The 143,671-nt window shown below is 45.2% G+C and overlaps 2 protein-coding genes across 8 annotated transcripts; one reads left to right on the top strand and one right to left on the bottom strand.

Annotated features, from left to right (window-relative positions):
- Positions 1–53,958: 53,958 nt before the first annotated feature.
- Positions 53,959–99,799, top strand: AMPD3 (adenosine monophosphate deaminase 3). Of its 5 annotated transcripts, none has more exons than XM_046014812.1 (15): positions 53,959–54,015; positions 63,733–63,958; positions 73,813–74,017; positions 77,543–77,705; positions 79,877–80,096; positions 81,977–82,106; positions 86,242–86,436; positions 87,734–87,865; positions 88,401–88,564; positions 89,307–89,433; positions 92,015–92,178; positions 93,277–93,397; positions 94,720–94,893; positions 96,671–96,781; positions 97,868–99,799. In XM_046014812.1, the coding sequence occupies exons 2-15, from the start codon at positions 63,738–63,740 to the stop codon at positions 98,042–98,044; spliced, it is 2,304 nt and encodes a 767-aa protein (XP_045870768.1). In that variant the 5' UTR covers positions 53,959–54,015; positions 63,733–63,737; the 3' UTR covers positions 98,045–99,799. The 5 variants fall into 5 exon arrangements, with proteins under 5 accessions (XP_045870768.1, XP_045870769.1, XP_045870766.1 ...); XM_046014813.1 differs by lacking the exon at positions 53,959–54,015 and adding an exon at positions 54,145–54,279; XM_046014810.1 differs by lacking the exon at positions 53,959–54,015 and adding an exon at positions 54,273–54,393.
- A 1,712-nt stretch (positions 99,800–101,511) lies between these two features.
- Positions 101,512–143,308, bottom strand: RNF141 (ring finger protein 141). 3 transcript variants are annotated; one of them, XM_046014814.1, is made up of 6 exons: positions 143,147–143,308; positions 131,007–131,199; positions 128,342–128,450; positions 120,934–121,115; positions 109,003–109,110; positions 101,512–104,645 (listed from the first exon to the last, which is right to left on the bottom strand). In XM_046014814.1, the coding sequence occupies exons 2-6, from the start codon at positions 131,147–131,149 to the stop codon at positions 104,495–104,497; spliced, it is 693 nt and encodes a 230-aa protein (XP_045870770.1). In that variant the 5' UTR covers positions 131,150–131,199; positions 143,147–143,308; the 3' UTR covers positions 101,512–104,494. The 3 variants fall into 3 exon arrangements, with proteins under 3 accessions (XP_045870770.1, XP_045870771.1, XP_045870772.1); XM_046014815.1 differs by having other exon boundaries at positions 143,159–143,308; XM_046014816.1 differs by lacking the exon at positions 143,147–143,308 and adding an exon at positions 142,915–143,129.
- Between the last annotated feature and the right edge of the window lie 363 nt (positions 143,309–143,671).

The raw sequence follows: 143,671 nt of genomic DNA, 5'->3' as shown, positions 1-143,671 counted from the left end.
TCAACCTGACAAAAGTTGACCGAGCACCTACTGGGGCCAAAGGACTGGGCTGGGTGGTGCGGTGGGGGTGAGATGCCCACGTGAACTTGAGCCTGACTCTAGGCTGCTGGAGCACAGAGCAGTGGGGGAGAGGCCGGAGCAGACAGAGCTGACGGAGGAGCAGGGTCTGATGACAGCCCCCGTCAGCGCTCACCACTTGGAAGCTGTCAGGAGGCTTGGGCTCAAAGAGGGACCTGTTTTTAAAAGCCAGCTTCGAAAGAGATACAGCCAGGCTTCAGAGAGACCTGGAAGCCCCACCCCTGAACTTCCCCAGGCTCTCCCGGCCTCTCCTGTCTGCAGGCTTGCCGATTGGCTTCATCGTCCTGTCTCGCTGCAGACTGGGTTTCTCTGCTCTCCAGACTGTGTGGCAAGGAAACACGATTTCTCCATCACTCCTGAATTCCTATGAGCCTCCTCCTCTCTTGCTCTCTCTTCCTTCCCCAATTTCCAATTCCCTGGTTGTGAGAGGCTCACTCTTGGTAAAAATCTGCTGTGGCTAGGGAGCAGAGTCACATCTGTAAATGATGCCAAAGGGAGCCCAGCCTGAGACCCCGCGCCCACAGCTCTTGGTCATGGCAAAGTCTTTACAGTAAGAAAGGAATCACAAAGAGCTTCTCCTCTGACCCCAGCTCTACCATCGTGAGGGAGACAGGGCAGGGAAATGGAAGCTCGCCTGTTAGTGTCAGCAACAGGGCTGGACCCAGAGCTCCTAACTCCCAGCCCAGTGCTCTTTCCACTACACACTGTTCCTTCGGTCCTGATGTCAAGCCAGCAATTGTGAAATAGACTTTGCCTATGCAGTTTCCCCTCGGGAACAACTGCAGAATGAGCAGTGTTGATTAGAGAGAATGTTGTTGGCGGACCTTGGAGTGAGCTTGGAGCCAAACACCAGTGGTATGGCTAGTTGTGACCCAGAAGGTGTGTGTCATGGGTTCCTGATAGGGTGACCTCACACAGGGGTGTGAGGATCCTGGGGGAAGGATGGCCCCTTGCTCTTATCTTCTTTACCTGGAGGCTGCTTCTGAAGACAGAATGTAGGAAAGGCCGGGGCAAGACTCTTTCTCCTGAGTCCTGGCTCAAACTAGGGAATCAGAGAGTCGTAAAATGGCCTTTGGTGGACAAGCTTTTTCCTGAGGCTACAAAGGAAAGTCTTCAAGCCAGGCCTGAGAGCTAGCTCCTGAAGGACCCCAAGGGGAAGGAAATTTGATGTCTCCTGGTTGTTCTTCAAACCTCCTGGCAACATCTTTCTTTTATTTCACCTCTTGCTGTGGGAAGTAAGCTAAGGTTCTCTAGGAAGCTGTCAGTTTTCGTGGACACCTTGCTGCTCCTGCTTCGATCTCTCCAGAACTTCATGATTGCAGCCAATGATGTTACCATTTCCAGGCCCGAGCTCATCCCAGGGCCCAAGCCAACACTGATGGGAGCCTTGGTTCTCATTCATGGGGCTTGATATCATTTTCTTATCAGTGGCCTGCGTATGGGGAGCACCAGGCTGTGCCCCTGGTTGGGTCGTTCCAGCCTTATGGTGTTGGTATCTCCATAGACTGGGCTGCTCCCTTGGTCCCTTCTTCCTAGTTCACTTGGTTGTACTTTCCTGAGCCCAAACTGCCTGGGGTGTATACTCGCTTACAAACCTAGAACCTGGGCGCCTGGGTGGCTCAGTGGGTTAAAGCCTCTGCCTTCGGTTCAGGTCATGATCCCAGGGTCCTGGGATCGAGCCCCACATCTGGCTCTCTGGTCTGCAGGGAGCCTGCTTCCTCCTCTCTCTCTGCCTGCCTCTCTGCCTAGTTGTGATTTCTCTCTGTCAAATAAATAAAATATTAAAAAAAGAAAAAAACAAAACAAAACAAACCTAGAACCTGCTGTCCATTCCTCTGACCTTGATGAATGGACTTCTGTGCGCCACAAGGCAGCTCTGCCTGGTTCCATGTTCCTTTCATCTCTGGCATCTCTGCCTACTGGACAGGCTGTCTTTAATGCTGGGGCGAACTAGAAATGTTCACCCATTTCGTAGCTGGGCTGGAACCCCCCGCCTCAGCATTAATGAGGAGGCTCTCTCCCTTTTCTCCTGTTCCTCCCCGTGGCCCTGCATAGTTCAGTGTGTCTATTCTAGTGACACTTGGCACGGGCTGTGCTTCCTGTCCCGCTTGCTTCTGCACTGGTCGTCTCTCCTTTCCATTCATTTCTCTTCTGCTGGTTGCAAGGGTTGCTGGGAGTCAGTGGGCAGCAGACCTTCCCCAGGAGACAGATCTCTGAGTGAACCAAGGATCAAGACTGTCATATAAATATGTCCCAGGGTATTATGGCTCATCCTACATCAGCTCATTGACTAACAGAATCAACCTGAATATGAGTAGCTCTGCTCAAGGAGAAGGAGAAAAGCAGACTATATTCTTCATTCCTTTGATTTTAATTCTCCTTCCCATGATGTGGGCAGGTATCACCTGAGCACACTCACCGTTGACCTTTCTAGCCTCTTTCTCAATGCAGTTCCTAAAATGACATTGTTTACATCTTTGAGCTTGGGTCTAATTAAGTTTCCTGCAGGTGCAAGGTCTGTTCTGGGTAATCACTTCCCCTTTCTTAGACATGGTTTCTATAGCTTTTGTCCAAGGCTGAAAATCCCTCATTCACCTACCCACCCACCCGCCCACCAACCCATCCATCCAGTCTTTCAATAAGTGCTTCTGCCAGATTCTGTGCGAGGCAGTGAGAACACAGCAACAAACAAGCCATGGTTTCTTCCTTCAGGGAGCTTGCTGCTCTGCCCCTGTCTCCCCAGAGCCTCTCAGCTGGAGTCACTGATGTGTCTAACTCTAGGCCTGGGCTCATTCTTCTGGGGATGAGAGACAAAAGTCAGGGAGATGGATTACAAACATGTACACATAATGTAGAATTAACTGCTAATTGGGGAAACATTGTGTAGGAAATAAATTCTATCCATTCTTTCCATATGGGGGACCTGGGAGACATTCAACCGGACTCCCCCTGTCTGCTAATTGGGGAAACATTGTGTAGGAAATAAATGGGACAGCCAAAGAAAATAACAGGGAACTAGAGGGAGGACCTATTTAGAAAGGATGTGGAGAGTAAGCCTCCTGAGGAAGTGACCTTTAAGCTGAGATCTGAAGGATATTGTAGAGGGATAAAAATGTACAGACAGCAGGATATAAAAAAATGCCAGGGCCATGAGGTGGGAAAGAAAATGTGTTCCCGAAATGGAAAGGCAGTGTGGCCTAAGTGGGCCCAACAGATGAGAAAGTGGCATGAAATGAAACTAGGGGGCCAGGCAGGAGACATATCTTTTTGGCTATGGTGAGGAAGCTGGAGAGAGACACAGCTTAAATGTGGATTGATATGATCTGGTTTACATTTTTAAAATGTAAATTACGAAATATGAATATAAAATATAAATTAAAATATAAATTACTCTAACTGCTATGTGGAAAATAAATTGGAGAGGGGTCACATGGCAGCAAGAGACTAAGTAGGAACGACCGTAGTCTTTTAGTCGAGAGGTGATGGTGGCTTGATCTGATGTCCTGCATTGAAGACGCATTTTGGATACAGAATAAGAAGATTGGAAGCAGTAGGTGAGGGAGACTCCACATATGGCTCCCATGTTTCTGACTTCAGAAACTGGGTGGATAGTGGTGCCATTAACTGGGAGATATGGAGATAGCAAGGAGAGAAGCTTCAGAGACTGGGGGAGGAAATCCAGAGTTCAGACCTGGGCATGTTGAGAGTTATTTATTTATTATTTGATGGGAGGAGGGACAGAAGGAGTAGGAGAGAGAGAGAATCTCAAGCTGACTCCCTGCTGAGCGCAGAGCCCAATGAGGACCTTGATGTGACCTGAGTCACTCATGACTTATGACCCTGAGTCAAAATCAAGAGTCAGATGCTTAACTGACTGAACCACCCAGGTGCCCCAGATTTGGGCATGTTAAGTTAAGATCTCCGTTAGACATCCAAGTGGGTCAAGTAGGCAGCTGGATAAATGAGACCATCACTCACTCAAGAGTTAAAAAAATCGTAATTGTCAGAATACGGAGAATAGACAATACAGGAGGGAACCTTCTGATCTGCTTTTCTTGGAGCTTTGCACCAGAGCAAATATCTTTCACGCTGTCTTGAAGAAAGAGGTCAGGGGTGGGGGTCCCAGAAGACCCTTCTAATAGAAGTAAGAGCTCCTGGGTCCCTGCAGGGCCAGGACTATGCAGAATGATGATTCAATTGGGGCAGAAGAATTTTCTCTTCTCCACTGGGACAAGCCTTTCCTAGGATTGTTCTAAATTCCATTGATTATTTTTTTGCTTTGCCCTGGAAACAACACTTTTTATGTAAGCCCTCTCAGAAAGTGACAAATCATGGAAAAATTCTCTTGAATTTGGATTCAGCCAAGGCAGAGATGGCATATCTCGCTCTGTGGTGTGGAGGACATCCCGAGGATGGGCCACAGGCAAGAGAGCTGGGAAGTGGATGCAGGTGGCCGGGCTGAGTCATCGCAATTCTTCACCCCTGAGAAACCCGTGCATAGCTTCACGCAATGTGGAGGGATGGCGGGGTGGGGGGGCACTCAGAACATGTCTGATATTCAAGGCAGGAAGGAAATAATTGGAAAGGAAGGAGAAAATGTCTTTTTGGTGGGACAGAAGGACATGGTGTGCTTCTCTACCCTCCAGGAGGAATGTTTCCTGGCTGGGGCTCTGGTCTCTCCCTATGGCTGAGCCCTCTGGGATAGAAGACTATGCCTGGACCTCGGGGAACCTCTAGTAGAGGTTCCTGCTGCCATCATTTTTTTAAAAAAAGATTTTATTTATTTATTTGACAGAGAGAGAGAGAGAGCAGGAGAGGGAGCCCAATGTGGGACTCCATCCCAGGACTCTGGGATCATGACCTGAACCGAAGGCAGATGCTTAACCAACGGAGCCACCCAGGCGCCCCCTGCTGCCATCATTCTTAACTTTAGAGGTCACATTTGGGAAAGCAGAGGTTCCTGAGTGACCTCCGTCAGGGGCAAAGTCTTTAACTCCTCCTTCTTGCTCTTGCTCCTAATTTCTTTGATTTATTTCTCCCTTTCTCTCTGTTTCTTATTCCTTCTCATTGTTTCCTGACTCTTCACCTCATAATGGAATGAAGTAGTGTGTAGGGGGTGATAGAATGGCCATAGCTATGGAATATTGACAGTGGGAACCGAAAGGGAGGAAGGAGGAGAGAAGCTTCTGTGTGCCCTGACCGAGAAGGAACTTCTTCAAGCCTAGAGGCTGCATGATACTCAGTCATCAAAGAGGCGACACAGGGTGGAGAGGAACACTCTGGTGAACAGGGAGAAGGGGAGCAGCTGTCTCTCTGGCCACATTTGCTACAAGACAGTTTTTTGTTTTTAAAGATCTTATTTATTTGAGAGAGAGAGAGCATGAGCAAGAGAGAGAACATGACTGTTTTTTTGCTGATCAGGGAGAACGATGCGGGGCTCGATCCCAGGACCCCAGGATCATGACCTGAGCGGAAGGCAGATGCTTGACTGACTGAGCCACCCAGGTGCCCCTGGAAGAGAGTTTTTAAGGTGGGATGTTGACACAACAAAATTATAATGAAGAAAGTTAGTGGAAGCAATGTTGAAAGCAATAGCATAACCTTGTAGAGATGATAGTCAAAGTGTGGCCCCCTGGTGGTCCTTCTCCCTTACTACCCTTCTCCAGTTGCCAGGTGGTTCTCCCTAAGGTGGAACCAGGTCCCATTTTTGAGGATAAGACAATGTAGAGGCAAAGCAACAGGGCATCGAGAATTCAGTCACAGAGGTGCCCAGGAAATGCTGGCACAGAGCTCTGGACAGTAAAACCAGCTCTCCCCTTTCCTTAACTCTCCACCTCTTCTGAATTTTTTTTTAAATTTTTTTTTTTTTAAGGATTTTATTTATTTATTTGACAGAGAGAAATCACAAGTAGGCAGAGAGGCAGGCAGAGAGAGAGAGGAGGAAGCAGGCTCCCTGCCGAGCAGAGAGCCCGATGCGGGACTCGATCCCAGGACCCTGAGATCATGACCTGAGCTGAAGGCAGAGGCTTAACCCACTGAGCCACCCAGGCGTCCCACCTCTTCTGAATTTTATGGAGTTAAAACTATCAACTCTGGACAAACATTCCACTGGCTTCTTCATCTTTCTCAGAGTAAAGTTTAAAGTTCTTTTTTTTTTTTAAGATTTTATTTATTTATTTGACAGACAGAGATCACAAGTAGGCAGAGAGGCAGGCAGAGAGAGAGGGAGGGAAGCAGGCTCTCCACTGAGCAGAGAGCCCGATGCTGGGCTCGATCCCAGGACCCTGAGATCATGACCTGAGCCGAAGGCAGAGGCTTTAACCCACTGAGTCACCCAGGCGCCCCAAAGTTCAAAGTTCTTTTTTTTTTTTTTTTTTTTCAAAGTTCAAAGTTCTTATCACAGACTTATGATCCTATCTGACTTGCTATCCCACTACTTCTACTATACTCTCTCTTGTTCCCTTTACTGAGCCAGACTGGCCTTCTTGCTACCCAAGGATGTCAGCACGCCATGCCTCAAGGTCTTTGCGTTTGCTGTTCCCTCTGCTTGGAAAGCTCTTCTTTCAAAGACCTGCCTGGCTCACTCCCTTACTTCCTTCGGGCCTCTGTTCAAATGCTACCTTCACGAAAAGACTTTCTACAGGCATTCTACATAAATCGGACACCTCCCTCCTGGGCTTCTCCACTATTTATCCTCTTACCATGCTTAATTTTTCTCGCTAGTTCTTGATCATCCTGTAAAATATTATACCTATCTGTTTCTTGAATGTAATTTTATTTATTTATTTATTTATTTTTTTGGTTCACTGCTGCATTCCCAAAGCCTAAAATAGTGTCTGGAATGTGTAGAAATTCAATAAATATTTGTGGAGTGAGTGCATGAGTGACTAAATCTGATGAGACCAGAGGTTTGGTGACTCTTCAGCATTGATATGTAATCTGCAGAGGGAATGTTTGTTACACTTATCAACATTTTCTTTAAATTAGATCCATTTTCTCATAATCTTGTCTCATCAGTACAAGGGACCTCCTCAGTGTTGGGTCACGAGCCAGTCTATTCCTGGAAGGATTGCAAGGAGCAGGACAGGCCAGGAGGGTGATTCTCAAGTTGGATCCTTGGTGCCAGAGAAGAAGGCCACAGCACTGCCAGGATCTCCACAATGATCTCACACTTACTTGAATTTCCCTAGGAAGGAAGCCTGGGTCATATCCCTCCCTGGATGAAGTGGGGAGAAGAGTTGTATTAGTCAGGGTTTTCTAGAGAACATAGAGTCAAGAGGATACACACACACACACACACACACACACACACACACACACACCCTGTATGAGTCTATCTATCCATCTGGATCAGAAAGCTGTGTGAAGCATGCACAAGACCTGGCTAAGACTGGACAGGGGGAATCAGTTATGGGGGAAAGAATGGGGGATGAGAGAGGTACAGATTTGAAGGAAGTGAAATTGACAGAGTGCCTGTAGATTGACCACCCCGTCTGTGGAGTAAATGGAGAGGATATTCACAATACTGAGATTGGCAAAGGATGATTTGGGGGCTTGAGGGGAGAAGTGAAGGGCGGCTTGTTGGCTAGAAAAGTGGGGAGACCTTGGGGCTGAATGAGGGTCTTCAGGAAGGCTCCCTGGTAAATGGAGATCATGACTCCACAGCGGGGCTGAACTTCTGTAAGTGACCTTCCTGCAGTCCTCACTGGCAAAGGGTCTGGGATCAGGGAAGAGGGGACTGAAAGTCAGGGAAGCCAGAGGGTGCATGACTGACCTGCTCTGGGAGAACTGGGAGAGGTCCAGAGCCAGGAGTTCACCGGGACGCTCAGGGGCAGGCTGTAGAAATAAAAAGTAGGGCTGGAGGCTGTGTTCTGGAAAGAGGACTCCAGAGCCGGTGGACATGGCAGGTCTCCTCATGGTGACTGTGTCCCCTGTCCCTATCTGTACTCTTTCCCAAGTTGAAACACCCCTAGCACTGACATATCCTGGCAGGAGTGATGCCATGCTCCCCTTCTTCCCTGAACTTTCAAGGTGCATCCAGTTACCTGGACTTGCCTCCTCCTGGCACTTTTCAGGCTGGATTGAAGGTGGCCTTGTCTTGTCTACCCCCCCCCCATTCCTCATGGCCCCCAGCCTCAAGATCTGTGACTTTTTGGGGGGACAGGCGTGAATCTTGCTCATCTGTGGGGCTTCCGAACCTGCACAGCTTGTCTCCCACAGCCCTCTGTGGGTGTTAAATAACTGTGTTCTGAGGGGGTTCCCCTGATTATGGGTTTATGAAGGGGCCTGTTGAGGCCTGGGGCTCCCAGACTGGACCGACTGGGGGGGAGGGGAGGGGCTGTGCTGGGGGGCTGTGTGTCTCTTCACTGCCTCCTGCTTTCCCTTTTCTTTCTTTCCTGCCTTCCTGGTCTGGCTTTTCCACTCTCTGTTCTAGGGAAAGGTGATAGAAAGATCTAGACCGGATAGTGGCCTCAGACGTGCCCAGGCAGTCCCTGACACCCAGCACCCCGGCACATTCAAGCCTGGACAGGCCTGCAGTGAGGGGACCCGAGCTCCCCGAGGAGGTGGCTGTGGCAAGCGGCCCAAGGGCCCACAGGGGATGCCTCCACCCCAGGAGGTCCAGGACTGTGTTTAGAGTCCTCAGCATCACAGTTGGGAACGGACCCCAGAGGACAAAGAAGCTGCCTATGGTCAGTTCACAGGATGAGAGGAGCCCCCGTGGGCTTGCGCTGCCACTCCTCGGCTGTGTGATCCAGCCACCCACAATCTTAGTTGGTCACATTCATAAAATGGGGATAATAGTAAGATGATTAAATGTGAAAATGTTCTGAAAGTGTTTTTTCGTATCTCCCTGATAGATCCTGAGCTGTCCCTAGGACTTAAATTTCCTGATTTCCAGCCTGTTACCTTTTGCATCCATCCAACGTGTTTGGTGGAGCTAAGGTGACATGTTCTACTTGGGACGGGCTACCGCTCAGGTGGTAAGTTCTCAATGAACCACTGTAAATGCCGTGGACTTGACTCCTGCCAGGCCTTTGTATGAGGTGGTGGGGAAGTGGTAGAGAGGGGATTGTAGCAGCAAAAAGGGAGCAAAATTACTTCCCCCAAACCTTATTGAGTCCATTATTCACTCAACAAAAAAAAATATTTATTGAGCATCTATTATGTCAGCTATTATGAGCATATATTATGTCAGGCTCTGTTCCAGGCACTGGGGAATACGGTGGTGAGATAGATGCCAAGTTCTCGCTCTTATGGAAATTCTGGATCTCTTTTCACCTCTGAAGTCTAGATTTATCCTGCCTTAGATTAGTTTCAGGCTCCTCTAAACCAGGGGCCAGTAGGCTCTTCCCTACCACTTGAAATCCCAGTCCCTGGTCTCTTTAATGGCAGCCTGTGGGGAGCTCTGTGCCTGGTGGAAAACACCAAGCTCAGCAGGAGAAATGACTGCCCCCATCTCTCCCGAAGCTTCTTCAGAAATTGTACCCCTATAAGGGTGGTGTGGTCTGAGCTTTGTCAGACATGGGCTGTTCTCAGAGTCTGGACTCACTCAGAACAAAATGTAGCCGAGCTGTAGGCTGGTTCTCTGCCCGTCTATTTCACACCCAGAGAATTCACTCACTCAAATTCCCTAGCCTCAGCATTAACGTGCCAGCTTGTGCCTTCCTGAAGTTTCCCAGTTGCTGGTTCCTGCTGACTGTGTCCAAGTTTCTAATCCCTAGGCTCCTGCTCTCGTTCCAAGGTCAGGAGCACAGGTCTAGGGCCCCTGAGAAATGAAATTGTTGGCTGATAATCTTCAGGCTTCCCAAACGGCCCTGCTGGGATGGAGGCAGCCTGGACCCCAGGATGGACAGAAGGAGGCCTGGAGTTTGGTTCTCTTCCTCCTACTTGTTTGCTGTGTGATGTAGGGCAAGTCACTTTCCGTCTCTGGGCTGGGTTACTTGTTTGCTCATCTATCCATTATCCGTTCAACAAAAGCTTTTGACTCTTGTCTATCTGCTGGGATGGTTGGATAAAGTCTCAGCTCCTTCATGGCCTTTGAGACCCTCCACAGTATGAGCCATCTGGAAGGAAGCTGGGTGCTTCCCGTACTGCTCTTATTCGGCCCTGAATTCCCAGTCCTTCACCTACCACACCTGGAGCTGGAGCTGGTCTCCTGGGCCAGGGGGCATCTCAGGGCATGGAGAAGCTCTGTCTTTCTCAGAATTTCCTGGGAATTCTGCCTGCCTGCTGCTAAAAGACCCAAATGTTTTAAAAGAAGCTCTCCCAGTCCCCAGTCTAAACTTGGAGGTGGTGAAGCACGTACAGAGAAGTAGATTATGAAAAGCGAGGAGGGTCAACTGACCTGGACAGGCTTCGTGGGGTAGGCCCCTGGCTGGATAGTCCAGCAAAGAGAAGGAAAGATAAGAGGACAGAGAATTCTATAGAAATGGGGACTTGACCCCAGGAAGTGGTTATGGACATGTTGTCTTTTTTTTTTAAAGATTTATTTACTTGACAGATAGAGATTACAAGTAGGCAGAGAGGCAGGCAGAGAGAGAGAGAGAGAGAGAGAGGAGGAAGCAGGCTCCCCGCTAAGCAGAGAGCCCGACGCAGGGCTCGATCCCAGGACCCTGGGTTCATGACCTGAGCTGAAGGCAGAGGCTTTAACCCGCTGAGCCACCCAGGCGCCCCTATGGACATGTTGTCTTGACCCAGAATTTGGGACTTGAGTTTGCTGCTGCCTTAGGATCCATATTTTAGGGGGGAAAACAACCTAGACATCCCGAGCTCGTGTTTGGTTCCATCACCTGATGACAGGGTGCAGCTCAGGAGAGCTCAACAGCTGTCTAGCGGGGTGAGATTCCAGGACTGGAGCAGGAGATTTGGGGAAGAGACTTGTTCTTTTCCCACTGGCCTTTGGTCTGGGAAGAGGTCGTTCTCCCTTAGATGTGAAATCTGAGATCAGCAAGGAGGGTGGAGCAGAGGCAGAGGAGACTGGATAATGCCATCATTTGAGCACCCAACCCCCCACCCGCCATGAGACGCTTTGCCTAAAGTTAGCCTTTCCTGGACTTTTCAGCTTCATGGGCCTTCTTACTGCTTGAATTAGTTAGAAATGTGTGTGTGTGTGTGTGTGTGTGTGTGTGTGTGTGTGAGTGAGTGTGTGTGTGTATTTAATTATTAGCAACAAAAGAGTCGCATCCAATAGAACCTGTGATAAAATCTGTCTTCAGAAAGAACAATGTGATTAGGGAAGATTCCTTGAGAGATCTTGAGAACTCGGTTCCATGTTGGCAGTCATCTGCTGAGGACTGCTGTCTTGGGTAGGCCTAGCGGGTCCTCGCTAATCCAGAGGCTGGCTGCTGGTATGTGTGAGGGGTCCTCAGGAGAGCTGCTTTGTAGCTTCAAGTGAGGTATGCCCAGAGCCAGGCTACCTGGACACCATTGTACCTGCCTCGTTGTGCCATATGTATTTGTGACCAGGAAGAGATGGGGCTGATTACTGTCCACCTGCGCAGCCCAAGGCAAGTCTGCTCACAAAGTCTAGGGCAAAGGGAATTATTAGACATCAAGACTGGGACTTAATCTCCTGGCAAGGGCACCTGGGTAGGGAATGTGTGCTTCTGAAGGTCCCACTAAGAAGCAGAGGCTGGGCAAGAAAGCCTGTGGCCTTCTGATGCCCTTCCTCACAGCAGTCATGAAATTAACACTCCCTCTTTTTTTTTTTTTAAAGATTTTTATTTATTTATTTGACAGACAGAGATCACAAGTAGGCAGAGAGGCAGGCAGAGAGAGAGGAGGAAGCAGGCTCCCTGCTGAGCAGAGAACCCGATGCGGGACTTGATCCCAGGACCCTGGGATCATGACCTGAGCTGAAGGCAGAGGCTTTAACCCACTGAGCCACCCAGGCACCCAATACTCCCTCTTCTGACAACCCTTCCCAAGATGGACTTCTGGGTCTCAGCCTGGAAAAGTGGGAGGTAGACAAGGAACCAGGGCCTCTGGCCTTCAGAGGTCTCCAAATGGATTGGAAGCTAGAGATGGCTCCAAAGATGGAGATGGGCTGGAACCAAATACCAGTACGTTTTATGTGGAATTTGTAGTTTCCTGGATATGTGTTCACAGTATAACTGAAATAACACCAGCAGTCAATGGTAGTTCTCATTTTTTTTTTTTAAAGATTTTATTTATTTATTTCACAGACAGAGATCACACGTAGGCAGAGAAACAGGCAGAGAGAGAGGGGGAAGCAGGTTCCTTGCTGAGCAGAGATCCTGATGCAGGGCTCGATCCAAGGACCCTGGGATCATGACCTGTGCCAAAGGCAGAGGCTTAACCCACTGAGCCACCCAGGCACCCCTCATTTTGTTTTTTTAAACTTACTTTATTTTGGGTGCTTGGGTGGCTCAGTGAGTTGGGCCACTGCCTTTGGCTCAGGTCCTGATCCCAGGATTCTGGGATTAAGCCCTGTATCAGGCTCTCTGCTTCGGCAGGGAGCCTTCTCCCCCTACCGCCCCCCACCTGCCTCTCTGCCTACTTGTGCTCTCTGTTTGTCAAATAAATAAATAAAATATTTAAAAAAACTTAAAAAAATAAACTTACTTTATTTTTTTATTTTATGTTATTTTATTTTTAAGATTTTTTTTTTTAAATTTCAGAGAGAGAGAGAGACAAAGGTAGTGATAGAACTAGCAAGAGAGAGCAAGAGTGGGGAGGAGAAGGAGAAGCAGCCTCCCCGCAGAGCAGGGAGCCCGAAATGGGGCTCAATCCTCGGAGTCTGGTATCATGACTCAAGCCAAAGGCAGATGCTCAACAGTCTGAGCCACCCAGGTGCCCTGGTAGTTCTCATTTCAGATGAGCTCTGCTGTCCTGAACAAAGTTTTTGATGCTTGCAAAAATCATCCTCAACTTTTATATGTTCCAACTTTTGTAGAACTTTTACGTAACTTACCTTGAAATCTTAAAACTGGTACTTTATATCAGTTGATGGATGATGATTCTGTGCTTTTTCTTGGTGGCCACTTGCTACCTGCTGCTGCTAGGGCATAAAAGGTCAGGTCTCCACCTAGGTGATGGGGTGGGCAGGCATGCAGGAGTGTCATGGTGGAACTGGCCCCTTTTTCCTCAGTGTGCTGAGGGACCCACGAATCTTCTGGCTACCTGAGGCCAGGAGCTTGCTTGTATCTATGAGACTGCTGGACTGAGTGGGTGCTATCTGTGGGGGTAGGGATCTGGGGAGTGGGAAGGGGTTCCGAGGCTGGTGGTTCTAAGTGATGGTAAGAGGGGCTCTTGCCAGCGATGGTAGAGATATTCCTTAGGCTATAGTAGCGGAGGAGATGAAGACAGAGGGAGTGGAAGAATCATGGAATACGAGACCTCTCCTGGCCCCATGCAGCACCAGGGGAATGCCATGAAGGCTTTCACCTGCCAGGACCCAAGGCAGGCATACTGCCTGCATGATAGGGATGATATCTTTGCAAATATAAAGCCATATATTGAATAACCCTTTAACGTCACTGTTTTACTGTGGCGACTCAGCCATAAAGATCATCACTAGAGGGCAGTAGAGATTTCTTTAGCAAAACAAAGGCTTCCAACCCAGGCCACCAGAGTCTGGGGGGCTGTGCAGCCTAATTGTTTTTTCCAGTCACAGCTCTCATGGAAGATGAGACTATGTGTACGGAACCTGGGGTAAACTGAAGGGGACTCAGGGACACATATATGGGGCTTAGCGAATGCATAACATTCCTTCATGTTATGTAATTACAGTAAGGTACAAAGTAAAGGAAATATTAACATTGAATTTGTATAAAATCCTAAATAAAATCATTTCAAATATTTTGTTGGCAAACATGAACTTCCTTGCATTAACATAGCATTTTTTTAAAAAAAAGTTTTTATTTATTTATTTGCCGAGAGAGAGAGTGTGTGCACAAGCAGAGGGAGTGGCAGACAGAAGGAGAAGAAGGTTCCCCGCTGAACGGGGAGCCCGATGCAGGACTCGATCCTAGGACCCTGGGATCATGACCGGAGCCAAAGGCAACCACTTAACCGACTGAGCCACCTAGACGAATTTCAGACTGAAACGGCAGCATAAAATTTCTGATCAAGATTTTTAATGATTTCTTCAAATTCTTTGCAATCATTACAGACAGAAAATTTCATTAGTACAAGTTGGTGATAAAAAATTAAAAAAAAAACTTTATAACCACTCAAAAATGTACAATAGTTGAAGATAATATATTTAAAGAATATAAGTTTCTTTTTTTTGTCCATTGACACATGTGGTGTTGAAGTCTCTTGTGATAAGGCACTGGCTTTAGCATTCATCACCCCCTCCCTTTTTTTAAAGGATTTTACTTATTTATTTGAGATAGGGAGAGAGAGAATAAGATGGGGAGGAGGAGCAGAGGGAGAGGGAGAAGCAGACTCCCCCGCCGAGCATGGAGCCGGATGTGGGGCTCAACCTCAGGACCCTGAGGATCATGACTTGAGCCAAAATCAAGAGTTGGATGCTTGATTGACTGAGTCACCCAAGCACCACACAACCAGCTTAATTTTGACTCAAAAAATTTCCATATTTTTGCAGAAAAGATAGAAACTGCCCACATACACAGAGTGACCATTGTCCTACTTGTCCCGAAGGTTCTGACTTATGCCTTATGACATGACATGACTATTCATAGCACCTTTCACTCAAAAAAAAAAAAAAAAGTCCATCAGTTTGGTGTTGACACATAACATGGATGAATCTTAAAAACATTATCCGGAGTGAAAGAAGCCAGATGCAAAAAGTACATGCTGTATGATTGATTCATTTGTTTGAAATTCTAGAACAGACACAACTAATTTGTAGTGATGGAAAGCAGATGAGTAGTTGTCTGGGGCGGTTGAGGGGGCTGGAGGGATGACCACAAAGGGGTACATAGGAACTTTTGGGGGTCATGGCAAGGCTTTCTCTCTTGGTTGTAGCCGTGGTATACTGGTAGATAACTCACTCATCGTTCAATTTATTTAAAATGGGTACATTCTATTCTATGTAAATAATACCTCATTCAAGTTGATTTGGACAGAAAAGACTGCACCAATTTGGACAATAAATTGTATGGTTCTGTACATATGTGTGATGAGAGAGCTTTAGGACTGCTGTCTGATGCTGCCCTCCCCCCGCCCCCCCAGGAGCTCCTTCCGGAGCTCTCCTTGCCTTGCTTTACGTCTCTGGGTCTGTGCTCTGCCCTACCTGGAGAGAGAACACAGAACACACACGCCTCCTGGTCCACAATGGGATGGAGGGAACTCAATGCAGCCGGCTGCTGAAGGACATGTCCCAGCGGTGGGGGCCTCCCTCACTGCTTGGGGGAAGATCGTTGCCCTGGCTGCCAGAGAGGCCACCTTCTAAGGAGCTGTAGGTGAGGTTCCCCTCAGGAGTCAGCAGCTCATGTGCTCCAGTTGCTCCCTTGGGGAGTGGGGAGGGGAGGGCCTCACCACACCGCCTTGCTGCAAACCCATGGCCATTGCAGGCACGCCCGTGAGAAAGCTCTGACTTTGGGAGGGTTCTTGTGCCTGTCCCTCCGGCTTACTCATGAGGCTGGAGTCAGAAAGGGGCAAGATCTTACGTAAAGGAAATGAATAAACACCCGCTCCTTGGTCCCAGCCAACTGCAGGAGGAATAAGGAGAGGGAGAGGGGAAATGAGGTGGGGAGGAAGAGGGCGAGGGAAAGAAGAGAGAGTAGTCAGGTCTAGGGGTCGCTGATTTCTTTTCTGGACTTTGGTCTACAGCAGGTGTCAGCACACCTTTCTGCAAAGGGCCAGAGAGGGAATATTTTAGGCTTTTGGGTTGTCCCTCTCTGTTACAGCTACTTAACTCTGCACCTTAGTGTGAAAGCAGATGTGGACGATAAGGTGAACAAACGGTCTTGTATTCCAATACAACTTCATTTATGGATGCTGGAATTTGAATTCATGTAATTTTCATGTGTCACAAAATATAATTCTTCTTTTGGCTTTTTTCCCTAACTACCAAAAAATGTAAAAACCATTCTTAGCTCCCAGGCTCCCAGTTACAAAACTGGTGGTGGGCTGGGTTTGGCTGGCTGGGCATAGCTTGCCAGCTTTCTAGGGATCCTAGGGGTGGGGCAGGACTTTTGGAAAAGGATGACCTTTGGATTTCTGAGTTTCAATGTAATTAAAGAAGTCATATGCTTCAGCTTTACTGAGATAGTCTTCGTTTCTATTTGTGTGTGTGTGTTTTTAAGATTTTATTTATTTATTTGATAGAGAGAGAGATCACAAGTAGCCAGAGAGTCAGGCAGGGAGAAGAGGGAAGCAGGGTCCCCGCCAAGTACAGAGCCCTATTCGGGGCTTGATCCCAGGACCCTGAGATCATGACCCGAGCCAAAGGCAGCGGCTTAATCCACTGAGCCACCGAGGCGCCCCTCTATTTGTTTTTTGCTCAGAACCCGGAAGTTCTCCCAGTCCCTGAAGGGGCTAATATATTTTAACTTCCTGCGTTCAACCTCCATCCATAATATACAAACCTGTTATTTGATTTTCAGTCATTTGAATTTGACTTTGAAAAAAGGTTTCGGAAATCCTTCTGCATGACATCAGATAAAATAATGAATGAAGGCCATACACTGATATAAAAATGCAGTAAGGACCAAAGGTTATGAGTAATCAAATTCTGTGTTTTGAGGTCTATAAAAAGGTATGTGTGAAGTGAGGAGTACCTGTGCAAAGTCTAGGGCGGGAGCCTCTTCAGAGCCCACTTGACCTTGGTAGAGTGCTCACTCGACCTTGGGTGGAGAGTCCATTGCAGCCACTCCGGTGGTCCCCAGGGGAGGGAGGCCGGGTAAGCAGCATTCCCCCCACCCCCACCGGGAAGGGCTGAGGAGGCCTCTTTCAGGCACGTGTGATGCTCAGCCCCTGCAAACCTGTAGCTCACGCTGTGTTCACAGTTATCCATGGCCAGCTCAGCGTTTGCTTCCCGTCTCCTCCCCCCAGACCCGTGTCTCACCCTCCTCCGTACCCGGGCCTCCTCTCCTGATTCCCTCTTCTTCCTCCTTGTCACCTTGCACAGTCTTGTTGGTTTTACTCCTGGGGGTTTGTGCTGAAATCAGGAATCAGGATGGGGTTGTGGAGAGGTTTTGGCCTGCCCACCCTGGACACTGGGGGGACTCTCCTGGGCCCACTGTTTGTGAATTGAACGGGGAATATGGGCGTTGAGCTTGGGGAATAGTGAAGCTGGAGAGTCTCCCTGGTTCCCTTCACTAGCTTCCCTCTCAGAAGGCAGCCTTCAGGGTCCTACTCCTGGGGTGGGGTGGCTACACTGATTTCTTCTCTGCTCCCTTCCCTTGCCTCTTCTGCCCTTCCCACTCATTAGATGTCTTCTTTGTGTGGTCAACAGATTGTAACTATGGGTTCTTAGGCCTACTTCCCTTCAGGGGCTTGGCTGGGCTGTGTGTGTCCCTCCAGGATCTAGAACAGGGCCAGGCCCAGAGTGGGTCTTGATGATGTCTGTTGGCTGGAATCAAAGCAGCAGCTCACTAGTGGGACGAGCTGTCTGGCCCGAGACTGGGAGCTCTAGCCAGCCCCTGCTGCCATGTCCTCAAGGGCCCTTGGCCACTGAGGGTGCCTGCGGGTCACTGTATTCCAGAACACTCTGTGGTGTTTACCAACAGGACATTCAGGGGCGGAGAGGCTGGGGATCAAGGAGGGAGTTCTGGGACAACACAAGGAGGAGAGGGATGGAGACAGGGACAGGAACAAAGTTAGAGTTACAGAAAGGACTTTGGCAGGAATGTTGACATGGGATAGGGACAGAGAGAGCAGGAAGGAGAGAGAAGGGGGAGTGTGATCTGGGCCCCAGCCCGGGTTTCCTGCTGGGGACCTGCCCTGCGGGGGAGAGAAGCTAGCTGCCTCTCCTGGGAGAACATGCTTCTCAGTGGGGGTGTGGGAGCTCCTTCAGTTTCCCAGGGGCCTAGTCATGGAGGCCCAGAAACCCAGGCTTTTCCCTCCTCTGGCGCCTGAGCAGAGAGAGTGCTCAAACCCCAGTTTTCTTTTGCTGAGGGCTCCAGAGGGTAACTGTGGTAGGAAAGGGCAATTTTGGGTGGCAGGAAGGGGACGTCTCTAAGATCCTTGTGGATTGAGTGAGGTCCCTGTGAGGCCTTGGAAAGTTGGTGGTGGATCCGCACAGCGTGGCCCTCCGTGGCCGCACTGCCGCAGTTGTTCTGCTGCTTTCCTCTTTAACGTGTGTGTTCCTTCCTCCACAGGGGATGTGAAAAAGAGATCTTCCAGCATCAGATCTGTGTCAGGCACAGACAGAAAGCTCAAAGCCTAGAAAGTGGACGGGGATGGGTGAGAAAGCCGCTGACGTGTCAGGTGACATACAGTTTAAGAGGGAACTGGACAAAATGAAGGGGAGGCGCGGGAGGGGCTGTCCGATTCTGCCTGGAGGTGGGGCTCTTGAGGACTCTTTCCTGGAGCAACTGGTGCTTTTGTCCATGCAGTGTGGGGAGGCAGGAAGATGGTCATTTCAAGTAGAGGGAACAGCATTTGCAAAGGCATGGAGGTGACAGAGAGCTCTGGTCCCTCCCTTTGGGCAGGAAGCTTTGACACCAGTGCTTGGGAAGGTTACCCAGCCTGGACTCCCTCCCAACACACACACACACACACACACACACACACACACCCCTTCTGTTTAGAACTCCCAAGGAGCCCACCGTGTGAGGTATGGTCAGCATTGCTGGGCTGTGAGGGGGCCTGAAAATGTTAAATACTATGGCTTTCCACTAGAGCCTCCAGGTAAGGAGACCACTGGCTGTCATGCCCTAGACATGCATTCTGCTATTCCACTGCAGGGGGCCTCTGCCCTCCCCCATCTCCCACGACTCCTCCACCCCAAGTGCAGCACCCAGAACAAGCCTTGGAGTATGAGAAAGAAGCTCGAAACAAGGTTCTCAGGTGCGCCATCGTGGTAATGGCTGTCACCAGTCTTCGCTCGTCGTTGTCTCTTGGGTACAGATCAGTCTGAGGGAATGTGGGCCTGGCTCCCACTTAACTGGTCTGGTCTCACAGCTTCAATATGGCTGCGTATTCACCAGCATCGCCCCTCTGAACCTTGACCACAGCTTCGGTGTTGATTTCTGTTCTAGGAGTGGATGGTTTGGGGGATGTTGGCTCCCATACCGGCAAAATGGAGATGGCACTTGAAGTTTGCACTGTTTTAAAGAACTTTAAGAGCCGACAATTCTCCTAAGCATTCTTGTCCTGGGCTTCTCGAATCGGATATGTAATCTATGCCAAGGACAGGCAATGTGGGAATCAATATGGATCATCTTCCTGAAGCATCAGTTTGATGTGAATTATCCGTGGGGGATACTGCTGTTACCCATGTTTATGTTAAAACAAATATACATATAGGAATAAAGCCCCAAAATAGCGTAAGTGTTTAAATGAATGGGGAGCCCTGACAGAGATCTCCAGTGTCAGAGGTGTAGTCAGACTATCCTCCCAGGCCCTTGGAATCTGGTCCTAGTACTGTTTCTCTCCCCACATTTTACACGTGAAGAAATAGGTCCCGAGAGGTGGTCAGTGACCTGCCCAAGTGATACCACAGAACAAGAGGAGGGGGTGGGACTAGAACGCGCCGCTGGACTCTGCATGCGGTGTGTTGTCTTCTACACGATGGGGCCCCTAAAGTTTCATGTTTTCGTGGTTTGATTTCAGTCAGGCCATGGGAGTAACCAAATCCCACCTGTCACAGTCATCTTTGAGCACTGTGGGGGGGGCAAGTGGGGCCGTACCAAGAGTCAGGGACTGAAAGTCGGGAGCCTATAAATTTTACCCCCAAGCATTTTCTTCAATTATTAAGCTCTGGGGCTTTAGGCAAGTTGTTTAACTCCCCTGTGCTTTACCTTCGCTGTCTGCAAAATGGCTGGCTACACAAATATTTTCCAACAAGCTGGCCTTTCTAGGAGTGGGGTCACTGCCTGTCTTCCCAGAACCTCCAGAGTTGCGCTGGGCAGCTCCTGGCCGCGAGTCCCTGAGGAAGGGGCGGCAGGAGCTGGGCACCTCTGTGTGCCAGAGCCCAAGGAAGACGACAAATGGGGCTCGGACAGGATCTGGAAAAGCAGCCTTATATAGGAGGCCCCTCGTCGTGTTGGAGGAGCATCTGGCTCTGAGGGGGAGGTCAGGGCTACTCAGGCTGTTGCCGGAAGGGTGTTTGTGGGGAGGACGCACTGGGCAGTGTCACAGCCCCGGATGGAAGAACCTCCTGCTCCCGGCCTCAGGCTGAAACCCAAAACTCTCCTCATTCCCCAGGGGGCCGCAGCATCCTTCTTCTCGGCTGCTTTCTTCTCCTCTCATCTTGACCACCTTCCTTTGCTTGCACGCAGCCAGCCTGGCGTGGGTGTAGTCCACCTCTGCTCAGCTGGCTGCGGAAAGAGAGGGAGAGAGAGCCAGAGCGAGAGCGCCAGCTGTGAGTTTGGCTGGCTGCTGAGCCAGGGAGGGTGAGAGGAATTTCACCACTTTCTACATGAATTTTACTTACCTCCCTGGCTTTCAGGACAATACCTCACCTTTACCTTCCCTGTGCCCTTCTGTCTCTTATTCTCAAGTCTCTCTGGATTAATTTCTGTAGACACTAAGCCATTTCTTTCCCATCAGGTTCTTCCGGGCAACGTAGGATTGGGGGGGCAGGGCTCTGGAGGAGTCAATTCTTCCCTACAAAGACTTTCTTCTTATCCTCCTGTTCTCACCTTTGCTCAAAGTCATGAGCCTTTCTGGGCTTCGGTGATGGGAATCAGCCTGCCTCCTGCTGGCACTCCCTCCCACCCCACCCTTTTGCAGACTCTTCGGTTCCGGCTTTTTTTGCGTTGTTAAATTAGTTACCATTACCGAGCTTCTTACCTCTTCCAGGGATTTATGAACTTCTCTGGACCTCTGCCACCTTTGTGTCACACGCATTGTTGTTGTGGGGCTCGTTCTTCTGTATTTCATCATGTTGACTTTAGTGAGTATTGGGAGGGGATGGAGAGACACCTGTGTTTATTTTTAATTTTTTTTATTAATCTATTTAAAAAATATTTTATTTTATTTTTTTAAGATTTTATTATTATTTTTTAAGTAATCTCTACATCCAATGTGGGACTCAAACTTGCAAACCCAGGATCAAGGGTCTCATGCTGTACTGACTGAGCCAGCCAGGCGCCCCAGATACACCTGTGTTTAAACTTGATGCTCAACTGGAAGTCCAGTCACCATTCAACTCATCCTTTCATCTCCATCAGTTCTTTGAGACTCTTCTTGCCAAAGATACATTATTTTCATGTCACCAAATCTAACGATCACTTTGCTGTCCTCACAGTACTGTCTCTCAGCCCAATTTCTCATCTTTGACCACAGCTTTCACCAATAACTTGCTTCTTTCACCTTTATGGTAACCCGTTCTTCTGATTGGTCCATTTTGTCTGTGGGCTACCTTCATTCTCTTTTGCTCACTCTGGGAATTCCTGTGAGCTCCTTTCTTGGACCCCTTCTCTTCTCTCTCCATACACCTCCATTGATCTGAACTAGTCCTGGGCCCTAATTACCTCCTAAAGGTCTCTGACCTCCATATATTCAGCCCTGATATTTTTCCTGGATTCCACCTTCCTGTGTACCCCCATTTGGATACCTAGCAGGCATCTTGAACTTAACACCGATAAATCAGAACTCTTGATTTTCTCCTGAACGTCTTCCTTCCTAGTTTTCATCATCGAAGTAAATGACATGTTCATACATCCAGTTGTTTAAGACCAAACCCCAGGTCATTCTTCCCTCTGCTCTTTCCTTCTGTGCTCCCATTTACTATATCAGCAAAACCCCGTCAGAGGCTCCATAGTGTACTGTCTAGTCCACTTCTTTCCAACTTCTCTGCTGATTATCCTAGTCAAGGCTACCCTCATGTCTTGCTTAGGTGATGCCAATTACCTTCTGATGGATTTCTCTGCTTCCGTCATTGCTCCCCACATCCCATGATCCACCTTCCACATGGTAACCAAAATGATCCCATTAAAAATGTCTATTGGGGGGTGCCTGGTTGGCTCAGTGTGTTAAAGCCTCTGCCTTCGGCTTAGGTCGTGATCCCAGGGTCCTGGGATCTCGCCCCACATCGGGCTCTCTGCTTGGCAGGGAGCCTGCTTCCCTTCCTCTCTTTCTCTCTGTGTACCTCTCTGCCTACTTGTGATCTCTGTCTATAAAATAAGTAAATAAAATCTTAAAAAAAAATGTCTATCAGGCATTTACCGATCTACCAGTTCATCTAAAACAGGAGACCAGAAACTGCAGCCCTTTGGTTTAATATGGCCTGCTACCTGTTTTTATGTTAACCATAAGCCAGGAATGGTGTTTACATCTTGAAAAAAAAAAAAGGAGAAGAATATTTCTTGTCTCTTGAAAATCATATTAAATTCACATTTCTGTGTTTATAAATAAAGGAGTGCTGAAACACAGCCGTAAGCGGTTGCTTGTGTGTTGTCGGTGGCAGCTTTGCACGGCAATGGCCGATTTAAGAGCTTGTGACAGAGAACATCTGGCCTCACAGCCTAAACTATTTACTACCTGGATCTTTACAGAAAAACCTTTTTGACCCCTGACCTAATCACAAATATTGTTCAGTACTTAGATTATTTAAAATGTGGTGATGGGAATATATGGTCAGCTTGTATTTTCCTCCTGAGAGTTAAGAAATTCTCTGAAGTGTGTGTCTCATTGGGAGAAACTCTAGAGTTGGGCTAAATTTACCACAATTCTAAGTTAAAAAAAAAAAAAAGCAAACAAGCAGATCCTTGTATCTCGTTTGAAATCTAAGAGACAAGATGTACAACTTTTCAAAGGTAGCTTGGGGTGCCTGGGTGGCTCAGTTGTTAAGCAGTTGCCTTTGGCTCAGGTCATGACCCCAGGGTCCTGGGATCGAGCCTGGCATCCGACTCCCTGCCTTGCTCAGTGGGAAGCCTGCTTCTTCCTCTCCCACTTCCCTTGCTTGTGTGTTCTCTCTCTCGCTGTGTCTCTCTGTCAAATAAATTTAAAAATCTTAAAAAAAAAGTAACTTAAAAGTTCAAACCCAGTCTTACTAAAAGAGTAGGGTGAATAACCCTAACCCTTCTTTTCTTTTCTTTCCTTCTTTTTTAAAAGATTTTATTTATTTATTTGACAGAGAGAGAGAGAGAGATCACAAATAGGCAGAGCAGCAGGCAGAGAGAGAGGGGGAAGCAGACTCCCTGCTGAGCAGAGAGCCCGATGTGGGGCTCGATCCCAGGACCCTGAGATCATGACCTGAGCCGAAGGCAGAGGCTTAACCCAGTGAGCCACTTAGGCACCCCAACCCTAACCTTTCTTGTGAGCATCTTTTTAAAAAATATTATTTATTTATTTATCTATAGTAAGTACAAGCGGGGCGAGGAGGGGGCAGAGGGAGAGTGTGGGAGGAAATCCTCAGGTAGACTTTCTGCAAAGCCTGGAGCATGATGAGGGGCTCTACCCCAAGACCCCAAGATCATGACCTGAGCCAAAATGAAGAGTTGGATGCTTAACCGACTGAGCCGCCCAGGTGCCCCACCTTGTGAGCATCTTCTTAATTTAGAAATATGTGTACATTAGCAAATAAAATATGAGAGTTTGTATTAGAAAAACGTCTATCGGGTTACGCCATTCCCTTGTTTAGGATTCTGCAGTGATTTCCTGTTGCCTTTAAAATAAAACTGAAGCTTCTTACCAAGACTGTGGTCTTGGTAAGACCCCACCCTCCCTTGCTATATAGGCTTTAGCCACATTGGCCTTTCTGTTGCTATCCCGTTTCCACCCCAGGACCTACCCGCCTGTTCTTCCTCCTGCCCACAATGGTCATTGTAGCCACAACTCTTCCTTACTCATGCACAAGCTCATATTTAACTCTTCAGAGAGGTTTTCCTAGTCTATTTTAGCTAGAGTAGACAGCCCTTCTCCAAGTCATTCTCTAGGATATCACTTTGTGTGTTTGTGTTTTAAAAATTCACCCGGGGGGGCACCTGGGTGGCTCAGTGGGTTAAAGCCTCTGCCTTCAGCTCAGGTCGTGATCCCAGGGTCCTGGGATCTAGCCCCGCATCGGGCTCTCTGCTTAGCTGGGAGCCTGCTTCCTCCTCTCTCTGCCTGCCTCTCTGCCTACTTGTGATCTCTGTCTGTCAAATAAATAAATCTTAAAAAAAAAAAATCACCCAGGGGCATCTGGGTGGCTCAGTGGGTTAAGACTCTGCCTTCAGCTCAGGTCATACTCTCAGGGTCCTGGGATCGAGCCCCACATCGGGCTCTCTGCTCAGCGGGGAGCCTGCTTCTCCCCCACCCCTGCCTGCCTCTCTGCCTACTTGTGATCTCTCTGTCAAATAAACAAATAAAATCTTTTAAAAAAAGTTCATAGCAAGCATTGTTATCTACAGTTATCTTCTTTCTTTCTCTACTTGCAAAGCCATCTAACTCTACACTAAAAAATTATCTCTCTAAGGAAGGGCCTTTGTCTGTTTTGTTCATTTTTTGTATCTCCACTTACAACACCTTTCGAATATAGTAAGTGCTCAATAAATGTCTGTGCAATCAATGAATGAATAACGAGCTAAACTAAAGGGACTAGGAGCAGGGACAGTTCCCAGAGACAGGCACCTTGAGGCGTGTCTCTTGAACTCGTACTTCCCTTCCTCATCCTAGGCCCACATATTACATGATACCAGGCAGTTACGAAGGGTCAGTGAGCAGAGCTGGAAGGGTAAAGGTGAAGATGAGGAGTGAGGCGCGCTCCGTTCCTCTGCCCTGCTAAGCAGCAGTTTTTCATTGTGACATTCTGTAATTTTCCGTGAAACTTTCTTGCACAGATTTTCTGAGGGTAATTTTCCGTGAGGTCAGTCAGCTCTATCAAGGGTAACAGTGCGGAGGGAGACTGAGAATGGCCAGGAGGCGCTGAGACTGTCCGAGGCACCTAGTGTTGTTGGCGCCTGTGTTGTTGATGCCTAGTACGGACTCCCAGCTCTCCTCAGTGTAGAAGAGTCCAGGAGGGTGACATGCAGGATGTCCCTTTGTGGCTCTTTTTCAACAGAATGGTTAAAAGAAGCCCATTCTGCCTTCAGCTTAAAACTGAGATCTGTGGGGGCACCTGGGTGGCTCAGTCGGTTAAGCATCTGCCTTTGGCTCAGGTAATGATCTCGGGGTCCTGGAATTGAGTCCCACATTGGGCTCCTTGCTTGGCAAGGAGTGTCCTTCTTCCTCTCCCTCGACTGCTCCCCTTGCTTGTGCTCTCTCTCTGATAAATAAATAAAATCTTAAACAAACAAACAAACCCCCCAAATCCCAAAACTGAGATCTGTGGTCTGCAGCTCAGGGCCAGATGTTAAGACACAAACTCTTCCCAGGAGTTTGGGCTGTAGTCTGGGAAGTGACTATTCATCACGATTTCCTTTCCTTTGTGTTTCTAGTGGTCCTTGGAGTTTTGGTTTGGGGAAAAACAAAAATAAAAATAGCAACAAACATATTTATTTAAAAAAAAGAGAGAGATGGAGAGATAAAACTTTAACCGTTTGAAGAAGGCAAAGAGAGAAGCCAGGCACCAGAGCGTGCTGCCTTTAGGAGTAATTGAGGCTCGTGATTGAGGCTTGTGATTGAGGCTCCAGACAGCTGAGAGTGCTCCTATGGAGTCTTTACAGAAGCACGGAGGGGGTGGGCCAAGCTCTTGAAGCCTGGGCATCTGCCCCCCCACTCTCAGCCTGGGGCGGGCTCTCCCTAAAGGTGAAATGAGGGAGCTGCGGGGGCCATGGAGAGCACAGCCCATGTGGAGCCCCTGCCCCGCCATGGGCTTCCTCAGAGGACGCCTTCCCTCCCACCATGGCTGCTGTCCTGGGGCCACGACGGTCCCTCCCTCAGCAGCACAGGAAGAGGCAGCGAGAGAAAAAGGCTCAGTCATCCTCCAGAGACGGGGCATCTCCCAGCAACGCGTTCTTATTGACTTAGCAGCGCAGCTGCCTGGCAGGTTCTCAGGGCATGTTCTCAGTTATCTGAGTACTTGTTGTTTCTTGGGCCCCTTCATGTCTGACCCAGTTCTTAGTCCTGACCTTGCTTCTTAATTAATCCATGTGCTTATGTAATGTGGGGCACACCCACACAGTAATGAGGCCTGTTCAGGCCTTGCTCTAGAATGTTCTGGCCTGTTTTACAGTTTCTGAGGCGGTGAGGGGGCGAGGGGTTACCTTCTCCTCCATCTGGGCACTAGGATCGAAGTGGCGACTGCCTGTTGGAGCCTACTTGTCCAAGGTGTCTTTCTATAATAACCAGTGTCTCTTGTTACTACATCCTGGCAAGGCCCTGCCCTCAGAGCTCTTCAGGGTGATGAGAACACAAAGGCCAGTTGAGCTGACACGAGGGGAGGAAACCCACACAGTCGGACTGAAGCAAATGCACACACACAAGAAACCACAAAGGAGATGGAAGCGTTGTTTGCTTCTTGATGCTAATCCTTCTTTGCTAGGGGACTGTGATAACCAGAGCCAGATGGGGCAGAGGACAACTTCTGTGTCCTGAATCTGCTGTCCTCCTCTTCATTTGTTGTCTTACCTCCGCCTGGTTTTCTTAGTCCTCTTCTGCGTCTGAAGCTGTCTGCATACCACATTCCCACACTGAAACCGCTTACTTCCTTAAAGTGGGGACCAATATCACAAGTGGAGAATTCCCAGGCTCTCCAACAACAGTTGCTCAGAATTCACAGTAAAGGAGTCAATCTTCAGTGACTGTTTCTGAGTTTTTTGTGTTTCATCCAGTATGCTGGCTCTGCGTGAACTCCTTAGGATACCAGCAACTGCTTTTGGGCCGTGGAGATCACGTTAAACAGGTCCCTAAAACATGTCTTCTAGTCCATGACTTTGCACACGATCCTCTTCTGACAGTCCGCCTACTGTGTTCTGACTTGCTCCTGATCCTTCTCATTCCTGACCTGGCATTTTTCACCTTTGACCTCATTTTACCTCTTTGCCCCTGCCATTTGGTCCAGGATTTTGGGCCTCACCCTGCCAGTGGCCACCTGGGTATAAACTTTCTTTCCAGCCTTGCTCCCAAAGCTCTTCACAGCCCATATCCCTCTTGGCAGCTTCTGCCCCGCTTGTCCAGTGGAAGAGGAGGACCTAGACCCATCAGAGTGTCGTCAGCTTCCTGCTGTGCCCAAGGTTGCTTCTCCTTGGCAGTGCCTCATACTGGGCCGGGGCATGAGCACAGGGTCCAGTGACAGAGGTGTATGCTGACTTGCAAAGGGCTCCTTACTGCCAAAATCATTGATTTTTCATCCTCTGCTCTCCTACCATTAAGCATCTCCTCTTTGTAGCTACTTGGGGTTTTGGTGTTTAACCATTTCATGACTGTGTGCCTGAGCCACACGTTTATGTACGTGAGCCACACCTTACCTCCCTGAGAACACCCTTGTAATTCGTTGTCTTTTCATTTGTTCAGTGACTTATGGTCAACAGGGTACCGAGTATGTTCACATAGAGTATCTCATTTCCATACTTTTTATTTTCTTTTGCAAACATGACTCAGGTTCATCTCACCCATTTGGCTCATTAGGGTCAAAAGTTTTTTTTTTTTCTTTACTTTTGAAAGATTTTGGTTTACTTACTTGAGAGATAGACACAGTGAGAGAGTCTCAGAGGGAGAGGGAGAAGCCAGGTCCCTGCTGAGCCAAGAGCCAGAGATTGGACTTGGTCCCAGGTGCCCTGTTTTAGTTTCTATTAAAACGACAAAAAGGGACACCTGGATGGCTCAGTCAGCGAAGCATGCCACTCTTGATCTTGGGGTTGTAAGTTTGAGTCCCACATTGGGTGTGGAGATTACTTGAAGATAATATCTTAAAAAAAAAGAACAAAAAAAAAAGAATATAAAAATAATATCTAACAAAGAAGCCAATCTGGATCACGTTTACCTTACACCAATCCTTTCATAAAATGTGATTTTAAATATCATCTTATAGAAGTTGTTCATGAAGGCAGAAGTGTTTGGAACTCATGAAAGGCATAATGTGGGCCTGATGGGACTGGTGTTCTACACTTGGCACCAACATTGACTTGTTATGTAAATTTGAAAAAGTTTCTTAACATACTAGCTTTTTCCTACCAGAAAAATGAAAAGAAAAATTTCTGCCGCTAATCACTTTCCAGGGCTTTTATTAAGACAAAGGATATAAACTTTGTCTTTTTAAAAGTTTTTTAAACTTTTTAAAAGAAAGGCTTATATAATGGTAGGAATAACTCAGCTGCAAGTAACAGATATCCATCTCAAATCAGCATAGGCAAAGAGAGAGCATATGGGTTTTCATAAATGAAAACTCCAGGTTTCAGCTTTAGGCATAGGTGGATCAAGAAACCCTCAAATTCACCAGGAATCCATTTCTCTATTTTCCTCTATCTTTTGGGCTGGCTTCCTTCTATGTTGGGTTTCTTTTCTAGCACATTTTCCCCACATGCTGAAAGAATCTCAGAGACTTCAGGCTTTAATTACCCTTAAATTTGTGACCTTTAAAGAAGAGAGATTATTCCAGTAACTCAACTAATTCTACAGAAAAACTCTAATTGGTCTTTTTTTTTAAATTTTATTTATTTATTTGACAGACAGAGATCACAAGTAGGCAGAGAGGCAGGCAGAGAGAGGGGGGATGCAGGCTCCCCACAGAGCAGAGATCCTGATGCGGGGCTCAATCCTAAGACCTTGAGATCATGACCTGAGCCAAAAGCAGAGACTCAACCCACTGAGCCACCCAGGCACCCCTCTAATTGGTCTTTGCTTAGGTGTCTCGAGTTTTCTTGTGATCAGGGAATGGAGGGCTCTTTGACCCACTTAATCAGTTGCCTCTCCATGACTTGATTGACAGTCTCATAAGACTCCTTTGGGAGAGGGAGAGAGCAGTTTCCAAATGAGGAAACTCACACCAAATATCTTGTCCATTCCTGGACTGTATCAGTCTATGACATTGTTGTTACTGTTGTTGTCATTGTTATTGTTTTTAATTTTTAGTAATTTATTTTAATTAATTAATTAATTAATTTTAAAGTAGCCTCTATGCCCAGCATGGAGCCCAATGTAGAGTTTGAATTCATGCCCCCGAGATCAAGACCCAAACTCAGATTAAGAGTTGGATGCTTAACCAACTTAGCCACCCAGCACCCCAGTCTGTGGCATTGTTAATATTATCTCTCTTGTAGGACATTAGAACTGGCTGAGATGTACCCAGGTTAACTTTCCAGACCTGAGTCCTATGGGAGCCCATCAGAGTTTCATAGAGACCACATGGGTTCATTTAATTTTCATAAATTCTGTGGGGCTATTATTCATTCCACTTTTTTTCCACTTTTAAAAAATGAGTGAGCTTCATTTTCTAGAGAGGTTTTAAGTTCACAGAAAAATGAATGGAAAGTGCAGAGAATTCCCACATACCCCATGCTGCCACCCATCTCTCCCACTATCAACACCCCCCATCAAGTGGTTCATTTGTTACAACTGATAAACCTACACTGACACATCATCATCACCCAAAGCCAATAGTTTAGGGTTCACTCTTGGTGAACCCCACTCTATGGGTTTTGACAAATGTATAAAGCAGATATCCACCATTATAATATCATGCAGAGTAATTTCACTACCCTGAAATTCCTCTATGTTCTCCCTCTGCCCAAGCCCTGGGAACCACTAATCTTTTCATTGTCTCCATAGTTTTGCCTCTCCCAGAATGTAGTTGGAATCATATAGTATATATAGCTTTTTCAGATTGGCTTCTCCAGTTAATAATATACATTTGAAAAAAAATATGCATTTCCCTCCATGTCTTTTTATGGCTTAATAGCTCATTTCTTTTTAGAGCTGAATCATATTCCATTGTCTGGATGTATCACAGTTTATTTATATGTCGACCTACTGAAGGACATCTTGGTTGCTTTCTAGTTTTGGCAATTATGAACAAAGGTGCTATAAATGTCTGTGTGCAGGTTTTGTGTGGATAGAGTTTTCAGCTCACGTGGGAAAATACCCACAACTACTGGATTGCATAACGTGAGTATGTTTAATTTTGTAAAAATCTGTAAACCGTCTTCCAAAGTGGCTGTACCATTTGACATTCTCACTGGCAATGAATGAGAGTCCTGGTTGCTCCACATCCTTATCAGTGTCTAATGTTTGGATTTTGGCCATTCTAACAGATGTGTAGTTGTATCTCACTGTTGTTGTCTTTATTTTAAAAGCATTTTATCTATTTATTTGAGGTGGGGGGAGCACAGAGGGAGAGTGAGAAGCATACTTCCAATCAAGCAGGGAGTCGGATGGGGAACTCAATCCCAGGATCCTGAGATCATGATCTGAACCAAAATCAAAAGTCAGATGCTTAACCGACTGAGCCACCCAGGCGCCCCTCATTCTTGTTCTAATTTGCAATTCCCTGATGAAATGTGACTTTGAACACCTTTTTATATGCTTATTTGCCATCTGTGTTTGGTGAGGTATTTGTTAACATCTTTTACCCATTTTTAAATTGGGTTCATTTTCTTATTGTTGTTGGGATAACAGTGCTTTATTAGATATGTCTTTTGTAAATATTTTCTCCCAGTCTGTGACTTGTCTTCCCATTCTCTTATTAGTTCCGCTTTTATAGATACTAAATGCTACAAATTACTGGGAGCTTGCCATACACCAAGCACCATGCTAACCACCCCACATATATTACCTCATAAAAATTCTGTGAGGTGTTGTGTTTATTTAGGTTCTTTGGAACATAAGCAGCAGAAACCAACTCTGGCTCGTTAAAGAAGAAGAAATGTACTGAGAGGATGGATAATAGGGTATCTCATGGGATAGGAGGAAGAGTTGAACAGTCAAAACTTGGAAGGAAAAGATCCCAGTCTTGCGTGGTTTCGTAGACTCTTTAGAAGGTGGATTTGAGGATAAACCTGGTGCAATCCTATTGGTTTCTAGTTGCTGCTGTGTTTCAGAAGCCATATTTTTTTGGAGGGAGAATCTAATTGGCCCATCTTGAGTCAGGTGTCTAGCCTTTGAACCAATCGGGTTGAAGGGGACTCGTAGTACAAGGTCGACCGCCTTTGTATATGAGCAGTTCTCAAACAAAAGGAGTCACTGTGAACCAGTTAGCTGCCCAAAGGTAGATCTACTGTAAGCATGTAGTTGTACCAGTCAAGGTCCCGGCACTCAAAAGTGGGTAATTGAAGAACACTTAATAAGGGGATTAAATAGGAAGAGTTTAGGGAAGGCAACAAGGGAAGTTAGAGTATCCTGGGGCTAGTGATAGTGGGGAAGTGTTCCTATGCCAGGCCTGAAAAGGAAAGAGGAGACCGTGGTTTTTGGAAACTGTGGAAACAGCTCTAAGGAAAAGCTTCCTGATAAGTAGCTGTGGTCTTTGGGAGAGGGTTACAGCCAGCTTGCAGCAACCCAGCAATGCGGGATCTAGGGGAATAATACCAAGATTTCACTCTCCTCCCACCTGCCAGTTTCTTGGACACAACCAGAAGCCAGAGAGCAGTGGAGTCCCTTGATTCAGTTGTTACAGGCCAGTCTCCTAGGACGTAAGTCAAGGTGTGCAGGGGCAAATAGAAGCCAACCAACAAAATAACATAAATCCCCGCTTATGGATAAAAACTTGTAGGTGTAGGGGCACATGGGTGGCTCAGTGGGTTAAAGCCTCTGCCTTCGGCTCAGGTCATGATCTCAGGGTCCTGGGATCGAGCCCCTCGTCGGGCTCTCTGCTCAGCGGGGAGCCTGCTTCTCTTCCTCTCTCTCTGCCTGCCTCTCTGCCTGCTTGTGATCTCTGTCTGTCAAATGAATGAATAAAATCTTAAAAAAAAAAAAAACCCAACAACTTGTAGGTGTAGAGGACTTAGTGACTAGATTAGGCTCACACAGCTAATGCAGGGTCGGAGTTGGGGTTGGAATCAGTCAGTTTGACTCCAGAACCTATGCTTTTAACCACGGGGCTCTACCACCTCTCAGAGGAAGACCCCGAATTCAAATACGGGATTGACCACACTCAGCTCAGGTCAGTCCTTTATTTCTCTGGGCTCCTTGTGGATTCACCTCTTAGCTGCAGCTGCAACAAGAGCCCATAGTCCAGCCCCCTCAGAGGGAAGCCAATAGAGTCACACTCATTGGGCTCCCTCTGGTCCCTCATCCCGAGCTTGGCTGAGCCATGGGGTTTGGAGTATCAGAGGTAGTTGAAGTGGAGTCCAAGCTTCTTGCCACTGTGCTGGCAGCTCTGTTCTTTGGGGAGGGTTGCGATGAGATTTAAATTGTACTCCAATTAAGCTTTTCCACTCTTAGTCCTCAGGGAGCATCCTCAGGCTTGGACCATGCACTTGTAAGAGCTAATACCATTATCAGACGCCTGTTCATCTCATATAAATAAGCCCATTAGTGCCTCTTCTGTCTGGCCACGTACTTTCCTGCCACTGCTTGGAGCCCCCAGACAACCACATTCCCAATCAGGCAAACAGAGAAAAATATGAACAGCAATAACATTCACTGTACGGTTTTATTTCCTGTCTCATTATTTTCCAGCTTTTAAACTAATAATCGGTAACATCTATTACATACTTACCATGTGTAAGGTAAAATGCTGTTTTACATAGTTTGTCTCATTTCACCTTGACAGTAGATCTAAAAGGTAGGTACTACTTAATCCTCACTTTCCAGATGGGCAAACCGAAGTTTACAGGGGTTAATTTGGTGTCTTTGGTGACGTAATGATTAAGTAGTAGATTTAAGATTTGAACCCAGACATCCTGACTCCAGAGCCCACACCACATAACCATGATACTAACTTCAGTTCTGGATGGCCTAGTTTATAAAATAGTGGGTTCTGACCACGCTTCTCCCCTTTCAAAGGTGAAATTCTGGTATGTTTATGGGACAGGAGTATGGTAGAGAATACTAGCGATCGTCAAATATCGATGGGTTCCCGTAAAGTTTTCATCTCTGTTGCAATTGAGTTGGGGACATGTGTCTATGTCCAGCCCATTAAGTGTGAGCTGAAGGGATATGTGTTATTTTCAAGCCTGGCAATAACCGCCCCCCTCCCTCCGCACTATCAGCCACTCTCTGTGTCTCATAATGGGCCATAATGAGATGGTAAAATTGCCACCTGTAAGTTGCTCCTTGCTTCTTGGAGAAAGCCATGTTGGATAGTTACCTGACAGGCACTGATTGGATGGTAATTGGATGGTGACATGAGTGAGAAGTAAACTTTTGTTAGGTTAGACCACTTAAATTTTGAGGTTTATTTATTATCAGATTGTATCTTATCATACTCCAAATAATATAATTATCTTACAGAATTTTCCTGTATTATGGTGGTTCAACCTAGAATTTTTTGACTTTATGATGGTGTAAAAATAATACCATACTTTGGATTTTGAATTTTGACCTTTTCCCAGGCTAGCAGTATGTAGTACAATACTCTCTCGTGACCCTAGGCAGTGGCAATGAACCACAGCTCCCAGTCAGTCATGCAGTCAGGAGGGTGAACAACTGATACACTGACAACCATTCTGTTTTTCACTTTCAGTACAGTATTCAATAAATTATATGAGATATGTAGCACTTTATGATAAAACAGGCTTTGCGTTAGATGATTTTGCCCAGTTGTAGGCTAATGTAAGTGTTCTGAACACATTTAAGGCAGGCTAGGCTAAGCTGTGAAGTTTGGTAGGTTACATATAGGACATGTATTTTGACTGATATTTTCAACCTACAATGGGTTTATTGGGACATAACTCATTGTAAGTTGAGGAAGATCTGTACAAATACACAAAGTGGTATCTCTAAGGCCATTGCTATAACAGCTTATTGGTCTGAGAGGAAAACTAATGTTGAAGACTGGAAATGCATGCTCTGTCTTAATAATTAAATAAACTACTTTTATAAAAGTATTTTATATAAAATACTTTTATATAAAAGTATATATACTTATATAAAAGTATATAAATATACTTTTATTTTATATAAAACATTTTATTTTATTTATTTATTTATTTTATATAAAATAAAGTTTATTTATTTATTAAAAATATTTTATTTATTTTATAGGAGAGACAGCGAGAGAGGAAACACAACCAGGGGGAGTGGGAGAGGGAGAAGCAGGCTTCCCTCTGAGCAGGGAGCAGGGATCATGACCTGAGCTGAAAGAAGATGGTTAATGACTAAGTCATCCAGATGCCCCTAAAAAAACTACTTAAAAAAAAAAGATAGGGCACCTGGGTGGTTCAGATGGTTAAGCATCTGTCTTCGGTTCAGGTCATGATCCCGGGGTCCTGTGATCGAGTCCCACCTTGGGCTACCTGCTCAGCAGGGAGCCTGTTTCTCCTGCTGCCTCTACCTCTCTCTCTCTGTCTCTCATGAATTAAAAAAAATCTTTAAAAAAAAAGAGAAGGGTATTAGAGACTTGAACAACAACATAAACAAACTAAGCCTAACCTAATAGCAAAAAAATGTTCCACTCAACAACATCGGAATATACATTCTTCTCAAGTGCACATGGAACATTCTCTGTAATGGGCCATATATCAAGCCATAAAACAAGTCTCAATACATTTAAAAGGTTTAGAATAATGTGCATTCCCTGACCATAGAATGAGATTAGAAATCAGTAACAGAAGGAAATTCACAAATATGTGGAAATGAAACATATTTCTTCTGAATAATCAATGGTCAAAGAAGAAATCAAAGGGAAATTAGAAAATGATTTGAGATGAGTAAAAATGAAAACATAGCATACTAAAGTCTTATGGGATATAATGAAAACAGCGCAAGGGAAATTTATAGCTATAAACACCTTTATTGAAAGAGAAAAAAGATGTCAAATCAAGAACCTAAACTTTCACCTTTAGGAATTAGAAGAAGAAGAGCAAGCTAAACTCAAAGCAAGCAGAAGGAAGGAAAAAACAAAGACTGGATCAGAAATAAATAAAATATAGGGCGGGCGGGCAGCCCTGCGGAGCGGCGGCGGCGGCATGGGCGCGGGCACGGGCAGGGGCAGCCGGCGTACGGCTCCCCCCCCCCCCCCCCCCCCACCGGCCTGGCCCGCGGCCGCCGCAGCGCCCGCGACCCGCGGGAAGGCCGTCCCCTCGCCCGGCGCAACTTGCCTCGGACCCTCTGTGAGGAGAGGCAGCGGCGGCGGCGGCGCGCGCCGGGGCCGGGCGGGAGCGGGGCGAGGCGTGCGGGCGCCCGGCGCGATGCCTCGGGCGGGCGGTCCCCACGCGCCGCGCCCCGCCGCGCCCCGCCGCGCTGCCCGGCAGCCTGTCCCGCCTGCGCGAGTTCCCGGGCCGCTCCCGCAGCGTGCTGGCGCTCGGGGCCACGCAGATGGCGCTCGGATGCCTCATTGTGGCCGTCAGCTTCGCCGCGCTGGCGCTCACCACCTCCGCCCGCGTCCGCCACTCCTGCCCCTTCTGGGCAGGCTTCTCGGTGCTGCTGTCAGGACTCACTGGCGTCGCCTCCTGAAAGAGGCCTCTCTCGCTGGTGGAATATCTTGACTGTTCATGGCCCTTTGTTCTTCCACGGAGATTTTAGAATCAGCTGGTGAAACTTCATGGATATCTTCTTTGGGATTTCTATTGGAATTTTATTATATCTGTATATCTAAGGAGAATGAACATCTTTACATTGCCAAGGTCATGGTCCTGACCGTGAAATATGATATCTTTCCATTTGTTAAAGCCTTTTACAAAGTATTTTGAGCTGGGTTCTGTGATTTTTTTTCTCTCTAGAGGACTTTGATATCTTTTGATGCACTTATCCTTGGTATTTTACTTTTTTAAATGTCTGTGTAAATGATATAATTAAAAAATACCTTTCACCTTTTCATTTTTGGACCACTTTTTGATTTTGTGAAAGCGTCCTCAATCCTACATTTGCCAAATGGCCAAAACCAAAGATTAAAAAATCTCTTCACATAGAACAGTTTTCACTTGTTTTAAACACGAAGTTCTTTGTGTTTGAAGAAAAATAAATGCCGAGGTGACCATCACCATTGTGAAACTAGAGAACATGTCATTGTACAGAAATTATACCCCCAAGGAAGTTGTATTTAAAAATATTCTTCTTTTTTAAATGCATGTTAGCATTTTTCATTTTGTTCATCTAAAACCCTCTATGCTGACTGAAATAAGTCAAGCAGAGAAAGTCAATTATCATATGGTTTCACTTATCTGTGGAGCATAAGGAATAACATGGAGGACATTTGGTGAAGCAAAGGAAAAGTGAAGGGTGGGAAATCGGAGGGAAAGACGAACCATGAGAAACTATGGACTCAGAAACAAACTGAAGGTTTTGGCAGGGGTGGGGAGATGGGTGAGCCTGGTGTGGGTATTAAGGAGGGCACATATTGCATAATGTGTGTAGTACATAAACAATGAATCTTGGAACACTGAAAAAATAAAATTAAAAAATTTAAAAAAATAAATAAATAAAATATAAATAAGAAAAAACAATAAAGAGGGGCTCCTGGGTGGCTCAGTCATTAAGCATCTCTGCCTTCAGCTCAGGTCATGATCCCAGGGTCCTGGGATCTAGAAAGAAAGAAAAGAAAATTAACAGAACCAAAAGTTGGGTTTTGTGTGTGTGTGTGTGTGTGTGTGTGTGTGTTTTTAAAGATCAACAAAATCAACAAATTGACAAGCCTCTACCTGGAACGACCAAGAAAAAAAAGAGAAAACTCAAATTACTAAAGTCAGGAATGAAAGAGGGGTCATTACTACCCACCTTACAAAAATAAAAAGGAATATAAAGGAACACCATGAACACTTACATGGCAACAAATTAAATTACCTAGATGAAATGAACAAATTTCTAGAAAGGCATAAATTACTGAGACCATCTCAAGAAGAAATAGAAAGCAATTTTTAAGATTCATTTATTTATTTGAGAGAGAAAGAGCACATTAGCTGTGGGGAAGTGCAGAAGGAAAGGGAAACAATTGCAAGCAGACTCCCCACTGAACACAGAGCCTGATGAGGGTCTTGATCTCAGGATCCTGAGATCATGATGCTGAGCCGAGATTGTGACATGAGCCAAGAACAAGAGTCTTAACCAATTGAGCCACCCAGGTGTCCCAAAAAGAAATAGAACACCATAGTAGACTTCAAACAAACAAAGAGAATGAATTAGTAAAAACCAAAAAACAAAAAAAAACTTGCCACAAAGAAAAACAGAGGACAGATGGCTTCACTGGTAAATTCTACCAAATGTTTAAAGAAGAGTTAACCTCAATACTTCACAAATACTTCCAAAAAATATAAGAGGAGGGAATATTTTCAAAGTCATTTGATGAGGCCAGTATTATTCTTATGGCAAAGGCAGAGTAGAGTAAGGTATCCCAAGCAAAGAAAACTACAGACTAATATCACTTATGAATATAGATGCAAATATCCTGAACATAATACCAGCAAACTGAATCCAGCAGTATGTACAAAGTATTATATACCAAGTGGGATTTATCTCAGGAGTGCAAGATTGGTTCAACATACCAAATCAATAAGTATAATATACCATATTAATAGAATAAAGGACAAAATCTATTTAATCATCTCAACAAATGAAGAAAAACATTTGACAAAATCCAACACCTTTTCATGATTAAAAATGCTCAACAAACTAGGACTAGAAGGGAATTTCATAATCTGCTCAAAAGCACCTACAACCACCCCCCTCCCCCCACTGCTAACACAGTACTTAATGGTAAAAGAATGAAATCTTTATCCTTAAGATCAGGAATTTAAAAAAGAATGTCCACTCTTGTAACTTTTATTCAACACTGTACTGTGGGCTCTAGCTAGGGGACTTAGTCAAGAAAATGAAATGAAATGAAATGCAAAGCATCTAGATTTGAACAGAGGTAAAATGATCTCTGTTTGCAGATGGCATATTCTTGAATATAGACAATCCAAAGGAATCCACAAAAAATCTCTAGAATATAGGGTATAAGATCAATAATCAAAATCAGTTTGTATTTCTATATACTAGCAATGAAAAAATGAAGTTAAGAAAAATGAAATTAAGAAAACAATTCTGGGGTACCTGGGTGGTTTAGTTGGTTAAGCATCAAACTCTTTTTTTTTTTTTAAAGATTTTATTTATTTGAGAGATAGAAAGAGAGTGAGCAAGAGAGCTCTGTGGGGCAGAGGGGCATAGAGAGAGGGAGAAACAGGCTCCCTGCTGAGCAGGAAGCCTGATGTGGGGCTTGATCCCAGGACCACGAGATCATGACCTGAGGTGAAGGCAGAGGTTTAAAGTGACTGAGCCACCCAGGCACCCCAGTTATATTTCTTTTTGGGGTGATGAAAATATTCTGAAGTTAGATAGTGGTGATGTTGCACAACTCTGAATATACTAAAAACCACTGAATTATACATTCTAAAATGGGGAAACATTACGGTATGTATAAGAGTTGAGAAGCATATCTCAATTTAAAATGAAAAAAGAATATATTTGGCTGTTTTGTCTGCAGAAATTAAATGGTATAGACAAAGTCCAGAATACTGAGGTCAGTCAACTTAGAAAAGCTGACCGTGTCTAGGTCCCAAATAGTAAGAGATGAAAATGTAAAAGGCTTTGCGTGACAAAGGCCCAAGAAGATGTTTCAACTGATTAAAGTGACTCATGGAAAATATCTGATTAAACGTGTGTTCTTTGTTTCAGCTAGCTTCAAGAAAATCACTATCACGTTGAAAGAGAGTGCCTGGGGGCAAGAAGGCATAAGAATAAAGCAAATTCGAAGACTGTGTTACAAAAGAACACAGAGTATGGATATTGGCAAATGGAATGGTCTGGATGCCAACAGACTAGAAGCTTAACAAGTTTTTGAGAAAACTGTATTGTTAAAGAAACCACAGGTTTGTGTAAAAAGCCTAAATTTGTTAGTTAAGCCTTAAAACAACCTCTGGCAGGAAGTTGCACAGTCCCTAGGGAGAGCATTCTCCCCATCTCTCTCTTTAGACGTAGCCAAGGAGAATAAGGGTCCAGGAAGGAGCCAAGGATCACAAAGGATCATGGATGAGACCGCTTGTGCCCCAGGCTAGGCAGTTTTGATATTTGCCCATTGGTATTTTCTAATTTTAATACCAGTGTGTCTGTGGAACAGTGACTCCTGCGGGTCTCTCAGGCTCCCCCTGCCCTTTTTTGTTTTTTTAAAGATTTATTTATTGGTGGGGGGGGGTGACAGCATGTGTGCATGAGTGGGGGATGGGGGTGGAGGGGCAGAAGGAGAGGGGGAGAAGGATCTGAAGCAGGCTCCATGTCCAGAAGGGCGCCCTGTAGTTATGGGGCTCGATCTCATGTCCCCGAGATCAGGACCTGAGCTGAAATCAAGAGTCAGACACTTAACCTACTGAGCCACCCATGCGCCCCTCTGTCTTCCCCTTTCTGAATGGGAGTGCTTATTGAAGTTATCCTATTCCTGATCCATTATTGTACAGTTGTGGGTTGGCATGGGTATGAGACAGATGACTTGCCTTTTTAGTTCCCAGGGCTTCAGCCTAAGAGAAGTTGCATCTAATCTTGATGGAGAGGACTTCGAGAGGCAATGGCAGACTGGACTTTGCATTGTCTTCCACAAGGACCAGTTGAAGGTGTTTTACTTGTAGGAAGAAGAGAACAAACAAGTATTTAAAGACCAGAAGAGTATACTCTGGTGGAGACTGTTGTCACTTACCACACGGGCTCACCATGGACTCCTCTACATTTCCCGGCCTGCGATATTGGCCAGTAATTTTCTTTACTTGTAATGTCTTTCTGATACCAAGGTATCAAGTTTGGCAAGCCTTATAAAAATGAGTTTGGATATTTCTTTTCCTCTGTTCTCTGGATGCATTTGTTTAGATCAGCATTATTTGGACTAAATTTTTGTAAAGCCATTTGGAGCTGCAGTTTTCTTTGTGGGAAGAGTTTTAATTTCAGATTCAATTTCTTTGATAGATATAAGACATCTGGCGTTTTAAAATTTCTTCTTGTAGTAATTTTGGTAAATTGGTTTCTAGGGAATTTGTATATTTCTCCTTAATCTTCCAGTTTATTGGCATAAATATGGGCACACAGAGTGTCAATTTATTAACATAAAGTTGTTTATGATATCCTCTCATCATCCTTTTAATGTATATAAGATTCATAGTGATATCCCATTTTCAGTATTTGATTTTGGTATCTGTATTGTCTCTCTCCCTTTCTTTTTTCCCCTCTAGATTTGTCTTTCTAGGGTTTTTTGTTTGTTTGTTGTTTGTTTGTTTTTAGTATTTTGTTTGTTTATTTAATTTAGAAGGAGAGAGTGAGAGAGAGAATGAATGTGACTGGGGGAGGGGGTGAGGGACAGAGTGGTAGGAAGAGGAAGAAGGAAAGAATCCCAAGCCGACTCTGCAGACTCCCCACTGCATGCAGACCCTCACATGGGGCTCGATCTCACAACCCTGAGATCATGACCTGAGCTGAAACCAAGAGTTGGAGGCTTAATCGACTGTACCACCTCGGTGCTCCTTGCTAGGAGGTTATTAATTATATTAATCTACTTAAAGATTAAGACTTTGGCTTTGTTGATTTACTCTATTGTGTCTTTTTTTCTTAAATTGACTTTTGCTTTTACCTTTTTGCTTCCCTTCTCCTTTTTTGGGGTTTAATTTGCTGTTCTTTTTCTAGCCTTTGAGTTGGAATCTTAGATCATTGGTTTTCAACCTTTCTTATTTTTTTAGTATATAAACTTAAAGGTTTATGCTTTCTTCTAGGCACTGTCTTAGTAGTGTCGCTGGCCACACATCAAGTAGTCAGGGGCTCCTAATGGTGGAAATGTAAGATGGGACCTGCAGGAATCTCTGAGTCATTAGAGGAAAGCCATGCAGAAGAGCTACCTGACCTGCATTGCCTTGTGATATAAGAAACAACTTTGATGTGTCTGGCTGCTGAGTTTTCCATCTGGTTTATTTGTTTGTTTTGAATATGTTTGCTGTAGTTTGGCCTGTCTTGGCTGATCCAAGAGGACTTGTCTTATATCAGCGCCTGTGTTGGTCCACATGACGGTTTCCCAAGACCTTTTCTCTTTTACATCCCCAAATATCAATATTAGGAGATTCTTGCTATCAGACAATTTTACTGAAAATGGGGGAGGGTAGTGAAGAAGTATTAATACAGTACAGAAGATAATAGGAAACACTGATAAATTTAACATGCCTCCCCGTCCATTTCCTAGGGATTTTTTCATTGTCTTTTCAGTCTGACCCTGCCCTGTTGTCAGGTTTTGGGGTTCCTTTCTCTGTTAGGACTCTTCCCATCCCTCCTATTCCAGAGCACCCCAAACTCTCCAACTTTTACATATAGCTTTTCCTTACCTTGGATAAAATAAAATTCCTAGTAATGGTGTCTTTTCTACTGATCAAGGCACACCCAGAGGTCTGGGACAGAAATGTGGCTGTGGGCCGCCTGACAGAGAATCAGAGGAGACACTCTGAGTTGAGAGGACTTTCCCCCAGAACCCAGAGTTGTATTTAAAAAGGTCTTCTTGGGGCACCTGGGTGGCTCAGTGGGTTAAGCCTCTGCCTTCGGCTCAGGTCATGATCTCAGGGTCCTGGGATCGAGCCCCGCATCGGGCTCTCTGCTCAGTGAGGAGCCTGCTTCCTCTTCTCTCTCTCTCTGCCTGCCCTCTCTACCTACTTGTGATCTGTCTGTCAAATAAATAAATAAAATCTTAAGGAAAAAAAAAGGTCTTCTTACTACCTTTTTTTTTTTACATGCTCAAGTTTTTACTTATTTTATTTCATTTGTTTTATTTTTCACTTAGTTGAAATCCTGCCCTGCACCCTACTTCTATGACTTAATGTTCTATCATGAGTATTTACTGTATTAGTATATGATCTTGGTAAACATTATTTTACATTCACATTTTTTTCCTATTTAAAAACCCAATGATCAGTCCTGAGGGGCGTAGGCAGGGAAAGGCAACTTCCTGAAATCCCAACCACTGGATAGAGAGCATTTAACAAATTGGGCTGCGTGACTTCGGCACTGACAGCTGATCAGAAAAAATATTAGAAAGTCTTTGGGACAGGACACCTGAGTGGCTCAGTTGGCTAAGCCTCCGACTCTTGGTTTCAGCTCAGGTCATGATCTAGCAGTTGTGAGATTGAGCCCCCTGTCCAGCTCCTGGTGGGGCAGCCTGGTGTCCTGAGAACCAGGATTGCCAGATTCAGATGCAGATGTCTGGAGCAGTTGTGGGGGCAGACCAGGCAGCAGTCTGTTGTCGGAAGGGTTTCCCTAGGAACACCTGGGAAAGGGTCTGGGCTGTGAATGTGGCTCGCATGGCCCTGGCCCTGCCTCAGAGGGAGGGGATCTATAATGGTGAGTGAATAAAAGCAGGGCAGCTTTACTGAAATTTCTGTGGGAGCATCAAAACTTCTTCCTTGGCGTTCTCTGCAATGTGACCCACAGAGGAAGGAAGGGATGGTAGAAAGATCTTCCACCCCCACCCCCGACCTCCTTGATGGATAAGCCTGGGAAACAAATTGGACACAATTTGTCTGCCGAAGCTGTCAACGGAACCAACCTATGGAAAAGGAGGGTCTGAAGAGTTGCTTTAAGAACTGGCAGGATAGGGGCGCCTGGGCCCTTCATTTGATGAAGCATCTGCCTTTGGCTCAGGTCATGATCTCAGGTTCCTGGGATGGAGTTCCCCGCTAAGTGGGGGAGTCTGCTTCTCTCTCTCCCTCTACCCCTCCGCCCAGCTCATGCTCTCTCTCTCGTTCTCTCTCTCAAATAAATAAAATATTAAAAAAAAAAAAAAACAATCAACCAACCAAAACCAAAACCAAAACCAAAACCAAAACAAAAAACCAACTAACCAAACTGGCCATGACTTCCAAATTCAGTCTGATTGAGAACCAGTCACTAGCTAACTAAAAGGCAAGGGAGGTCAGAGGACCAAAGTGGTAGCTCAGCACCATTCCTAGATCCTCAGCTGAAGAGGAGAGAGAACCTGGGAGGGGCAGGTGGGCTCAGCCAGGTGCCTGCGGCCATCAGGTTCATAGGAAGGCCTGAGGTTAGAGGCAGGAAAACCCCGTGCAGAAGAGTAACCCCTACACAGGGATTTAGCGAGGGGTCTGCATACATAGACAAGGCTGTGAGGAGGAGGACCTGGCTTGGAGTCTGGCTTCACTGGAAGCCTGCCATGTAATTAGCACTGCTGCTCTTCAGACTTGTCCTTTCAGGCCCAGGAAGGTAACACCCTGACGTCACTAGCCCTTGAATGTTGTATAAATACTCACAGTTTCCTCCACCCTTCTTGCATCTTTGTCAATAGTCCCTCTATTAAATTATCTGTTAAATCAATTATCCCAATATGAATGTACCATCCATTTGCTACTAGGACACTCCTGATATAGGGCTATTCTGTTGATGGCACTGGGAAGGCCCCCTGGGACTCTGGTTCTCAGAAACCAGCTCTGGAGACAGGATGAGGCCGAGGTTTAAATGATGGACCCCTGCAGGGGAGTTGTGTGAGGAAGACACAGCGGGTAAGGAGAGAGACTGATTTCATTGTCATACTTCAGAGATCCCTGGTAGGAATGGAATTTGGCAGTGCATTTAGGCAGGACACATCAGGATAGGTAGAGATTAGGTAGATCCAGTTGGAAACAGGGTGAGGTAGTGCTATTAGAAGGCAGTGTAACCGTCCCTCAGAACAACGTACGGCTTAAAATACAACCCATGAGAAACTATACTAGCCATCAAGCATGCTTAGATACAGCCTTAAGAAAAACATGTACTGGGGCACCTGGGTGGCTCAGTGGGTTGGGCCGCTGCCTTCGGCTCTGGTCATGATCTCAGGGTTCTGGGATCGAGTCCCGCATCGGGCTCTCTGCTCAGTGAGGAGCCTGCTTCCTCCTCTCTCTCTGCCTGCCTCTCTGCCTACTTGTGATCTCTCTCTGTCAAATAAATAAAATCTTAAAAAAGAAAAACATGTACTCGCAACAGGCCTCTGGGGGAGAGGACGATAGGCGTCCTTGAAGCCAAGTAGCTGGGGACGCCTGGCTCGCTCAGGGTGGAATGCCGCCTGCTTCATTTTCCTGTTATCTCCCCTTCCCCAGGGAGCACCTGCAGTTAGTCAGACAATCCTTCCATTTGGGCTTGCTCACTGTAGGTCATGTACTATGTGACCAGACATGTTTTGCCTTTCTTCTTACGTATCTACAAGACTCATGGTCAATGTCTAATCTACTCCGGCTTCTTTGTTGGTTGTTATCCACTTTCTGATAAATATGAGACCGAGGAGTTGTTCGGGGTGACAGTCTTTTCTACTGTCACCCCCTGCTCCCTTTCTCTTGCAGCTGACTTGTTTGTGCCTCATTCTTCTCCTCTGCACCTTCTGGAAGTGGCAAGGCAGAAAAGCTAATGAAGCAAGATCACAGCCCAGGATCATTGGTCACCCAGATTTTATTCCACTTGCTTTCTGGAGAAGAGCTGAGCAGAAGGCTAGACTCAGGTTGCATGAGTGATTAAAGTTAGAGCTCATGAGGAAGGAGTAGGGTGGGATGGCTGCTCCCTGACGCTGGAGTTCCTGCACAGGGTCTGGCACTAGTGGGCCCCTCTGCAGATCTGGCAGAAGAAATGAAGATGCTTAGGGACGCCTGGTTGACCCAGTTGGTTAAGCATCTGCCTTCAACTCAGGTCATGATTCCAGAGTCCTGGGATTGAGCCCTGCATCAGGATCCCTGCTCAGTAGGGGGTTTGTTCTCCCTCTGGCTGCTGCTCCCCCTTCTTGTGTGTGCTCTCTCTCTCTTTGACAAATAAACAGATAAAATCTTAAAAAAGAGAGAGAGAAATGAAGATGCTTACAAAACAGCATAGGGAGGACATTCTTCTCCACTGACTACAGAATATACTCTCATGGAAGGAATGTTTGAGAGAGACAGTACTGGAAATACGCAGAAAACCCAAGGGGTTGAGGAGGGTGGGCATGAGGAATTTTAAGACAGCTTTGTTGTAAATTTAATAAATGCTGGAAAAGTGACAGGATTTAGAAAAGTTAATTAAAAAAAAAACACCACCCTGGAGCACTAAATCTGGTTTTATTTACCCAGGCCATGTGGTACTTCCCTTAGTAAACTAAAGAATTTATAGACATTGGAAATTGAGGTTTTATTGTGTAAACTTAGAACATGCAATCATGAATACATGACAGAAATAGCATGGAGGGAAATGGCTGCAGTATTATTCCCTTAAATTCTCCCAGGGCCTTTGCACATGCTGTTCCCAATGTCTGGAACCTTCTCATTCCTCAGGTCAGGTTTTCTTGTTAAGCCCTGATATAATTCTTGTACTTTTCCTTTACAGAACTAGCACTATTGGAAGTCATGCTTTTTTTTTTTTTTAAGGATTTTACTTATTTGCTGAGAGAGACACACACACACAGAGCACAAGCAGGAGGAGCAGCAGGCAGAGGGAGAAGCAGGCTCCGTGCCGAGCAAGGAGCCCTATGTGGGACTTGAACCCAGGACCCCAGGATCATGACCCGAGCCGAAGGCAGATGCTTAACCAACTGAGCCACCCAGATGCCTGGAAATCATGCTTTTATGGGGTTGTTTGATCAATGGCATTTCTTACTCCTTAGTCGATAACCTCCATGAAGGCAAGGACTGTGCTCTGATCACCATTGTTGCTCCAAAACCCAGGGCCTGACACCTGCCAGATGCTTAATAGGTATTTCACAGATGACTGCCTGAAGAACTTTAAAGCATGCCAAGTTAAGATGGGCTTCCCAAGTAAGAGAAGGTAAAACACAACATAATCTTGGTAACCTGGGCCTATGTTGTCTGCATTTGTCCATGTAAAGACATTCTTCTGACACCATACTAGTAAAATGGGAGCATTTTACACCAGCATGGTAACTGTAGTGAAGGCTTTACTTGGGTAGAATCCTGCCCTTGTAGCAAGAAACACAAATAACTCCTTTGATTTCCCCCAAATTGCCAAAAGGCTTTCACTTAACTCAGAGGTCTTGGATCTTGGAATGGCTGCTACAATGATGCAAACATCATGGCGTCCTGACTGACCTGGAGAAGTTCTGAGGTGGTGAGGAGATCTAACTGCACTGTGTTGATACTTTTCCTGCTTTCTTTGATGTGAGATTTTAGGCCTGTTATCATCTAGTTAATCATGAAAGTCTATGGCAGTTATATTTGGAAAGGAAGGCTATGCCTGGGCAGAGTTGAATGTGAGAGAAGAAACACCAGGGGCATTGGTCAGTGATGCTAGGAAGCTCTCAGTGTGGCCCATGGGAGGTAAGTGGACGTGTGATATGGTGGCTTCGTTAAAAGACATGGCAAATGCCTTCTGACTTTAACTCTCCCTTCCTCCCATCTCCTTTCCTCCCTCATCCTTTCCTCCTTCCCTCCCTCCCTTCCTCCCTCCCTCTCTTTCCTTCTTTCAAGAACACTTACCATGAGATTAACAGTCTTGACAGGTTTTTAAGTGTACAGTACTATTATCTATAGGCACAATGTTGAATAGCAGGTCTCTAGAATTCTTCTGTCTTGCATAACTGAAATTTTATCTATGTTGATTAGCAATTTCCCATTTCCCCCTTCCCCTAGCCCCTGGCAACCACCATTCCATTCTTTGCTTCTATGAGTTTGACTATTTTAGATAACTCAAATAGGTGGAATTATGCAGTATTTGTCCATCTGTGTCTGGTTTATGTCACCCAGCACAGTGTCCTTAAGGTTCATCCATGTTGTTATCCATATCAGAATTTCCTTCTTTTAAAGGCTGAGTAATATTCCAGTGGATGTGTATATCATATGTTCTTCACTCATTTATCCCTTGATGGACATTTAGATTTTATCTGTATCTTGGCTATTGTGAATATTGCTGCAGTGAACATGGGAATGCTAATATCTCTTGAGATCCTGATTTCAATTATTTTGGATAAATATGTAGAAGTGGGATTGTTGGATCATATGGTAAAAAACTCAATAGCAACCTCCTCCCCCCCCCACCAATAACCTGATTTTAAAAAGGGCTAAAGACTTAAATAGACATTTTTCCAAAAAAGACCTCCAAAAGGCCAACTGGTAAAATTGCTCAACATCACTAATCATCAAGGAAATGCAAATCAAAACTGGGGGGATTCTCTGGAATGTGATGGAGACATGAAATATGCAGATGGGCCAGTGACTGGGACTTCCCTTTCAGGGACAGTTGACAGATGATAGATACTGGTGACTTCCAAATGATTTATTTCTCTTTCTCAAAGGCTCAACCTTTAAAAAAAATCATGAGTGATGGGAACTTCTGCCCACCTTGAGCTGTAAGAGGCTTGTCCAGTAATCTGTCCAAAATTTCTGAAGGTTTCTGGGAAGAGCTTCTGTGTCATAATGACCTTTGGATTCTCTTTCCTTGTTATGTGCTAAGCCTTTTTTCTTCTGACAACTGCCTTCTTTTGTTTTCTGGGTCCTTTCAGGGTGGAACAGAACTCTTCCTTCTTTGTTCCCTCAGAGAACCTCTTAAGCAGCTTTGCCTGAAGGTTTGTGGAGAGTCTGATAGCTGACGAAGAGCCCTTTGCCCTGGTCACACTTAATGATGCAAAGCTGTGAAGTAACAGTTTTTTAAAAATTCAATTTTTGATTTTTTTGTTCTTTCAATGATTTTTTATTGTAGTAAAACATATAGAACATAACATTTGCTATTTTTAACACGTACAATTTGACATGCATAATTCAGTGGCATGAATTAGGTTCATAGTGTTGTGCAACCATCACAATTTTTTAAAAAGATTTTATTTATTTATTTGACAGAGAGAGACACAGTGAGAGAGGGAACACAAGCCGGGGGAGTGGGAGAGGTAGAAACAGGCTTCCCGCTGAGCAGGGACTGATACAGGGCTCAGTCACAGGACGCTGGGATAATGACCTGAGCTGAAGGCAGAAGCTTTATGACTGAGCCACCCAGGCATCCCAACCATCACAATTTTTAAGTTTTTGATTTCCCAAATCAAATTCTTTTCTTTGGAAGATTTATTTATTTATTTGAGAGAGGGAGAGAGAGAGAGAGCGCACCCTCAGACGAACAGGAGGAGGGGCAGAGGGAGAGAATCTCAGCAGACTTCTTGTCCCACTTGGGGCTTGATCTCAGGACCCTGAGATCATGACCTGAGCTGAAATCAAGAGCCAGTAGTTCAACCAACTGAGCCACCCAGGTGCCCCTCCAATCAAATTCTCATACAGAGTCCTCCTCTCTCACCCAAGGTGTTATTATCCCTAGTGAGATCATAGTTAGGCTCATTCAAATGACAGGAATTCAGGAACTGGAAAAATCCCTATGCTTCCCTCTGATAAAATTTCAGCTACTCCCATTCCTCCAGATGTTCCTGGTAGCACCCATGGAGCTGAGGGTGGACTGGGTGTTGAGTACTGTCTGGAGTTTGATGCTCAGCTGGTAAGCAGACACTGAGGGAAAGGATAGCTGCACACTCTTGCTCCTGGCTCAGCCTTTGACCTTGTCACTCACTGAATGGTTGGGTGGGCAGTTCTGAGCCAGGGATTGGGAAGAGGACAGCCTGAGTTAGCAGAATGCTAGAAGCTGAGGGCAGGAGGGATCTTGGGAATGAGTGTGTGTGTGTGTGTGTGTATTCATGTGCAGGGGGCAGAGTCTCACCAGAATGGTGGTATGGCTGATGGGGGAATTTTGGAGAGTATAAAAGACACACAGACATGGGAATGATCTAGAGGTGAGCTGGAGCGATAGTTTAGGATTATCTTGTACAGAGTCCTGGAGAGAAGGCAGAGACAACAGGCCACTCTTAGATGGGGAAAGGAACTGCTAATTGCCAGAGATCATGTGTCTATGAGCACATAGGCGTGTCCTGGGGAGTGTCAGCCCCCCGACTACTGAGAGAGAGAGAGAGAGCATTCTGTGGCCATATGCTGGGGGCTCAAGCCTGAAACACCCACTAACTGACCCTCCTTACTACAGTGCCAACAGGAGTGACTCTAAGCCCAAGGTCTCCTGCCACCCCCAGACTCAACACCAGTCCTACCCCTGAGCTCTCCCCTCTCCCTCTGCTTCCTGTCACAACAGCTCCATTTCCAAGACTGAGTGCGTGTGTTCTGGGTCCAGGGCCCAGTTCCCATTCACACTAGTTTTTGAAGTACTCAGTTTTAACTCTCTCCTTTCTAGAAACCCATTTCAGAAAGAAGGAACCAGCTGTTAACTGTAAGGGGACTGTTCTGCCAACTGTTCATCTCCAGCTTGCTCAGGGTTGATTGATGTCCAGAGACTTAAATTCCTGGAGGAAGAATATGAACCTCAAATTGGAGTGAGAGGCACTGGCCACAAGCCCCTTCTGTGCCCAGAGCCAGGAGCACTGCCCTGGGCACTCTTCTTCCAGCCTCCATGTACTCCTGATATACCTATTTCTGTCCGTTGTTAGACCACATGCCATGATTTCAGCCCACTCAGTGAGTAGAAGGCCCCAGAGCACTTTGGTTTGAAAACTGGGTGTATTTGATGAGGCTCTGTTAATGCACTCAGAAGCAAAGTCCCTTTCTCACTGTCCCCTGGGGGGAGATTTTGACTTCTATAACCCAGGAGACTATAAAATGAGACAGAGAAATTGGGTATTTGGAGGCTGCTACGGCCATCTTGGATGTGGGTGTACGTTATATAACAATCACCTAGAGGAGAGCATTAGTGGGGGTGGAGGGTGGAGCACAGATCCCGAACACTTCTGGGCTGCCAAAAATGCTCGAATACCACCACCCCCAGTGGTATTAGGACTCAGAGCACTGTTGGAGGTAATCCACAGCTCTGATCCCAGTGCAATCCAGGGCGTTCAAGTCTGAATGACTGGAGCCGATGGGAAGAGAGCAGTTGAGGACTCAGGATGTCTGCCACTGGTGGTGGTGGAGGGAGACTGGTGGTGGGTCTGCTAGGGATGGGAGAGGGGGCTGTATGGGCAGGGAGTAGTTACGTGGTATTCACATGGAACCGAGGCAACAGCAGGGATGGATTAAATCAATGGTCTTCAAAGTGGGTGTTAGGTGATCCACTGGCATGTAAAAGAAAAATTAAAGCTTCTATTTATATTTATGTTTTAGACTCAAAATAAAGAAGTAAAGGTTCACCTATACTTACTATGTGGATTGACATGGGCGCCGTAACTCATCCCTTGCTTCCGGTGTCCGCGTCATGTAGTTAAGGTGTCCTCAGGGAAGAGAGGGGTTCTACTCCCCAGGGGAAGGGGTGACTATGGTGCTCTCACTGGTTCAGTTGCTTTTAAGTGAATCCTGAAATATGGTGAATTATTTGTATCCCAGGTGGTAGAAAGATTATATCATCTAATTATCATTTAACTAAGCTAATTCTCACAAAAGGAACAAGTGGCTTGAGAAGAGTACTGCAAAGACATCCACAGATTGAAAATAACACGAACAGTGTGAGCGAAATCAAACTCAGAACCAGGGCAGTGCTAAAAGTTTCCAACTACTCCTATGAGATCCATTACGATATTTCTGAGAAGGGAGTAGACCCGAAAAAGCTAAAATTTATGAAAGAGACTACTTGGAATAGGGATCTACATCACTGTAATTAACTAACCTAAGGGTATATTGGGCCCTGAGGTATCGGCTAATAATATAAATGCTCCATTCTTAATCAACAAGACGTGTGAATTCTACACGACCAGAGCTTGAAGACAAATCTCTACAATTTAAAAAAGATTTTTTTAAAATTTATTTATTTGACTGACAGAGATCATAAGTAGGCGGAGAGGCAGACAGAGAGAGAGGAGGAAGCAGGCTCCCTGCTGAGTGGAGAGCCTGATGTGGGGCTCAATCCCAGGACCCTGGGATCACGACCTGAGCCAAAGGCAGAGGCTTTAACCCACTGAGCCACCCAGATGCCCCATAATCTTTATAATTTTTTGAGGAGGAATATTCCAAGTCCTGCAACACTTAGTTGTGTACTTTGTGAGCTACTGTTAAATGCAATAAACATGTCTAAAAATCTCTGTTGAACAAAATCCCTTTACTTAATAGTAAAAGGCAAAATGTCAGTCAGTGTCATTGGGAAAAACCTCTGTTGTATTTGCCATTGTTAAGGGGGATGGAATTAATACACAGAGAAGAAAGTGATACCAAAAAATGTGTTCTGTTGAAAGACACACAAGAAACACTGTTGAAGATTTGAAGAAAAGGTTTAGAACACATGATGTGTGTACACATTGCTGACATGTTTCCCCTTACCCTTTTGCCAACTTTTCAATGATAACATTCATAAAGAAATACTTTTTGTAATCTACTAAAGGAAAGATGTTTACAACCTGAATGGCTTACGACATGCTGTGGGTTGTTTTTTTTTTTCTTTTAAAGATAATTTCTACATTTGAGAGAGAGAGAGAGAGAGCGCACCAGCAGGGGGAGGGCCAGAGGGAGAGACTCTTCAAGCAGACTCCCCACTGAGCCCAGAGCTAGAAGCAGGGCTCAATCCCAGGACCCTGAGATCATGACTAAGCCAAAATCAAGAGTCGGACGCTAAACTGACTGAGCCACCCAGGTGCCCCAACATGCTATGGTTTTTATGTGTAAAATGAACCACTGAGGGAGCGGCTGCCCTGACTGCAACACAAAACCGGGAGTTGGGAGCAGCGAGGGCCCACACACGAAACTCATCCACTGCATTACTCATTCATAAATTCTTGATTGTAATTGAAGTTGGAAGGGCACAAAATACTATATGATGTCAATCACATCACTAGTTTGAACAAAATCTTAAGTACAGTAGCATCTTTCTAATACTTCATAATGAAATATGGAATGAGACTATGAACTCCTTCATATTACTCAAAGGTTTACTGATTATCTCAAAGCGAAGAACTTAAACACTGTGGAATTTAAGATGAGCTTAACAGAAGGACCAAGGATTGCAAATGTGCTGACCTCTGACGTGTGCTGGCTTGTGACTGTCACAGATACATGCATACACACACACACATACACACACAGAGTGTATTGTTTCAGATAAAGGTGATATTTTTGCCATGAATATAATTGTGTTTTAAAGGAATCATGTTATAGGGAAAGACTTTTGAAAACGGATGTGTGGAACTGTTTCCATTATCATGTGATTTTAGTGCCAAAATAGGTGTGTCATTGGCACTATATAGACTACTGGGTGTTGTATGTTAGTGATGAATCACTGAAGTGTACTCCTGAAACCAATATTGTACTCTGTGTTAACTAACTGGAATTTAAGTAAAAATTTGAAAAGAAAAAAAGTAAAACAGAATATATATGGAGTCATGTCACTTAGCACAGTGGGCTAAGTGTCCAACTCTTGGTTTCGGCTGGGGGTTGTGATTTCAGGGTTGTGAAACCTGCCTGGGTTTCTTTCTACCTCTCCCCTCTTCCCAGCCCCTCAAATAAATAAATAAATAAATAGTCTTAAAAAATAGACTGTGTCAGCGATAGTTTTCATAATTAAGAAATACACTTTTAAATCCATTTTACTATCTTCCCAATGAAGAGTTTGATGATTCCGTCATTAAGGATAGTCACAAAAGTAACTGATGAAAAAACATCATGAGAACGTGGGCTTCACCGACAAAGAAGAGCTTTCTGGTGGAATCTCACATTTGCAAAATTGGTAGATGGAATTTAAATGAGAATTATGATATACTCAGTGTAAAGAATTCTCCCATTTGTGTCTACTTATCTTTTGAGCTATCTTTTTTTTGGGGGGGGGGCAACAACAGCATTAGGACTAAGTATTGACATTAACTGAACTTAAGAGCATACTTTGTAATTTCACGAGATATTAAACTAAGATTTATTAAGACCATTTTCGATCATGCTGCTCTCCCTCAACAGATTTTTGCAAATAACTTTAAAGTGAAAGGAAAAAGGTCTATTGTACCATTCATTAAACATGAAGTATTATCTTAACCACATTCTTTGACAACTGTTTTAGGTATGCTGCATAATATATATTAATACAATTGCATGTGCATATCATTTATAAATAAGTAAACTGTAAATACCAGACTGTGAGGGAGAAGGAATAAAACTGGGGGCTTAAGGGAGGCCACTTTGTGACAGCAGTTGGCACAGGGAAGAGTGGGTGCTCAGTAATGACTGCTTCCATCTCCTCCCTTGGTACAAGTTTGATGGGAGAGATGATAAGGAGGGAGTCAAGAATGGCTCCCCAATAGGACCTGGAGAGGAGGGCGGTGCTTTCATTCACTAAGACTGGAAACACAGGAGCAGGAGCAGGTTATGGCACGTTCCTGGGAGGAAATTAGGAGTTTGAGTTTGGGACTACAAATCTCCAGTGGAGATGGCCCCCAGGAAGCTGGATATGCCACCTGCAGTTCTAGGACGTTCTTTGTCAGAGGTGAGGCTCAAAAGTCATTAGGCAGAAGGAGGTTGCTGAAACCATGAGACTGGGGAGGACTGCAGAGTGACTGAGGAGACAGGCTGCGCAGGGACCTGGCGGAACACCACAATGAAAAGCCGGGCCTCCAAGGCTGAGAAGGTGTAGTCATCAAGGTATGTAGGAAATTTGGAGAGAAAGCGGCGGGCGCCCACTCTGGAAACTTTTGTACTCCAAGCGATCCAGAAAGGAAGGCGTGGTCAGCAGACTCAAACCCTGGAGAGAGCAGAGGGGCTACAAGGCACTCGCTGGATTTAGCAACTAGGAGGTCAGTCGGGACTCAGAGGGGCAGGTGTACAAGCTGGAGAGCAGGGGGAAGGAGTGAGTATGGGAGTGTGAGCGCGTGTGTGTATGCGTGTGGGTGTGTGTGTGTGTGCGCGCGCGCGCGTGCTGGGAGGGGCAGGAAGGTGATCCAAGGGACTAGGCTGACACCCGGCTGATGCTTGCGGGTTCGTTCAGCTACAGGGAGTAAGTCACCTGTTTGGGGGCCGTGACCCCAGACTCTCACCTTGGGAAACGTCATGGCGAGGGAGGAGGCTCGGGCAGGTCCAACCGCGGCGGCCAGCACTCTCTGGGCCCGGCGGGTGGCCGCGGAGGCGAGTTCGAGGAACCGGGCTGGAGGCTGACCCCGGGCTGCTGCGGGCGCGCTTCCGGCCGGCCGGGGGACAGGGCGGCCGCCGCGCCCCCGGCGCTCTCAAGTTTCCTGTTGGCAGCGCCGCCCGGGCGCCTCAGGTAGCGGCGGGCAGGCCTGGTTGGTAGGTGGCGGGCAGGCGGACCTGCGCGGCTGCGGCGGCCCGGCCCGCGCCCTTCTGCTGCCCGCTCGTCGCCTCTCCGCTCCGCGCCCAGGTAGGGCACCGACCCGGGCGGCGCGTGGCTGGCGGGCTTCTTCCGCGAGGAGGCGGCTCTCCTCTTCCCGGCGGGCCGGCCGGGGGGTTCGGAGGTGCGGGGGTGCGGGCGCTCCGGCGCCGCGGCGCTGCACCCACAGAACACTGGGTCCCCGCCCCCGCCGCGGGCTGCATAGCCAACGCCTGCTCAGCGGGCCCGGGGGCGCGGCCTGGCCCCGGCCGGGCCCCGGCTGGCTGCCGTGCGGGGCAGCCCCTTCGCGGCGCTTGCGGTGCGCCCTGCCCGGCGTGGCCAACTGCCCTCCAGCCCCGCGGGCCGCCCCCTTCGGGCCCACGGCTGGGCCCTGGCCGCGGCCCCGGTGCCCTATGAGTGCGCGCGATGCTGCGCTCCTGACCTTGGGCCGGCTCCCCGCGGTCCCTGCTGCCAGGACCGGAGCCCGAGCCCGAGCCCGAGCCCCCGGAGGTCGGAACCCTGGCTCTGGGTTTCCCAGGCCACCATGGCAGCGGTGCCAACCCCGGACTCAGCCCTGCCCAGGCCCTTCCCTGTGCTCCTGCCACTGTCTCTGCGGTGGCCCGGGATCCAGATACCTCAGGTGAGCCAGCCTCATCTCAGTTCCCTGGCAGCCTAAGTTGGACTCGAGAGGTTTATAGATATTAAGGGAACCGGGACATGCTGCCCCTTAAGGTCCGGTACAAGTTTCTAGGTGTTTGACGACCAGCCAGATGCCCACTGCTGGGGTGGGCTTTCCACCTAAAGGCAGGGGGATGGACAGAATGACAGGGTGTGGGTTCATTTGAGGCCTTCATCCTTACCTCTTTGGCTGCCTCCCAGCTTGGGAGGTGTACTGGCCTATGAAAGTCTGCTTTCTGCCCTTGAACTTCCTGGTAGCTGCTTTGCCAGCAGAGTTCCTAATGGCTTCTCTCGCCTGGCAGAGGCCTCTGGGGGAAGTTTTGAGAGACCCTGGAGTAGGAGAGGCTTGCTAACTACCGTGTCACTTCCCCAAACTGTTAGGTCCTTGCATGTATCTGGAAGCTTGGGGGTGACAAATTAGCAAAGGAGCCAGGTGAAAGCTGGAAGGAAGGAATTTTAGCATGGTCCTGAGCCTATGAGATGGTGACCAACATTTGGCCAGCTTCAGGGAAAAGCTGATGGTGGCTGAAGCCCTTATGGGAGAAATTCCTCCCCTGGCTGTGAAGCATCTTGGCTGAGTGGTAGTTGAGCTACTGAGTCAGAAAGACAGAGCTCCTATTAGCTCTCACCTCTCCAAGTGTTGGCAGCAGGTTTGGAGTCATAAGCCTGGGCTGGCTACTACTCTGGGTGAAACTCTGAGGGGCTGGCTTGCTGTGAAGATGATGGAACTGGGCTGCCCTGTCTAAGAATCATGGAGTTTGCATGAATGGGTTCACGGGAGCCTCTTGGATCTCTTGGCCCCAGCCTCAGCACACCCTTCGTCCTTCTGAGATCCAAGATGATGGATGAGTAGCTTTCAGCTAGGTCAAAAAGTTCTTTGAGAGATGAGGCCTCTTTTTCTTGTCCTGACACTAGGTAAACAAATAGCCTTCAAACGGCCTCAAAGTCAAACCCAGATCGTGAAAATATCACGGGCAGATAAAATATAACCTTGGGATGAAGCAGGAAGATATCTTTTCTCCCCTAAAGCTCATTGGCCTTTCTGGTTCTTCTCCCAAATATATTAATCCCTTAGATCTTCTGTGTGCTGGCTGCATATGGAGGAGAGGAGACCTTGTCTTTGGGCTTTGATATATAAGGGGCCTGGGGCATAGAAAGATGGGCTCATGGCTGGAACGCTAGCCATGCAAAGTCAGCAAGAAGTATCAATCATGGAGGAGAAGGCTGTTTCTCCTGATCTGGTTTCACATTTAAACATGGTTTCCTTCTCTTTGCTCCCAAATAGGAGCTTGAGAGAGTGCCTGGCACATAATAGTGCTTCATAAGTAATATTGGATAAAAGGATTCAGTGCCTAGATGAAACTTCATTTTTGGTTTCTTGTACCTGAAACCATGATGACGATGATGTTGATAAATGATACTTATAAAACATATACTGTGTGCCAGGTACTATTCTAAGCCTATTCTAGCATATTTACACATGCTAACTAACTTAATTGCCATGGCAACCTATAAGGTTGGTACTGTTATTATCCCCATTTTATAGGGAATAAAACCGAGCCAGAAAAACTGAGTAACTTGCTCAAGGTCATGCAACTAAGTCATAAAACAGGATTTAAACCTAGGTAGTATGGCTTGAGCCTATATACTTAACCGTATACTGACTGACTCTTGAGATTGCCATAGATAGAGTAATCACTTAACTCGTTCACTCACTCATTCATTCAATGATTATTTATTGATACCTACTGTATTCCAGGCAGCAGGGAAATACAATAGTGAATGAGGTGGTCAAAGTCTGCCATAAAGCTGGTATTTAGCAGTTAAGCCCCTTTGTCCCACTCCCTTGAGAATCATGCACACCTCAGAAAGATGAGAAGGAAAAATGAACCCTTAGAGGCAAGCCCAAAGCATCCTTTCAGAGGAAGGGAGAGTACTAGCTTCCTCGGTGAGACATAATTCGATTCCAGCCTTTCCTATCCTGGTGTTTGTAAGGGGTACGTAAGCGGTAAAAGTGAATGCAGTCTGGTCTCCTGGGCAGGAGATACAGGCACTGGGCCTGGTTATCACAGCCTGTCTTAATTTTTGTTCAAAAAGGAAATAAGGCTTTGAGCTTGGGACCCGTGCTCCTTAGTCCAAGGAGACTTCTAGGTCACGAGGAGCAGTGACATGTTGGGCTCAAAATGGACTTGTGAGGTCATGAGCGAAGTTTGCCCTCCCAAGGCAGAGTCACAGTTGGCTCCTACACTGCCACAGTTCTGGAAGCTCTTCTATCTCTTTGGCTCTAGCAGGACCCTTGGCCATTGTCCCAACCTCTATTATCTTGACTGAGCGGCTGCCCATCTCTGTTCGGACCTGATGGTGTGGATGTCACATCCATACCTGAGTGTCAGGAAGGCAGCTTTCTCTATGCTGGAAAATGAAGGCTCAGGTGGAAGGCATTTTCCAAAGCCCGTGCCACAGATATTAATAGGTCTTTTTTCCTATGGTGGCAGTAGTGAGGGTCAAGTAAGTATGTTGGGCTCAACAAAGTCAAACAGCTTTGTTTACTAAAGGACTCTCTGATGTTTAGAATCTGCTAGTAGAAATTGTGCATGAATCCCCATAAGGGATTATGGTATGCAGTATTTTCCAAGCCTTCTAACCTTACACGTTCTACACACCACACTTTGGAAAGTGCTTGTTTAGACTGAGGCTGTCCACGGTCTAGTTACAGGTGCAGAATAGAATTCCCTGAACTGGATCCGGGCAGACTCTCAGATGCATGGGCTAGGATGCTCTCACTGCAGACCCCTAGTGTACTTTCCCCTCCCCAAAACATTTCAGCAGAAGGACTCACTTGCCCTTCTTCCCTTCTGGCAGAACCGTACTAAGGACCTGGACGTTTTTCCCATATGCTTTAAGTTCGTTTAATTATCTAATGAATAAATACTACCCTCCCTCTAGGTTGCTTGTAGCTTGCTGGTCACACTGTTTGTGAAACAGCTGTGAGGACAGGTGGGTTGTAATCTCTGGGTAGCTAAAGCCCAGCGGCAGCCCGAGGATCATGTGTCAACCCTGTAATCCCACTCTGCACACACAGGAATCATTATGTGGGCTCAGGAAGACACAATCTCACGATTGGACACGAGGAGGTGACTCAGGTCCAAGTCAGGGCTAGCACTAGCCTCCTGGTAAACAACTGACCCATCCTTTCTGGGCTCTTGGCCCCAGGATTTCAACAGCATCACAGAAATAGCCGTTTTGCTCACGGTTACTTCTCAGACCACACCATTTGTCTAAGGCACGGTACCGTTCTAAGCCTTGCTTTCAGAGGACTGCTTCTGTGGCTTGTTGAGGCCACGCCGCCGTCCCCAGGGAGAGCAGCAGCCGCGGTGGCCAGGGGGTCGAGGGCAGCCAGTGCCCAGGAGGCTTCTCAGAGCTGGAGGTCCACGTGGGAGTCAAGAGTGGCAGTAAGAGGAGGAGGACGGGGCGGGGGATGTCAGGTGGGTCAGGAGGGATGGCCTTCCATTCTGGTGCGTGTGTGTGCATGCGTGTGTGTGTGTGTGTGTGTGTGAATGCACACGTGTGCTGCTGCACTAATGCTCTGGTAGAGCCTGTCAGGCTGCCCAGTCACCTGGGACGGCAGGTCCTTTCAGGGAGGAAAGGAAGCAGAGGGACAAGGCATGCCAGCCTTTCATCCTAAGCCTGTTCCCGTACGGAGGAGTCTCCTCTCCCGGAGTCCCTGTCCTTTCCTGGGAACCAGGGAGCAGGTCAGAGTCCTCGGCTCTTTTAGAGGAGCAGGGGAAGGAGAACTCTGTTGGCAACTGGGCTCGGCGCCTCCCCGTTGGTCCTGGGGTCTGGGAGGTGGCCTGGGGGGCCTTCTGAGGGAAGGCGGGGCAGATTGTGGCCTAGGCCATCCCCTGGGTAAAATGAACCTGGTTGCCGGCCAGGCCTGTGGCGGGATTCGAATGGAAGCAGCTGAGGGGACGGTACGGCCGGTTCCTGCCGGGCTGTCAGGGGTCTGGTCCGCAGAGGGAAGCTGTGGCTTATCTTCTATGCACGGTCAGGAAGGCCAAATGCTCAGCTGGGTCCGGCGGCAGCGGCTTTAGCTTCTGGCTCCGGAGAGGGCCGTGAACCGGGCCAGGACGCCGCATGCAGCACGCAGCCGCTGCGGAGAGTTGGTATCACCTGGGCCCTTTAGGACCTTTGGAAATTTTCCATTTACATTTCATATTCATGGAAGAATTTCCAGCCCCGACGTTTCCTGCTCTTGCACAAGGCTGCGCACAGATATGCAAAGCAGAGACCTCCCACCCCAGCCGCGGCAGGCAAGACAGGCTAGCTGCTGTCATACTGACTCAGCTCAGCCTCCCGGGTGCACACGGCCCATGGCCCGAGCGTGTCGCCCGTGTGGCATCCTTGGGGCCAGCATGGAGACTCCAGCAGCAGGCTCAGGTCTGTGTCGTGGGTGCTGACAGTGGGCGTGTGGCGAGATCAAGAGACGGCTTCTTTTGTCAGGAGGGGATTTAGGGAGTCCTGTGCTTCCTTTCTGGAGGGGGTGTAGTGCCATGAAAAGGCACTGGTGGCATTCTATAGCTTTCTAACTTTGGGCCACTTCTCCAAGCCCATCAGAGGGTGTCATTTGTAACAATGAGATAAGCTATACCCTAGCTGATTGACTTTACAGTTAAGCCTCCCAAGCCGGTGGCTTCAGCTGACAAACGGTTGACAAACGGTTGAAAATCAGGCTTGAAGAAGCAGCTGGAGCTGAGCCTCTGCTTAGCATCAACAGAGCTGGCTTTCCTGGGCATGCCTGCCCTGCCAGGTGTCTCTGGGTCTGCCAAGAGAGATGAGCCGTGGAGGGAGGGGTCGGCAGGTGGGAGCTGTCTGCCCAGGATGTCCAGACGACAGGGTTATGACTGGCTTCTGAGGCCCACTGACTTAGCCCGGCACCCTAGCTGGGTTCCTCGGTCCATACTGTGGTACGGAATGAAGTCTCCCCCAATTATTTAAGACACTGGTAGTAATTCTACAGGAGATGGTTATGGGTTCCGCGACAAAAGGGATCTAGATGGGGAAGTGTCCTCAGGCCTTTGATGTGTCTTGGGAATCCAGGGTGAGGAACTATGGGATGGAACATCTCCCTGATAATTGACCACAAGACCTGTTTCACCAGCAACAAGTATCAACTTTTCATGGAACCCACTTTGGAAAAGGCTGATTTAAACTATTTAAAGAAAAAGGAAGATCTTTTGTAGAAAGATGCCTCCAGGAAAGTATGTTTAGTTGCTTCAGCAAGGTAAAAATGCTTCATGGAAAGACATGGCAGGATCTGGCAGTAGAGTCCTCAGACACGAAGGACCCCCACCCCGCCACCCTAACCCCATGTCCGTTTCTGAGGAGGCCTGGTGCACTGTGGCTGGTTCGTGCCTGGGTGTGTTTGTAGGGGTAAGGGCTAGGGGGTGGGAAGGTGGTGGTGGGCATGTTCTGTCCAGGGCAGTGATGGGTCTCAATGGTATAATTCCCTTAGCTGGCTGGTCTCTGATGTGGGTTAAGTGGGAGAAGACCCTAATTACCAAAACCTGGGATGTAGAAGTTCACAATTTTTTTCCTATTTTCCTTTCTCTTGAAGAAACTCTTTAGGCTATTTTCTCTCTATCTTCTTTGTGTTTGTTAAAATGACATTATAACAGCGTTAGGGGCACCTGGGTGGCTCAGTCGGTTAAGCCTCTGACTCTTGATTTTGGCTTGGGTCAAGATCTCAGGGTCCTGAGATGGAGCCCCCTCATCAGGCTCCCTGCTCAGCAGGGGTTCTGCCTCTCTCCACCCCTCCCCGCCCCCTCTCGTGCACACTCTCTCTCTAAAATAAATAAGTAAATCTTTTAAGTAATGGCATTATAACAACATTAGTGATAAAAATCAGATATTGCCTCACACACAGGCAATCCTGCCATCTGGTCATTTGAGTGTCTCTCCTGCAGCCCTTTATCCTTAAGGGGATGCATTTTCATATCACTGTACACAAAGCATGGGTACAGTTTTATGTATTAATTTTTTCATGTACTGTCGTTTCACAGCATTTTTTATGTGGCTGCACTTTCCTCATAATTATAATTTTGGTTGCTTAACTTTTTTTTTTTTTTTCAAGTGAGCACGCTCTCATGTGGACATTTTAAAGCTACATACAAATAGTGCAGGTAAACGTCTTTGCACTTTTCCTCCCTGCAGATTCTTTTCTTAGAAGCCATTTCTGGAAGTGGGTTTACTCTACCAAATGGCGTAGATGCTTGATGGCCCTCGCTGCCCCTTGCCTGGGGCCTGTTTGATGTCTACTTCGGAGATGCCCCGTGAGGTTTTGGAATTCTGTAGTTGACCCGCAGCCTTAGGGTTGGGGGGACAGGGGTCCAGCTTTGTTCTCACCTACCAGCTCCTGCTGGCTCTAGTTCTTTGTTTTCCTCTCCATTTCTCTCCCGTCTTCTTCCTCTCCAAGCCTCGTTCCGATGGTTTCCAGCTTCCCCTTCTGTCTGCTATCAGGATGTGGCATCTTCACAGTTAGCTCTGGTCCCCTTCCTCCGTACAGGTCAGGTCTTTGCTGTTTTGCTTTCTGCCCCCACAGACCGGCACAGTTGTGTGCCAACTTCCTTCCTCCTCGGCAGTGCCCTCCCACTGAACCCGCTGGAGGGGAGAGAGGCCCAGGAAAGGCATGGCCCTGGGGGGTGGAGGGAAGGAGGAAATTGGCTTCACAATCAAGGGGACCACAGATGTACTTTGACAGGTGTTGCTAGCCTGCTTTCTTCTTCCTGTCTGCGTCATGAATGAGGCCCAGGGGCCACAAAGAAGACCAGAGCAGCAAGCCTCCCTGAACTTTGGAAACCCCTCTGGTATCTAGAAATTACAGCACTTAGAACTGAGGGGGCCTTGGAGACTGCTTAGGCTCCTCCTTTTATCTCACATAGGAGAAAACTATGAGGTCCAGAGAGTGACTGTCCTAAGGTTGCTCAGTGAGCCCCTCCTCCCCTGTAATTGCTTCCCCTCCTGGCCACACAGCATCTGGGTCCTGCCTTACCCTCAGCTTCCTCTCTCAGCTAACTAAACCACCTCTCTCTTTAAACCGTCCTCAAAGAAACTGTAGTAATAGGTAGACAGGACACTGCTTGTCCAGAGCTGTTCCTATCAAGGGGGCTCGTTGACGGGATGCAGTATTCACCCATTCTGTAAATGTGATCCTGGGGACAGTGAGGAGACCTCCCTGATGCCCAGGTGGACAAGGAGAAGCTCCAGGGTGCAGTGGTTAAGAAGACAGACGTGGGAACCAGGTGCCTGGGTTCAAATCCCTGAGCAGAGGCTCAGAGAGGAAAGGGGGCAGGGTGTGGCAAAGGGTGAGAACAGCACAAGTCTGCCTGCTTAATAAAAGTGTGACCCGGGGTGCCTGGGTGGCTCAGTGGGTTAAAGCCTCTGCCTTCGGCTCAGGTCATGATCCCAGGGTCCTGGGATCGAGCCCCGCATCGGGCTCTCTGCTCTGCAGGGAGCCTGCTTCCTCCTCTCTCGCTGCCTGCCTCTCTGCCTACTTGTGAACTCTGTCAAACAAATAAACAAAATATTAAAAAAAAATAAAAGTGTGACCCGGGCACATTAGCTCTCTGTGCCTTTACTCTCTCATCTGTAAAATGTGAATAATAGGATTAACCGAATGAATAAGTAGAAAGGGTTTGTCAGAGTGTACTTAATACGTCCTATGTACACGTCGAAAGAAAGGAACCACCCAGGTAATTTAGGCCACCTACTGATAGTAAGGAAGTAGTAGGATGAGAGGCAGATAAGGCAAGCTTCTTTGAGGAAGTGAGTTTTCAGCTGGGCTGTGAAAGGTAAAGAGTATCCCTGACTCTAGACCTTTCTTTTGTTTGCTGTGTCCTGTTCAAAGTTCCACAAAGTCTGGGAGATGGTAGAACCATGGCAGTAGACTCCTTCTTTTCAAAAAAAGGCCTTGTTGCATGTGAGGAAGAATGAAGCTATGGATTCCCCTGAGCACTGTGGTCATCTAGTAGGACCTTAGGCTAGTCATTAGACCTTTGGGCTTTAGTCCTCCCCTCTGTGCAAGAGGGAGTGAGGTTTGGTCATTGCTGTTCCCAGACGGCCTCTGGATAGTCTGCAGGAGGGGAGCCTAAACTCTCCTCTCCCTTCCCCGTCATGGCAACAAAGCCTGGAAAGGTGGGACTGCCCAGGTGCTGTGGGTTCCTTGAGTTCTGGAAAAAAGAAGCACACATAGACAATTCATTCTTGGACTTCTGAATTTGCTTTCTCATGAAATGTGAGTGGTGCTACCCTCTTCACATCCAATGACTTATGAAGCTAGTTTATTATTTTTTTTAAGATTTATGTATTTATTTGATGGAGACAGAGAGTGGGTGGAGGGACAGAGGGACAGGGAGAGAGAATCTTAAGCAGACTCCTTGCTAAGCGTAGAGCCCAATGTGGAGCTCAGTCGCATGACCCTGAGATCAGGACCTGAGCCAAAACAGAGGCTCAGAAGTTTAACGGGATGTGCCACCGAGGTGCCCTATGGAGCTAGTTGTTAAAATTGGCCTGTTGAGTTTGTTCTGGGGAATTCCTGAGCAAGACAACTGACCCCATGGGCCAGGCCCTTATTTTAGTACCTTCTCCTCCCCCACCCCGCTGACTCAGGCCACCCAGGAATTCAGGAAGGTTAACGCTTGTTTCTTTTTCTGCTAGCCGAGATGCCGCGCCAGTTTCCCAAGCTGAACATCTCTGAGGTGGATGAGCAGGTCCGGCTCCTGGCGGAGAAGGTGTTTGCTAAAGTGCTCCGGGAAGAGGACAGCAAAGATGCCCTGTCCCTTTTCACCGTCCCTGAGGACTGCCCTATCGGGCAGAAGGAGGCCAAGGAGAGGGAGCTGCAGAAGGAGCTCGCGGAGCAGAAGTCTGTGGAGACGGCGAAAAGGTCTGTCCCTATGGCCCAGCACCCGTGCGCACAGTTGTGCAGGCCCCGGCAGGCTGTGGGTGTGTGTCCTGAGATGAGCTGGCTTGTCTCTGGGAGCTGAGTTTGTTTCTTAACCAAGACCACTCAATTTACCACTCATTTCTTGAAGAAAGTTTCAGTGCCTGGGTTGAGTTGGAAAGATCAAAACCGCCATTTTCTCTGCCGCTGTTTGAATAACAAATCATGTGCCTAAACACACATCATTTGCAAATGATATTTCCACGTTCTTATTGGAAAGATTTGAGGATTTCCTGGGAAACACCGATTTTACTTCTTTTCATCACTTGACAAGTGCTTGGCGTTATTAAATGAGTCCATTCGCTATTTGCCAGTGCTGTACTGGGCCCTGGGGGATCACTGAAGAACAAAATAGATAACAGTCCCTGCCCTGTAGAGCTTACAGTTAGTTGGTCTAGAACATAAGTAAGGGGACAAATTAGATAAAATATGGCAAGTTCTGATAAGGGCTGTATCAGTGAGGGTCTAACCAGAAAAAAACAGAAGCCACGGAAGTACTGGAAATAGGATTTTAATGCAGGGGATGGGTACGGAGGTGGTAGAGAACCAAGAAGACAAGCAGAGGACAGAGGGCAGAGAGGCGGGCCAGAGACCAGAGACCGTGGGAAGCAGCTACCAGTCTAGGCTGGAGGGATAATGGGAAGAGGTGGTGTTGCTGGTGCCCAGGGCCCAGGGTGGAGAAGTTGGAACTGTGGTGGCCTTTTCAATGGAAAATGAGCTAAGGAGGAGAGGCTACAGCTGTGCAGATGTCTCGAAGACATGAGATGCTTCCAAGGCAGAGATGGAAGCAGGAGATACCTGGCTTTAGTCCTTCTGGCATCTTCCAGTTTCTCCCAGTTGTTACCATCAGCCAGACCTAGCCAGAAGCCAGCTGACACAAAGCTGGAAACAGGGGAAGATGAGGTGTGGATCTGAGGACAAACAGGTCTAGTGTGGGTGGTATGAAGTGGATGAACAAGGAGTTTTAAGGACAGAGAGAGAGACAGAGAGACAGAGAGAAAGAGGGAGGAATCTCAGGCTGGAGGGAGTGTCAGGACTCAGGTCAGACTGGCCTTGGGCTCCCGGAGAAGTTTGGATCTTAGTTCAAGGGCGGTGTGAAGTCCTCATCCTTTCAGTTTATCTCACCCAGCAGAGTGCAATTAAAGAGGAAAAGAGTTCTGAGAAAGCATCTGGTGGGGCTTTAGCTGGGTGCCTGCCCAGCCAGCACACGGCAGACCTCAGAGCTAACGAAATAGTGGATATTGAGCCCTACCTGGGACCTCATCAGCAATCAGGTCCTTCCTAAGATACCTCCTTGTTTTTAAAGGCAAGCCCCTTGCTTTCTTGGTAGTTGAGATTTCAGTCTTACCTTAATGTGTTGGGAAAGAAGTAAAAAGTTGAGTACTGGTATAAAGGCAAGAACAGAGCTTCACCGTGCAAAAGAAGTGCTTTCCTTCCTCTGAGGGGCTCTGAGCCCCCGAAGTGAAGGGGTAGAGTGTGCCATCTGTCAGCTGTGAGTGCCAGCCGGTGCTGGGTGAGGGGGAGTGGCTGTCGGCCTGGCAGTGTGCTGGGTCCCAGGAGGGTCAAGAAGAGTAGGACTGTGGAGACCTCCTCCCCCCTGCACTGGCTTAACAGAGGGCTGGCTCTAGGAACTGAATGGTGTGCAGGACCCTCTGTGTTTTATGAATCGTGCATTTTAGACCCTTAATAATGAGAAGAGAAGAAGTCCTGGCATTTTTTGTTATTAGGAATAGTGGATTTCTGAGGCCGCTTTCCATTACAGAGTGACATCTGCAAAACGAGGTTGTTCTCTGACTGATGCCCAGCTTAACAGCAAAATGGAAACCTTCTTACTCCTGGTCCCCATGGTCCTCCGAGGTTTCCAGAAATTCTTCTGTAGGCTCCTCTCCAGAAATAGTGTTCTGTCCCTCGTTACTAGGATCAGTGGTCTCAGTTTGCATCTCTCTGGAAGCTCCTTGAGATTGGCCTCTGGCTCCCCCTTTATCCCCAGGGTCCAGCCCGGGACTTAGCCATGGTGGCAAGCAGTGGAGGGTGGCAGAGAACAGATGTTCTGTTCCTTCACTGCTACTGCAGATACTGCATCAGAACAGCTACAGCTCTCCGGACGGCTGTGTTTTGCCACTCACTAGAATTTTCTGTGACCTTGGGAAATTAGGAAAACTCTCTGTGCTCTAGACCCTTCCTTTCCTATAAAGTGGGAATGGTAACAGTAGCTACTTTTGTGGGGTGTTGTGAGGAATGAGGGGATTGACATGGAAGGGGCTTAGGACAGTGCCTGGGTCACAGCAAGCCCCATGTCGCTGTTCTGGCTTTCCGGACTCCTTACAAGGAGACAATGGCAGCAGATGCTCGGTGCTGGGCTGCTCAGTAGGCTTGCCTTTTTTAACCCCCACATCAAGCTGATTAGCTGGATATTCTTACTGAGTTCCATTTTATAGATTAGGAAACTAGGGCTCAGAGAGGTGAAATTAACCTGCACGAGGATGCGTAGCAAGGAAGTGACAGAGCAGGGACTAGAACACATGTCTTTGGAATCTTTGAATCAAAGAACCCCAACTTTGATCACGAGGCTCTTCTATCCCTGGCCAGGGGTGAGGTCTTTGTTTCCACCTATAGATGCTGGAATGACACCGGGTACCCCTCGCCAGGGTGTAATTGCTGGCTTTTGAATGAAAGGAGGGGAAGCTGGACCAAAGCTCCTCACTGCCCACTGGCTTTTCTCCCAAAGGTTGGACTGGTCCCTGGACTTACCGGTGGGAGATCCCAGTGGTGTCCAGAGTTGTATGTCCCTAATTCATCTTTCAGCTCGGCGGCTCAGTACAGGCACCGTTATGCAAATATTCAGATGTGAGCAGTCCCTGGAGGAACTCTCTCCCCAGCTTCCTCTTTCTTTCTGGTGCCTCCCTGACATTCTGGGATATAAATGGTCATATGGAGCCATCCTGCAAGGAGCCCACAGGCCTGGAGCCAGCAGCACATCTCCAGATACCCAGAATCTGCGGCTCCATGTTTCACACTGTGGCATGAGAAAGGGCATCCAGTTTGGAAGAAGCCCTTCCTCATCCTGGCTCCTCCGACAAGCCTGAATATTTCTGGCACTTGAGAAGGCCTTTCTTTACAACCTTTGTCTTTTTCTCTCTTATTTAAAAAATAAAAGAAAAGAGAAGAAAAGAAAAGAAAAGAAAAGGACTATTGTAGGTCTCATATAAGGGCACAAACTAAAACCAGGACGTAAACCAGCTTCTTATAAAAGAAGAAAAACTGGACGGTGAGTAGAAAAGATGAGTAGCTGCGGCCTGGAGGCTGGCTGTCCAGGATGGCAGCAGCTCTAATTGCTGAGCTGGCTTCAGGCATCTCCCTTCTAGGAGGGGGCCGACTCCAGGAGCCAGTGCTCTGGGCTGCTCAGAGAAGCTCTCCTTTTGCCGGCTAGGCCAGATGAGGAGAGCAACAGGGACAGCATGCCACTGGGCCCTGCCTCCTTAGGAAGATGACATTGGGACTGTTGGGAGTCCCAGGTCCCTGTTGGGTCTTGGGGGCGGGTCAAGGTGAGATGGTGGGGTGGACAATCTATGGAATCAAAGTGGGGGGCCGAGAAAAGAAGACAGGAGAAGCGAGAGGTACCCAGAAGCTATCCCTTTGTCCACACGGAATCCTGTCATCTCCCTAGTCAGAGCTCACCTACTCTGCGGAAATACAAAGTTGCAACTTAGGGCAGCATTGATGGCCACACGGAGAATATGCAGCCAGAATGTACATTAGTGCTCCCTAGCTCTCCTGTTTCTTCCTTTTACGCAGCTTTATTGAGATATGATTCCCATACCATACAATCTACCCATTTAACGTGTACAATTCACGCATTTTATTATATTTGCAGACTTAGGCAACCATCCTCACAATCAACCGTGGATCATTTTTATCAGCCCCCAAAGAAACCCTCTCGTTTTCAGCCACGATTGCCCCAATACTCCCACCCCATCTCCTATTTGTTCTTTACAGAGAGTTCTAATAACCCTGTTTGTCTTGTTTCTTATCCTGTGACAGATTTAAGGGGGGAGATTAGAAGTGCGGAGAGGGATCTCCATGGGCAGGGGTGCAGGAGGGGCGCGTGGCGATTGTGAGCTCAGGCGTGGCAGTCAGGCCTGGGAGTTCAGGTGACGGCCCTTCTCTGATTACCGAGTGGCCTCGGGCGAGGCTCTTAACTGCCGGTCCCCAGTTTCCTGATCTGCACAATGAGGATGATAAAGCACCTACTTTGCAAGAATTAAGTGAGCTAATACGCATGACTACTTAGGACAGTGCTTGGAACATCATCAGCGTTCTCAGTCTGGTTTTGTCATCGTTATTAACTGACAGTCAACAGTGAAGGAGGAAGTCATGAAAAGCGACACAAGAATTCGAAGCACAGCAGTCTTGGGACAAAATGCCTCTAAGCTCATGACTGGGTAACACAACGAAGACTATGAGTCATCGAGAGAATTTTAAATTGTGTTTAGCATGCACTGATTAAAATAAGGAATTATGAATTTCATTAAAAAAACACACACCATAACTGGCTTTTTTTTTTTAAATTGAGTTCAAGGGGACTAGATTTTGTCTGAAAAATATAGCTTTCTAGAATAGCTACTTTCCCAAGTCAAATAGATAAACCAGTATTTGTTAGGAATTGAGCATAGTACAGCTATGGTGTTACTAAATCATTCTGTTTAATGAAATTTCTAAAATCAGGGGTAGGTAACTTTTTAAATTCAGGGCCGTTAACAAAGGAGCTTCATTTATTTTTTAAAAAAGATTTAAAAAAATGTATTTATTTGAGAGAGAGAGAATCTTTTTTTTTTTTTAATTTTATTTATTTATTTGACAGAGATCACAAGTAGGCAGAGAGGCAGGCAGAGAGAGGGGGGGATGCAGGCTCCCCGCTGAGCAGAGAGCCTGATGCGGGGCTCAATCCTAGGACCCTGAGATCATGACCTGAGCCGAAGGCAGAGGCTTAACCCACTGAGCTGCCCAGGTACTCGGGAGAGAGAGAGAATCTTAAGGGGCTCCATGCCCACCCAGCATGGATCCCAACATGGGGCTCCATCTCAGGACCCTGAGATCAAGACCTGAGCTGAAATCAAGAGTCCAGTGCTCAAATGACAGAACTACACAGGTGCCCTAAGGAGCTTCATTTAAAACAGTTTGATTCATTTGTTTCTGACGTTAGGAATAGAGAGTATTAGGCCTATTTTAAAAGATAGTAAAGATTGTACTTCATTTTGACCTCTGAGGTCTTTTGGGAGGAAGGGCAGCTGGGAAGGACGGGGGAGAGGGAAGAAGGGAGCAGACAGGCAATGGAGACCCACATCTGGTCAGGAGGGAGCCAAGTGAGACAGAGACAGGTGAGGGCAGGTTATCAGAGGGCAGTGAAGGGAGAGACGGTCTTTATGCCTGACAGGCTTCAAGTGTGCAAACCAAAACTAAGCCACCTGGGCAGGCCACTGGCCACTTGGTGTGTGCAAAGAGTAAGAGCTGTCCACGGGGCCCAAGGACCTGGAATCCCTTCTCACAGCGCCCGCCCCTCCTGGGCATGCACCAGAGTCAACTATATCTGCTTTCTCCTTTCTGGATAGACTGTGACCTCAGGTCCCAGTCATTGCTCCCCTTTTTAGACCATGGGTCCCCACTTCCCCAGGAATCAGTGCAGTGATGGCAGAAGCAATGGGGGACAGTGGGGGATGCCTGTCCACCTAATGGCATTCAGAGTCACATTGTTAATAAATCTCCATGTTGTTTGGGACTATTGCCCCAAACCTTTAAAAGGGTAACTCTCATCTGGAGGGTTAGAGGCTGCCAGAGTGATCTGAGTGTGTGTGTGTGTTGGGGGGGGGGGTGTGTGGGGGGGGCGGGGTGGTTCAAACAAGCCTGCCCATTCTGAGTGTTCCTCTCTCCCTTTGAGAATGAGGTAGGGAGACTTCTCTGTCCCTACTGCTTCACTGCTCTCACTCTCAGTCTGATTAGGTGTCTCCTTTGGGATCCGCAAATCTCCAGAGCATCTCACACACCAACCATGTTGTGTGATGACAGCCTGTTGAGTGGTCTGGCCATCTGTGCCATCACCAGGCAGCCCCTGGAGTCCGGGGTAGAGTTTCTCTGTCTACCCCTGGGTCCTGGCACTGGGTAATTGATTGAGTAAAGTAGGTCTGCGTGTGGCCCCCTGACTCACTATACACAATTGAGAGCCTTTGGGGAAAGGTTTGCTCTGCTGACTGGCCCTGCCCGGAGGCCCTCTGGACAGACCACACAGGGCAGTGCGCTTCAGAGAGTCCCTGGAAAGATGCTGGCTGTTCTCTAGAAGATCGAGGAGGGCCTTGAGGTCTTAACTTGGGTTTGGCATATGAACCAAATGTTATAGAAAGGTTTTGGGGTGCCCCGGAGCTGAGGAGGGCTGGAGAATGGGGCAGGGTAAGGGATGGGAACACAGTGAATGGCAGGGGCAGCCAAGGGCTATAGAGCTGGGATAGGAAAAGTACCAGATAGGTGCTGAGAGGTACTGTAATAACAGCCCATGTGACCAGTTCACATCCTTGTGTTGAAGGCCTGTTTGGGCAAGAAGGTCTCTGTGGCCCAGGAGGATCATTCATTTCCAAGAGGACAAAGCTGCTCCTGGCCCTTTGGGCCCTCAGGCCTGGCCTGGAGCTGGTATCCTCACAATCCTACACCCTGCCAGCTCTTTGGCAGGACTGTCTCTGCCAGGTGGATATGTGGGTGGGGGAAGAAGGGGACCTGCCAGCTGTGACAGAGAGAGCTGGCTCACTCTGGTGCCCCAAGGGCTAGCACGAGGTACAACAGGTGGGACTGTGGACAGACAGATCTTGGCCCATCATAAGGAAGTGCTTTCTAACAGTGACAACAGATCATGTTTTGTTCACCTTGTTTGTGTGCTTAGCACTGGCCTGGCCCAGAGTAGGTGCTTGGTGAATATTTTTTGAATAAATGATTGATGGCTGATGTCTTGTTCAGAAATGTAATGAGCTGTTTGTCAGTGGAGGTGTTTAAGCAGAGGCTGCCTTAGTGAGGGGACTGGGATGTTTAGTTTAAAATCCTTTTCAGCCAAGACCATGGTTTTCTACTTCAGATAAAGCTTATGCCCCCTTCTTTTATTATTGTTATGCATGTGGGGCTTCAAATGGTCTTGAGAGGGAGAGAAAGACAGGTGTGCGGACACACACACACACACACACATACACACACACACACACACACATTCAGTCACACAGTTGCTGCTCTCCACCTTCGTTGGCTGAGCCTTGGTTGGCTGGAATGGATGTTACATATGGGCCTATAGTAGACAGAATTTCTGAAATGCCCCTGCCATAGATGGTCTTCTCTAATCTCCAGACCCCCTGAATGTGATTAGACTATAGAATATGGCACAGCAGCCTTACAGCCGCACAGAGCTGGTTTCTGCCAACCCCGTGCATGAGCATGGAAGTGGCTTCTTTCCTCGAGTCTCCAGATAAGAGCTCAGTGAAGCCAGAATCTTGACTTTGGCCTTTTGGTACCCCAAGCACAGAGCCCAGCCAAGCCTACCCAGACTTCTCACCTACAGAACTGTGAACCAGTTAAGGCTTGTGGCAATTTGTCATGCAACAATAGAAAATAAATACAGGGTCCTCTCCTTGGTCTCCATTTAGCTTTTCCAGTTTGCTGAGATACAAGTTTTGTGCCTGGCTCTGGTTACTCTAAGCCCTTGCCCCATCCATTGACAAACCTGTCCCTTGTGCCTATATAGTCGGAGCTCTCAGCCCAGGGATGTTCACATGTGACAATCTGGTGCCACTTGAAAACCAAGCGGAGCCATAATGGATGTCTTCAAGAAGAGTTCTTTGGGCAGCTGGGGGTAATGGCTTCCTCACTGCGGCAGAAAAATATGGATATTCCTAGGACAAGCCTGGTGGGTTCCTGGCTTAGGCAGCCTTCCAACTTCCTGAATGTGGCAGGCTTTATCACTTTTCTTACCTGTTACTCACCACAGACGTCATCTTGCTTCTTCTTGGTGAGACCAGCCCTCGGGCGGTGTTTGCTGAGGCATGGGGGTGGGGGTGGGGGAATGTTGGCAAAGAGATAAAAACCATGAGCTGGCAGGCATGTGAGTGGCACAAACGCCAGAGTCTCATGGGATCCAGCTGAACTGGTCAGAATGTTAGAGGGGGCCCAGAGTAATAGCTCTTCCTGTAGGTGTGAACGTCCAGAAGACACCGAAGTGAGAACTTTATTGCTCAAGGTGAATCTTGAGGAAACATCTGAGGAATGATTGACTGGCAAGAGTGGACATCTTCCTTAGGGCAGGATGCTTAGCTCAGCTCTGTGGAACGGGTGGATGGCAGGCTGGAGAGAGCCTGAGCTGGAGGTTCCTGGAGTTCAGGCGGAGTTTCTGGAATGACTCAGTGCCTCTGTTGTGCAGGGCCATGGGCTGGGCAAAGTACAACTCCGGAAAAGGGGCTGCCTCTACTTCCAGGTATAAACAGCCTGGCCCCAAACAAGGGATGACAACAAGTAGGCATATAAGGACCAGGGAGCCATGGCAAGTGGTAGGTGTGTAGATAGAGGAGGTCAATGTGGTTCCTGGAAAATTGGCAGTGGGCCTGTGAGGAGACCTGGCCAAGTGTCAGGAGGAAGATAACTGCTTCCAGGTGACTCATAAGGCCTCTTTGGAGGTCAGGCAGTTTCCCCACCCCTTCTAGGTATCATGGTGTCTGGAGAAGAGAGGGGTTCTAAGGGCTCTGATGGGTCTTTGGGTTCTTTGCTGGTGGCTATGGGCCCTGGCTCTCCTGCTGGGCCCTCAGCTTGTTCCTGGCATTGGATACTCCTGGGTGGCAGTGTTGGGGGACCAGGGTCATTAAAGACAGAGAAAAAGACAGGGAGAGGGGAGTGCTCATGGCTTCACCTCATTGCTTCACTTTTAACACCCTTCCTGGGGATCTTAGGACTTGGGGTGATGTCTTCAGTTAATGAGGAAGGTGAGTTTCATAAATCACTGCCAATAAGCATAAGCTTGTGGCCTTGTAAACCACCTGTGCCCACTTCCCCAAGAGCTGGTGAAATCATCTTTTTGTGCTAAGGTGACAGGTCCAAAAGGCCCTGAACTTGATGCTGACCACTCTCTTTCCCATAATAGAGATAAAGGTCTGTGCCTGCCTGGCAGTGGGAGCGGCCAGGATGGCCCATGTCAGGCTTGAGGAAGGAGCAGCAGGGGTGACGGGATGGAGCAAGGTCCCCGGGAGGCTGAGGGCTAGCTGCCACCTTGCCGTGTGACCTTGAGCGAGCTCTCTTCTATTTCTGGGCCCCTGACTCCTTCATGAAAAAAAGAGGTGGGACTAGTGGGTGGTCATGCTCTCTCCTGGTTCCAGTTTCAAACTTTGTGAACTACAGGGTGGGTATCGCCTGTGACCCTATTCACTGTCCTTCCTGAGGCTGTTCACGTGCTGGGACTTAGAGTTTGAGTGACTTGACCTGGTTGTTTGGTGTGAGACCCTGGCAGTGTGGTCTGTCCTCTGTCTCCCCAGACAGTTGCTTTCTCCAAGGTTCTGTGTGCTGTCCAAACAGGCCAGGGCCATGCTCAGTGATCCCAGGGAGGGGTGTCTGGAGGGCTGTTCTGTATCTCAGGTGGTGACGTGTGTGAGAAGAAGGCGTAATTAGCAACTTCTTCATGGTAGGGCCAGTACCAATGATGAATCCTGCCATGTACATAACAAAGACTATCACTTGCCCCAATTCCTGGCTGATGTTTCCCACTTTTCCTTGTCCTTGGCTTTTAGAAAGAAAAGTTTCAAGATGATTCGGTCCCAGTCCCTGTCTCTGCAAATGCCGACGCAGCAAGATTGGAAGGGCCCCCCGACAGCCAGTCCGGTCATGTCTCCCACGACCCCTGTGTTCCCTGGCGCCACTTCCCAGCCCACGCCGGCGCCCTATGCCATGCCCGAGTTCCAGCGGGTCACCATCAGTGGAGATTACTGTGCCGGGGTAAGGCGTCTCCCACTCCCCACTCTCTCCCTGTGCATGAAGGCCAGTGTGCCTATGCAGAGGCCAGGGTCCTTGGGCTACTGGGGACATCCCTTGCGCTGAAGCCTGGTCCCTCTGTGGGGGCCTGGGAGGTGGTGGGCAGGAGGCACAGGAGTCTGAAGACAAGGAGGGTCTTAGTGGAGGTTGTGAGGTGCAGGTGTGGCTAGGGCACTGCTCATCCCTGTGAGGGGGGCTGAGGGCTGTGGGCTGGCATGCTGTGCCTGTGGCCTGCAGGTTCCTTGTGTTCTGTGGGTCCAGAAGGCTGCTCTCTGTCTCTGTAAGCCACGGAGGAAGATGCCACCTCGGACCCTTGAGTGTTTCCAAATGTTGAGTGGACTCCACGTCCAGGCGTTGACTGGATCGCGTGGGATCAGTCATTGCCGGTTCAGCTCCTCCATGAGATTCGGCTCAGAATCCTTAAATACAGGCTAGACCCTCCCAATCAGGAAGAGGGGGTCCTGATGAGAGAGTGAACATGTAACCAAGTCGGTTAGCTCAGTCACTGAAAATGTGCTAATTTTCCTGGTTGGATGATGCATTTTTATTGCTTCCTTCTTAAAGAGAAGTATCACTTAGTGCAGTTGTAAGTTTGGTTCTCTCTTCCTGGCCTCAACCTGCTACCCGCACCTCCCCCTCCCCCCTCCTTCTTCTCCTTCTTCTTCTTCCTCTTCCCCTTCTTCTCCTCCTCCCTCTTCTTCTTCTTCTTGTTCTTCCTCTTCCCCTTCTTTTCCTCCTCCTTCCTCTTCTTCTTCTTCTTCTTCAGAGAGGGTGCACACACATGCAAGGTGGGGAGGGGGAAGAGGGAGAGGGAGAGAGTTCCAAGCAGACTCCCTGCTGAGCGTGGAGCCCATCGTGATGCGGGACTCCATCTCACATCCCTGAGATCATGACCTGAGCTGAAGGCGAGAGTTGGACACTTAACTGACCATGCCACTCAGGCGCCCCTGAAATATTTTATTTTTTGAGGCTACCCTTGGTTTTGTTTTTCTTATGCATATCTACAATTAATTGGGTATGTATAATTTGTTTATCTTTACATAAATGGTGGTTTACTGTACACATCATACTGAGTCTAGCTTTTTTCACTTAACAGTACATCTGGGAGATAATGCCGTATCAATAGATAAACAACATCCTTGTTCTTGTTCTTTCTTTCTTTCTTTTTTTTACAAGTGCCTATTATTCCACTCTGTGTGTGTACCACACTTGAAGTTCCTATGGATGGGAATTTTGTTGGATTGGACACAATGCAGGCCTTCTCTGAAGTCGCAGACTCCTGACCAGGAGTCCTTTGTGTCGACCTGGCCTTTGACATGTGGGTGGCATGGGACAAGGGGGAAATAGAGGCAGACTGGCAGCCAGCTGAATTGGATGATGTTGGGCTGGTGCAGTAGCTAGCTTCCTTCCATCGGTCCCCTGGCACGGAGCCCCTGAAATGGACACTTGGTCCCCAGAGAGCTATGAGCCATGAGAGATAGGCTGACCTTGCAGATCACCTTGACTCCCAGCGGGCCTACTCCCAGGCATGGGGCCCATGGTATCTATGAGCTGGCTGGTGACTGCTGGTCCACTGGGATCCCGAGCACCCTTTCTGATACCTTTAGCCATGGTCTAAGCCCCTTGCCCTGCTGAGTCCATTGGCTCTGCCAAGGGTTTGGCTTTGTCATCGGCAGGGACATATTTTTGTCTAAGATTCTAAGATGTGTGTGTCTAATCACCTATTCCTGCTGCTTTCAGAAGCCAGCCACTGGAAGGTCTAAAATGGAATTAACACACCCTCATGGGGACACTTGGAAACAGGAAAGGAAAAGCTACTTTCTTTTTTTTTTTCTTTAAAGATTTTATTTATTTACTTATTTGATAGAGATCACAAGTAGGCAGAGAGGCAGATGGTGGCGAGGAGGGGCTGGAAGCAGGCTCCCTGCTGAGCAGAGAGCCCAATGCAGGACTTGATCCCAGGACCCTAAGATCATGACCTGAGCCAAAGGCAGAGGCTTAACCCACTGAGCCACCCAGGTGCCCCAGGAAAAGCTACTTTCTTAACAAAAGCTAGGAGCAACACTGAGTGGAAGCATAAAAACATGCATGGGAAAGCTAAGTACCTACTTCCTTCCTCTGAGCCTGGAGCCCGGAGGGGAGGGTTTTAGCTGTATCTGTGATTTATTTATTCAAATATGTAAGAGATCTGGAACAGTCATGAAAAACATTAAAACTTTTAGCTCTGGAAGGTAGACACATGAGTGTCTGTTGTATTATCTTCAGTGCTTGTCTGTGTATTTAAAATATTTTCAAACTAAAAGTGATTTTTAATTAAAGCAGTGAGGAAACTTCTAGGAGCCCCCCTCCCCCGTCCTGTGCTCCACCAGCTTCTTGTACCTCCCTCTGCTGTGGGTCGCTTGTGTCCTGTTATGACTGTCTGTTTAGCTGCTTGTCTCCCCAGACATGTTCGGGTTTCTGCCACATACCTCCTTCCCAGACAGACGGGGACGAATGAGCCCACTGGAAGGTGGGCATGTATGTCTTCCATCATTGAGAAACAGGCAGCTCCGGAGAGCCAGAACATGCTGGGAGCCAGTCAGAGCAGAATCTGAAGTCTGTGTAACTTCCGGCGAGTGATTTATCCTTGCTGGCTCACAGTTTCCCCCTCGGTGGGATGGGTTGCTGTGAGGAACAAAATGAAATCCGACACTTGGCCATAAGTGCTTGTCGACTGGGTAAATTGGTGATTCACAGACGAAGCAGAAGCCAGGGGATGGCAAAGCAGCAGACTGAGCCTGCAGAGTTTTTATTTTTACCTCTGGGGGGACCCCTGGTTTTTCGCAGATGAAAGTGGTGAGCCTCACCCTTATCAGGGATGTGGTGCAGGTCCTCTTCACGCTCAGGGTGCATCAGCGGGGCTGTGGCTTAACCAGCTGCATTTGAGGCTGGTCTTGGGGGTGGAGGCTGGAGTACTTCTGGGTCTCTAGCAGCCCTCATTCTCCACCTGGGCCGGGGGTCCCCGGGCTCAGTCATTCACTAGGAGGACACCTCGGACCCAGCCCAGAGGTGCTCAGGACTAGGATTTATTACAGTGATCAGATGCAGAGTGAAGTCAGCACAGGGAAAAGGTACAGACAGGAGAGTCTGGAGGAGCTCAGATGCCTCTCCCCGTGGCGTCAGCAGAACACACCTCATTCCTTCAGCATCGACTTGTGACATGTTCCAAGTGTCGTCTACCCTGGCAGCTCATCAGAGACTTGGCACCCAAGGTTAATAACCTTGTCTTCCAGACTCCCAGAGAAAACCAGGTGTTTGGCATAAACCGTAGTGTTTGTGCAAACCGTTGAGGCCAGATGAGCAGCTCCTGTTAGTCAGCGAGTGGTGGGCACGCACCTGAGACGCAAGTTCTCGGCCGTCAGATGAAAGCCGGCTTCGCAGGAGATCTTGCTGTGGACGGTGGTCTCAGTCCTGCTATGTGGACTCTTCTCTGCCCACCCCCTTCTGCAGATCACGGTGGAGGACTATGAGCAGGCTGCCAAGAGCCTGGCCAAGGCCTTGATGATACGGGAGAAGTATGCCAGGCTTGCCTACCACCGCTTCCCACGGACCACTGCCCGCTACCTGGGTCATCACCGGGGAGACACTGTGCCTCCAGAAGAGGGCCTCCCAGGTAGGGCACTGTGGGTGCGGGGCGTGGGGGTCCTAAGGGGGGTACAGCTCAAGAGTTGGTCAGGACTTCTTACTGGCTGGATGTATTTGGCTCAGATGGTGTTTTAAGGAGAGGGAAAAGGTACACCCATTTCCCTGGTTTTGGGTTTTGGCTTCCTACACCCATGTTTGCTAGTTTCCCCCAGCATTGCATCTGCATGCACGGTGTGCTCTGCCCCGGGTAGAACTGAGCTATAGAAGTTCAGAGAGAGGTGAAGGACAGTCCCTGAGCTTGATAGTCCCCCAGGGAGAGGCAGTCTCATTCTGGATATTTACAACAACACCATTAGACAGTAAATGTTGAATTTGCCGATGGGGTGGGATAGAGTGGGGGTAGATCCAGAGTGCATGTTCTGGGAGCAGGGAAAGTAGGCTCTGGAGTCAAACACACCTGCGTTCTGGTCTCAGCTCCACAACTTTCTTGGGCAAGGTATTTCTCCAAACCTCAGTGTCTCAGTCTGTAAAATGGGGCTAATATCTCTGTCCTGGGTCTCTTCTGAGGATTGAATGAGAGAGTGAACATGAAGTACTTAGTGCATTTCTGGCATGAACACTCTGAGTGCGTTTATGCTGCAGAATTTGGGGAAAGAAGAGATCAGAGATGGCAGGGTGGTTTCTGGGGGACTCTGGCCTGATAAGGACCTAGGAGCAGTAGAGGTTGTAAGTTGGGTAAGATGAATGAAGACAACAAGAAGCCACCATCTACAAAGGTGGCACCGTGGGATTAGGCAAGGGCCTGCTGATCTGTGCCCATGCCCAGGACCCTGGCTGCCCTCTGGGTGTAATGGGTGCCAAAGGGTCTCCTGTCTGGGTTTTCCTTGAAGCTCTGAGACCTGGATGTTGAGCATCTGTGACTGCCTGGGACCCTGGTTAAATCTCAGCCCTTCTGGTTCCATTTCCCTGAGGCAAGTCGATGTCGCCTGCCCCAGTCTTGGCAAGGGCTAACAGAGTACCCAGGGGGCCTGGGAATGAGCCACAGGCCGAGGCTGTGGCTTCCTGCAGCCTCCTGGCACACTTTAGGGACTCCTGAGCTGGCCGGGGACTGTGCCTAATCTGGGCACATGCTTTAGCCCCTGCGATGCCTCACATCTGCTCTGGGGTGGTCTGTTCCGAGCAGTGCCCGGGGGATACCCAGGCAGGTCACTCGGCCTTGGCTACTTTCTTTGATGAAGAGTCCCGGGCTTCCCCCTGCCTGGGCTGGCAACTGAGCAGCTGGACCCTGTGGAGGGTTGGCTGGTGTGCAGAGTCAGAGCCCCCAGATCTACTGCCATCTAGCATAACCGCTGTTCCTTGGCCAAAGGCAGAGCTTATCTAGAGTCAGGAGAAGTCATGAGAAGAGTGATGAGAATAATGTTGTCTAATTGATGGATCAGGAATTGCTGTTACAAAGCCCCTCTTATACCCACTCTTGCAGCCTTCACAACAGCCCGTGGAGGCAGGGGGTGTTAGTCTCAGTTGAGCAGGGTGGGACCACAGAGGTGAAGTGCTTTGTTGAGTCTCATAGCTGCGAAATGGCCAAGAGGCATTTTCGGCTTCCTGCGGCCTAACAGCCCTGGGGACTGAGAGCTCTGTCCTTGCCATTCCTGGCTCTGTGTGGGGGATGGGCTGCCTATTCTGTGCTTATCTGGGGAGGAGGGGGACCCCCCCTTCTATCTAGCCCCTTGGCTGCCCCGGGCTCAGGAAGATGTGGAAGGACAGGGACAATTATTCCCACTGGGCAGTCCCAGGTGCTGCCTGTTATTTTATTACAAGACACAGCGGCCCTTTTTAATGTGCCTAGTGTCCCTATCATGCCCAGGAGGCTGAAGCTCATTTCAGTTAAATTAAAAACATTTACTGACGTGCCAGCCATGTGCCAGGGACTGTTCTAGGAAATGGGGATACAGTACTAAACAAGCCAAACGGATAGGTCCCAAGATAAGTAAGTGGAATTATTGCCCATAGTGGCAAATGCCACAGAGACAATACAGAGGTGGGAGGGATACAGGTGATGTCAGGGCAGGTAGAGGTGGCTGGGGCGACGGGGTTTTAGCTGAGACGATGAGGATAGCCCTCCCCGAGTCGGTGACTTCTGAGCTCACGTGAGCTCACGAGGTCAAGGGCACATTGCCATCACTCAATCCTGTTTTGCAGATTTCCACCCTCCCCCTCTGCCCAAGGAAGATCCTTACTGTCTGGACAATGCGCCCCCCAACCTGGGCTACCTGGTTCGCATGCGGGGGGGCATCCTCTTCGTGTATGATAACAAGAAGATGCTGGAGCGCCAGGAGCCCCACAGCCTGCCCTACCCCGACCTGGAGACCTACACCGTGGACATGAGCCACATTCTGGCTCTCATCACGGATGGCCCCACGTAAGCCTGCTCTCCCTGAGTCCACCTCTCTGCATGGCGGCTGTTCTGTAGGAAGGGGCTGTCAAAGGCCAATCTGGTCCCCCTTTTACTCCCGGCTTTCCTGCACTTAAATCACCCGCTTTCCCCCGTGCTTTGTGGGTTCCTGCAACAGTTTTTCATCATAGGCTGGCGTGTTCTTAGAGTCGGTACTACCTGTCTCTTCTGCCTCCTGGAGCTGGAGCTTCTGCTCATCGGGGCCAACCTGTGCACCTTGCAGTGGCGGTTCTCCCTCTCCCCAGGCAGGACGGCGGCCTTGCCAAGACCCAGCCCAGGACATCATAGATGGTGGAGGAGGGAAGACTGTTGCTTTGGTTGTTGGGTTTTCCATGTTTCTGGAGAGGAGAGTGCAGGGAGCCTGGGAGCTTTGTGCCTTGACCCCCAGGATGCTCGCAGGGCAGGCTCTTGTCTCCCTACATTGGGCCCCTCCCTTCTTGGTGAGCACTTCAGCTCGTCAGTAAATGAGGTTCGGCAGGCCTGGCCCCTGAGCCAGGGTGTGGCTGTGCTGAGTGCTGGGCTGAGTGCTGGGCCAGGAGGGGAAGGGGGCAGGGAAAGGGTGCGGTCACCGCCCAGGAACCTCTCTTGCCCTGCCTTCAGGGTTTGCTGGGAAAGGTGTGATGCCAGTTTCCAAGTGAGGAGAGTGGGTCCCAGGGGGGTGGGCAGAGTGGGTCTCAGGCCTCACTGATCTGAGGGCAGAGCTAAGAACCAGGAAGGAAAGATCAGTTTCCTGGAGGCCATGTGAGGAGGAGCTTTGCGGGGAAGCCTGGGGAGGGAGAGGAGGGGTAGGACCCTGGCTATTCCAGGAGGTTTGTGCGTGTGTGGGGTGGGGGTGGGTTGTTCTATCCAGGAGGCTGTCCAGGCCAGTCCAGCAGGGAAAGGGACTAGGTGAGATGGCCTTTGAAATCCCTTCTAATTGCCTCTTCCTGCTTCCTCTGAGCTCTGCCCTGGGGCTTGGCTCGGTCGCCATGATGACACTGTTCCAGGGTGGGCAGCTGCTCCTTATGAAAGGCCGAGTGATTTCATGCCAAGGGAGCTGCTGTTTGTTTGGGGGTCACAGGAAGGAGGGTGGCATGACTTGTGGTTGAAGGTTCCGTGTGGCTGTGGGCACATGGCCAGGCCCCTGGGCTGGGTGTGGGCTGGGAGCTGGCCAGGAGCGGTGAGCCTTCCCACCTTTGGCGGCCTTTGCTGGCTGGTGGGAGCATTAGTCCCTGCAGAGGTTTCCGTCCTAGTAACAAACATCTCTACATTCCTCATCTGCTCAGGATACAAACACCTCCTTCGCTTGTCCTGAAACCTCAGAGTTGAAGGGTCTTCAGGTCTCGGGGTTTGGGGAAGGTCATTAGGTCACAGGATGCTTCCTCCCCATGCCTAGGTGGGACTCGCCTTACAGTTTGGCGGTATTACTGAGGTTCTGGGCAGAGGTGGAATTCCTTTCAAGGACTTAAAGGTGGCTGAGGATTGGTGGGAAGACAGAAGGAAGGAAGGGATAAGGAGGGAGACCTTTATCGAGCATCCTCTCTGCTCAGTCTTGGGTACTACCATTTCCATATGTGTTCGTGGGAAACGGAGGTTTGGGATATATTGCCGAAGCACGTACAGCTGGAAGTCAGAGAACCTGCACGAGGTTGCAAGGTCAGCTTTGCGATGCCCCAAATGGACTCTCCACTCCTGTCACAGGGCGCAGTCCAGCTGGGTCTGCCGAAAGCTGGAATGGCCACACCCCTCCCTGCTGCCGCCTGACCTTCCAGCTGAGGGCCCATCCCCACAGCCGCCGGAGGTCTCCGAACCGAAGAACTCCGTGCAACTTCTCCTCAGCTGTGATTTCTCCCCTTCCCCACCCGCAGGAAAACATACTGTCACCGGCGACTGAACTTTCTGGAATCCAAGTTCAGCCTGCACGAGATGTTAAATGAAATGTCTGAGTTCAAAGAGTTGAAGAGTAACCCACACCGAGACTTCTATAACGTGAGAAAGGTGCGTCAGTAGCCCACTACTGAGAGCCACCCCTCCCGGGTCCCCTCTCAACCCTGTCGATGCCCTGAGCCAGTCTGGGGCTGGTCCCCTATGTGGCCTTCCTTGGCCAGAGGAGTGTGACGTGTACATGTGCAAGGAAGACTGGCGGGTTGCCTGCCTGCTGTCGGGCCATGCTTCAGACTGTACTTGGTATGACTCTAGGTGGGAACTTTTGTCCGTGTTCTGTATCTGTTGCAGTGTGCCCTCCACTTGGAAAATACAGTATGGTCTGTTAATTGCTCGTAAGACTTGAGGCCAGACTCCTTTTAAGGTGGAGGATGTATTCCTCATGGAGAGAAAAGGCTGTTAAAATCTCTTTGGACTTGGGAACTTGTGGTTTGCTTCCTTCTGGATGAGGAGTAGGGAAGGATCCCATGTGCTCCTGTCTTGCCCCTCCCCTAGGGTGCGTGAGCCTTAACCTGGGCTCGGGTGTGTGTGTTAAATAGTCCTGGCCTCCAGCTTTTCCATTTTCTTCCACTTAACTAATATCGCTGCTAAGCCTGGGGTATTTGATGTTGAATGGGAGTCACTGCCCATCCCCGAGAAGTTCCCAGCCCAGACCTGTCAGTGTGAAGTGTGGTGGTGGGAGTGGCTTCCAGGAAGAGCCTAGAACTGAGCTGACTTGAAGAGTGCATAGGACACAGCCTGGGCAGGGGCAGAGGGCAAGGGAATGGAAGGGATGGTGTTCCAGGCAGAGGGCATAGCCGAAGCCTGAGAGGGAGAGAGTGCTGTGCCATGGGAGAGGACAGACTATGTCCAGTGGTGTGACAGGAGCTCAGTGTGAGCGACAGTGTGGTGCTGGGCTGTGGGGAGAGTGAGGTGAGAGGTATATGAGGTTCTGGACCATGTGAGGGCGCCAGGGTTTCTCAGAGGAAGCAGGGAGGGGCCATGATCATACTCTGGGAGAGAAGGTCCCAGAAGTGAAGGGTGGGGATTAGGCTTTGCCTCATGGCCCCACCTGAGCTGACTCACAGTGGGCTCCTCATCTCCAGAGGGACCTCTGTTGCAGATGTGACCCTTTGAGGACTGCCCCTCCCCGGGGTCAGCTTTGAGAAGGGGGCGTTAGTCAGGGGAGGATATGGCTCATCTGTGGAACCCAGACCTCCCTGACCTGATTGGGAACACTCAGCAGTAATGAGCAGCCTCCCTGAGGGAGGCCCCAGGGTCACTTCTGTTAAGCATCATGGGGTCTGGCATGGACTCCTACTTGGAAGGGACCTTAAGAGGATGAGGTGGCTTCAGCTCATGGGCTGTGAGGCTTATGAAAATGTCTCAGGCGTTCCAGGTAGACGTGAGGGGCTGTGTTAGAAATCAGCCACCTGGCATTCTCACCCCCAGCACTGTTTGCTCCTTCTCTGTGAGGCTTAGGTGCTCAGACAGGTAGGTGCTTCAGGCACCATGCCAGCTCCTCTCAGCTCTGCCGAAATGCACCGCAGGCCCAGATGGGTGCCTGGGGAAGCTCCTTGCCTGGCCTGTGCAACCCTGCCCTCTGCATGAACACTCTGGTCCTGGTGGTTTCCGGCTTCCTGGGGCTTAAGGGGTCCTTGCTAACTGCACTGGCTCAGACACTGTTTGCTTCTGTAGTGGGGCCCCCCCGTGGGTGTTCCTGGACCAACCAGCTACTCTCTGGCTGTGATACAGGAGAGAGTCCTGGTTACCTACCCCTAGTTGTTCCCTGTCAGTCTGGGGGTAAATGTGTTCTCTGGATAGGGATGACCTTGACCCCTGTGCTGTGACTCATCGGCCTGTTCTCTGGCACCACAGCAGTCCACAAACATGGCCCCGGATCGGCTCCAAGTCAGGCCTCCGCCTGCCCCTCCCTGCATCCTGGTTGCTGGCTGCTTTATCTGACCCTGGAAGCTTCTTCTGTGGGAAGAGAGCCGGTTTTCTGAAACTCAGGGTGGGCTGGGAGGGTGGCTCCGTATTTCCAAGGTAGCTGTCAGTGTTGGGAGGGCAGGCTGGGGCCGTGCTCGGAGGCAGAGGCTGTGAGTGGCCACGGGTGTGTGGGGCTGGCCTTTGTGAATGTGTCTGTAGCATCACAACATCACAACACCACATGGCTTAGGATACCACGTGGCCCAGCCGGCAGGACTGTGTAACGGAGACATTTGTTTTTTGCTCAGAGCTAAGAACCAGGGTCGAGTGTGTTTATTGCCGAGGACTTGGGTAAGATTGGGCTGTCTCCACTTCGGTTTAAGTATCATATCGTGTCATATCACGCAGAGCAAACTGGCTTCATCTTCTGTGCCAAACTTGACCAGTCGGCTGTGGCTACTCCCACAGCTTAGTGAAAATGCTGCATTTGGTTACTGATGTCTGACATGGCTGGGGGAATGGCCAGTGTTGGAGCAGGGACCGGGTGCCCGGCAGCCCTGTTTGTAAACTGTCCTGTTGTGAAAGCCTGGACCCAATGTGAAAGCAGGAACACACTGGTATCTTCTGGTGAATTGAAAACACGGACATCCCATGACGGGCTCTTTTGCGTGTTCCTAAAATAATCACCTTGGACCTTGGACCTCTGAAGTTTGGATTGGATGCTTTCTGGATTGTCCAGTTGTTTTTCTCCCTCATCTTGTGACCTGTAGGGGTAAGGACAGCCTGCACCCCCCGCAGTGTGTCACTGGTATGCGAGAGGACGGAACCAGAAAACCCAGAATGTGCTATGTCATGCCGAGGTGGTTGAGTCCAGCTGTGTCCGGCTGAGTTAAGCTTGGCTGGCTACTTGGGCATCCCACAAGAGCCCCGCCTGTCCCTGAGGTGACTGAATCCCTACATGGTGCTTTGGGTGATGTTCTGGCTTTTGGTGCTTTGAGTGGTTTTACTTCTTTAATGGCTAGTGGTCTGTCTCTCTTGTTGGAAGGGCAGGATGAATGGCAAGAAGGGCCCCGATGAGTCAGTGATGTGGCCAGTGACATGGGCTGGCTTGTATAATGTTCACAGAGATTCAGTAGATCAAATGTCTGGTTTGGCATGACTTGGAAATGCTGGCCAGCTGTGGACCACATTCTCTGGCCACAGGTCAGCCGCCTGCCTATCCCAGGCCTGGCAGAGTGCCCAGTTGGCTGCAGCAGGAAGTGAATAGCACAGTCCTGGCCTGGGAGGCTGTTGCCATCTCCCTGGGGACCTCTCTGAGGCCCCCTGGGCTCAGGCAAGGAGAGTCAGGATGCGCACTTCGACCTTAGGCCATCCCTCAGCCTGGCCAGGGCACCATTGCATTGGGACTGCCTGCTGAAGGGAATGTTCCAAGAGGGGTCAATGGGAAGAATGGCATTTTGTGGGGCATTTGGTGGGCCTTTGGGGTTACATGAGGATGTGGTTATCATCATTTGTTCATTCGTCCATCCATTGATTCAACAAATACATCATACTAGGCTCTGGGATAGGCGTTGGAGACTTAGATGCATCAGCTGACGTCCCTATGCTTTGAGGCCTGTGCTCCCGGTCTAGTGGCAGAGTCGACTAGTCTGTAGACTGAATTGGGAAGACATGTACAGTAATGGGAGCATGTGTGCTAGCTTTCCTGGCTGGGCAGGGGAACGGCTGGTCAGTGTGCCAGGGTGATCAGGACTGGCTTCCAAGTGGAGGAGGTTGTAAGGAATCCCCCATAGGTGGATGAGACTGGTAAGGGGCAAGAAGGCCTGCCCAGCAGAGGAGACATGTGGGCCGAGTGACACAGTGCAGAATAGCACAGTGCCTCGGGCCCCTGTTAGTGCTGGGTCATGGTGGAAGCACAGGCTGGGCAGCAGGAAGGTGGGAATTAAGGTTGGAAGTCAGCCTTGAACCCCAGGCGAAGGCATTTGGGCTTTCTCTTGACTTGGGGGCCACTGATGACTCGTTAGCAGGGGAGTGGCCAGATCCAAACTACATTTTAGAAAGATCTCTGGCTGCCATAATGAGGTCGAGAGGACGGCAAAGCTAGAGGGAGGACCAGTTTCAAAGTCTAGAGGAGACTCTGTGGGGAGGGGTGCAGGTCCAGGTATCGGCGGGACTACGGGTGCTGAGATTTCGCACACCACTTTGAGGCTGGGACTCCCCGTCTCCTTGCCAGCGGGCGTGGGGTTGGGGCTGGCTCACGGCTGGTGGCGTTGTGCTGCAGGTGGACACGCACATCCACGCGGCGGCCTGCATGAACCAGAAGCACCTGCTACGCTTCATCAAGCACACGTACCAGACCGAGCCCGACAGGACTGTGGCCGAGAAGCGGGGCCGCAAGATCACCCTACGGCAGGTATTCGACAGCCTGCACATGGACCCGTACGACCTCACTGTGGATTCCCTGGACGTCCATGCGGTGAGTGAGGCTCCCACTATCCTGGGTGGGTGCCCTGCCCCCAGGGAAGCAGCCCAGTGGCTGTACCTGGGAGACGCTGCAGCTCTGTGGCTTCCAGGCATGGAGAGGTGAAAGGGAATCACAGGGCCTCAGGGAATCACAGGGCCATGGGACAGGGGAAAAGGGTATGCGACCTGGAGTCAGACAGATCCCAGTTCTAACTCCCCTTCTGCCAGCTGGGAGCTAGAGGCCCTTAAGCAATTCACTTACGCTTTTATTGCATTGCTTATAAAATGGGGAATGCCATGTGCCTTGTTGACGGGATGGTTATTAAAAGACCAAATGATGGTGCAGAAGACAGTATGGAGTTTCCTAGGAAAGAGTTAAATACAGAATTGCCATGTATTGCAGCAATTCCATTCCCAGGAATATACCCCGAAGAATTGAAAGTAGGGACGGAAACACATCCATGCACACCCAGGTGGACAGCAGCATTGTCTCCAATGGCTGAAAGGGGGAAACAACCCCACTGTCCATCAGTAGATGAAAGGGCAAACAGGAGGTGGTAAATACATACAATGGAATATGATTCAGTCCTAAAAAGGAATATGGATGAACCTTGAAAACATGACGCTAAGTCAAAAAAGGCAGACAGAAGAGGACAGTTAATGTACGATTCACCTGTATGAGGCACGCAGAGTAGGCAAATTCATGGAGACAGAAAGGGGAGTGGTGGTTACCAGGGGCAGGAGGAAGGAGTCATGGGCAGTCATTGTTTAATGGGCACAGGGTTTCAGTTTTACGAGATAGAGAGTTCTGGAGACGCATGGTGGTGATGGTTGCACGATGTAATGAATGCATTTAATACCATTGAACTGTACACTTAAAAATGGTTAAGATGATAATTTTGCATTAGGTATATTTTACCACAATAAAAAAATCTTCGTTAAACAAAAAAACACAGAATGAGGTGATGTGGAGAAGGTGCCTTACGAAGTCCGAGCAGTAACAGACACCATATTACTGACTGTTCAGTAGTCTGGTGTTTTCTGCTCACTCTGCCAGCTGGGCTCCTAGCTGTGGCGCCTTGGAGCACGAGGTCCCTTGGTCCCCACAGAGGGCCCCACTAGAGGACCCCAGGCTGGCTGAGTGAGGACACATGGCCTGGCTCCAGGACTTCCCACGGGCTCATGCAAGAACGGACAAGAAGACATTGGTCAGCACGGCCACACATAAGGCCCCCTCTTGAAGGCCTGGAGGGGGAGACGTGCATGATATGAACAATATGGCGACCTACCTGGCGGTCTCCTCTCTCCAGGGTCGGCAGACCTTCCATCGCTTTGACAAGTTCAACTCCAAGTACAACCCTGTGGGGGCCAGTGAGCTGCGTGACCTCTATTTGAAAACTGAGAACTACCTGGGAGGAGAGTACTTCGCTCGGATGGTCAAGGCAAGTGAGCCCTGGGCCTCTTCAAGCCTCCTCCACCGACCCAAGTTGCCTGACAGCACCTGCCTGCGGAGGGTGGGGGCGCTGCAGGCCTCCTGTTTTCCGCTCCCCGAATCCCTGCAGGTCCACCGTGCAGCTCAGGCAAGGCTCAGGTGCCTAGGGTGGGCCCTAGGGCGGGCTGGTGCTGCAGGTGCTGACTCCAGGCTGGAGGAGGGCAGGGGGTCTGACAGGGAAGGAGGAGAGAAGGCAGGGTATCCTGGCATTCACGGTGTCTGGACTCACTGCCCTGTCTGTCTGCAGCCTGACTTTGGCTGGGGGCATCTGGAGATGCTTCTGCTGCCTGGCCTGGTTATGCACAGCACTGTGCAGAGGCCTTCCCTCCCCCAACAAGGAGCCTCTCCTGGGGTGGAGGAGCAGTTACATGGCAGCTAGGGGATACAGATCAGGTCTCCCCAGCCTGGGAGCTGGTGACGGAGGAAGCTGCTGGATCCAGCAGCTGGCGTGCTCTTGCGCTGACCCAAGCTCTTCTTGGTGCTAGGAGGTGGCCAGGGAGCTGGAGGAGAGCAAGTACCAGTACTCAGAGCCACGGCTTTCCATCTACGGCCGCAGTCCTGAGGAATGGCCCAACCTGGCCCGCTGGTTCATCCAGCACAAGGTCTACTCGCCCAACATGCGCTGGATCATCCAGGTGCCCCGCATCTAGTAAGTGAGGCGGCTTGCTGTCTGCTGTGCCCTCTGGGGACACAGCCCATTGCTCATGGGCTGCTGGGTCTGCACTATTCTGGTGCCGGTACCGGCTTGGGCCTCTCCTCTCTAGACATTGTCCCGTAGCAAGGGGTGGTCGGCAAAGCTCCTTGTGTCACTTCAACCCTTGTTTGTTGATGAATAAGCCTGTGCAAGGCCTAGTGGGAACCACTACCCATCTTCTCACTGGGGTTTGAGGGTGGGTGATCCTTTTGCCTGAGCCCCTGGGTATGAGCAACCTAGTGGTAGCCTACACTTCTGGCTCTCTCCATGGCTTTGATTCAGACGACCACTGGCTTCTCCCATCTGGCCAGGGTGGGGCTCATGGTCCCTCAGTGGGCTGGGATATGCAGTGTAGAGGAAATGAGCTGAGGGCAGAGAGTCTGGATCACTGATAAACTGGTGAACTCATCTCTTAGACATTGGGTCAGCCTCAGTCCCCAAACCCCACTCCCAGCTTGGCCTTAGCTTGGGAAAACTCTTGGGTGGGTAGGGGTGGATGTTGAGCTTCAAACCAGTGCCTAGTGTTGCAGACCTTGCTGGGAGCTAGAGAGGAGAGGAAGGACCTGTGTTCAAGCCGCATCTCTGGCTCTGCTCTGGGTGTTTATATGGGAACACAAGCTGCTTGAGAAAAGGATGGGGCTGCCCTCCCACAGGCCAAGGGGTTCACTTTAATTAGCAAGTCTCTGTTTTCCCCCAGTGACATATTTAGGGCAAAGAAGCTGCTGCCAAGCTTTGGGAAGATGCTGGAGAACATCTTCCTTCCCCTCTTTGAGGCCACAATCAACCCCCAGGATCACCAAGAGCTTCATCTTTTCCTCAAATATGTAAGTGTGGGTGGTGCTGCAGGCGACGTGCACAGTGGTAGATGGAAGAGAGGATTCCAAGGGGGCTGGGTCAGGCTTCCCTTCTCAGATCCTCTCTCTTGTGTGCTCCCGGAATGGGCAAGAAACTCAATTTCTAAAATAACGAGTTTGCTCCAGGTAGCGGAAGTCCCCTTCGTCGGGGGCAGCCTGGGGTGTGGGTGGGGTATCGGGGAGCCAGCAGTAGGAAAAGACTGGGGTGGAGTCAGTTCCTGGCCTGGTGGGGCTGGAAAGACTGGTTCCTGTCCCCCGCAGCACCCAGCAGCTGCCCCAGGTCTTTAGAAATGCAGACATTTCAATGCTCCTGCTTTTACCTTGAAATAATGGTTCTCACGTCTTGTTTGGTTGAGTACAGGAGCCCGACAACATGTGTTTTTCTGACTAGTTATGGGAGAGGGAAAGAGGGAATGGAGAGGATACCCAGAAAAGGTATGAGTGGGGCAGGAGCTGATCCCTCCCTCTGGGTTCCCAGAGTGGAGGTGGCTGTAGACAGAAGTGAGCCCAGAATGCCATGGAGGTTCTGGGGGTCTGACAGGGAAGGAGGAGAGAAGACTCCAGGGAGCTAAGTGGATGGGGGAGGGCAGTTGAGTATTTGTTTGTGTTGAGTCTTCCAGGAACGGTTTAAACAGGCCGGGGGACATCACTGAATTTATGTTTTAGACAAACATCATTCTGGCTGTTGTGTGGAGAAAGGCCTGGAACAGAAGCTGGCTGGCGATGGGTGAAAAGGGGCAAGAGTAGAGTCAGGGGCCCCGCCCCGGCAGTGGAGAGAGAAGCTGGGGGCTTGCTGCCGCGATAACAGCTCATGGTTTTTGAGTGTTTGCTGCCTGCCCCGGGGTCCTCGCTACAACACAATCTCACTTCAGTCTCAGGACAACCTTATGTCACGTCATTTTGTTGGTGTTAATGCTAAGCGGAATCCTCACGTGCTTGCTGTGTGTTAAGCACTGTTAAGCGCTCTCCATGGACTGTCTCATTTAATTCGCGCAGCTGTCCTGTGAAGCTGCACGCGCCCGTTCACACAGGAGGAAAAGCAAGGAAGCTAGGAGCTGGCCCAGCGGGCATTCGCAGGCGGGTGTCTGATCCCGAGCAGGGTATTGTCCATGTGCTGCAGGGCCTCCCAAGTAGGAAAAGTGAGGCACAGGCGAATGGCAGGCTAGGGCCTCTGGGCACGAGGTGGGCATTGCTGTAGTATTGACAGGGCCTGGGCAAAGCCTGAAGGCGGGCTGGGGAAGAGTCCAGGGTGCCTTCGGAGGGCACTACCACAAGTGGGGGAAGAGCAGGCTCGTGGAGCAGGAGTTGGGGGTTGGACATATCTTGTGCTTGGGGGCCCTGCATCTGTGCGATATAGAGCTCAGGAGAGGGGCTGTGTTACCTCCATGCCAGGTCCTGGAGAGTCCAGATAGGGCATGGGGCTAGTGAGGGCAGGGTGGGGCTCCCCGGCCTCCCTGGCCCCCAGCCCCCTCCAGCCCCCACTCCGTGCTGGGAGCTGTGGTGGCAGCCCTCTTATTGCCTTTGACACGTGTTTCTATGACAAAGAAGTCTCTGCCAAGGCCCTCATAGGTCCCTTGTTCCTCAAGGCACCTACTGCCCATATAGGAATGGGAGGGACTGGCAGACCTGGCCGGGGCTCCCCAGTTTGGGCCAGCTGTGGAACAAGGTGGACAGTCTTCCAGAAGCCCCTTCGAAGTGCTGCTGTGGCTGAAAAGCTACATTCTTCTGTGGGTTCACTTTGGTCAAGGTCTGGGACCAGGTGACTAGGAAGCCAGTGACTAAAGGCAAAGTTTGGGCCCCAGCTGAGGAGCAGCTGCTGTGGAAGGACAGAGGGCTCAGAGGGCAGAGCACCTCCCTCCTGGGAACCACAGCTCAGCCTTCCATGGGGCCCTCTTGGGTGGGACGCACCTTGACTTGTTTGTGAGGCATCTAGGCTGGTTTCCTGTGGCCCCAAAGGTGCATCGCAGGGGTGTCCTTGACTTACAGCCCCCAAGTCTAGGCCTGGAGCCCATTTAGGCTCAGAGCCAGGGTGTCTTGCGAGGCCAAGCTCCCCGCATTTTGGGCCTGGTTTGTTCACAGGCAAGACCTCCCTCACGGGGTGGCTCTGAGGGTTACGTTAGCTGAAGTGTGGTAAGTGCTTAGGGCCTGGCGTAGAGTAGGCTGATGGGAAACACCGGTCCCATTCCCCTCATTGCCACTGTCACTGCTGTCAATGGCCGTTTCTGCTAGCTACTCTGTGGTGCTCCTCCTTGGCACAGCAGAGAGGTGGGTGGTGGGTATGGCTTCCACTGGTCACTTGGTCCAGCCCGAGTTTTCCCTTGCCATCACCGTGACCACACCAGGGCTTGGCACTCTCCAGGCTGGCCTCCTGGGTACATTGAGAAGCCATGGAGGGACGGATTGTGGGCTTGTTCCCACTCCCCGTCCTGGGATGGACATGGCCTCAGGCTCTGCAGTCCCCAGCCGAGGTATGCGCCTGGGACGCAGGGACTTCAAGGCCTCTGGCAGCACATCGGCCTCAGCTTGAGACAGGACCGCTCCTCCCGCCCAGGTGACAGGGTTTGACAGCGTGGACGACGAGTCCAAGCACAGTGACCACATGTTCTCAGACAAGAGCCCCAGCCCGGACGTCTGGACCAGTGAGCAGAACCCGCCGTACAGCTACTACCTGTACTACATGTACGCCAACATCATGGTGCTCAACAACCTCCGCAGGTGGGTGGGCCCGGCCCCGCACACGCCCGCGTGCCGCTCGCCTCACACCCCGTGGCACACCCGGCACTCGACACAGGGCCGCAGACACAATCGTACACAGTGCGGCTGACTTGTGTCTGTACACGCCCATGCATCCGCGTGCCCCCAGCGCCTACGTGTGTACCTGTCTGTCTCTGGCCTGACACATGGGACGTGCCAACACACGCCCGTGTTCTCTCCGGGGTACTAGTGGTGTTCATGCACGATGTGTGTAACAAGTGTGTACCTGCTATGTGACAGGCGCCGTCCCGGGCACAGGACATGTAATAGGGAACAACACAGACTAAATCCATGCCCACATGGAGCTCCCGGCCAATGGCCTCACCTGCACAGTCCCCCACCAGTGCACACACGCACGGGGCGACTCTGGCAGGAGTCGGGAGCCCGGGGCAGCCCACATGGACCTGTTCATTCCCCCCTTGCAGGTCTAGCCTTCCTCCTGCCCCTTGCTGGGCCATGAGGCCTCGCTGGCTCAGGCTAAGCCAGTGTAGTCTGTGGGTAGGAAGGTTCCGGATGGACCGGAATTGAAAGGAGACGGCCTGGTGTTGGGAGGGGCAGTCCAGGCTGAGCTTCTGGAGGTAGGGGCTTGAGTTCTAGCTCTGCTGCTGACCTGCCTAGGGGTTCCTAATGCTTGACTCCTCCCTCTGGGTTTAACCAGTTTTATGACCAAGTGGTTGGACTTGACGGTTTCTCATGGCCGTTGCTGCTCTGAAGGTCTGTGAGAGCCTGGGCTCCAAGGCCTGGTGAAGAGCAGAAGGTGAGGAGCGAACGGGGACAGAGCAGGGTCTCTTTCCACCATTCTGTCCTTTATCTGTTCCCCAGGGGTGGGGGGCGGGGGGAGGGAGGTGGCATCTCCTGGTTCTGCAGATCCCTGGACCGGGCACTCTATATTTTGGGAGAGGTAGTTTCCAGAGTGCCTGTGACAGCTGTGTTGACTCTGCATGGGCAAGTCTCTCCCCCTGGAGCAGGCCCTGAGCTAAGGGTGCAGGCCCCAGGCCTGTAGGGCCCCTAGTAGGTTGAAGCAGGGGTCCTTGCTGACCGAGAGCCTCACTTCTGCAGGGAACGGGGCCTGAGCACTTTCCTGTTCCGGCCTCACTGTGGGGAGGCTGGCTCCATCACCCACCTGGTGTCTGCTTTCCTGACCGCTGACAACATTTCCCACGGGCTGCTCCTCAAGAAGGTAACCAGGCGACTCACGGAAGCCTACCCTGCGAGGCTGGTCCTGCTCTGGGCTCCCCTGGGGAGGAGTGGGATCACCTGGGCTCCTGTCTGCCCCCGAGAGGCTCTGGCCAGTGATGCTAAAAGGCTGGGGCTTTTTTCTGGGTCAAGCTATCCATCGTCGTCTTGGTTTCATATTTAATTACGAAAGGAATATAATCAAACACATTGAAATTTGGATTTTCCAAAAGATGGAGAAATGGAAAAAAAAAACCACCTTATTGCTATTACTTCAAAAGAAATAGCCATTATTAGCTTTTTGGTATTTAGAATTCTCATCTTTTCTACCAAAGCATATTTCTTTTCTTTTTTTTTTAAAGATTTTATTTGACAGAGAGATCACAAGTAAGCAGGGAGGCAGGCAGAGAGGGGGAAGCAGGCTCCCCGCTGAGCATTGAGCTCGATGCAGGACTCAATCCCACCAGGACCCTGAGATCATGACCTGAGCTGAAGGCACAGGCTTAACTCACTGAGCTACCCAGGCACCCCCCAAAAGCATATTTCTAATATGCTTGTTATTATGAGCACAGGGTTTTTTGTTTGTTTCTGCTCTTTGAATAAGCATTTTTCTGTGCTGCAACATAGTACTTATGTTCATTCTAAAGGCAGTTAGAAGGATGGCCCACCGCTTGGACAGTTTATAATTGATTCAACTAGTCTCGGATTGTTGGACAGAGTCCATCCAACTTTCTGCTTGTGTAAATAATGCAACTACAAGCTCTCCATTTGGTCTTCTCCTTATTTCGGATCACTCCCATAAGAAGGATGTTTGCTCAGACTCTTCTTGTGCCCTGATCCTGGGGCGGGGGGGGGGGTGTGTCCCAATTCTGTGAGGGGCAGGTAGTACATCAGAAAACCACTCTAGCCTGGTCAGACCTGCCCCTTCCCATCTCTGAGGAGCTGGAGTGTTTACAGACTCAACCTGTATGTTTGTGGTCAAAGCAGCACAACAACCAAAGTGGAGATCTGTCGGGCAGACTCACTGGGGGCAGTGCCTGGGGGAGGGGGAGCAGAGTGTGTGTGGGCTGGGGGCAGCCTGGGGCCTTTCAGCTGCCTTCCTGCCCTGAGCTGGGTCTTGTTGGGAGCCAAGATGGGGCAGAGGGCAGCCCCAGAAGAGAGGGGAATGAGATGAACTTGCAGGGAGGGTGGGGTCTGGGTGCCCCGCCTTTGGGGAACTCTGGGCTTGGTGAGGGAATTGCACAGACACTACCCCCAGGGCTCCTGCCCTCCCTTCCTCCCTCCACTCTCTGGCACTCGTCACTGAGTTTGGTGGTTCTTTTGCAGAGTCCGGTGTTGCAGTATCTCTACTACCTTGCTCAGATCCCCATTGCCATGTCTCCTCTTAGCAACAACAGTCTGTTTCTTGAATATTCCAAAAACCCTCTGAGGGAATTCCTGCACAAGGGACTGCATGTTTCTCTCTCCACCGACGACCCCATGCAGTTCCACTACACAAAGGTGAGGATGTCAGGCGCCCCAGCAGGCCCCAGTCCTGGCCTGCCCCCAACACTGCAGGCCCTGGAGCGCACACTCGGTTTTGCTTTTGGGGTGGGGTTTGGTGCCCAGTGAAGGCAAGAGGTGAGCGAAAAGTGTTCCTTCCAGGAGCCCTGTCTTTGGAGTTCTTGGACCCTTAAAGGCACAGTTTAATTTTTTGCCCTCTCAATTTTCCCTTTCTTTAGCTTTTACTATCTCTGTGATGTTGGTTAAGTTACTTGATCTCTATCTTATTCCTCTTCATCCGTAGAACAGGGATGCAATTGTCTCTATGTCTACCCCTACTTTATTGTGAGGATTTTTTTTTTTTAAAGATTTTATTTATTTATTTGACAGACAAATCACAAGTAGGCAGATAGGCAGGTAGGGAGAGAGAAGGGAGGAAGCAGGCTCCCTGCTGAGCAGAGAGCCCGATGCGGGGCTTGATCCCAGGACCCTGGGATCATGACCTGAGCCGAAGGCAGAGGCTTTCACCCACTGAGCCACCCAGACGCCCCTATTGTGAGGATTCATAAGATAATGAACCATAGTCTATTTAATAGAGCGTCTGAATACACCACATACTAAAAAAGCTAACATTTGGTTAACACTATTATTATTGGAATACTTGGGCTCTGCAGGGCAAGGGAAGAGGAAGGGGGAGATGAGGCCATGTCTGGGGACCAGCCACTGACTAGTAAAAATAGAAGTGCCCGAGTCTTCTAAGACAGGCTCTCCAAGCTTTGGGGCTCAGGACCCCTTTATACTCTTAAGAATTAAAGACCTTCAGAAAGCTGTTGACTACATAAGTTATATCTAGTTATTTTTAAGTGTATTATAGAAACTAATGCGAAATTGAAAAATATAACTCATTTTAAAATAACATTAATAACTCTATTACATGGTAACATAAATAGCAATTTTTACGAAAATTAGCCACATTTTCCCAAAACAAACAAACAAACAAAAAATGGCATTGGGAATGGCATTGTTTCACATTTTTGCAACCATCCTTAATGTCTGGCTTAATAGAAGACAGCAGGATTCTCGTATCTGCATCAGCATTCAGTCTGTAGTGATGCCTTGTTTTTATCAAAGCATATGATGAAAATCTTGCCTCCCAAAGATAATGGTTGGAAGAGGGATGCCCTTTCAAAAGGCCTCGGGGACCCTGGATCTCACTTTGAGAACCGCTGCTCTCGGTTACAGAGGCAGTGGGGTGTCCAAGAGCTTGTGACCAACGGCAGACATCTCAAATCCTAGGGGATAAAGTGAAAGCACAACTCAAACCTAAATCCCCTTGGATTACTGTCTCACCGCCTGATCATTTCTCATTCTCTGCTCATCATACTTTATTCAGATTAACTTTGATTTTTGGACAGTCTTAAGAAAGGGATGTGAGAAAGCAAAGCTACAGAGCACGTACTTAACATGTGCCTGACCAGGGAGACTGTCGCAGGAGAGCAGAGGCAGGCATCCCCATGCCTGCCACAGGGCTTCAAGCATGTGCTGGTCAACAAATCCACATGGAGGCGTTCTCTAATACATCTCTCTTGGGAAAGCTGCGAATCTGCCAAAAATGCTCTTAGGAGTTCATCATTTAAGGGGTGGGGTGGGAATGTTGTTCGGTTATCCAGGTGCCAGACTTTAAGGAAAAAGTAAAGCGGCAATGTCTGTCTGATGTTTGTAGCTTTGGAGATGCGTGAAGGATTGAAAGGGGATATCCTACCGTCTAAAACATTTCCTTTCGGGGGGGATCTAGGAAGCCCTTATGGAAGAATATGCGATTGCAGCTCAAGTGTGGAAGCTGAGCACGTGTGACCTGTGTGAAATCGCCAGGAACAGCGTGCTGCAGAGCGGACTCTCGCATCAGGTACGGGCGATGATGGTGCTGCCCTCCGTCCCTTCTGTCCAACACACACATGGTGGGCGCCCATGGCAGGCCAGGTACTTTCTAGGGGCTGAGATCCGTGAAGACAACAAGCAGCGTGTCTGTCACACTGAAACTCATGTCCTAGAGAAACCTGGGGAGACCCCTGAATTTTCAGGGCAGCTCTTTGACCCTTTCAGACCTCTCCACAAACGTGACCTCCTCTGAGAGGCCCTCCCTGACCACCGTTCTACAGTAGCCCCATACTTGCCATTAGTCTCTATTCCTTTCATCTGTTTTCCTTCATAACATTTATTACTACTGACATCGTAGTATGTAGTTACGTGTTTTCTTGTCTTTCCTTCCAGAACGTGAGTTCCATTACAGTAGTTCCATTGGACTCTTTTGTTCAGCATTATACCCCTAGGGCCTAGAATAGGCACATAGTGCACACAGAAGACACTTGGTCTTTCTTGGACGGTGAATAGTAGTACCTAGATTGAATAAAAAATTGTAGGCATGGAACCTGGACATGACTATTTTTACAGCTCCCGAGGTGATCTGATAGGGAGCCAGGTTTGAGAACATGGTGTCTTAGGCTCCTGGGGCCCTTCCCTGCATGACATCACCGGTACATGAAGAAGCTGCTCTGGTGACGCTCTTATCGGATGCTGATGCTAAGAAGAGCTAACGGTTCAAGATTTAATTGTGCAGACCTGCTTCTTAAGACTGGGCCTCCCCAGAAACACCTGTTTGGCCCTGTCGGCTCTCAGGAGGGACTGAGTCTTCATGCCTTCATCTTGCCTTCTTAATGGCCAGCAGCACTGGGGGCAGGGTCTTATTTTTGTCTCCTGATCAAGGAAGGCACAGTCAGAAATGAAGGGAATGAATGTGGGTGTCAGGGTGACATCCTTGAGGACACAGAGGCCAGGAGAATTTTTAAGAACCCTGTGGGGAACCATGTCCTGGTGGAGGGTTGGCTTCAGGGGTATTGGTTTCGTTTGGCGTGGCCAATTTCAAAGCTGCCATGTGGTTATAGAAATCAAACCTAAGGTTTATGGCTTCATTTGTACTTTTCTGGTTCCACAGGAGAAGCAAAAGTTTCTGGGACAAAATTATTATAAAGAAGGACCTGAAGGAAATGATATTCGAAAGACAAATGTTGCTCAGATCCGGATGGCGTTCCGATATGAGACCCTATGCAATGAGCTCAGCTTCCTGTCTGATGCCATGAAATCAGAAGAGATCACGGCTCTGACCCAATAGGTCCAGCAGTGGACATGCATTTTAACTTTTTGGTTTAATTTCAAGTCTGCTGTGATTAACAGTGGTCGAGTTACCAAACTAGAACCACCCTCCATGGAGAGGAGGCCTCTAAAGAACTTTTAAACTAGTGATTTTGGTTGCACCGTTCACTTTAAGATCTAACATGCCCACTTCTGTTAGTATTTCTGAGTAATAGATGGTGACTCCTCCTTGGGGATCTGGGAGCTGGACACTTGTCTGTACTCATTCCAAATTTTCCAAATATTTCTCTTGAAACCGCTAGTGCTTGCACTGTTGGGGCCAGGATCTTCCAAGGTCCAGTGCCTACTGACATGAGGTCTGTGTGGTTTTCTGCCAAAATCCTCTTAGACCCTGCAGGCTAGTCGGTAGTTGTTCATTTCAGCCTCTGGCTGGCTGGCTGCCTTAAACAAAACCAATTTCAAAGCTCCCTTTCATAAAGGAACTACTTTGAAAGAATTAAAATGGAAAACTTCCTTCTTGACAATTTGCATTTTTTATGAATTTCGTACACTGTTTTATTTAGCCCTCCACCCTCCTTTCTATTTAGGAAGCCAAATGTGCACACCGAACCAATCGCTCCTATTCTGTGTCTTGGTTTTCTGATCTGAAGAGGGAGGGTTTGGACGAGATGCGTGGTTTTCAGATGTTGTTCTGTGAATCCGCTCCAGGGCTGGGGGAGGTTGTGGGTGCTGCCTTCTCCAAAGCAACTCTGCTTGTCATCACTGTTACACTGGGCCTTCTACATATTTTCATTTGAACTCAGGACTGTGGCAAACACAGGATTAGATGACCTCAGTTCCTTTCGGTTCCAATATTCTGATGGTAGCCCAATTACCATTTTACTTACAAAGAGTTAGGGCCAAGGAGGTGAAATCTGTTTGAGGTCACATAGGTAAGTAATAGGAGCAGAACTAGTTTCCCCACTCCTTATCCAGTCCTTTCCCCACTATTCCAGGTATCACAGATGTTAGATTTTTTTAAATCACTATAACCTCAGCATTTTTTTTTTAAGGTGAAATGTCTCCCTTCTCTAACATACAGACTTCTTCAGAAGACATAGGTGGTCCCAGGGGCCAGGTAGAAAGCCCTTTTTTTTTTTTTTTTAAATTTAAAATCAATTGATTAACATATAGTGTATTATTAGTTTCAGAGATAGAATTTAGTGGTTCACCAGAAAGCATTTTTTAAGACCAATCTGAATTTAAGCTTTACCAATGTACTCTTCATCTGTGTTACTAGTGCCTGGTACATAGTAGGTGCTCAATAAATGTACATTGAATGAATTTCTCTTTTGGCAACTTTTTAAGGACATGTGCTCCAAGTATTCAACAAGCTGCTCAAAGACCTTTCTGTCTATTTCTGTGGGCAAATGCAGATTATGAGAAGCCCTTCTGAATTATTATAGACTTAGAAGAACTCTATTTTTGCTTGTGAAGATGCTTCTTTGACTTTAGATTGTCTTGTCCTGTGACTTTATAATGCTCATCCCTTCCACTGGTTAACTTAGCATACAGAACAGTAAATGTCGTCTTTTTATTAGGCAGACATGTGTGCTCTTCCAGCTAATGATGAAATTGACTGAAAACCTAACATTTATCTTACACATTATTTTTGAAAAACCTCCATTTGTATACATTTGTCCTAACATAGCAATTATTGTACAGTTTTTCATTGTCATTTTATCTGTACCAAGTATTTATTTTTAATTATTAAATAAAGTCTGTTAGGACCGTGGCTCAATAATTTAAAGCAATTTCAACTTAATACTATTTAAAGCAAAACGAAACAAATGAATAAACAAACAAAAAGCAGAATCAGACCATTAAATACAGAGAACAAATTGATGTTTGCCAGAAGGAAGGGGTGGGAGGATGGGTAACACAGGAAGGAGAGTGGGAGATACAGGTTTCTAGTTACGGAGTAAGTCACAGGAATAAAAGGCACAGCATAAGGAATATGGTCAGTGATACTGTAATAACACTGTATGGTGACAGATGGTGGCTGGCTGTACTTGTGACAAAGCATAATGTACAGAGAAACTGAATCACTACCTTGTACACCTGAACTAATGTAACATTGTGTGTCAACTATGTTGAATAAAACATTAGAAAAAAGGGACATCATGAAAAGTTATCAGTAACTACTAATTTATCTTTTACTCAGACTCAGACATGGATGACTTTCACAGTAAATACAAATTTTAAACTGAAGTTCACTAGACCCAGAAGGTAAACCTTTACTATCTTTCTCCTCAAACTTCAGCCCTCTTACAGTTCCTGAGCAAAACCACGTGTTCCTTTCCCCTGGATATTACTTTAGTCTATTCAGCTAACACTTGTTCAATTTTACCTGTCTTGCAAACTTTTCAGATACCTTTTAAAATAGCACTTTGCATTTTTATCACATCTTTATACCTAATTGGCCTTTTGGGGGGGGGGTAAATCCCTACTTTCTTTTGTGTTCACAGTTGGAATCAAAGGCAAGTGTACACTAGCTCACGTTTCTAGAAGAACAAATTTTGAGGCATGTATCCCTTACTCTAACAGGCTCAGGTTCATGTATGTGTTACTTCAGACTGCACTGCTGAAATGATTGACGATACTGCTCTTTGCCACATGAAAACAAATCACAGCTCCTGGGTTGGTATGTGCCGAGGCCTGTCCTGGCCTTTACTTCCTCTTACCTGGATTAAAACAGAGTTGCAAGCACATCCTTCTGGCTTCCTCTTTATTTGTTTCTGAGCGCTGCACTGGTGAAACAATATTCATCTTTTTTGGGGTTTTAGACATGACTGAAAGTGGTATGTTGGTAATATACCTAAGCACTCGATGCCTGACTATGACTGTTATAAAGGACAAGTATAACTAACTGCAATGAAAGGAACACTAATCAAAAAAACATAGTTTCTTAGAAATTTTAAAATCCTCAACCTTTAAATAAGCATTTTATCAGAAAGATCAAGGATGCCGGAGAGTAAAGCTATACATAGCTGCAAGGTTTTCAGTATATTTTTGAGGAGGCTTTTATGTCTCTTGATACCAAAATGTGTACTTCTTCAAGATGATGTACCTCAGCAAATTTAATTATAAACTACCATTCCTTCTTATAAAAGGCTTTCCTCTTCTCAGCACTAAGATTCTACCTTGCTTCTCTAATTATATTCTTTATAATCATTTTGAAAGTGATTTTACAAGGTAAACATTAAAACTAATTCAGGGTGGAGTATTTTATCTATTATTTTTTACTGTCCAACAGGGTAAAAAGAAATGAGCACAAATGAAAGTCTGTTGCCAACTATTTATATTATATTGTCATTATGTTGCCCATCATAATGTGGGTGATCAGCTGATTTCCCTCATCTCCAACTAGTTTTTTAATTCCCGGGTAGACAAAGTAAGCCTGTCTTACTTTCTCTCATGAAGGAAAAAAACAGTTAAAAATGCAAATTCTTCAGACTGCCTTTTAATGAATCCAACTTTCCAATGTTAAAAATCATGGAACCAAAAGATATTTTCAAGCCGCCTTATAACCCAGATATATATTAGGTGTAAGGAAATTGAATCCAATTTGAAACGAATTTTAAAACATAGCACACAAACATTACAACTCCCCAGAGCACAATACAAAACGGTCCTCTAAGAAATATAAACATTTAGTATATAAGAATGTGAAACTATGTAAGAAAAAAGTCTCTCCAGTAAGCTAAAATTTACTTGCTAAAGATTATTTATTGCACAATTTATCAGTTTGTTCTAAGAATAAAGCAGATACTATTATTCTCAACTTCTAAATTCAGTACCTAGTCAAACTAAATTTTCTCAAACTAAAGTTCTATAGCATTACAGTATGAGTAAACTTCTTGTTACTGAGTTAGGATAGGGAAAACTTCATAACATATAAAACAAATTCCTTACAGTTCATGAAAACATTTCACAGATCCTACAAGGCACACATCATATTTCCTATCTTAGTAAGTGCATTTAAGTTCTTCATATTTGGAAAAGACAAAGCTGTACAGAATACAAAAAGTGTACATTTCATCCATTAAACAAATTTACAACTTTTATGATTAGTTATAATAGTAGAACCTACCTAACATTCACATCTAAAGAATTATCACCCAGTTTAATGGAGTGAGCAAAAAACTGTGCTCATTTATTTAATAAGACTAATAAAAACACTTTCTATTTCACAGTAGATCAGTTAGTATCCTGGAGCTCATACTGGGAAGTAAAAAGGTTTGGGCAACATCAAGTCACTGGGCTTAGTGTTAAATAATTCCTCGAAAGGTGAAGGATTCTGGGGGATAAGATCATTGGCTATACCTGGAAAAATCCAAAAACATGTACAGCAACTTTGTTCATTTTCAGAAACATTCTTTAATTAGGCAATCTGAGTTAGACTCAGCAAGTCTGATCTAAAAGGACAATTTAGAATCTTAGAGCTGGAAAAAGATCCCAGACAACATCTACCCTAAGGTTTTCAAAATATGTCCCATGGAATACTAAGCCTTCATTGAGGAGAGTCAAAGTTCTGCAAATCTGACTTGAATTTAATTAAAACAATTAAAAAAAAAATTTAAAAAACAACTCTTATCATACAACTACATTACTCACTAAATTCAAATATCCTGGATATTGCCAATGCATTAATAAATGTTTTTATTGGTTGACTTTATAATATTTATTATGGTATATAAAGTTTACATAAGGAAATTTTTATCAATAAAATATGACTTTCATATAGAAGGGTGGTGTGTGCATGTGTGTGTTGGGGTATAGCATGTGTGTGTAGGGCTTCTGAGTAAGATTTTACCTGAAAAAAAAAAAAAAGAGGCTGTACTTCTGAAATAAAATAAGAAAATACTACGGATGAAATCTCAGTTTCTAAAGGAACCTACAAACCAGTAGAAGGGACTTTTTTAAGGTCACACAAACCATCAAGTGCATTGCCAGGTTGGTATGCTAGAGCCCCTGGTACCCTGCCTGTATAAACATCCATAGTGAGTGTTCAGCTATTTGATACTGAGCTGTCCCCATCATAAATGTCATCATAAACCAATTAGTTATCAATATTTTTTGGGTAAAATCAAGCTACCTTTGGTCAGACATTTTTTATAGAAATGAATTATTTAATTTGCATGCCTATTAAACCCCTAGTATCCAAAAATTCTGCCATCAATAAGCAGCAACTTAAATTGCATACTTTGGTATTTTGGAAAATAGTATCACAAATTACCAATAATAAGTCAGAAAAGTTACATGGAATTTAACACACCTTTTAAAGGAGACATCAGGTTCTAGTTTCATTATATGCTAAAATGTTAATGCTTAACATAAAACAAAAATTTTATCTTGTAAGCAGAATTTAGTAGAAAAATGAAGTGTCACTGAAAATCATAATTCCATTATGACTATACTCTCTCAGAGTATTTCAAAGGAAGTACCATGAAACAGCAGAAAGCCAAATTATCTCCTAATTTTCTCCATGTTTATGGTACATATGTTTAAAGCCTATACCCTATTTTCTCTCTTAATAATATTATAAATTTGAAGACTTAGAGACCTCAGAAAGATGCCTTCAAGTTAAGAAAATAAAAGCACCATGAACCAATATTGAATGATTTATCATAATTTGGAAATACAAAATTCAGGATCTGTGATGAGGAAAAATTTCCTTCTGAAACTCCAAGGTGCATGAGCATTATCAAAAGCTACTTAGAACAGTTTCCCCGCTGTGGGAAAGCATTTCCAGAATAGCCAAGAAGATTCCCCAGCAGGAATCCATTTACAAGGCAAAATCACGCCCCACCCAAATTATACAGCATGAAAAACAAACAAACAAAAAAGATTTGAGTAAAAAATATGTAGTTCCAAACACACTGCTAAAGTTATGAAATAACTGGATCATTTCAAGTAAAAATTATTAAAGGAGCAATAATTAACGACAAGGGGGCATACATACTCCTTAGATTCCAGCAGAAAGACTAATTTAAGTAGTAACATGCACTTTGATGTAGTCTACATTTTCAGTCACTTCAAATTTTCTCTCAGATGGCTACAACTTTTTGACATTCAAGATTTATTTTAAACCTAACTAAATAGATTCCAGAATACTCCTGCCCTGAAAAATAGTGTTTCAGAAGCCTCTGGAAATGTTGCTGTTACCTCAGCAAAGAATTCAAGAGCAATTAGTTCTAATATATATTAGAACAGATAAATAATAGAAAAATATGGTCTAAAACAGTAGCAAATTTTAGTTTACTATAAATGGAAGACATGGAAAGTTTATCAAAAGAAATGGAACAAATCGTTAGAATAGCGAAAATAAGAGGGAAGGGAAAATTGATTTCTCTGTGTCTGTACCACAATATTCCATGACCAAAACGTTTGTAGCTCATAACAGCAAAAGAAGACCTTCATCCCAAGGTCATGGCCTATGGGGCTGGCCTGCCTCATCAGCCATGTTAAGAATATAGTTAGCCATATCGTCTTCAGTGGGTGCATCTGATACCACCCAAGATTCATTTGTTCCAGTCATCTGCAGGCGACAAATAGGGCAATTCCTGTGTCGATCACTCCTATCAGAGAAGTCAAATAAAGAACAGTTTGTTTTCTTTTTCTTCTTTTTAAAAAAACCGGTGTGTTTGAAAAGTAATACATGTACAATGTACATGGTTTAAAATAAAGTGAACAGCAATGAAAGTATACAGTGAAAAATAAATCTCTTCTTTAAAAATAAATCCCTGATCTTTAATTCTTATTCCCAGGGGCAACTACTGTTAGTAGTTTCTTACATACTCTTCTAGGAAAAGACTAAGCAGGATTAAACGTGTGTGTATGTGTGTATATATATATATATATATATACACATATATATATTACTGCTTTTTTTTTTTAACTTGTCAATATATCTTATAGGCCATTATGTAGTAGTACATGTTAGAGCTATCTGTTCTTTTTAAACATAACACTGTATGGACAGGCCACAATTCATTTAATTAGTCTGCTGCAGAGGACATTTCAGTTTTCCCCTATCTTTTGCAGTAACAAACAAGGGAATGGAAGCATTCAAGGTTTAAAATAGAAGATGAACCTTATATGCAGAATAATTTTTCCAATAGGGAAAGAACTTATATATGATCACTTGAATGAGATTGTTTTCTGAAGGGATTTTTTTTTTTTTTTTGTCTTGACAAATATTATTTTGGAATTTCAAAAATACCACATTTGAGCCAGAAACATGTCATGCAGGGAAAATGTTTTTCTCCTCATTTCTCAGTGAAATCTGAGACCAAAGTAATTAAATTATATCAATTGCTCTTTGGCTTTTGTACAAAAATTTAGAAATCTGTTCCAAAAACTAAATGTGAAAGCTAGAGCTGGCATATATTATTCAGATTCATTTCTGGTTCCTCAGAGATATTTTATTAAGATAATTATATGTTCTTTTCTGTGCATAAAAGTCACAGTTTTGATGGTTAACTTCTGCTTCTGGGGGACCAGATTTATCTTCCCACTTAATTAAAACACTGGAAATAAACATGAAACAAGACTTTCAACACTGGACATCATCAACAACACAGGATAGTCATCCCTGAGGATGAGAAGCAAGAAGGTGAGCCCCAATCACTAGCTTATTGTCTTGAGAGTTTTCAGGCTGTGGAGCAAGCAGGAGAAGCCCAGATGGAGCCTGGCAGACTCTGTGAGTTGAAGAGACACAGCTGAGACTCCCAGGAGGTCAAGGCAGCTAGAGTTCACAGGGCAGAGTACTGAAGTACTTAAGTGCAGAAAGCTGCACAAAGGGAGAATTCTGGAATCTACTGAAGTTCCCCCTAGAGTACATTTGCATGTAAGAAAACTACTTGAGGCTCAGAAATCATCCAAAAGGATTTGAAGGAAGAGTACCCAAAACTCACATAGGATTTGGGATACTGCCTTTTCTCACCAGACAGACTGGAAAGCCTCCTAACTCCTGGAGCACTAAGCAGAGTAACTCTGAAGGGTCCTGCCTCATTAGTGGGGCATAATTAGCTCTCAACTAAACACTAGTCTGGTCCTGCCTAATAAATCACAAAACCAAGACCCAAAAGGATCAAACTGTTTCCAAGTTACTATATTCCAGAACAAAGCTCAAGGATATTTATAGGAATACAAAAATACCTAGTACCCAAAAAGGTAAAAATCACAATGTCTGGCACCCAGTCAAGAACTACCAGACATGGGGCGGGGGCGGCGGGGAAGAACTACCTGGCTTAAAAAGAAACAGAAAAGTACAATCCCAAATAAAGAGGAAAAAAATCAATCAAAACCAATCCAGAGCAGACACAGATGTTAGAACAAGCAGGAGAGAAAATTAATGGTTATCATTAACTGTATTCTCTGTATTAAAAACACTGAAGGAAAGACCAAACATATGAAGTAGAGACATGGAAGATATTTTAAAAGCTCAAATCAAACTTCTTGACATGAAAACTAGGTCTGAAGTAAAAAATATATTGGACGCAACTAATGACCAGTTAGACATTGCAGAAAAAAAGATTGGTGAATTGGAAAAGACAGACCAATTGTAACTATTCAAAATGAAATACAGAGAAAATGACTTCAAAAAGGAAAATAGCAACAGTGAGCTGTGGGACAACTTGAAGTGGTCTAATATATGTGTAACTGGAGGCCAAGAAGAAGGGAGAGGACAGAAAAAAATATTTAAGAAAATAATGGCTGAAAAATTTTCAAAATTGATGTTACAGTAAACCCACCAATCCAAGGAGCTCAATGAACCCTATGCACAAGGAACACGAAGAAAACTACTGGAAGGCATATCATAATTAAACTGCTCAAAATCAATGATAAAGAAAAACCCTTTAAGAGCAGCCAGAGGAGAAAGGCAATATTACCAGGGCTGCCAGGTAAAGCCTCCAACTCTTAGTTTCAACTCAGGTCATGATCTCAGGATCCTGGGATTGAGCCCCACATTGGGCTCTGTGCTCAGCAGGGAGCCTGCTTGTCTCTCTCCCTTCCCCTCTGCCCCATGATTTCTCTCTCCCAAATAAATAAAATCTTAAAAAAAAAAAAAAAGACACCATTACCTACAGAGGAAAAAAGATTAGTGTGATAGCATATTTCTCATGGGAAACAAGGCAAGAAAAATGAGGGTGGAGCAATATCATTAAAGTACTGAAAGAAAAAAAGTATCAGTCTAGAATTCTATATCCAGAAAAAAATATCTTTGAAAAAGGATGTTCAGACATTCAAGAAAGTCCTATGAAATCTACAGAAAAGCTATCAGAACTAGTAAATGGATTTAGTAAAAGTTTGTAGAATACAAGATTGATACACAAAAGTCTAATGTATTTCTATACACTAGCAACAAATGATCAGGAATTGAAATAAAAAATACATTTAAAATAGTATAAAATTCAAAATAACTAAGGACAAATCTGTCAAAGATATGCAATACTGAAAACTACAAAAACTGATGACAGAAATGCAAGAAGACCCAAATAAATGGAGATGTATACTGTTTGCGGACTGAAAGACCCAATATTGTTAAGAAGTCAGTATTTTCCAAATTGATCTATTTACTTAACGTAAAATCTTTATAGCTTTTTTTGGTGGAAACTGAGATTGATTCTAAAACTCATTCTGAAATGCAAAAGAATCAGAATAAAATGACAAAGAACAAACTAAAGAAGAACTCACAGTCCCTGATTTTATGACTTAGATCCAGAAAGCTACATTAATCAAAGTAGTGTGGTATTGGTATGAAATAAACAGATCAATGGAACAGAATAGAGTCCAGAAATAGACCCATGTGTATTTCAACAGCTGATTTCCAAAACCCCAAAATATATGTCCATAAAAAGACTTGTCTACAAATGTATATAGCAGCTTCATTTGTAATAGCCAAAAATTGAAAACAACCCAATGTCCTTAACAGGTGACTAGATAAATAAACTGTGGTATATCATACAATGAATACTACTCAGCAACAAAAAAGGGAGCTTCTGTGGGGCACGTGGGTGGCTTAGTCGTTTGAGCATCCAACTTTTGATTTTGGCTCAGGTTGTGATCTCAGGGTCATGGGATCGGGATTCTCTCATTTTCCCTCTCCCTCTGCCCCTCCTCCCACTCATGCTCTTTATCTCTCTCCAAAAATAAATAAATAAAATCCTAAAAGAAGGGAAAACTACTGGTAACATGCTACAACATGGATAAATCTCAAAATAATTACACTGAATGGAAAAAAAAGAGCACATGCTGTATGATTTTATTTATAAAAATTTTAGAAAATCCAAATTATTTTTATAGTGACTGAAAGCAGATTAATCCTTATCTGGGGACTGGAAGGAAGGGCTGGGAAGGAGACTTTACAGTGAGGCACAGAGTCACTTTTGGGGTGATGAATTTGTTCATTATCTGAATTGTGATTTTTTTTATGGGTGTGTACATGTGTCAAAACGTATCAAATTATACTTTAAACATATGTAGTTTATGGTATGTAAATTATAGTCATCTAAATGCTTCATTCTTATTTTGTAAAATAATGAACTTGACTAGCTGATCTCTAAAGTTCCCTCCAGGTCCAATAATCAGTATTCAACGATTCATATTATTCCTTTTAATCAAAGATAGAGGAAAAATACAGAAATGAGGAGAAAAATGAAGAAAGAGGGAAACTCATGATTCTAGACTCAAGTCAGGCACAAATCTTAGACCAACAGTAACCTGCCAAAGCTAAGACACATTGCCACATTTTATAAATTTTAAATATAAAAGTATTTTTAAACAGAGAAGGAAGCATATCATATAATTCAAAGTACTAAAGAACAAAATCTCTTATACTCAAATACAATATTTTTGTATTTTTTGGAGTTTATTCATATACACTTTCCCGTTTGACCTTTGCCTATCCCATGACGGCGGCAGATAACTTACCATTTATCAATGCATTTCTGACAAAAACTGTGAGCACAAGGCAGGATGAGGTCAGCTCGACCATCCATGCAGATACAACACTCCTCCTCATCAGTCAGCTGCTTCACCCTGCAATGTGAAACTGAGCTGGAGCATAAATCTTCTCTGTTGTCATTATGCTTTAACTTTGTCTCCATTGCCTTAGAAAGCATTACCAAAAACCAATGTATCCTCAATATAAAGCAAAACATGATTCATGTAAAATCAGACTAAATTTTAGGGATAGCAAATATATTTAGGGAAGAAGTACTAAGAGGGACAAATTTAATAAAGAAAGGCTGGGTAATAGATATATACTGTGAAGATCAAAAAGAATATACAAATAAAAACTGGAAATACTCAAATCTTTCTGAAAATAATGGTCCATCTTAATCATATCACATTTATATAAATGAACTCAACTGAGAGAAGATTTACTTGCCATGCAGGATACAAAGCTCTCTAAAATATGGACCTTGCCCTTGGACATTACCATGCTGATGCTGATAATGGGCATATACATGAAAGAATAACTTAGTCTTAATAATCAGGTGGTATAGGAAATACAAAAGATTGGAAGTTTGCTTCCTATCTTTCTCTGTCCTTAAGGAGCTCTTTCATCTTGGGAAGAGATATTGAACCTTCTACTCCAGCCCCAGTGTACGGCACCTCCAAGTCAGTGAAGTGCCTTTGCATGTGGTATTTTCTTTTCCTGGAATATCCCTGTGAGTCTGGTAAACTCTAACCCTAGTAACTCAGCTCAGAATATCTTCTCTCCGCTCTCAAAACCAGTATTTGCCTCAATTAAAGGATTTTAAAATAGTGCATTAAAAAATATATTGCATTTCAATTGGCTGCTAATTGGTCTAGCTACAAATTCAAAGTTCTTTGAATACAGGCAGTTTGTCTTAGGTTCTCAATAAATGTTTCTTAAAGTGATTTTAATTTGCTTTTATCCTTCATGCTGTTCTACAGTTTTTAGGTTTTCTTTATCAAGCATGTATCACCTTCATAATTATGCAAAAATGAAATGCTTCAAAGTATAATCACTAGACTATAAACTTCTTAAAGGCAGACATGTTTTTATTCCTTGCTGTGCTTGTACTACTATATACAAGACATTGAAATACCACTGTAGTTGGTGGGAATGCAAGCTGGTACAGCCACTCCGGAAAACAGTATGGAGGTTCCTCAAGATGATAAGAATAGAGCTACCCTACGATCCAGCAATTGCACTACTAGGTATTTACCCCAAAGATACAGAGGTGGTTTAAAGAAGGGGCACAGGCACCCCAATGTTCATAGCAGCAATGTCCACAATAGACAAACTGTGGAAGGAGCCAAGATGCCCTTCAACAGATGAATGGATAAAGAGGTAGTCCATATATACAATGGAATATTATTCAGCCATCAGAAAGGATGAATACCGGGGCGCCTGGGTGGCTCAGTGGATTAAGCCGCTGCCTTCGGCTCAGGTCATGATCTCAGGGTCCTGGGATCGAGTCCCACATCGGGCTCTCTGCTCAGCGGGGAGCCTGCTTCCCTCTCTCTCTCTGCCTGCCTCTTTGCCTACTTGTGATCTCTCTCTGTCAAATAAATAAATAAAAAAAATCTTAAAAAAAAAAAAAAAGAAAGGATGAATACCTACCATTTGTATCGACACAGATGGAACTGGACAGGATTATATTAAGTGAAGTAAGTCAAGCAGAGAAAGACAATTATCGTGTGGTTTCAATCACACATGGAACATAACCAATAGCACAGAGGACCACAGCGGAAGGGAGGGAAATCCAAAGCGGGGGGTGGTATCAGAGAGGGAGATGAACTATGATAGACTATTGACCCTGAGAAACTATCTGAGAGTTTCAGAGGAGAGGAAGGTTGGGGAAGGGGATAACAGGGTGATGGGGTGATTGAGGAGGGCACGTGCTATGAGGAGCACTGGGTATTAAACTTAACTGATGAATCACTAACACTACATCAAAAGCTAATGATGTACTATACAATGGTATATACACACACACACAGGAAATACTTTAAAATTTGTCAATTTGAACATAAAAAAGAATATAAGCAAATGTCAAATATGCAAGTAGTAAGTGCTAAGAAGGAACAAATGAGTATTAATGAGTATTTCAAATCTGTTGGAAAGTTGAGGTTGAAAAGTGACATCCTTTGACAGAGGACATTGTAGGTGAATAAACAAAGTTGTTGAGGTAGGAAAAAAAATACTTCTGGAGTGTGTATGTAACAATCTGATCCCTGAATGTCAAAATATGTTTAAACTAGAGCGGAGTCAAGATGGCGGAGAAGTAGCAGGCTGAGACTACATCAGGGAGCAGGAGATCAGCTTGATAGCTTATCTAAACATTGCAAACACCTACAAATCCAACGGGAGATGGAAGAGAAGAAGAACAGCAATTCTAGAAACAGAAAATCAACCACTTTCTGAAAGGTAGGACTGGCGGAGAAGTGAATCCAAAAGGACGGGAAGATAGACCGCGGGGGGAGGGGCCGGCTACCGGCAAGCGGCGGAGCAACGGAGCACAAAATCAGGACTTTTAAAAGTCTGTTCCACTAAGGGACATTGCTCCAGAGGCTAAACCGGGGTGAAGTCCACACGGGGTCAGCGTGGCCCCAGGTCCCGCAGGGTCACAGAAGGATCGGGGGTGTCGGAGTGTCGCAGAGCTCGCAGGTGTTAGAACGGAGAAGCCAGCTACAGAGACAGAGCCGAGGACTGAACTCTCAGCTTGGGGTTACCTTGAACCGGTTGCGGGCTGGGTGAGCTTGGAGCGCGACTGGAGGCTGGGGATACGGGAATGATTGGGTGCTGTCCTCTGGGGGCACACTGAGGAGTGGGGCCCCGGGCTCTCGGCTCCTCCGGGCTGGAGACTGGGAGGCTGCCATTTTCATTCCTGTCCTCCAGAACTCTACGGAAAGCGTTCAGGGAACAGAAGCTCCCAAAAATGAACCCGAGCGGATTACTTAGTCCGCCCCCAGTAAGGGCGGTGCAGTTCTGCCTCGGGCAAAGACACTTGAGAGTCACTACAACAGACCCCTCCCCCAGAAGATCAACAAAATATCCAGCCAGGACGAAGTTCATCTATCAAGGAAAGCAGGTTCAATACCTAGGACAGCAGCAGATTCCAGAGGAAGAGAAAGCAAAGCATAGAAGTCATGGCTTTCTCCCCATGATTCTTTAGTCTTGCAGTTAATTCAATTTTTTTTCAATTTTTTTTCTTTTTTCTTCTTCTGCTAAAATTTTAAAACTTTTACCCTTTTCTTTTTAAACTTTTGACTAGTTTATCTAAAATATATATTTTTTCTTTCTTTTTTACATTTTTTCTTTATTTGTTTTATTTTTTTAAATTTTTTTCTTTTTTTTTTCTGAACCTCCTTTTATCCCCCCCCCCCCCACACAATTTGGGGTCTCTTTTGATTTGGTTACAGCGCATTTTTCTGGGGTCTTTGCCACCCTTTTAGTAGTTTATTTGATCCTTCATATCCTCTCATCTGGACAAAATGACAAGGCGGAAAAAATCACCACAAACAAAAGGACAAGAGGCAGTCCCAAAGGCTAGGGACCTAATCAACACAGACATTGGTAATATGTAAGATCAAGAGTTCAGAATGACGATTCTGAACGTTCTAGCCGGGCTCGAAAAAGGTATGGAAGATATTAGAGAAACCCTCTCTGGAGATACAAAAGCCCTTTCTGGAGAAATTAAAGAACTAAAATCTAACCAAGTTGAAATAAAAAAAGCTATTAATGAGGTGCAATCAAAAATGGAGGCTCTCACTGCTAGGATAAATGAGGCAGAAGAAAGAATTAGTGATATAGAAGACCAAATGACAGAGAATAAAGAAGCCGAGCAAAAGAGGGACAAACAGCTACTGGACCACGAGGGGAGAATTCGAGAGATAAGTGACACCATAAGATGAAACAACATTAGAATAATTGGGATTCCAGAAGAAGAAGAAAGAGAGAGGGGAGCAGAAGGTCTATTGGAGAGAATTATTGGAGAGAATTTCCCTAATATGGCAAAGGGAACAAGCATCAAAATCCAGGAGGGGCAGAGAACCCCCCTCAAAGTCAACAAGAATAGGTCCACACCCCGTCACCTAATAGTAAAATTGACAAGTCTTAGTGACAAAGAGAAAATCCTGAAAGCAGCCCAGGACAAGAAGTCTGTAACATACAATGGTAAAAATATTAGATTGGCAGCAGACTTATCCACAGAGACCTGACAGGCCAGAAAGAGCTGGCATGATATATTCAGAGCACTAAACGAGAAAAACATGCAGCCAAGAATACTCTATCCAGCTAGGCTATCATTGAAAATAGAAGGAGAGATAAAAAGCTTCCAGGACAAACAAAAACTAAAAGAATTTGCAAACACCAAACCAGCTCTACAGGAAATATTGAAAGGGGTCCTCTAAGCAAAGAGAGAGCCTAAAAGTAGTAGATCAGAAAGGTACAGAGACAATATACAATAACAATCACCTTACAGGCTAATAATGGCACTAAAGTCATATCTCTCAATAGTTACCCTGAATGTTAATGGTCTAAATGCCCCAATCAAAAGACACAGGGTATCAGAATGGATAAACAAACAAAACCCATCAATATGTTGCCTACAAGAAACTCATTTTAGACGCGGAGACACCTCCAGATTTAAAGTGAGGGGGTGGAAAACAATTTACCATGCTAATGGACATCAGAAGAAAGCTGGGGTGGCAATCCTTATATCAGATCAATTAGATTTTAAGCCAAAGACTATAATAAGAGATGAGGAAGGACACTATATCCTACTCAAAGGGTCTGTCCAACAAGAAGATCTAACAATTTTAAACATCTATGCCCCTAACGTGGGAGCAGTCAACTATATAAACCAATTAATAACAAAATCAAAGAAACACATCGATAATAATACAATAATAGTAGGGGACTTTAACACTCCCCTCACTGAAATGGACAGATCATCCAAGCAAAAGATCAATAAGGAAATAAAGGCCTTAAATGACACACTGGACCAGATGGACATCACAGATATATTCAGAACATTTCATCCCAAAGCAACAGAATACACATTCTTCTCTAGTGCACATGGAACAGTCTCCAGAATAGATCACATCCTGGGTCACAAATGAGGTCTCAACCGGTATCAAAAGATTAGGATCATTCCCTGCATATTTTCAGACCACAATGCTCTGAAGCTAGAACTCAATCACGAGAGGAAAGCTGGAAAGAACCTAAATACATGGAGACTAAACAGCATCCTTCTAAAGAATGAATGGGTCAACCAGGAAATTAAAGAAGAATTGAAAAAATTCATGGAAACAAATGATAATGAAAACACAACGGTTCAAAATGTGTGGGACACAGCAAAGGCAGTCCTGAGAGAAAAATATATAGCGGTACAAGCCTTTCGCAAGAAACAAGAAAGGTCTCAAGTACACGACCTAACCCTACACCTAAAGGAGCTGGAGAAAGAACAAGAAAGAAACCCTAAACCCAGCAGGAGAAGAGAAATCATAAAGATCAGAGCAGAAATCAATGAAATAGAAACCAAAAGAACAATAGAACAAATCAATGAAACTAGGAGCTGGTTCTTTGAAAGAATCAATAAGATTGATAAACCCCTGGCCAGACTCATCAAAAAGAAAAAAGAAAGAACCCAAATAAATAAAATCATGAATGAAAGAGGAGAGATCACAACTAACACCAAAGAAATACAGACAATTATAAGAACATACTATGAGCAACTCTACACCAACAAATTTGACAATCTGGAAGAAATGAATGCATTCCTAGAGACATATAAACTACCACAACTGAACCAGGAAGAAATAGAAAACCTGAACAGGCCCATAACCAGTAAGGAGATTGAAACAGTCATCAAAAATCTCCAAACAAACAAAAGCCCAGGGCCAGACGGCTTCCCAGGGGAATTCTACCAAATATTTAAAGAAGAACTAATTCTGGGGCACCTGGGTGGCTCAGTGGGTTAAAGCCTCTGCCTTCGGCTCAGGTCATGATCTCAGGGTCCCGGGACCGAGCCCCGCATCGGGCGCTCAGCTCTGCAGGGAGCCTGCTTCCTCTCTCTCTCTGCCTGCCTCTCTGCCTAGTTGTGATTTCTCTCTGTCAAATAAATAAAATATTAAAAAAAAAAAAAAAAAGAAGAACTAATTCCTATTCTCCTGAAACTGTTCCAAAAAATAGAAATGGAAGGAAAACTTCCAAACTCATTTTATGAGGCCAGCATCACCTTGATCCCCAAAACAGACAAAGATCCCATCAAAAAAGAGAACTACAGACCAATATCCTTGATGAACACAGATGCAAAAATTCTCACCAAAATACTAGCCAATAGGATTCAGCAGTACATTAAAAGGATTATTCACCACGACCAAGTGGGATTTATTCCAGGACTGCAAGGTTGGTTCAACATCCGCAAATCAATCAATGTGATAGAACACATTAATAAAAGAAAGAACAAGAACCATATGATACTCTCAATAGATGCTGAAAAAGCATTTGACAAAGTACAGCATCCCTTCCTAATCAAAACTCTTCAAAGTGTAGGGATAGAGGGCACATACCTCAATATTATCAAAGCCATCTATGAAAAACCTACCGTAAATATCATTCTCAATGGAGAAAAACTGAAAGCTTTTCCGTTAAGGTCAGGAACACGGCAGGGATGTCCATTATCACCACTGCTATTCCACATAGTACTAGAAGTCCTAGCCTCAGCAATCAGACAACAAAAAGAAATTAAAGGCATCCAAATCGGCAAAGAAGAAGTCAAACTATCACTCTTCGCAGATGATATGATACTATATATGGAAAACCCAAAAGACTCCACTCCAAAACTGCTAGAACTTGTACAGGAATTCAGTAAAGTGTCAGGATATAAAATCTAATGCACACAGAAAAAAAATAAATAAATAAATAAATAAATAAATAAATAAAATCAATGCACAGAAATCAGTTGCATTTCTGTACACCAACAAGACAGAAGAAAGAGAAATTAAGGAGTCAATCCCATTTACAATTGCACCCAAAACTATAAGATACCTAGGAATAAACCTAACCAAAGAGGCTAAGAATCTATATGCAGAAAACTATAAAGTACTCATGAAAGAAATTAGGAAGACAGAAAGAAATGGAAAAATGTTCCATGCTCCTTGATTGGAAGAATAAATATTGTGAAAATGTCTATGCTACCTAAAGCAATCTACACATTTAATGCAATCCCTATCAAAATACCATCCATTTTTTTCAAACAAATGGAACAAATAATCCTAAAATTTATATGGAACCAGAAAAGACCTCGAACAGCCAAAGGAATATTGAAAAAGAAAGCCAAAGTTGGTGGCTTCACAATTCCGGACTTCAAGCTCTATTACAAAGCTGTCATCATCAAGACAGCATGGTACTGGCAAAAAACAGACATATAGACAAATGAAACAGAATAGAGAGCCCAGAAGTATACTCTCAACTCTATGGTCAACTAATCTTCGACAAAGCAGGAAAGAATGTCCAATGGAAAAAAGACAGCCTCTTCAATAAATGGTGCTGGGAAAATTGGACAGCCACATGCAGAAAAATGAAATTGGACCACTTCCTTACACCGCACACGAAAATAGACTCAAAATGGATGAAGGACTTCAATGTGAGAAAGGAATCCATCAAAATCCTTGAGGAGAACGCAGGCAGCAACGTCTTCGACCTCAGCCGCAGCAACATCTTCCTAGGAACATCGGCAAAGGCAAGGGAAGCAAGGGCAAAAATGAACTATTGGGATTTCATCAAGATCAAAAGCTTTTGCCAGCAAAGGAAACAGTTAACAAAACCAAAAGACAACTGACAGAATGGGAGAAGATATTTACAAACGATATATCAGATAAAGGGCTAGTGTCCAAAATCTATAAGGAACTTAGCAAACTCAACACCCAAAGAACAAACAATCCAATCAAGAAATGGGCAGAGGACATGAACAGACATTTCTGCAAAGAAGACATCCAGATGGCCAACAGACACATGAAAAAGTGCTCCACATCACTTGGCATCAGGGAAATACAAATCAAAACCACAATGAGATATCACCTCACACCAGTCAGAATGGCTAAAATGACAAGTCAGGAAATGACAGATGCTGGCAAGGATGCGGAGAAAGGGGAACCCTCCTACACTGTTGGTGGGAATGTAAGTTGGTGCAACCACTCTGGAAAACAGCATGGAGGTTCCTCAAAATGTTGAAAATAGAACTACCCTATGACCCAGCAATTGCACGACTGGGTATTTACCCTAAAGATACAAACGTAGTGATCCGAAGGGGCACGTGCACCCGAGTGTTTATAGCAGCAATGTCTACAATAGCCAAACTATGGAAAGAACCTAGATGTCCATCAACAGATGAATGGGTAAAGAAGATGTGGTATATATACACAATGGAATACTATGCAGCCATCAAAAGAAATGAAATCTTGCCATTTGCGACAACGTGGATGGAACTAGAGGGTATCATGCTTAGTGAAATAAGTCAATCGGAGAAAGACAACTATCATATGATCTCCCTGATATGAGGACGTGGAGATGCAACATGGGGGGTTAGGGGAATAGGAGAAGAATAAATGAAACAAGATGGGATTGGGAGGGAGACAAACCATAAGTGACTCTTAATTTCACAAAACAAACTAGGGGTTGCTCGGGGGAGGTGGGGTTGGGAGAGGGGGAGGGAGGTTATGGATATTGGGGAGGGTATGTGCTTTGGTGAGTGCTGTGAGGTGTGTAAACCTGGCGATTCACAGACCTGTACCCCTGGGGATAAAAATACATTATATGTTTATAGAAAAAATAAGAAATAAATAAAAAAATTTAAATAAAAAAATGTTTAAACTTATTCTGATTGGCAAACTAGAATCAGAATTTGATCAAAAGAAAAGTGAATCCCCATTGAAATAGTATTTAGGAAGACTAATTGGGAATGCAGTATGGGACATTCTAGAGGGAGGAAAATCAATCAGATCCTTACTTCAGCAATTCACTTGGGAGATAGGGCCCAGTAAAGGGATATTACAAAAGACAAATCATCAGGATATGGGTAATAGGTTAAACCTATGGGCAAAAGAAGGAAGACACTGAATCAAAGTGGAGAAACTGAATGAAATGTAGATGGACACGCATCTCATTTTCTAGATATATTCAGTTCAATGTTTCCGCATCTTGTAGGTGCTACATTCTGGACCAGACCCAGATGAACTGGGGTCTCTGCTTTTGAGCAGTTTACAATTTGTCTAAGGATGTGTCAATAGCAGAGACTTAACTGAATCCAAAATGAGAGACAGAGTTCTGAAGGTTAGAAGGCTGTGAAGAAGAGCACTGCTCTGGACAGAAGTAAAAGAAAGCACAGGAAACACAGAAGCAGCTAGCGTAAGCTGTACAATGTTCACTTGATTTCTTGCTATCTTCCTAGCAGTACACTAACCAGAAGAAGGAAGGAGAAAGGGTCTTGCTCTAGTCCTTGTTACACCACTTGTAGACTGGAATATTGAGTTCTATGCCCTCTACCCTGAAAGATATATTGACAGATAAAGGATTTTCCAGGAAAGCCTCTGGGATAGGGAAGATACCCATAGAACAAAGGCCAAAGGAAGTGGGGATGCTCATCCTGCAGAACAGAGGACCAGTGAGAATTTGATTAATGTTTTCAAATATTTGAAGGGCTGAAGAAAGAACAGATTTGTTTGGTGGGATACAGAGGGCACTGCCACTGAAATAAGTAGAATACAGTAGTAAATTTAAAATAACGAAAAAAAAAATAATAACAGAGAACTCTTACATATTATTACATGCCAGGCCCTGTTGTAAGCATTTTACATATCTTGACTCACTTGGTTCTCTCAAGAATCCTATGAAGCAGATACTATTGTTATCATCCTCTCTTAAAAAAATGAGGGAAAAGAGGAAAAGTAGTTTAATAACTTGTCCAAAGTCACACAGTTAGGAGTAGAGTCAGGATTTGAACACTGGCAATTTCATTCTACAGTCTGTGCTATGCTGCCTCAAGAGAGTCAGATTTTGACTGTCCTGAAGAATACAATGCGAAAGGGAACATTTCACAGTGATTAGAGCCATCTGTGTAACAAAAGGCTTGTGTCTGTGTGGCACTGAGTCCCATATACCTTCAGATGTTCAAGTATAAGCTGGACAAAATGTGACAAGACTACTACTCAAAGTCTTACTAGTGGATCAGCAGCAGTGACTCCATGTGGGAGCTTGACAGACTCTCAAGTTCCTCCTCGAAACCACTGACTACAAAGTTTAAGAAGCACTGTGGTACAGATCTTTACTCATTAGAGAGTAATAATGAAGAGGTTAGGGGCATGGTTGTATTGCCAGCCTCATCTGAATGTGAATCTCGGCTAGGCTAATTTTTAGCCATGTCATTCATTTGTCTAAACCTCAGATTTTCTGAAATGGACCAGTAATTTTATCCCCATGGGGTTGTTGTGAGGATTTAATGAGTTTATATGTAAAGCACTCATCAAAATGCTTAATACACTGTAAGTACTCAATAAATGTAAACCATTAACAAAAACATGTATCAGATATAAGACTAAACCAAATAAATATCCTTTAAAACACCTTCAACTTGAAAAGTCTGCTTTTCTATGAAGTAGAGTATCAGGGCAGAACTCAAAAACCAAAAAACATACAAAGGCAAGAAGCAGCCCTAATCTACCAATGAGGCACTGAGTTTCCAGGGATAACACCCTTACCTCTTTCATTGAGATGACTACAACAAGAAGAAGTATTACTTTCATTTGATACCACACAGTTTAAATATCCTAGTAAGTCCTATTCTCAGCTTTCAAGATCCTTAAAACAAAACAAAACAATAACAACAATAACAACAACAAAACTGCCATTCTGAACAGGGAGAGGAAGAAAAGCAGAAAATCAGGCACCTGTCTGTGAAAGATTAACTTTACAAAATACAGAAAAGAAAACCCTAAACACTGCCTATCACGTTCTAAAACTCACTTGGCATTTCAGTACCACTTGTACAGCCCAAACCCAGAAAACCAAACAATCCTACAATGATAAACAGAAAATGACAAATGGAGATACAGATTTACCACAATATAGTTTTGGAAACCAGTTGGTTAAGAATGGACCACGTCCATTCAGTATGACAATAAGACAGGATGTCAATATGTCTGGACCCATGTAAGACTTTTCCAATGAGGCATTTACAAATTTAAATTATGGTCATGGTTGTCAAATGGCAACAGGTGGAAGCTTTCACATGCCAAGAGCATTACAGAGAAGGAAAAGAAAGTTTAGATAGAACAATAATACATTAGGCCTGAGTAAACAAGCGCCATCAAAGAAAACTCTGGCTGACTTCATTTCCTTCTGGTAACTCAGTATATGCAGTTCGTACACCAACTACTTTTTCATTCCTGAATGGTCTGCCAATATTTATAATTTTTAATGCTCCAATTAGTCAGATATTTTAAAGGAAAACTGGAATGATTTTGCCAGATTCTTAGACCTAATTCCCTGAAGGGCTTTGACTGTCTAATAACATAAATACCTGTTATAAGAGAGATATTAATATCCTTTGTTATTAAATGCAAGCATGTAGAGTGGAGAGTGCATTCATGGAAACTGGGTTGAAACATTAGCTGATGTGAGCCACTTTAATTTTTCTTTAACTTAGCACTCTAACAACATCCTGAAGCACAGAATGATCCAAAAACTTACCTGGGATACAATACAACTGAGATAAAAAGAAATGTGATTCAGAAATCACAAGGGGACCAGCAAAAGTATTACTGCAATTTCAGTGGCTTGTATATTAGAAAACAAGAGAAATATGGTTCTTATGCATTCTATACCTTCCCATCCAAAGACTAGCCTGACAAGATGTTACAGATGATGAGTTTTCATCTTGGTCTTCAGAAGTGGAGCTCTGGGCCAATACTCCTGATGCTTGACTTGTGATGTCTTTATAAAGCTGAATAAACTGGTACAAATTCATGATCCGTGATGCTTCTACAATGCCAGTGCTTTTGTTGATCTAAAAATAAAATTAAAAAACAAAAAAGGAAAGAAAGAAAAAAAAGTTCATAATTTCTCTGGCCATTTTTTAAAAGTTTTTATTTAAATTCCAGTTAGTGAGCATACAGTGAAATATTAGTGTCAGGTGTAGAATTTACTGCATACAACACCTAGTGCTTATCACAAGTGTCTTCTTTAATCTCCATCACCTATTTCACCCATTCCTCTTCTCTGGTCAATTTTTCCCAAAAAGGGGGAACAAATATTTAGTCAAACATCATAGGAAAGAAAAGTTTTCAAATTTGCAAATTACCTAACAAGAGAAAGAGTCTGAGCAAATGAAGTGGAGTTCAAAGTACTTGCACACATTTATCTCATTTGATACTCAAAATAACCCTATAGGGTTGATTAGGCATCACCCTGTTTAGAGTTGATGAGGTCAGATAACTCTCCCAGACCTAAAAAATGAATTTTAGAGATCAGTATTGACAATTCTTTTTAATTTCTTAAAGAATTTAACTAAAAGATTTATTTGAATCCAACACCCACATGCCATTCTACTATACCGGAAACAACTGCTTATTTTCTTGAATATCTTAAGTTCTAGTTTTTGCCAGAATTTCCAAACTAAAGCAAGAAAGTTACATTAAAGTAAATGCTAACAAAAAGCAGTTGAATTCTTACCAGGAGGCTGTTTTGCATTTTGGCAAGCACCCCTCTTTGTTTTGGCAAAAAATTCATTTAATATGAAGTGGAACCAGTGGCCTACAGATTGTACCTCTCCTCACTTGAGCTTACATTCTTTTTTTTTTTTTTTTAAAGATTGTTTTTATTTGACAGAGAGATAGAGTCAGAGGACATAAGCCGGGGGAATGGCAGAGGGAGAGAGAGAGGCAGGCTCCCCGCTGAGCAAGGAGCCCAATGCAGGACTCAATCCCAGGCCCCTGGGACCTGAACTGAAGGCAGACACTCAACCAACTGAGCCACCCAGGCAAATCCCTGGAGCTTACATTCTTAATGTGAGGAGATATTTGGGGCAAGTGTGAGGTAAGAGATAAGGAGAGAAAATATTGTTTTCATAAGACTTAGGGAGTTGTAGAGTGGGTCATATATTTTCTTTTGAAGTGATCAAAGTAAATAGGGTTGAAAGGGTACTGTTCTTGGAAGAACCTGAAGTAATCAGTGACAGACTAGCAATGTGAAAGACTTTGTTTTTTTAGCACAGGGGATGGTAAGGAAGACTATGGGAACAGAAGCAATGAAATCTACTAAGTACATATCAAAGTTAACAGAACAAACAATATCAGAAAACTTTACAAAGAAATGAATGCAAGAAGAGGGAGAAAAAGCCTTAAAATTGTGCAGAGTAGGTTCTGAAATGTGTTCATGGAACTGGGCATATGGGAAGGTGAAGTAGATAGGTTACATATTAAAAAAATTATTATATCAACATTTCAATTTGGAATGAAAATAATAATAGTTGTAACTAACATGTATCACCTGTTTATTATTTGAGAAGGCAGTGAGAAAAAACTAAGAATCAATTATGAATCAGATTCTGTACTGTGAAGATAATGGAACAATCTCTAAAACTGATGACATTTTGGGAAGGTAAAATCTAAACGAAGATGCAAATATGTATGATTCTTTGTAATAAAAGATTATATGTGAGATAGAGGACAAAAATATAGAATCAAAGGTGACAGGAATTCATAGAGGCCATTACAACAGACTTTCAGAGCTGAGGAAACTAGAAAAAGACTTCCTTTGGAACTGCAGAGTTTGGAAGAAATAAGTGAGTAATTCCTATAAACTTGGTATTTAATAGCAAGATTGACCAAAATAAGCTACTATAATCATAGGATTCATGCAACAAATATTTACTGAGTACCCACTATATGGATATTATGCACATAACTATGTACTGTGTGCACCGTTCTAGGCACTGGTGACCTAGTGTGTAAACAACATCCCTGCCCTCACGGAGGTTACACTATAGGCAGGAGAGACAAAGTACAGATCAGGTGAAATGGAAATAAGTGTCATGGAGGAGACTAAATGGAGAAGAAGATATACTGAAAGGTTGTAGGGAAGGTCTCACAGAGAAGATGATATTTAAGACTGGAAAAGGAGCAGGAGTGAGTCATTTGAGTATCGGGGGAGAGATCATTACAGGTTGGAAGAATACGAAGTGTGAAGGCTGTCACACAGAAGTGCACTGGGTGAGGAACACGACGAGTCCAGTCAGGAGTGCAGGGGGGCTGGACTAGAATGAGAGAGGGAATGAGAGTGGTAGAGGATAAGGGTGGGGGGACGAGGTGAGACAGAACATATAGGACTTCGCTAATCATAGTAATAACTTTGGTTTTTATTATGAGTGCATGGAAAGCCACTGGAAAGTTCTGAGCCAAGGACTAATACGATTTGATTTCATTTCAGATTTTATGTGGAACAGACTGGTTGCTATGCTGAGACTAGACAGAACTATGGGGGCAGGGGCAGAGGCAGGGAGACCAGTTAGGGGGTTATTAGCATAAGCCTTGTGAGAGATGATGGTCGCTAAGAATAGGGTAGTAGTAGTGGAGATAGTGACACTGGCTGGATTCTGAATATATTTTGAAGAGAAACCCATCAGGATTCATTTATGGATTAACTGTGGGATAGGAGAAAAAAAGAGAAGACAAGGATGGTTGGCGCCAAGGTTTTGGTCTAAGTAACAAGATGGATGAAAATAATACAATTTATGAAGTTTCTTAATAGCCATCTTAGTCTATAATTTTAATTAACCCATTAATTTTTCTAATATTATTCCCACAAAATATTTCATTCAAACATCATTTAGATTATTTTTTATAATGAATTAAATATTGTTTGAGGGTCATAATGATAGCCTATGACAGTCAAGAAAAGGTCTTTTTATAAATACAGAAGGTTATAGTACAATTGTTTAGTTGCTTAAGATTAAGAAATTAGAAATTTCCTCTCAATCAGGTTTTCATATAGGATTTCAATTTTTTTTCTAATGTCTGACTTCTCATAGATTCTTTCAGTAAGAACCTAGGGAATGCAAATAAAACATTTCTTTGGAGTAGATCTAAAAATCAAGAAAAATTATACAAATGAGAACTCTGCCTGTCTACTGAGGGAGAGAGAATCTCAAGTACACTCTGTGAGCCTGGAGCCTGACACCGGGCATGATCCCATGACCCTGAGATCATAACCTGAGCTGAAATCAAGAGTCAGCTGCTTAACTGACAGAGCCACCCAGGCACCCCTGTATGGGTCTTTAATATTTGTGCTTTTCTATTTAGAATCTTAGGGAAGATGTTTAAGTGCATACAGATGTAATGGTTAGAGATACTGAGGTGAAAAGAATTTGACTAACAGTAAATTAACATCTTAAACATTAATTCTATGTTTGCCAAAAAGGAGCAACAGAATACCAAGGGATCGGAAGCCTGATGTTCATATTCCCACAGCTCTCTACAATTTATACTGGCATCTTCAACATGAGCTGAGTACTTTACGAGGTAAAGATAGAGAGAGAATGTAATTTAGGTATTATACTGTATCAATCAACAAGGGAAACTTCAGCCTATCCCAGTCATTTAAAATGAGAGTACTTCTACAGATTTTTGTTCACTCAACATATACTGAGTTCCTACCAGATGCAAAGCAGTACAGGCCATAAGAGATAAAAGGATAAATCTAGACAGAGCTCCTGCCCTCGGGAGCTTCCTAGTTACTAGGGGAGCTTAGAACCTAAATAATTTTATTCTTAATATAGAATTTAGTTTACGAAGTATAAATAAAATGCTATTGGAGTTTGGAAGAGGCAAGAGAATTTCTATTAAGGAAGACTTTATGGATGAGATGGTATTTGAGTCAGACCTTTAGAGACATTAAGTCTAACCATGCAGGAATAAAAAGATGTGGGAGAAACTATCACCTGATTACCCACACGCCATTCCCACTTTTCATTGCCAGCAGAGCCCTGATTTTGTTTTTGTGTCTCTCAGTCTCTGAAATGACTCGAGAGTCAGTCCTGGTTAGTCTAACCTAAACCAATCATGGTAATCGTAGCCCTCTGGTCAATGTATAAGAAGAGATCATGAGCTGATAGTGATCCAATGAACTGAGAAAAGGGATCTGCTAGGTCTTTGAATTAACCAATCTGCGAGCCACTTTGTATCAGGATTTCTTAAAAAGTGAGAAAATACATAGTGTTCTTCCTTAAACTAGTGTAACAGGAGTTTTCTGACTTGTAACTGATAGCAATTTAAATGACAGAGGAATGGACATTCTAGCTGAAGGAACCAATGAGCAGAGGCTCATTTCCCACCGGGTGGGAAAGTAACAGCTATACAGCCCTCAATTAGTTAACCCTGGTGAGACTGGAGTGCAAAAGGTGATAGTGGTAACTGAAACAGAAAAAATAGTCTAGGTTGGTAGATTGTTCAGGACCTTGAATGTCAGGTCAACAAACTGGGACTATTTTGTTGCCAATGAAGAATTGTTGCTGAGTTTTAGCCAGGAAAGTGATCTGATGAGAGCTGTGCTTTAGAAAGGTTATCTTAGAATTAAGAGAAGAGTCTGGAAGTCTGGTGATTAATCACAGAATCTAAGGTAATCTGGATGAGAAGAGAAGCCTGAACTATAGTTACAGTCCCCTACAGGGCATGGAATCTGTCTTATGGATAAACTGAAAGTGAAACCCGGTGGAGAGAAATCTGACAAGATCAGAGAGCTAATTACCGTGGAGAAGGCAAGAAAAGGAGCCAGAATGTTTGTTTTTCAGAAACAACCTTTATGGCTAGAGTTCTTATAAATTCACCCTTGTGTTCTTTGAAGTTGGCTTTCATATAATCCTGAACATTATGTGCAGTGTAAATTTGCAGCTGTGGGATGGTGGGAGTATGGGAGGTACTGAGCCTGTCTGAATATATTTTACAGGTTTTTAGCTCAGTGCTTCATTTCTTCTTTACTTTATTCCTTTGCAAAGTCAAAAGCTGAGGATTCCCAGAGTTCTTTAGAGAGTATGTGCATTAATAACACTGTAAAAAGAAAAAACCCTAATGAATTTAACATAAATATAATATAAACCCAATAAAAAAACAAGCAAAAAACCCCAGAAAATGGACAAAATATATGGTTGGTATACAAGTTTTGAGTCTAGGAATCCAAGTATAAATAGCAAACGGGATGTTGGATCAAGTTGTTGGTATTTCAATGCTAGTTCTGTTACTATGATTTGTAACATATTATACACTGTATAAAGTTACACTGCTGCCCACACTAGTACCACATTAGCTACCTCTGTAATAAATAATACAAAAATTTTTAATGATGGTTCTCTGACAGCTATCATATTGCTCTTCAACATTTGGATTTTAAAAATAATCAACATAAGGAAAACAGCATGGCAGTTCCTCAGAAAGTTGAAAATAGAGCTACCCTATGACCCAGCAATTGCACTACTGGGTATTTACCCTAAAGATACAAATGTAGTGATCCAAAGGGGCACGGGCACCAGAATGGTTATAGCAGTAATGTCCACAATAGCTAAACTATGGAAAGAACCTCGATGTCCATCAACAGATGAAAGGATAAAGAAGATGTGGTATATATATACAATGGAATACTATGCAGCCATCAAAAGAAATGAAATCTTGCCATCTGCGATGACATGGATGGAACAAGAGGGTATTATGCTTAGCGAAGTAAGTCAATCAGAGAAAGACAACTATTATATGATCTCCCTGATATGAGGAAGTGGAGATGCAACGTGGGGGGTCTGGGGGGTAGGAAAAGAATAAATGAAACAAGATGGGATCAGGAGGGAGACAAACCACTGGAGACTCTTAATCTCACAAAACAAACTGAGGGTTGCTGGGGGGAGGGGGCTATGGAGAGGGTGGTGGGGTTATGGACATTGGGGAGGGTATGTGCTATGGTGAGTGCTGTGAAGTGTGTAAACCTGGCGATTCACAGACCTGTACCCCTGTGGCTAATAATACATTATATGTTTATAAAAAATAATCAACATAAGTAAATGTTTACTGTGGATAGACCGAGCTAAATGGTATTAAACTATGTTGTATATTCTCTCTAAATCAACTGTAAACTTTAACAAGTGCCATTCACCTTCAGGCACTTAGCCAAGTATGGAATTATCATCTCTCTGTCTTTGCTTCTCTAAACTCTTTAAAGTTTTTTTTACTACTTAAGTTGATTAGAACATCTAATTTGATCAAATATCCATAATCAATCCTTCTACACTTAAAGCATAGTATTGGCAATCGACCCACTGGGAAAACATGGCATATTATTTGGGTAACCTCCAGGGTCCATGACACTAAAGAAAAAAATGTTCTTACCCAGTAGTTCTTTACAGATTGATCAGGAATGGAATTCAGGGAATTCATGAATGCTCAATTTATTATTTACATGCATATGGATGGTTTTATTGTTTGTTTTAGGGCAGAAGTTGGGGTAGGAGAAGGCCTAATAAAATGCATTCCTTCATTTTCAACAAAAGGTTTATGGCCTCAAAAAGATTAATTACCACCTCTCTAATCTACCCATTGGTGGATGAGTCTTACTCATACTCTACGACAGCTGCTATTACATTTTTTAGCAATACTCAATTACCTAAGATTTAAAAACCAACTAAAAGACAGTACACTGATGGTGAAAAATCCAGTCTGTAACTAAAAATTTCTAAAAACAGAAATGAAAAATCACACAAAAACCAAAACACAAAACCTAAAAATGCCCAAATCTTTCTAATGGATTTTTAAAATGAATGAAGCTATTCTTCTTAAAAGAAATGATCTCCTAAGGTAACTTTAATTTTTAAGGAGTCATCTTAGAGCTAAGTAGGGTATGACCTTAGGATTCCACAGCCAGCTAAAATCCGAAAAGAGACATAGAAGGGTAAGAGGTTACTACCACCTCCTTTGATTATAAAAATCTCTGCTATATGGCAACTATATAACCAACGAGATTCAAACAGTTAACTGGGAAGGCAATAACACTTTGTTAGTGTTTTATAGTTTCACAAATAAATGTTAATAATTTATTAATTATAATTATTAATAATTAATAAATTAATAATAAATAAAATAAATATTAATAATAATCAATAAATCATTAACATTTATTTCCATTATACTACACTATTAAATGTGGTTCTAATCACCAAAAGAATTTAAGTTCAGAGTTGGAAGTCTCTATCATTCTCACCTTGGTACAGACCACACGTACAACGACTTTCCAAAAGGCAGAGGAATCAGACCCAGGTTGTACCTCAAAGAGAAGATGTTTTTCCTGGCCAGAAGCCACTTTAGCAGTTCTGCAAAGAGAAAACACAGTTGCTAATTTTATGAAAAGTCTTATAAAAAAATAATGGAGCTATGAAACCAGATTCAAGAAACACTTTAAAACAGAGAAAAAAATTTGAAGAAAATACAGAGACAGATAAAATAATGATCATAGTAGATTCTTAAACACTGGGATGGAAATGTTTTGATTATAAACATACAACTAAGTTTTTAACATCAACAGAATAGCTGACAGTATGTTTACAAATCTTTTTATGCCCTTTCTCAATGATTTTTACTTGATTTATTATTAATTATTATTATTTAAGATTTTATTTATTTGAAAGAGAGAGAATGAGAGAGAGAGCATGACACTGGGTAGGGTCAGAGGGAGAAGCAGACTCCCTGTTGAGCAGGAGGCCAATGTGGGACTCGATCCCAGGACTCCAGGATCACAACCTGAGCCATAGGCAGTCGCTCAACCAACTAAGCCACCCAGGTGCCTCTCTCAACGGCTTTTAAATATTTAACAAAGACATCAAGAAAAAACATGCCCAAGGAATCAGGTACTTAAAGAAGAAATTTAGCTAGTTTCACTTATCTACATTTTGACTATTGCCTTAGATGTATAAAGTGTGAAAAAATCTTGCTCTTGGTTGAGTCCTAATTTAAACAACAACACACATCACTCTGAAAATTTTTTTTTTACAATTTGGGACTGGATCAAAGCAAATGATTTTGAGACACCTTAAATACAGCTTTGCTGTTTTCCTCTAGCACAGTAATTTTAATTTAGAGAGCCATAGGATTCTAGCATAAAAATATAACTTTTAGAAGATGATTCAATATCTTCTTATTAATGCCAATTTAAATTAGATCAAAGATATACTTAAGTATTATGGCTCCCTTTTATCATTAGTCACATTTCTCTTTGAGCTAAAACCTTTGAACTAAACGATGTACAGCTAACTAGAGGCCACTTACAATGAAGCAACTAGCCCTAGGTAGCAAAGTCTGCCAGTGAAAGAAATTTATCTGCCCCAGTACCCAGCTGATTTCTAGCTATCAAGCCACGCTTCTTCTGTATAGATTTAACTTTATAATTCTCAGGCAGCACTGCCCTTGTGAAATGCCCAAATCTGACCCATGGAAATCAGTTTTAAGAACTAAATCCAGTCAACGTCCTATGCTAAATAAATAAAAGGAAGATATTCTTTACCATCATTTTTGTACTACACAGTAAGCTTAGCTTGTGTATCCTTTTACATGACATACTTATCTGGCATCTAAAGCCAAAAGGCAAAAATTTAAAGAACAGATGGTTTACGTATATAAGTTCCAAGACTCTAAAGGGATGGCAAATGTCATTGACTACTCTTCATCAGAATCAAAACAATAAACTTAAAAAAGCATTCCATTCATGATACTATTAAATTCTTAATCCATTTTTACTCCTTAAGAATATGGTCCCAGAAGTAATGCCTCAAATATTACCATTTGGATAATTTAATAGATAAATAAATAAAATGCCAGAGTGTTATGACTATATTTTTATTATAAAAGATCAGACAATACATAATTATACACAGTAAAATGTACAATCTCCCTTTCCTGCCTCCCTTTTCACCAATTTCCCAGAAACTTAGTGTATACTTACAGTTCATTTTCTATGAATTTATATGTATATTCATACAGGATCCATCCATATAGCCATACAGGATTTCTTTCTTTCTCTTTTTTTTTTTTTAAATGAATGATATCCACTGTTTCTTTTTATTTTTCAAATTCTTTTTAAAAAAATTTAAATTCAATTAATTAACATTAATGTGTTATTAGTTTCAGAGGAAATCTGATGTTTCTAAAAGAAACTATATTCTAACATAACTAGCTTTTAAGACATTCTTTATTCTTCATGACTGGACAGTAACAGTAGATTCTATTTTAATAGCTTCTATAGAGATCAGTATAAAAACTGATATAATAAAGGAAAAATTCACAAAGAAAAGGCACAGTTCTCTTATATATGTACTTTTAGAAGGCAGAGAAATTTAAATTCCATCTTAGAAATCTATTTAAGTGTTAAAGAGATTTGAAGATGGTATAGCTAATTAGAAAATATTAATTAAAAATACCTTATTCCTTGGTGGTGACAAATGAATTATTACTACTTATGTGTTTCTCTGGCAAAAATAATGCTCAGTGAACAAACACAGAAGATTTATTTATTAACTAGATGAATTGGCTGATGTATAGAAACCTGAGTGCCCTTTGACTATACCTGGAAGCTTTTTCTATGGCTAATTGGCTTATTCTCTTCTATTCTGCATACCTCTAGTGCTTTCAAATAAGAATCGATTTATAAGCCTGTATTTAAAATTCAATTTTAAGTTTGTTTGGTTCTTTGTTCCTATATATGTCTTAAAATAGCCATATAGCAGGTCTTACAGTAGGTACTCAATATATATTTGCTCGCTGCTGCTGAAACACTCAGTCTTACCAATCACTATTTCTGGTTACCTCTTACACAGTCATATCATGTGGGGCATATGTCAGGTAGAAAAAATAAAATGAAAAAGAGCAAGCCTTACATATCATTAAGTTCTGCTACTCTCCCAAGAAATTCTTCATAAGTTAAGGAGCCACTTTCTCGAACCAATATGACATGTTTTGCTACTTTTTCTGGTAACTTGTTAAGAACCAACTGTGTCTGATCTGAAAATTGCTGTCCCATGATGAAAGGATGTCTTGAAATCCAGAAACAATGTTGCTTCACATAGTTATCTGTCAAATATATACAAAAGTTACTTTTATATACACTATAAAAACAGCAATATACTCATCACTTCAAGAAAATAAGAAAAACTAGGAATACCTTTAAGTGAGAGTTCAGTAGACTTAAATGTGTCTAAGGTGGAATTTATTTAAATGACTATATATTTATTTTTTAATGATTTAAAAAAAATTTTTTATTTACTTGTTTGACAGAGAAAGAGAGAGTACAAGCACAAGCAAGGGGACTGGCAGAGGGAGGAGAAGCAGGCTTCTTTCTCTTTTTTTTTTGGCTTGAACACTAATGACCACAACCAGTGTTTATTGAACACTTGCCGTGTACCAAGGCAGCCCTCGCAGCCACCCTGAGAGGTAGATGCTATCCCTCTAAATGTGAAGAACTGGGCATAGAGTGTAGGAAACCCACCCAGAGCTGCAGAGAGGAAGTGGCACAGCAGGAACTCTGTGCATCCATTCATCTGTTGATGGACCTCTAGGCACCCAGACAAGGGAGCACCTTGCATTGGCGAGGAACTGGCTTGGGGGGGCGGGGGCGGGGGAAGCTCTTTCCCCACTCCAAGAAAAGAATAAAGGAGGTATCTTCAGACACCTGCAGGCACGGGGACTTCCTGTCTCCTGGGGATAAAGGGAGAGGCAGCTCTGAAAGCAGGTGCCCCAGGTCTAACCTCATAGCCACTGTTGTTTTAAAGAGATCACCCCCCAAAACCCCCTCCATCCCCACCTCGCCCCAGGCCTCCCTCTGGGGCTTGATCCAAGGATCCTGGGATTATGACCTGAGCAGAAGGCAGACACTTATCGGACTGAGCCACCCAGGTGTCCCTAAATGACTATATATATATTAAAAAAAAAATACATATATATATTTTTAATTAACATATATAATGTATTATTTATTTCAGAAGTACAGGTCTGTGATTCATCAGTCTTACACATTTCACAGCCCTCACCACAGCACATACCCTCCCCAATGTCCATCGCCCAGACACCCCATCCCTCCCACCCCCCTCCACTCCAGCAACCCTCAGTTTGTTTCCTGAGATTAAAAGCCTCTTATGATTTGTCTCCCTTGCTGGTCCCATCTTGTTTCATTTCTCCCTCCCTTCCTCTATGATCCTCTATCTTGTTTCTCATATCTGTGAGATATGAGATCTCATATCTGAGAGATCACAATTGTCTTTCTCTGACTGACTTATTTTGCTCAGCATAATACCCTCTAGTTTCATCCACATCATTGCAAATGGCAAGATTTCGTTTCTTTTGATGGCTGCATAGCATTCCATTGTGTATATTTACCACATCTTCTTTATCCATTCTTCTGTTGATGGACATCTAGGCTCTTTCCATAGTTTGGCTATTGTGGACATCGCTGCTATAAACATTGGGGTGCACATGCCCTTTCAGATCACTACATTTATATCTTTGGGGTAAATACCCAGTAGTGCAATTGCTGGGTCATAGGGTATACTGTTCATATTCTTGACCACTATGATATATGAAGATATATAATCATGATATAATTACATCAGCCAGATAACATTTGTTGTTGAATTACTTTATTTGTAAATGTGCAGCTTACTTTTGATTGTAAAATATATGCAAATTAAACAGGTTTTTGGTTTGAAAACCTAAGAAAATTAAAATATTAGGTAATTTAACCACCTCCCATTTTCTGCTTAGGAAAGAAAAAAAGACAGCATTTTTGCTTTTCAACTTCTCCAGGTGTTTTAAACTTAGAGTTTATAAAATTTGTTTTCTAAGTATGAAGGTGATATTCTAGTTAAAAGGCTAGATTACTACTTTAATAATCTACTATCAATATAGATCAATAAGTTGTTGAATTGACTTAAAAAAAGTAATCACAAAACATTTATTGAACAACTAAAGTCTTGAAAGATGTAAGTCTATAAATTGTGGCTAGAGAAGAACTGAATGTGTTTATTCTACAAAGTTTTCTCCTTTGGTAAATAATGATTTATCAGAATACCTTAACTATTGAGAATATGAATAAAATAGAAAATAAAGTTTAATATTTTTGTCTATGCTGACTTATTCTGTAACTTAATTTGAAAATCCCTGTTCATCACAAATACTACTACTAATAGTAAAAGCAGCTAATACTTTTGATCACTCCCATTGTGATCTCCTGAAGAGACAATCTTCTAAGCACTTTACATGTATTCGTGGACAGTCATTCAAATCCCCATAATTACCATTTCATAGATGAAGAAACAGGATAGTTAAGGAAACAAGCACAGAGAGGTTAAAATAACAAAGTCACATAGCTGATACTTTTTTTTGTAATATAAAGTAAGAAGAAGAAAAAAGCAGGAGTGTCTGGGTGGCTCAGTCGATTGATTTCGGTTGGGGTCATTTTCTCAGAGTGGTGAGATCAGCCTTGCTCCCCAGAGGGGACTCTGCTTGAGATTCTCTCTCCCTCTGCCCCCCACCCCTGCATGTGAGGGTACGTGTTCGCATGTGCATTATCTCTCTAAAATAAATAAATAAGTATTTTAAAAAAGAGAAGAGAAAAGAATTACAATTAAAATTATCTGATTCCCCTCCCCAAGAAATTCCAATTTATCTACTCACCAAAAACTATCATTTTTATTGCACACAAATTAACGCTCATATAAAGCAGGTTAAATAGTAACAATTTTATAGGAAAAGTTTGCCAGGAAATATGTTATTATTTAATTAAAAAATAATAAAGGTCTAACTCTTTTTAATACCTATTCATATTTTATTGATTTATATTTTTATTTATATTTTATTTAGTTACAATAAGTAAATAAAATTTATTTATTTATATATATTTTTATATTTATGAAATATGTTTAACTCTAAAATATAAAACCATTTACAATAAGAGTTTTCAGTAACCATAAATATGTAAATTTGCTTTTGGTATTAAAATTTAAGTTACTGTTCTTGAGATTTATTCTTTTAGTCACATTAAATAAAGGAAAAGTAAAATTATACCTAAAAAAGAAAACCCAACAATTACTGTTTTGAATCTGAACCTACTTGGCAACAATAAATATTACATTACAGAGATAAATGAAAGGAAGTCACTGAGGAAGACCCATGTCACCAAAAAAATCTCCGAAGGCGAAATTATGTATTTTAAATATAGTCAAGTGGATTCATAGCAACTGTATCCAAAGAGAAAGATCTTAGTTTAGAGATGGTCTCTAGGGTATTCAACATTAATTTCTGGTTTCATAGTCTAGTAAAATATCCAAGTCCCATGGTTTACACATTTATTTTTATTCTCAGTAAAGACAGTTTCCAAAAATAGACAAAATACCTCAAAACTTAACAAAAAACTTAAAAAGAACCATTTATAATTTGGAAAGTAGAAGAATGTTAAAATAAGTCTTTCCCAAGAAGGCAGTAACTTCACACTGACATATACCACACATATACATGTACATTCTGTCCTTATTTTTCTTGTTCTGATTCAAATGTATAAAACATAAATGTATAAAATGTGTAAAAACATCATCAGGAGTTGGGGTTGTAAACTGGTGTTGGTAAATGGGCTTTTTAATGTCATGGAGATACAATAGTGAGAAAAACAAAAACAAAAACCATGGTTCTTGCCATCATGGAGCATATGATAAAGCAGGGAAGAGACAACAATCACACCAATAAATACATTATAAGATGAAAAAAGCTAAGCCAAACAAGTACAGGGTGCTACAAAAGCCTATAAAAGGGAGGTCTGACCTAGTGTTGTGTCAGGGAAATCCTTAGGCAAACATTTTACTTGAGATCAGTTAGCCAAATAGGGGCAAAGGCATGGAGAGGAAAGGACATTTTCGGCAGAGGTTATAGGCAGAAGTCTAATGTATGAAGGAGCATGATGCCTGAGAGTTAATAAAAAAGGTCAGAGTGACTAAAGCAGAGGGAGAGGGAGACCAGTACCAAGAGATGGTTTGTTTACCATTTTACTGATGACCTGAAACAAGCCTGCAAGGCTGCCCATCGAAGTGGATGGCTAAAATTGGTCTGAATGAATAGTGTCCACTGAGTCCTAGGATCAAGATTGAAACTGATAATGATTTTCTGAAATGAAATAAGTTGTGTCATGTATGACTAAAAGTTAAACCCTGAATGTTTTGGAAAAGTCAACTGCACAAAAACACACAGATAAGATGTGCTTAAAAGCAATTAAAACATAAAGTCTGAAGGTTTCAGTCAAAATAAGTCAGCAGTAAAATAAGGACAAGATGATGTTAAATAGTCCTAAACTCCTGCTAGAAGTAGATGTCCAGATCAAGACCCTAGTCCTATTGTGCTCTGTAATGGGTCTACCACACTGAAGTACTGTAATCAGCCCTAGGCAGTTAAAACTTTATTTATTTATTTATATTTTAAAGGCAGGGGCAGGTGAGGGAGGGACAGAAGAGGAGGGAAAATCTCAAGCAGGTTCCATGCCCAGTCCAGAGCCTGGTGCAGGGCTTGATCTCACAAACCTGAGATCATGACCTGAGCTGAAATAAAGAGTTGGCCGACTGGGCCACCCCAGGCACCCTTAGGCAGTCACATTTTTAAAGGGTGTTAATCATTTTAACATAACTGGAAGAGTATACAAGATGTTATGGATCTAGAAAAGGGGGAAAAAAGTGACTTATTCTAGATAATAATTCAGTAACAACCAACAGGTTTGTTCTAATATTTGGAGATATTTCATGTAGAAGAGGAAGAAAGATTTATTTTATATAGTTACAGTGAAAAGAATGGCCAGTAAGTGTGAATTAGGCAAATTCAGGTCAAATAAAAAGTTCCTATCATCCACAATTATCCAAAGGTATTAAGGGCCCTCTTGTATGTCAGTTTGTTTTCTTTGGAAGTGTGGAGGTGTTTAAAGATTAGAAGTTCATCTAATAAGTAAGTTTTAGAGAAGATTTTTGCTTGGGTGAGAAATAGAGTAGGTGACTTCTAACCTAGTATTTCATTCCCAGAGTGAAACCTAAATTCCCTCTAGTTTTCATGTACAAATCCAATCCAAATGCTGTAAAAAATTCTAACTAACTAGACCGAAAATTTTAAATTACACCTACACACTTAACAAAGAAAAAAATTAAACTTGAAATACATGATCTTAATATTTAAGAAAACATGTAATAATTTAACCAATGTGCCTACCAGACAGATATTTAAAAAGAAGCCACAGTCACTTATTTATTGAGTTAGAAAATGGCCCCTTTGCTTCTGAATTGTTTTTTTTTTAATTTTTATTTTTTACTTATTTATTTATTTATTTTCAGCGTTAACAGTACTCATTGTTTTTGCACCACACCCAGTGATCCATGCAATACATGCCCTCTCTATTACCCTCCACCTGGTTCCCCAACCTCCCCCTCCCCGCCCCTTCAAAACCCTCAGGTTGTTTTTCAGAGTCCATAGTCTCTCATGGTTCATCTCCCCTTCCAATTTCCCTCAACTCCCTTCTCCTCTCCATCTCCCCATGTCCTCCATGTTCTTTGTTATGCTCCACAAATAAGTGAAACCATATGATACTTGACTCTCTCTGCTTGACTTATTTCGCTCAGCATAATCTCTTCCAGTTCCATCCTTGTTGCTACAAAAGTTGGGTATTCATCCTTTCTGATGGAGGCATAATACTCCATCGTGTATATGTACCACATCTTCCTTATCCATTCGTCCGTTGAAGGGCATCTTGGTTCTTTCCAGTTTGGCGACCATGGCCATTGCTACTATAAACATTGGGGTACAGATGGCTCTTCTTTATTTTTTTTTTTTAAATATTTTATTTATTTATTTGACAGAGAGAGGTCACAAGTAGGCAGAGAAGCAGGCAGAGAGAGAGGGAGAAACAGGCTCCCCACTGAGCAGAGAGCCCGATGCGGGGCTCGATCCCAGGACCCTGAGATCATGACCTGAGCCGAAGGCAGAGGCTTAAACCACTGAGCCACCCAGGCGCCCCCAGATGGCTCTTCTTTACACTACATCTGTATCTTTGGGGTAAATACGCAGCAGTGCAATTGTTTCTGCATTGTTTTGATCTAATGGTCTAACTTTGAATAAGGTTTATAATTTGAGGCAGCATATTAACTTTTTATCCTGTAATTGTAGTTGGTATCTGGGAAACCTAATCACTAACTCCTTTGATTAAAAGGTGACACTATTTAGACAATAAGAGAGCCTGGGCAGTGGTTCTTAACCTGCTTCAGTGGATAGGGTCTGGAATTTACAGTTCATTTTGAATACCATAGAATAATGATAATGATTAATTTTAATATGCATCACTAGCATAAAAATATGGCTCTGTGATCTATATGCATTATAAAAACAAACCAAGGGGTATGTTCACAAAAACAGTCTGTTGTGGCCACCATCTAGCCACCCGCCACAGGTTTTTCAGTGTCCCTCTTTGGTGACTCAGCACATTCTTCTATAAAATAGCACATATCATCAGTTAGGTCACTTGACCATCCCTCTCTGTGGGCTTCCTGAGGACAGAAGCTGTGTTCTCTCTTCTGGTAGATACATAAACATATAATAAATGTGGGGCGCCTGGGTGGCTCAGTGGGTTAAAGCCTCTGCCTTCAGCTCAGGTCATGATCCCAGGGTCCTGGAATCAAGCCCCACATTGGGCTCTCTGCTCAGCGGGGAGCCTGCTTCCTCCTCTCTCTCTGCCTGCCTCTCTGCCTACTTGTGATCGCTGTCTGTCAAATAAGTAAATAAAATCTTAAAAAAAAAACCCCATATATGTTTATGAACGGATACAATAAATATTGTTGACAGTTTTTTTATTATTGTTCACTTAGTATTCTTTTGACTTGCTAATGTGTTCATTCATCTACTAATCACTTGGAGAGAAGTGGAAATTTTAAAAATATAAGAAAAATACAAAATTGAAAAAATGTATCACTAAATTAACAGTATATAAATTGAGAAATATTCATTATTTGGTATTATCAAATAATTACCTCTAGATCATGCAGTAGTAGTATAGCATAGGAATATAATTTGCCAATTACTGACATAGAATTCAGCAGAAGATAAATCTCCAGTAAAAAGATTCAAAGAACTAGCAGGTCTCATACTACTATGCTACCTATAATTTTGTCCTTTCTGGCAGGATATAAAAGCACACCTTGCTTTACCGCACATGGCTTTACTGTGTTTCACAAATATTGCCGCTTACCCCCCACCCTCAAGTTGAAGGTGTGTGGCAACGCTGCATGGAGCAAATCTATTCAGAGCAAAAGCATTTGCTCACTTCACTTCTTGTAACATTTTAGTAATTCTTGCAATATTTCCAATTTTTTCATTATTATTATATTTGTTATGATAATCTGTGATCAGTGATCTTTGAAGTTACTATTGTGATTGTTTTTGGGTGCCATGAACTGCACCCATATAAGATAGCAAACTTAATTGATAAATGTTATATATATTCAGACTGCTCCACAAACTAGCTGTTCCCGCATCTCTTCCCTTCTACATTAGCCTCCCTATTCCCTGAGACACAACAATATTGAAATTAGGCCTAGGTTTAGTGTTTAAGTGAAAGGAAGAGTCACTCGTCTCACTTTTAAGTCAAAAGCTAGAACTGATTAAGCTTAGTAAAGAAGGTATGCCAAAAGCTGAAATAGGCCAAAAGCTAGGCCTCTTGTACTAGTTAACCAAGTTATGAATGCAAAAGAAATGTTCTTGAAAGAAATTAAAAGTGCTACTCCAGGGAAAACACAAACAATAAGAAAGTGAAACAGCCTCACTGCTGATACAGAGAAAGTTTAAGTGGTCTAGATAGAGGATTGAACCAGCCACACCATTCCCTTAAGCCAGAGCCTAATCCAGAGCACAGTCCTAACCCCCTTCAATTCTACGAAGAAGGCTGTGTGTGGTGAAGAAGTGGCAGAAGAAAAGTCTGAAGTTAGCAGAGGTTGGTTCGTGAGGGTTAAGGAAAGAAGTCATCTCTGTAACATTCAAGTGCAAGGGTAAAGCAGCAAGTGCTGACACAGAAGCTGCAGGGAGTTATCCAGAAGATCTCAGATAAGTCATGCAGGTGGGGCACTAAACAACAGACGTCCAGTGTAGATGAAACAGCCTTCTCCTGGAAGATGTCAGCTAGGCCTTTCATAGCTAGAGAGGAGAAGTCCATGCCTGGCTTCAAAGCTTCAAAGGACAGGCTGACTCTCTTATTAGGGGCTAATGCAGTTAGTGAATTTATTTTTTTTAAAAGATTTTATTTATTTATTTGAGAGAGAAAGAGTGCAAGCAAGTGCAGCTGGCAGAGGGAGAGGGAGAAAGTCAATCCCAGGACCCTGGTATCATGATCTGAGTGGAAGGCAAACGGTTAACCAACTGAGCCATCCAGGAGCCCTGTAGTTGGTGACTTTAAATTGAAGCCAGTGCTCATTTACCATTTCAGTCATCCTATAACCCTTAAGAATTATGCTCAATCTACTCTGCCTATGCTCTAAAAATGGAACAATAAAGTCTGGATGACAGCACATCTGTTTACAATATGGCTTACTGAATATTTTAAGCCCACTGTAGAGAGGTACTGCTCAGAAAAAAAGATTCCTTTCAAATTATTACTGCTCACTGACAAAGCACCTGGTCACCCAAGAGCTCTGATGGAGATGTGCAGTGAGATGAATATTGTTTTCATGCCTGCTGACACAACATCCATTCTATAGCTCATGGATCAAATAGTAATTTCAAGTCTTATTTGTTAACATTTTGTGAGGCTATAACCACCACGAGACAGCAATTCCTCTGATGGATCTGGGCAAAGTCAAATGAAAACCTTCTGGAAATGATTCACCATTCCAGATGCCATTAAGAACATTCATGATACATAGGAAGAGATAAAAATATCAATGTGAACAGCAGTTTGCAAGAAATTGATTCTAAAGGCCATGGATGATTTTGAGGGGTTCAAGCCTTTAGTGGAGGAGATAACGCAGATGTGGTGGAAAGAGCAACAACAGAACGAGAATTAGAAGTAGAGCCTGAAGATGTGACTGAATTGCTGCAATCTCACGACAAAACGTCAATGGATGAGGAGTTGCTTCTCATGGATGAACAAAGAAAGTGGTTTCCTGAGATAGAATCTATTTCTGGTGAAGATGTTGTGAAGACTGTTTAAATGAATACAAAGGATTTAGAATATTACATAAACTTAGTTGGTAAAGCAATGGTAGGATTTGAGAAATCAATTGAAAACTGACTCCAATTTTGATAACATTACATGCTAGAGAGAAATCATTCATGAAAACAAGAGTCAATCAATGAGGCGAACTTCATTACTGTCTTAGTTTAAGAAATTGCCATAGCCACTCCAACCTTCAACCATCACTTTGATCTATCAACCGCCATCAACACTGACATAAGACCTTCTATCAGCGGAAAAAAAAAAATTATCACTTGCTGGAAGCTCAGATGATGGTTAGCGTTTTTTAGCAATAAAGTATTTTTTAAATTAAGGCATACACTTTTTTTTTAGACATAATGCTGTTGCACTTAATAGACTACAGTATAGCATAAACGTAACTTGTATATGCACTGGGAAACCAAAAAATTCATTTGACTCACTTTACTGCAATATTTGCTCTACTGTGGTGGTCTGTGACTGAACCTCCAAGGTATTGAATCTCCAAGGTATGCCTGTAATGTGCTTTCAAAAAACCAGGATTGAAGGATTTTTTAAGTAAAGAATAAATGTTATTTTGAAACTCATAAGAATATCAAGAATTCCAAAAATGCCACATTCTCTAGTGTGTGGTAAGATACACTTGATCACTTCTTTTTCTAACAAATGAATTGTTGTAGTTCAAATATTCATTACAAAGATATAAAAATCAGATCATGGGTAACTGGCAAAACAAAAAAAAAAAAACGAACAAAGCAAAAAGCTCCATGAATGTTTAAACCATATCCATTCATAAAAGGATTAAAGCAAAGCTAAGAAGTCTGAAAGTACAGTAAAATGACTAGGTGACAAGTACTGTAGTATTTAGAAAACCTCTCTGAAAGCTGTTCTCCATGAATTTTTGTATCTCTTTATTTACAAAAATGATATTTATAATTGAAATAATCATCAACTACATTCATTGTTAAGTTAGCTTTAACATCAGTGGTAAAAACCAAGTTCTAAAAACTAGATCCTTAAAGGTACTATTTATTTTACTACTCACTGCTTAATCAAATTCTAGATCTGTGACCAGATATCAGCTGGTCTGCAAGACAAGAAATTAATAGAAGCTATTAACAGGTTCATAAGGAAATTATGACCAGTTACTAAAGGAAATTAGACCAGTTACTAAAGGAGCTGGAATACTTATTCTGGGCTCAAAGATCTTTTTTTTTTTTTTTTTTAAGATTTTATTTATTTATTTGACAGAGAGAGAGATCACAAGTAGGCAGAGAGGCAGGCAGAGAGATGGGGAAACAGTCTCCCCGCTGAGCAGAGAGCCCGATGCGGGGCTCGATCCCAGGACCCCGAGATCATGACCCGAGCCGAAGGCAGAGGCTTAACCCACTGAGCCACCCAGGTGCCCCTCAAAGATCTTAAGAAAAAAAAAATTAAAGAAAGAAAAACTACGAAAAGAGAGTACTTGAGATTAAGACTATGGATTTCTGATCGCACTGCTGAGCTTGCTAAATACATTTCATATATAGAAAAACACACTAACTAGACTTGTAAGAACTCTCTCTGGACCTCCCCTGTCTTTTTGGGAGAAGGGGGACAGAAGTGTGTTAAGTGTTTAGACATGAAGTAGGAAGGATCAAGCTACACAGTTCACTTACACCAAATGACAAAGAACACATTTTGAAACCTAGGATCATATTCTGGAGGAAACCACTTAGAAACTGCAGTCAGGGAGAATCAAAGGGAAGGACAAAAATCCATACTACTTTTGAGCTCTCAATTCAGAAAGCATCATTTCTTAGGAGAGACTTCAGTATAGAGGTTACTGATTTAGGATTGTTGATCCATGGCACCTCATAGCCCAGAAAAAATTCTGAATGGACAGAGAAGAGCTGAAAAATAACTTTATGCAGAAGATCTAAGACTTTCAAACCATAGTAAGTGCTGTTAAGGCAGCTTTATAAATATACCAGAGGAAAGAACTAAATCATTTGGCAACATGAAATAGGACAGGGCTGGAATATGAACTTAAACTGAAATTTAATAAAAGGGCCAGGGGATAAATTTGAATAACAGCAGTAAATCCACATTTGGTAACACAATACACATAAAAGAATAAATCACTGCAAACGCTAACGCAGAAGGCTTCCTTTCCAAGAATAGTTACTACAGTTATTAGCAAGATAACTTTTTGTCTCCGATCGGGCCAAGGTAGCCGGTTCGAGGCAAGTCCTTTGGGAGGACGGGCAGAGTAAGGTAATTTAGCAACCGGGGGCCGGCTAAGCAGACCCACTTGGCCATTTCTGAACTATCGCCCGAGGCAAGGATTTCTACTCTGGGGTGTCGAGTGCGGCAGGGGCACACAGGTTTCTGCAGCATCTGTGTGTTTGCTAAGCACACCCGCCACCCTCTGGCCATCCTAGCCGCCTGTGCCCCTCCTTAAGCGCACCTGCACTTTTAACCAACAGCTACATCCGCTGGCCCACTGACTGCGCCGGCGGCAATATTCAAAAGCGGTTCCCGGCTCGAGGAGGACACACTCTCTCCTGGTTCCCCAGAATCACCCTTCCTACCGGCCAAGACATCTGCAGCCCCGGTCACTGGAAACTGGTTGGGGAGACAGCGTCCACGGAAGGGCCTCCTAAGCCAGGACTGCGCCCTAAGCCGAGGCCTAGGAAGGGTGGCGGGGCCAGGCCTGTTTGCCCAGTGAAGCGCCTCTCGGCAGCTGAGGACTGGCGGGTGTCTCTCCTCCCAGCCCTAGGGTCTTGGAGCAACAAGGAAGGGAAATAGCGAAAAGGACGGCACCTGGCAGCTCACCCCAGGTTCAAGGCATCGCGCTTCCGGCAGTGGCAGCTCCGCCTCAGCCCGCCGCTCAGACCCGCAGGCGGCGCCGACACCGCCTTGGCCTGAGACCGGGTCGCACCTCAGTGACGCAGCAGCTCTGCTCCCGCCCCCTCAGTGTGTTGCCTGGAAACGGTGGCCAACCTCTCACAGCAGTCCTTTGCTCCCCGCTCTCTCGTGCCGCGTTGTCTGAGAACCTTCGACCCCCCCCCGCCCCGCCCCCAGCCCTGGAGACCGTCTGAGTGGGTTGGGTGGCCGCCCAGGAGGGGGCAGTGCCCAGAGGCGGCGGGTGAAGCCTCGCCTGGCAGGCTTCTTGAGGCGCAGCCCTGTGAGGTGGACTAGGCTCTGACCTGGCCAGCTGCCGCCTCTCCTGGAGACATCTCCCCAGCAGCTGTCGAGGGCTCCGCTGTTGACAAAGGCCGCACTGTAAATCCCGGGTTTGGTCCGGGGTTGGAGTCCAAACCCGCCTTATTAGGCCTCCAACCTCCC

Source organism: Meles meles, chromosome 8 (assembly GCF_922984935.1).
Source record: "Meles meles chromosome 8, mMelMel3.1 paternal haplotype, whole genome shotgun sequence".
Lineage (NCBI taxonomy): Eukaryota > Metazoa > Chordata > Mammalia > Carnivora > Mustelidae > Meles > Meles meles.
The sequence above is the reverse complement of the archived record's forward strand: the minus strand, read 5'-3'. Positions and strand labels throughout refer to the sequence as shown.

Excerpts from the sequence above, each read along its gene's own strand:
- AMPD3 (XM_046014809.1), top strand. The coding sequence starts at position 59,391 with ATGGCCCGAGCGTGTCGCCCGTGTGGCATCCTTGGGGCCAGCATGGAG. Across the intron at positions 92,179-93,276 it reads GTGCTCAACAACCTCCGCAG|GGAACGGGGCCTGAGCACTT; the intron begins GTGGGTGGGCCC and ends TCACTTCTGCAG. Across the intron at positions 96,782-97,867 it reads AGAGCGGACTCTCGCATCAG|GAGAAGCAAAAGTTTCTGGG; the intron begins GTACGGGCGATG and ends CTGGTTCCACAG.
- RNF141 (XM_046014814.1), bottom strand. The coding sequence starts at position 131,149 with ATGGGACAGCAATTTTCAGATCAGACACAGTTGGTTCTTAACAAGTTA. Across the intron at positions 121,116-128,341 it reads TACGTGTGGTCTGTACCAAG|ATCAACAAAAGCACTGGCAT; the intron begins GTGAGAATGATA and ends TTTTATTTTTAG. Across the intron at positions 104,646-109,002 it reads CAGAAATGCATTGATAAATG|GAGTGATCGACACAGGAATT; the intron begins GTAAGTTATCTG and ends CTTCTCTGATAG.